Raw genomic sequence first — 144,179 nt, forward strand, 5'->3', positions numbered from 1 at the left:
GGAGAATGCAGAGAGGACCCTCCCCAGGCAAGAGGAGCCCACAGGAGAAGGCTAAAGGGCACAGGGCCCCAGGCCCCGACCCAAGCCGCCAAGCCGAGACCGGCCGGAGCAGGGCCCCCGGGCCGAGCGAGCCGGGAGCCCCCCAATCTCGGCGGCGAAGCCCGTCGCACTCCCGGGAGACGGCCCCCTCACCACCACCCCCAACCCGGCAGGACAGAGAAGGCCCCAGCCCCCACGCCCCAGACCAGGAAGAGCGAAGGCTCGGCCGGGCCCGGTCGGAGGACAGTCAACTCTCCACCCCCAAGAGCCTCATTTTCCACCACCCACACTCCCGCCCCACGATCCTCCGCCCCTGATCTTGATAGACACACCCACCCACACACTTGGGGTGAGGGTGAAGCCTCCTGCCCCAAAGGCCCCCCAAGCCACTGTGAGATCCCATGCTCCAATGATCCAACCATGAATGGGGAGGGACAACCGCACCCCACCCCGGGCCGGGGTGAGATCACAGCGGGAGGTGCTGGGGGGAGCCCCATCTCCTGCCTCCTCCACCCAGTGAAGTGTCAGATGCATGTAGGGGTGTGTCTTTGTGTTTTCAAGAAGTGGATGCAATGTGTGTGTCTAAGGTGCAATTTAAAATTGGGTGGTAGCGGGGCCCGGGCGTTCTACCGCTGCCAAGCAGCACAACCATGAAAGCGGCTTACCCCCTCAAGATCCTGCGTGACTAGGTGTGGTTAAAACTGTGGGTGGTGCAAAGTCGGGGGAGCACCCAGACCGCAGTTAAGTAGCCTGGACGCCCCCAACCTAGGCACTGCCTCACTGTCCCTATTGTAGCGTGAAGTCAGGTAAGGTAGGGAGGGTTGTGAGGGAGGGTGGTCCCCCCCGTCACTAGGACCTTGGCCCAGCTGGACACCCCGCGCTGCCCCTCTCCCCCCTCGAGCCTAAAACCCGGGGAACAACACCCACTCTGACAAGGCGCCGCAAGATGACCCGGGCAGGAAGCCCCCACCCCACCCAACGGCCAGACAGTATAGTCTAAGACCCGCAGGGCCCAGTACGAGCCCAGCTGGAGGCCAGAGGTTAGGGAAACCCCCCCCCCCCACACACACACACACACACACACACACACACCTCTCCCATATTTCAGGCCCTGGAGGTCACTCTCAGTCGGCTGTCCATCTAGAACCAGGAGTCCCATCGTCCCTTACCCCCCCAGATCCAGGAGCGAGGCAGGGGTGCGGCAGCAGGGGCCAGCCTGCCCCACCGGGGGAGGGTGGCATAGGGAGGACAATAAGACGAGATCCTCTCCGGGTCACGACCTGGTTTCGGGATCAAAGAGATATTGGCTCTGTATAAAGTGGGAGGCAACCTGGATGTGAGCCTAGCGTGATTTAACATACGCAAGAGTAGGGACGATATTCTATGGCTGAATACTTTGAAAAACTCTATGTTGAACCCGTCTGGACCAGGCGACTTATTATTGGGAAGATAATGGTTTTGATCTCCTGCTCGGTTAAATCTGCTTCCAGTGCTTCAACTGAGTCTAATGACAGTTTTGGTAAATTTAGGGTTTCAAAAAACCTTTCCATATTTTCAAAAATTTGGTTTACCCTGAGTCTGGTATACCTTTGTGTAAAAGTCTGCAAAACTTTCATTCATTTTACTAGGATCTGTAAGTAAAGTACCATCTCCTAACTTCATATGGTGTATGGTGTAGCCAATTTCTTAATGTGGGTTTCCTGAAGAAAACAAATATCAGCCTTCAATGAACGGAGATGTGCATATATTTGACCTCTTTTAAGAGGGCTATATATCCTTCTTACATTCCAGCTGACCAGTTTAACCTCACCTTTGCAGTATCTATGTGGATTAGTTGACATATATCTGTACACCTCTAAGCATTCTACTGCTGCATAACTGTGATATCACCCTTAAAATATTATACCAAACAAACAGATGTGCATTAACAAACACCCCCAAAACAGAGAAAACCCTTCCCCTTTCTAACCTGAAGAAACAAAAACAGGAGCGATGTCTCCATACCCCCAGCTTAAAGCTAAAGCTTGTCCCTGCAGTCCTCTAGAGGACAGACGAGCAACATGGCTCTCCATCCACCTACCAAGGGAGCCACTCAACCCAACGTGAAATAGTACTTAACACAATATCTGTTTTCTCCCGCACCCATTGTTCTGAAGATTAACTGAACCATTATTAGTCTATATTCTCAAACATTTTACATATATACCCACATACACACTTATAGTGCCCATAACTGTCCATTCTCTGGCCTTATTCAGCTCCCGTTAGCCAGTCTGCTACGTCTTGGATCAGGAACTCCTCGGCCTCCACAGGAGTGTTGAACATAGCAGTGTTGTTTACTGTGACCACGAGCCTCTCAGGATGCAGGAACTCGTGTCGAACCCCCTTGGCTCTGCACCTTTCATTAATAGCCTGGAAAGCTTCTTGATTATGGCCGACGTGAGATCAGGGAAAATGAACACTGGGCATCCCTCGTATTGCAGCGGACCTTTCTCTCTCTTTCCAGCCGCAGCACCCGCTCCTTCTCCTGGAAATAGTGCAGTCTGATGATGATGGCTCTCGCGCGCCCGTCTTCAGCCGGGCCGAGGCTCCGGTGGGCTCGGTTTACCTCAATAGGCTTGTCGAAGTTATCTTCTCCCAGCAGTTTGGGCAGCAACTCAGTGACGAACTCCATCGGCCTGCCGTTCTCCGCTTTCTCTTGTATCTCGACGATGCGGATATTCTGCCGGCGTGAACGCACTTCCAGGTCATCCAGCTTCACTTGTTGCTGAGTGCATTGGGCTTCTAAGCTGCCGCACCGCTTCTCTGGTTCCTCAATTCGCTTTTCATTTGATTCAGCTGCATCTTCAGTTGAAGATACACGGTCACAAATGTTAGATTCATTTTTAATATTCTGCATGTTCCTAAAACTGTGGCTGACTATGGAAACAACATGTAGCCGGATGCTATTTTCCTCCAGGCCACTAAGGGCGCTGTGAGCCAGGAGGGTGCCGGGGTGGCTGGGCGGTGCCCAGTGCCCTTTAAAATCCGGTGTGCGCACTCTCCCTCCACAGAGTAAAGGCCCCTTAATCCTCCATAAGAACAAGACGAAAGTTCAGCAGTGCGGGGTCCTGTCGAACAAAATGACATCATTTCCTTCGGCCAAAGGGAGCTGGCCGAAGGAATTAGTTTCAGCTGTGCCAACCGTCCTGGTTGAACTATGTAGGAGCCGCACTGCTCAAACTTCTGCACTGCCGTGTGCTGCGCATGCGTGTTCCAGTTCGCTCATGACTATCAGTCATATTTTAATCATATTTAGCTTGTAACATCGCGACTGTACGAGCGCCGCAGCTCGTTAAAATGTCGGAGTGCAGGCTTACGTGATGCACCTGAACGCATCACAAACAGCTGTCAGCTCCTGTAGTTAAAACCAGACCAACATGGCGCTCGGACAAAAACTCTCTTTATTACTGAAACAGTTCAGAGAAATGTATTTCTGAAAGCACTGGAGGTGAGAAATAAACTGTGCAGTTGAAAGGTTTAAACGGACGTATGGCTGCTGTGAGGGGGCATGGCCTGCGAGTTCGGCAGCTTCATGTCGGAGTATGAACAGTCCTTTTTTTCGGCAGCTGGCTGACGTCACTGCCAAATTTTCTTCTTGTTCTTATGGGTTCAAAAAGGGAGTCTGAAGGGGCCTACACTGTTCTGCTGTCTTTTCTTCGTGTCAGCGCGGTAACGCACACGTTTGGTCATGCGTTCTCTGTCCTTTGAGCACGGCCACTGCTGGGCCAGAGGGGAGCGACCTCATTAAGTCCCGAGGTGTTATTACTGCCTGTTCTGGTGCTCTTTCTGCACACGGTTTGCCTGTTGCTGGGGCTCAGCTTCCTGCTGATAAACCTGAGCGCTGCTCCGGGTGTGTGTGTTTGAGCTGCACGCTGAGGTTTTCATCCTCCGGTGGCTGAGGGACCACTGCGCATGGTATGTATTCAGTTTTGTTCAACAAACGTACATAAAATAAGGGATCCCATCACAAATGTAACTCTATATAAACCGGAAGAAATAGAGAAGGCTTTTGAGGAATATTATAGTAAACTGTATTCACGGCGTGCTTCTGTAAGAGGAGAACATCTGACAGAGTTCTTAGAAGGATTGGATTTGCCATCTATAGCCGCAAAACAAAATAAGATGCTGACTTCAGAAATCACACTAAAAGAGATAGAAGAAGCAATTAGCCGGGCAAAACCGGGGAAATCACCTTGAGCAGATGGATTTGGGGCCTCATTTTATAAAACGTTCAAGGGGGAGTTAAGTCAATATTTACGTGACTCATTCAATTGTACCCTCAGGTCAGGTAGGACCCCTCCCTCATGGAAGGAGACCATCATCTCCATAATCCCAAAGGAGGGCAAGGATAGAAAATGCTGCAGTAACTACAGACCCATATCACTCTTAAATGTGGATTATAAGCTGTACACCTCCATTATAGCCAAAAGATTAGAGACATTTATGCAGGACCTGATCGATGAAGACCAATGTGGGTTTATCAAAGAAAGGCAAACACAAGATAATATCAGAAGGGGTCTGCATATTGTGGATTATGTCCAAAGAAAGGGGGAAAAGGCAATTTTGGTTAGTATTGATGCCGAAAAGGCTTTTGATAGTGTAGATTGGGAATTTTTATATACGGTACTGGCAAAATTTGGATTCAATGAACAATCAGTCAATTGTATTAAATCACTATATCAGCAGCCTAAAGCAAGGGTCAAAATAAATGGCAGCCTGACAAAACAATTCAGATTAGAGAGGGGGACTAGACAGGGATGTAGTCTCTCTCCCACTCTTTTTGCAGTGGTTTATGGAGCCACTGGCCCAGATGATCAGGCAGGAGGACGGAGTAGAAGGAGTGAGATTAGGAGGGGTAGAACATAAAATAGGATTGTTTGCCGACGATATATTGTTTTTCTTAAAGCACCCTGACAAAAGTTTTCCGAAAGCAATGAGACTATTGGAATGTTATGGTGGATATTCAGGATTCAAAATTAATGTTAAAAAAACACAGATTTTGACGATAAATTACTCGGCATCGCAAGAACTAAAGGATGTATATCAGCTCAAATGGGATGCTAAAATAATAAAATACCTGGGAGTCAACATTACGAACAGAATAGACAAGCTATATGAAGCAAATTACACAAAAGTGAACCATGATATTAGGAGGGACCTGGACATATGGTCGACTATTTGTTTGGATTTCAGCTCAAGAATAGAGATAATTAAGTTTAACATTTTACCGAGACTTCTGTACCTGTTTCAATCTCTGCCGGTGAAAATCCCACAAAAACAGTTCATGGAATGGGATAAGTGGATATCAAGGTTCATATAGGGAGGGAAGAAACCTAGGATTCGTTATAAAACCCTGCAGCTGCCTAAAGAGAAAGGAGGTCTTGCTTTGCCAAACCTGAAAGAATATTTCTATGCAGCACAAATCCGACCTCTGGTGTTTTGGTGCAACAATGCTTTTGTCGCAAGATGGAAAGATATAGAACTGGGCACAATGGACACAGAGGTACGGAACTTAATAGCAGACAAAGGACTGTTGAGAAAACTGGATAATAGACTGGATATAATAACTAAAACTACAGTAGAAATTTGGAATGTAGTGGTGGAAAGTATAAATTGGAGAAGGAGATAAAGACGCTGAGTTGGTTTGCATTTGACCACAGGTTTAAACCAGGGATGATTGATAGAGGATTTGAGCAATGGGCAAACAAAGGAATCACAGCAATATGTACCATAATGGAACGGGGGAAGCTGCAGGGTTTTGAGAGACTCAAGGAAAAATTTGGACTAAAGGAAAATGAACGCTATCGATATCTACAACTAAAACACTATTTCGAGAAGGAGATTAGGAACGACAGAGATAATGGAATAGTGGAGATATTCCAGAAAGCTTATGAAGGGAAAAAGTATAGAGTGATCTCAGCTTTATACCAAAACCTGGTGTCGAATAGGGACGATTCCTCTCTATATATTAAAGAAAAATGAGAAAGAGAGCTAAATGAACAAATAACAGAAGAGGAATGGTTTGTTATGTGTAAATCACAGTGCACGGCCACGAGCTCCAGGGTTTGGCCGGAATTTAGCTGGAAAAATATTGCCATGTTGGAGATTGTGCGGACACGTTGATGTAGATCACACACACATATTTTGGTCCTGTCACAAATTACAGGTGTATTGGGAACAAATATGGCAGAGTTTACAAAAAGTAATAGGATATCAGTTCCCCAAAACTTGTAAGATGCTGTATTTGGGGAACATAACTCATAATGTGATACAAAGAGAAGACGTATATCTGTTTAAGATATTACTAACAACAAGCAAGAAAGTGATTACCAGATTGTGGTACAGAGTGGAGCCGCCGACCCGGGAGCGGTGGTTACGTGTTGTTGAGGAAATATTTGTAATGGAGAGACTCACTCACAAACTAAGATTACAGGAGTCTCAATTTGAAGAAAAGTGGGAAAAATGGACTGACTTCAGGAGGACAGAAGAGGACACCGCCACCACTGGACAATAGAGACTTTGGTTGATGAAAGATGGATAGATTTTGTATATTTGTTTTGCCCTGACACTGTAACTGTGAAAACTGAAAACATTTCAATAAAAATTAAGTTTAAAAAAAAAAAAAAAAAAAGACGTTGTTGAAAAAAAAAAAAAAGACAGTCGGCCCAATATCACTTGTGATAATAACGTTCACGATCCTTCTGACTTTTGGGGGTTTAAGCAGGAGGAGTGAGAGAAGTTACCACAGGGAGAACTGGCTTCACAGCAACGTCGCTTTGTGATCCTTGGATGTCGACTCTTCTTCTCATTGTGAAGCAGAATTCCCCAGTGTTGGAGTGTTCACCACTAATAGGGAACGTGAGCTGGTTTAGACCATCGTGAAACAGGTTAGTTTTACCCTACTGATGATCTGTTGTTGCCATAGTAATCCTGAATCAGGATTTGAAAAAACTAGGTTTTTCTGAAATATTTTGCAATTAGTACTGAAATCACTAGTCTAAAATAAAAATCAATTAAATGATACTTTGTGGTGCAAAATTCTGTGAAATTCCAAAAATCTTCTCCTAAAGCTGTTGCATTGTGCATGTTTTTACAAACTCATCCTGACAAACTACAAATTGCAAAGAAACTATCGACTTTTTAGCAATTTGCCTGGTTGTTTATTGGGCCGGACTGGAGCATCTTGTGGGCTGATTTTGGGGCACAGGCCTTATGTTTGACACTCCCAATGTAGGCTGTTTAGCTTCTGCATTGTATATCGAGCAGACCACTGAAACTTGGTGGAGCTCACTAAAAGAACTTTCATGTGGAGTACAGTGGATAAATTACACAGCCATCATATTCATTCACTGGTATTCTCACTTATTCTCACGGTGAGGCTGCCCCAAAGCTGTTTGAGAAGTGGGTTCCTCTTTATGCAGACAAGATAATAAGTCTTGCGAAACGCGAAGGGAAACTGTTGTGCAAATATGTGATTTTTATACCATGATTTTCTTGTAACCTAATGACACTTAAAAGAAGAGAAACAATCTCAGCACACCTCGTGTCACGGGTGCGTCGGAGCGAGGTGCCACCCAGACTGAATCAAAATTAGAAAAAGGCTCCCGCTCACTGTAAACTGCACAGCTTTTATTTTCAACGTTTCAGTCGTTGGATGTACGTGAGACAGCCTATATATATATATATATATATATATATATATATATATATATATATATATATATATATATATATATATATATATATATATATATATACTGTATATAGTCTAACGACTGAAACGTTGAAAATAAAAGCTGTGCAGTTAACTGTGTGCGGGAGCCGTTTTCTAATTTTAACCTCATGACACTTAAAATTTGAACTTAACTTACAAAAACACTCAAACGCAAAAGTCACCTATGTAAACTGCAGAAGAAAGGAAGAAAAGATGGGGGATGCTCAAAGAGGATTGTTACATGCAAGTTAGCTTGATGGGATTTGTTTTTAATTATAGATCGATATGGATGGCAATTGCTGCCAATTTGGAAGGCATTTTGACTTTTTTTTTTATTGTATTACAGCTATTCAAGTCTATATTGACACCCATAATTGTTCTCCTACAGATGCCAAGGGGGAAGTCGCCCTGGCGCTGCTGCCAACCATGCTCCCTCCGCCAGTGTATAAGAAAGGCAGACGACTGGTCCGGGCCACCATTAATGAGTCAAGAAGAGCATTCATGGATGTGCAACCTGTAAGTAATTCACCTTTGAGCATAAATCAAAACATAAATTCATTTAGAAACAACCCCAGTTGTTGTTTTAAAAAGTTGGAAGGAAACATTTATCTTTATATAACAAAGGGCATGGTAAAAACGTTATATCCTTGGAATGAGTGACAGTGCAACGTTAGATAATGTTACTCATTTCACAAAGCACAATTCTTAAAAGTTATAACTCGCATAAGAAGACTGCACATGCCGCATGATTTCATTGTTAAAGGCACTACGACAAACATTTTTTTGCTTATTAAATAAGTCTCATGTGGATGAATCTTTGTTGTTCACACTTATTAAAGTGCCTTGTGAAAGTATTCATACCCCTTGAACTTATACGCCCCTTGTCATGTAGCAACCACAAACGGTTTTCAGTGATCGACAAACACAAGGTAACACACATTTGAGAAGTGAAACAAAAATGATATGATACTCAGTCCTCTGATACAGAGGGGGCTAAAATACTTTGTTGAATCACCTTTCACTGCAGTTACAGCTAAACGTATTCTGGGGTGTGTCTCTACCAGCTTTGCACATATACACACTGCATTTTTTGTCCATTCTTCTTTGCAAAACAAAACATCTGTGAACTGCCACCACCGTGTTTCACACAGTGGATGGTGTGTCCAGGTTCATGGTGGCAGCATCGAGTTGCTGGGGGGCTTTTCTTCAGCAGGGACAGGGAAGCTGCTCAGAGTTGATGGGAGGATGGATGGAGCTAAATATGAAGCCTGAATCCTACTGAGGATCTTTGGCAAGATTTGAAAACTGCAGTTCACAGATGCTCTCCAATCTGACAACTGGAGCTGTTGTGCAAAGAAGAATGGACAAACAATGCAGTGTGTAGATGTGCAAAGCTGGTAGAGACACACCTCAGAATACTTTTAGCTGTAACCGCAGTGAAATGTGGTTCAAAGTATTTAGCCCCCTCTGTATTAGAGGACTGAGTATGATGTATCATTTTTGTTACCTTGTGTTTGTCGATCACTGAAAACCCCAATGAAAAATATTTGTCTTTGTGAACAGACAAAAATGCAGTGTGTAGATTTGCAAAGCTGGAGGCACAGCCCAGAAGACTTTAGATGGAACTGCAGTGGAAGGGGGTTCAACAAAGTTTGGTAGGAATGGGTTGAAAGAGCTCGAGTTGTGAGCTAATGATACTTGCTTTGCCCCAGTAGAGATACTTACCTTATCTATTTTATTTCTCATCATAGGTCGGAACCAACATGGTGGAATACCTCGAGCAGGCAAAAACGACGAGATCCTGCCCCCATGTCCTCCTGCTGGAGAGCGGGACGCACTACTCGCAGGCTTTTTCTGTGATCTCGGGAGGACAATTGAGGCCGAAACAGCCCTTGCAGCGGTGGATATTTGTTTCAAAAGTTTTTATGTTTTTGACTTGCACTACCCAAAAGAGTGCACGCCAACATGGCAATTCCTCCAAAGCGTGGTTTTTGAACTGGAGGGAACCGTTTCCCCAGCAGTTGGCTTCCTCAGGAGCCAGCTTCTATCACTGGCCTCCAGTTAGGCCAGGACACCGTTTCGCCTGTAGGTATCGTCCTACAATAGTTTGTAGATAATGTTGTTCTGAAAAGATTGTCATTGTTCCCTGTTTTTTTTAAAATTACAATTACAGGAATTTTGTCCATTAAAATATTTTTGTGTTCTGTAAATTGTGATAAATAATTGTTCATAAAAAATGTTTGCAAAATTGTTCATATGTTTAGTGTCTAAAAGTTTGTGTAAATCACTGTTCCCTGTTTTTGATAAAGTAGTGGGTTCGTGTCCCACGCCGGGCGCCACCTTCCCGTGGGCTCACCACCGGCAGGAAGGTTCTTAATTGGTCCATTGTGATCTGGGTGACAGTGCTCAGACTGTCACCCCCGCGACCCGGGAACGGATAAGCGGAAGAAAATGAATGAATGAATTTATTCTTTTTTTTTTTTTTTTTTTTTTTTTTTTTTTTTTCGCCCTTGTCCTGTTCGGCAGCTTGGGCCAACAATATGATGTGATTGAGAGCCTTCGGAGTCAGAACAGATTTTGGTCTTGCAACAGGGAGAGACCTGGAGTCTCCTCCTGTTGCCTTCTCCGTCAGAAGATGGCATGGCTGCCGTACACGACCGGGGGGGAACGCTCAAAGAGAGAGAGAAGAGAAAAGAGAGAAAAAGGTTGAGGGAGGAGGGAGGAGGGGGGAGGGGGATAACATACAATATCCTTGTTGTGCTACATATATTATTTGCAGTTATCACACTGATCCAAATATTTTCCAACTGTTTTTGGATTAAACCAGCCTGAGCTGCTCTATCTAGACAGTAAAATGATTTCTTAGATTAACCAGCCTGAGCTGCTCTATCTAGACAGTAACGTGAAGCAGGAACATGAATTAACAAAGAGGCAACAACAAAAGAGGAACATGATTTTTAAAGTTTGAGCAAATGATGATAGAGAACAAGCAACTTCAGAAGCACCTTTCGTGAGCAGTGGAAGTGTGTGTGTGTGTGTGTGTGTGTGTGTGTGTGTGGTTTGTCCAATGGGTGTGACCGGAACTGCTGTGGGGGGACCCGTGGCGAGACCCCGGGGTCCGAGGCCATCGGGCCCGGACACCGCCACCCCGGCAGACGGGAGACCCCAGCGAACCACCCCAGAGAGTCACGTCCCCGCCCAAAAAGCACCCGACGGAGAATGCAGAGAGGAATCCCCCCCAGGCAAGAGGGGCCCACAAGAGAAGGATAAAGGGCACAGGGCCCCAGGCCCCGACCCAAGCCGCCAAGCCGAGAAAAGGCCGGAGCAGGGCCCCCGGGCCGAGCGGGTCGAGAGCCCCCCCAACCCCGGCGGCGAGTCCCGCCGCACCCCCGGGAACAGGCCCACCCACCGCCCCCCCCCAACCCGGCAAGGCAGAGATGGCCCCAGCCGCCGCGCCCCGGACCAGCCCCGCCCCCAGACCCAGGAAAGCGAAGGCCGGCGCAGGCCCCGGTCGGAGGACAGTCAACTCTACACCCCAAGGAGCCTCATATCCCACCCGCCCCATGATCCTCCCCCCCGGTTTTAATTGAAATACCCAACCCCTGACCCACCCCCCACAGACACCCACCCCCGACGCAGACGCAGACGCAGACGGGCACACACACACACACACACACACACACACACACACACACACACACACACACACTCGGGACGGGGGGGGAGTGATGACTCTCGCCCCCCCAGGCCGCTGGCCGGGCCCCCACCCGGCCACCGCGGTGTCCCAACCTCCACCAATCCAACAGCAAATGGAGAAGGAGCACCGCACCCCAGCCCCCCCACGATGAATTTATTCTTAATTTTTTGTGTCAGAGTATATTTAATCAATAAATAGACAATAACAATATTATATAATTATAATAAAATATTAATAATTAGAAATGAGCCTATGATTGGGTTTTATAAACAACCCAACTGTTGGTTTAAAGAGGCCAACCCAACTTGTTAGGTCAAAATAACCCAGCATGTGTTCTGTCCAATAGTTAACCAGTGTTAGGTTAAAAGATAACCCAGGTTGGGTTATTTTTAACCCAACATTTTTAAGAGTGCAGTTTCTAAATGTATTCATACTCACTTAGTGTGAAACCTGGGCCTGTTTCGATGAACACAAAATGGATATCCTGGCAGGAATGGTAGAAAGACACACACAAAGCTCTTCCTCAACAGCTCTCAGTCTCTCTGTTTTTAGTTTTTATCGCAGTCAAGCTTGAGAAGCTCAGCTCACATAGATATGTGGTTGAAAACGGCAGCAATGTCAAAATAGCTTTGTTGGCCAGAATGAGGAACTCCTTGGCAACAGATAACCAAAAACTGTCCAAAGGAAGATCAGCAAAGTTTAGCTTTAAACCACGATCTTGTTTCAGTTCAATGAGTTCCTCTTGCTCCTTTAAAGTCAGGTCCTGTCCAGCAACGGATGCTGAGCTGTATGGGTCCCTAACCCAGTCAAGGCATTCTGTGAAGAGAAATAAAATGACAACTTCTCCTCAGGAGTTTTCAAATGTGTGCCAATCACCTCGCACATTGCAGCAGTGTTGCCATCATGCAGTTTCTCGGTGAGTGGGAACATCTCCAGGTTGCCACGCTGCACATGTTGTTGCCAGAGCTGCACCTTTAAACGGAATCCATTCATTTTATCAGTGCTTGTAAGCAGGTTTTCATTTCGGCCTTGCATATGTGTGTTCAGTTCATTCAGATGATGAAATATATCAGCCAGGTATGCCAGCTTTGCACACCACTCATTACTTGCAAACAGCTTTGAGTAATCGGACCTCTCATTTGTCAGAAATACTTTAAGTTCCTCTCGCAGCTCATACACACGGGCCAGTACTTTGCCGCGTGACAGCCACCGGACCTCCGTGTGGAGCAGTAAGACTTTATGTTCCGCTCCCATTTCCTCACACAAAGACGCAAATAAGCGACATTTCAAAGGTCGCGTCTTCACAAAGTTCACTATGCACACAACATCATCCAACACAGGAGCTAGATCAGCTGGTAAGGTCTTTGCAACGAGGGCCTCACGGTGCAAAAAACAGTGCGTAACCATAACATCTGGGTTTCTTTCTTTGACCCTACTTACGAAGCCTTTGATGCGCCCGACAATGGCTGTGGCTCCTTCAGACCAGACACCTGTGCAGTTTTCCCACGTAAGCCCGCTTTTGTCAAGATATTCCGACGTGACCCGAAATATTTCCTCTCCTGTTGATTTTTCTGGCAGTGCCTTGCAAAATAGGAAGTTTTCTCTAATGGCTTCTCCATCCACAAAACGCACGTTGGCCAAGAGCTGACAATGTCCACTAATATCCGTCGACTCATCAAGTTGCAAGGCAAATTTCTTACTGATGCGCATCTTTTCCAAAACAACAGTTTCGATGTCCACAGACATGCCATCAATACGTCTGGCAATTGTGTTATCTGCGAGAGGCACTTTAGCTATCTATCGTCAGGGCCGAGCATCTCATTTACAATGGCTTTACAAGCTGGCAGTATTAATGTTTCTGCCAGTGTGGGACTTTTTTGATTTAGCTACGAGTTCAGCAACAAGGTAGCTAGCTTTGAGGGCTCTCTTGTTTACTTTTGTGGTTTTTCCCAGAAAAGTTGCCTGTTTCTCATTGTTTGTACGTAAGCGTACAAAATAGTCCATTGGCTTGTTTTGAACAGAAGGGTGTTTTGTTTGGAGATGGCGTTTAAGCTTGCTTGGCACCATGGCGCTATTGGATAGCTTCTCACCACACACCAAGCACAGCGGAGTCGGTGCTGTCGCATCCCCGGTGAAAGTAAATCCAAATGAAAGATAGCTTTCGCTGTATTGCCTCAAGCTCACCGTCTTGTCTTTTTTCTTTTGTCGACCACTCATACTAGGGCCTTCATCTGGGTCAGAATTCTGTCCAGGACCCTGTTCGGCATTTGCATTTTCCCTTCTCAAAAACTTCTCCATCACTGTCACTTGCTCGCCTCGTCTTGCTGTGATCCCAAACTGTCACTGTCACTGTCACGTGTCGCGCAGCGCTAACTCCATTGTCTTTACAGGCATTTATCGCCCTCTGCTGCCACCCACTGAAATAGAAGAGTATTACATTATCTGCCACACTTTATTACAGCACAGACACCCGACAATGGTTAATTAGGTGATATTAGATAATTTCCCACGGCACACCTAATTTTTTTTAAATGAATATGGCGCATGACTTCCCTTATCCATTGGCCATATGGGCCGACTGTCATTTTAAGCACATTTCAGCTTGAAATCTAAATTACTGCAATGCAATTGCTTCTTCTTATGCAATTCAAGTTAAATGTTTCATCCGTATGTTAAATGAAATTCAAGTCACAGTTGAGTTATTTTCATTAAGTTACCACATTTCTTATGAAATCCTTGGGATTGATGAGCTCCGTCATAATCTGGCCTCTTGGTAATGAGGATGAAATTTCTGTTGTGTTTTTTCTTTATGATTATGGTGAGCAAGCTTAGGTTTGTTCTAAAGGGCCCGTATTATGCAAAATTCACCATCTACTGTTTTTCCAACAGTACTAATCATCCCCATACCTGGACTGACGCCCCAGAAGTGAAGACAGTCTGTCCTCTCTCTCCATTGCTTGTTTCAGGTTTTAAAAAGTGTGTTGCTCCAAGCAGCCAATCAGAAATCAAACCCTATATAGTGTCATCGGGGGTTTAGCCAATCTCAATGAAGGTAGGCCCTCCCTTTGACTCCTCCCACAATGAGGCAGCTCTGCTCTGGCACATGGCACCATGAGAGGAAGTACTTCCTCTTCCCAAGATGGGCATGTGTGGGCGGAGCCAGTCCAGCTCACACAGACACAGCAGATTCTGAATGCAGCTCCTATGATGCAATATTCAAATTGAGGAAAATCAAGGAGGAGCTAGAAACTTTGAATACTGAAGGTTTCTGGACCGACCAGACCATGTGAAAGTGTTGAAAAGCTGGATAATATGACCCCTTTAATACAGCTCACGGCTCAGAAGCTTGAACAGAAACATGCTCATCTTTATGTGAATATTATTACTCAGGATTTCACATGATTGAGTTACTGAGAATCTGTGTGACTCAAGCTGTGGGTAATTTACCAATATTTAGTAATGCAGTAATAGTGCTATCTGGAGGGTAAGAGGTGGATTTTAGAAGCTTATCCAAGGATTAATCAGGTAGGACCTCTGGACGCCATGTGACTCAGTAACAGTATCATCTGATTTATGGCCTCTGAAATTAATAAAACATTCTGGTCACCTCTTCTGCTTTGTCCTCTCTTGGGATTTCTTTGTAAAGAAATGGCAGCAGCAGCACTCAGACTGGGACAAAAGCTTTATTCAGCACACAGTTTGAAAGAGGCCTTCATCGCTCTTCTGCCTCCTCTGTCGGCTGAGGGAGAACATCTTGGCTCTGGAACCAAATGGCTTCACTGGTCTGACTGGTGATGATGGCTCGCTTGATGAAGGGTCCTGACAGGAGAAAGACGGGGAAGATATATCTCAGACGGAAACAATCATAATCATTTCTGTGGAGACATTCCGGTGGGAAATGTGTCTGCAAACTTTAAGACCAAAAGCCATTTCTGTCCATGTTAAGCCAAAAAATAGATAAATAAATAAATCAGAAAGTGAAGCTAAAGGTTTATAAAGCCATACCTACAGAATAATTCAACTCTAATTACCCAAAACTGTGTTTTTGTTAAATTTTTAACCTTGAGAACGAACAAAAAACATTGACATGTTTTAGAGTTTAACTTCATTTTTTAATGTAGTTTTTACCCTTTTATGCCGTTTTAACATGCTTCTTTGTTGAGCCAATGTTAAGTATTTGTAGCCACTTTGAACACTTTTGAACATTTTAGCAATTTGACTCATTTCAGTCAAATTGTTGAAACCGTTTTCTTGTGGTTCAAACCAGAGGTTGTCAACTGATCTCACCCCGGGACCCACGTGGTCATTAAGTCATGACCCACTTTTTTTTTTTTTTTTTAGAATTGAAACAAAATGTATTTTTGAAGACTATGTTGAAAACACATCTTTTATATATTTTTCTGTGCAACATGCCTTTCAGAGTACAGTAATAATACACTGAGGACCATGACAACTGCATGCACATAAGTGAAATAAATAAAGTGACCAAAATAAGGCTGAAAAAAGAAGATGTATTCACTGTATTCACGGCACATTAATAAGAAACTAAGGAGGATCATGGTGGTCAGGGAGGGCGTTCCATTTTAACTCCCAGCTTGGTGACGCAAGTGCAGAGGGCGATGTTTTGGCCAGAGAAGGCGATGCTGGTGATGGTGGAGTAGCGGACCTGATGTGGTGTGCCAATGAGGATGGCTTCAGATTTGGACGGGGTTAAGCTGCAGGAAGTTGAGCTTCATCCAAGCCTCGATCTCCTCCAGGCAGCTGGTCAGGGTGGATGTTGGCCGGGGAGCGGAGGATGTAGGGAGTGTTCGGAGGTAGAGCTGAGTATCATCGGCGTAGCAATGGAATGGTATTCTATGTCTGGCGATGACATTTCCCAGAGGGAGTAGGTAGAGGGAAAAGAGGGTGGGGCCCAGCACTGAGCCCTGTGGAACACCGCAGGTGACGTTGTGGGTTTGAGATTTTGCTCCGCCCAGGGCAACATACTCAGTTCTATTAGTTAGAAATGAGATAAACCAGTTGAGTACTGACTCTGAGAGTCTGATGGTGTATTTCAGGTGGTGGAGGAGGATGGTGTGGTCGACCGTGTCAAAGGCAGCTGGTAGGTCCAGGAGGATGAGCACAGATGGAGAGCCGCTGTCTGCAGACATCAGGAGGTCATTGGCGACCCTGACCAGGGCCGTTTCTGTGCTTTGGCCGGGGCAGAAGCCAGACTGGAACTTCTCAAACAGGTTGTTGTGTTTGAGGTGGTCCTGAAGTTGTGCTGCCACTGTTTTTTTTCCAGAACCTTGGACAGGAATGGGAGATTGGAGATGGGTCTGTAGTTTGATGGGATGTTCGGGTCCAGGGTGGGTTTTTTCAGGAGTGGTCTGATGATGGCAGTTTTTAACAGGGGGGGCGGCCAGGAGGGAGTGGTTAATGATCCTTGCGATGAGCGGAGAGATGGCAGAGATGTTGGCCTTCAGCAGGAATGAGGGAAAAGGGTCCAGGGCACAGGAGAATGGCTTCATTTTCCTGATAAAGCCTTCCACCTCTTCCTGTGTGACTGTAGTGAAGGAGCACAGGGGTGTACAGGCTCAGACAGTGGGTCAGCAGTTTGGAGGGGCCGGATGGCGGTGGAGGCGAGATGTGAGCGAATGTTGGCAACTTTTTCCCTGAAAAGGTCATGTGCATATGGCACCTCTCCACGGGGGGGTTATCCCTCAGAGTGGGGAGGTGAGGGGGGTTTGAGGAGCCGATTTATGGCGGAAAAGAGTTGTTTGGAGTTACCAGGGCTGCTGTTGATGATGGTAAAGACTCTACAGACCTCCTCTGGTCCAGTTCTGGTGGAGACTCCTCAGACCTTCTCTGGTCCAGTTCCAGTAAAAGACTCTTCAAACCTGCTCTGGTCCAGTTCTAGTAAAGACTCTTCAGACCTCCTCTGGTCCAGTTGTAGTAAAGACTCTTCAGACCTCCTCTGGTCCAGTTCTAGTAAAGACTCTTCAGACCTCCTCTGGTCCAGTTGAAATAAAGACTCTCCAGACCTCTTCTGGTCCAGTTCTAGAGGAGACTCTTCAGACCTCTTCTGGTCCAGTTCTAGAGGAGACTCTTCAGACCTCCTCTGGTCCAGTTCTAGAGGAGACTCTTCAGACCCCCTCTGGTCCAGTTGTAGTAAAGATCTTCAGACCTCCTCTAGTCCAGTTCTAGAGGAGACTCTTCAGACCTCCTCTGGTCCAGTTGTAGTAAAGACTCTTCAGACCTCCTCTGGTCCAGTTCCAGTAAAAGACTCTTCAGACCTCCTCTGGTCCAGTTCCAGTAAAAGACTCTTCAGACCTCCTCTGGTCCAGTTGCAGTCATCCTGTGTGGTAGCCTCAGCTTCTTGTTCTTCAGTTCTTAGACATGAGGGATACCTGGTGTGGTCTCCATCAGCTGTTCTGCTGATGCTTTTCTGTCCACTGCAGGTTGGAACCAGGTTCTTTGAGGTCCTGTGGTCCTTCCATCATCTCCAACCAGTCTGTCCATTCCCCTCTGACCTCTTCTTGTCCCAGAGAACTGCTGCTGACTGGAGATCTTCTGAGTGTGAAAATCCCTCAGAACAACAAAGTTCACTTTAGTGTGACTCGGCTAAACATGTCCACAGAGTCAAAGCTGGAACCAATCCAGTGGAATTAAACATTTTGATTGGACATTTAAAGTACATTTACAGTATAAAAACTGTTTCTGTTTTTTCTTTTCCAGCAGTTTCTTAAGAACATTTTTGATTTTCTTCAGAGAAAAACATTATAATCCCACAAAGATGCTGGAATAATTGCAACAAGTGCACCAACAGACAATGAGCACTTTGATGTGAGCTACAGCAGATCTGTGTGGAAGTGTTAAGGACCGCTCAGGGATCAGACAACTGTCACGTAAATAATTACACAATCTGCATCCCATTAAGTTGAGCCTCACCATATAGGATATCAGTCACCATTAAACACTAATCCAAAATCAATCTTAAACTATACATAAAAAGTTTTGATTAGATTCACATTAAAAACACTCATCTCACATCTCATATGAGCAGCTGAAGTACATTCCCAATCATCACCAACGCCACATAGAAAGGACAAAATGTCTTCCAACACACAGCTGAGTGCCCTTGACCTGATTTGATTACTTTGAAGAAAATGCTTATTTTTTATATTATGCAAGAAAAATATCGTAAAATTGACTTTATTACATTAAATTACAGTCTGAACTTTTTAGTGTTTTATTCTTTAGAAATACAATAGATTTTTGAAATGCATCTGTAAGGTAGAGAACATGTCAAACAAACTTCTACTCTGCATGGGTTCCTTCTTAGAAAGTTCTTAGAAAGCAAAGTCAGTGCCAGTCAATCATGTGCCGTTTTATCCTATAAAAGTACAGGAGTGAAGCCGACAGGAGTATTTGTGGTCAGGTGTTAGTGTCGGGGTACGTACCCATGTGGGCCGGTCGGTGAGAACACACGTCGACCAGGACGGTCTGCAGGTTGTCAAAGATCTGCTCACTGGACATGTTCAGCTACACAAAGAAAGAAAAATACAACAAACAATGGAATTCATTCAGTTGAAAATACTGTCACTGTTATTACAGTTAAGAGAACTACATTCAGGATGAAGGAATTTCTCACACCGTTTATTAATACTTTTATCCCCTCCATTTTGTGTTGTTGTGCAGTAAATGAGAAATATCATTAAAATTAATTTCCCAACATTTCTCACTTACAAAAATTAATTCAGAGGTTTTTTCCATAATTTTGAAATCAAATAAGACTTGAGAAAAAACAAACCAGAATCCTGACTTAATCAAAATTCAGCGAAAAAAATTCTGATGAAAGAAGAATAAAACTTTATTGGTTTATTGTCTGTATACAATGAAAGAGCAGTGCAATTTGTCCTGTGCAGCTTTTGGGGGTCGACCACTGTCCTCGGCTGGAGACAATGATAAGAATTCTGAGATTAAAGTCAGAATTTTGACTTTTGCACATTTCCATGAAAAGAATTTTAAATTCGTCTTTTATTCACTGAGTTCTGATTTTCATATTCTCAGAGTTAAGAAAAGTAAGGATGGACACTTTTTCCTTGGATTAAATTTTAAATGCAGTTCCACAGAAAGTGGTGCATTTTTAACTGAAAGCTTTGAAAGAGGAAGAAGTGAAAACAATCCACACAGCCTCCACGCTGACATCTGAAAACGAGACATCTGCTGCTGTGAATCCCATTCTGATCCCGCAGATATGATCTGAAGCAAACAATGACGGGTACAAGTAGCAGTTCAGTACATACCTTAGCGATCTGCGTGCGGACGTAACAGTCGTCTTCCACAGTATACTCATGACCACTTTTAAACAGCTCCAACATTTTTGGAATGTTGGTGCTGACTGATTCTGTCAGCAGAACAAGAAAATGAATATTTCATGAGTCATGATGTCCTCTGGAGCAATGGAGTATTCAACATATTCATTGGCTAGTGATGGAGCATGACACAACCTCATTAAAAAAGCTCATAACTAACTGGTAAAAAGTGTAATAAGTTCAAATGTTGTGAAAAATAATAAAAAAGTAACTAATTTCAAAAGTGCATTGAGATAAAATACAGAGAGATTTAAAAGTTTTAAAAGCAGTGAAAGCAGCATCAGTTCTGTGAACTGAGATATGCAAGTGTTCATAAAACAAATCAAATATTTTAATGTAAGTCTATATTAGTGGAGCTGGAGCTGTAAAATAATACACATCAAGGAAATCACAACAGGATCTTATAAATGTATGGGACACCTGAGATGTGAATACAGACGATGATATAAAGCCTCTTAGTCCAACAGTGTTACAGAAATAATTAGTCAGTACTACTCTGAAAAATGAGTAGAAGTCACAGCTTACGCCTCTTGCTCTTAGGAAACTTCTTCCTCAGCTTGTTCTTCAGTGGCACAAGTTTGGAAACAATATCTGGAACTGCTACGTAAAAGTCAGCAGAAATCTCATCGTCCAGGATCTGAAGTGAAGGGAATCAGACCAAAAATGAATCAAACAATAACAGTACAGGACGTTCCAAGTACACGAAGAGAGATGAACGTGAAAAGTGCTGGTCACCATCCCTCTCTTTTAATATGTTTCCCGATCCCTATCGAGAAACATTATCCCTACCTTGTCACGTGAACGTGAACTCCTGACTCTGACCTCTTTTACAAAACATCTTAAAGCTTGGCTATTGGAAGAACAACACTGTTGTCACAACTGTGCCTAAACCTGGATATTTGCCTAATTTTAGCTAATTGTTGGGGTACCTTCCGCAATTATTACTGAGTACATATATAAACATCACAGCTTTTATTGTCCTTACTGCTACTCCCTCTTCCCCATAAATACTTTCGCGATGTACTTTTTAGATACTAGGGCTACGTGCAAGGCAAGACACACTTTATATTTCTTAAAAATGGTCATATAATTGCCGTTGCTGGTATTTAATTATTATAATTTGTATTCTGTATTGTGCAGTTAAAATCGCACTTTATATTTACTGTGCAATCGGGCAATCTGCAATATAGTTACACATCGAACACTTTAACATTCAGCACTTTAATCAGCTCTTGGATAACTAATTTTAGCATTTAACACTAGTGAACTACGTTTGGACCCCTGACCCTTGGTGTGTATGTTTTTATGATCTTCTGTACTGTTTCATTGTTTTGGCTCTTTTTCTTTTTTCTTTTCTGTCCTATTGTTGTCAAGGAACGATTTCTCTCTGCAATTACTCCTCCTGCTCACTCTGGCCATGAAGGCAAACTGTTCTTGTTACTGTTGTTCTACTGATTTCATTCTCTGTTGTCGTTGACACCAACCTGCTAAAAGGACTAGAGATGGAAATTAGCCGTTGGCTATCATCTTGCATATTTACATGTATATGTTAATCAATATGTGTTGTCCCTGTTTTAAATGAATAAACTTAGGCCCTGTTTACACGACAATGTTTCACGTGACAACGCCTAATCCACTAAATAAAAGGAATGTGTTTACACTGCACTGTTGCTTGATTTTGTAATGAAACTACACAGACGTGTGTGCAGAGAACAAAACACTATAAACGAGAAGAAAATGGAGAGAACCTGACATCCGTATGGACTGATGACGCATCGGATGATATCAGGGTGAGTCTCAACTATTAAACTACAGATATGGACGATAAAACTAGAATATGGACCGCGGGTCGTACCACTATGCGGCCGCCATGTTTGTTTACAACTGAATGAGCAGGAGGGAGGGGGAGAGATGTGCATGAGCTCTGTAGCCTCTGTAGCCTCCATCAGTCTCCGCAGGAGGGATTTGCACCGTGAAAGAATCTTTCCACCTTGGGAGCTGGATTAAAAACTTTGTGGATACAGTGCATCTGCAAACTGGTGGCGTGTAAACGGACCCCCCAAAAGTGAAGAAAGTTTTGCGGATACACTATATTGTTGTCGTGTAAACGGGGCCTCAAACTCAAACTTGGTGTTAACCAAGCATTAAAATTGGGTGTGTGGGTGGGCAAGGCAGAAGGCAGCGGGGCCCCGACCGAAGTGGTGGTCCGTGGCGAGAAAAAATGTAGCAGCGGCGTTCTCCAGTGGACCGGCGGGTCTCTCCGGTGGAGCAGCGATGTTCTCTGGTGAGGAATCGGCGCTCTTAGGTGGAGCGGCGGTGGCATCCGGTGGAGCAGCTGTGCTCCCTGGTGGACCGGCAGAGTCCACCCCCCTGTCCACTTTTCTCACCGACCACATTGAGAGTAGGTGATTCCAAAATGAGGAAAATCCATTTTTTAAACTCCATCACTCGCTGTTTTCCAGGAGCCACAATTTTAACTATTTTAGATAAACTCCCAGAACTGCAGGAAAATCTCCCACCCTCGGTAAAAGTATCATCCTCCATGTTGGAACCAATAACTCGGCCAGAGGTCACTCAGAAGTGACCAAAATGGATTTTAATGAACTCTTCTCCTTTTTAAAAAAAAAAACTGTGGCCTGTCCATTTTCATCAGCCGCCCACTTTCGGCCATGGAGATATGTGTTTCAGCAGCTTTTATACCTCCACTACTGGCTCCAGGCAGCGTGTAGATCACAGGACTTTGTCTTTATCAATAATTTTAACTCATTTTGGAAGCGGCCCTCCCTGTACCGAGCCAACGGTCTTCACCTCAGCTACCAGGGCTGCATGGCGCGCCCCATAAACCTTCAACATGTGGCTCGGAACCGGAATTAGGACTGACTAGAGACTCCTGGGACAGGCCCCCACCTGTCTTCCTCACTCACCACACCACAACACCAATCTGCTGGCAGGAGCGCCCCCTACTGGTCTCTCCATCAACTCTCCACCACTCACAACAACACATCCACGACCCCTGCCTCTGCAATTCCTGTCATCACCACAATCCGCCACAACATCCCCACACACAACCACGTCAGCAACCTCAACCTCATCCCCTCAGCTCCACCTGTGATTACACACAAACACAGATCATCAATATGGCTCTCTATAACATTCCACCTCTTCAGCAAAACTTTTATTATAAATGATCTCATTTCAGATGAGAAACTCGACTGCCTGTTTTGAAGGGAAACTTGGGCCGTTTTCCAATTCTTAGAGCACCAGTGTGTACTCGCCTACGTCATGAGTAACTACTCGCAGGGCGTCCTCGGAAGTGCGGAAATGCAAATTTACCAGGACACATCGATGTTAATGGAGAATTGGAACACCAGCGTAATTGATGACATGGTGGCTGTCATGGCTGCATGATGGACCCTGAAGCTGAGGAGGAGGAGGAGGAGGAAGAGGAGGAGGAGGAACCTGTTGTCTCTCTGGTTCAGTAGTAAGGTGATTTGTACCTGATATTTTATATGATGATCTAAACTTTAGAATATTATTGTAAAATATTACCTTTTCTGTCACATACATGCTGTGTATATTACAGTGTATTGTACAATGTACAGTGATGTGTATAGTACCATATAGTACTATGTACAGTACTGTATATAGTACAGTGTATAGTAGCATGTATAGTAGTGTTACTATTACTTCTACCTCCTATAAGCCTTTATTTTACCGTTCATCTCCTTGGAGTTCAGTAACAATAAAAGCAGCTCATCAGAAATGTCCCAATAATACAATTATGTTACTGTTTCTTTTACTGAAGATCCCTGATGTTTATTAAATCAATTAACCAGCTTTTCACATACCTGCCTGTCTGTTGTCATCCTTCTTCCATGTCATTAATATGTACTCTATTACATTTGTCTAATATACATCCTACAGTTAAGCACTCCAATCATTAGCTGTAATAATTTCTCTTTAGAGCCTAAATTCAGTGGCTCCATTAAAAACAAAAATCACTAAATAGAAACCTCTGCCTCCGTGGGGAAACGAAGAAACTAAAAAACTGAAGAGGCAATGCAGGAGTGCAGAAAGGAAATGAAGGAAAACTAAATTAACTATCCATCCATCCATCTTCTCCCGCTTATCCGTTTCCGGGTGGCAGTCTGAGCACTGTCCTAAATTAACTAGTCACCATCAAATATTCTGTCAACAACTCAAAATCTACAATAATAAAAAAACAATCAAGAACCTCTCATTTTTCAAAACTTATTTCAAATAATAAAAACAATCCCAGATTTCGCTTTTCCACCATTGACCTTTTAATTAATACAGAATTTATTAAGTCATCCAGGATTTTAACAGACGTTTTATGTGAGGACTTTGCAGACACTTCAGAAGTGAAATTGATACTATGAGAACTGATCTTTTATCTCAACAAGGTACTCTGAAGGCTCTGAAGTATTAATTCTACTTGAGGAGACACTGGAGAGATTTGTCCTTGTTGACACCGAGACACTTGGTCCAGTTTTCTCCCAAGTTAACCACAACCTGCCTTTAAGACCCGATTCCCACACCGTTTTTTAAAAATGTTCTATGGGTTCTTTGAGTTTGAGCTTCTTAACATCATGAATTCCTCTCTACAGACGGTGTTTTCCCTGCGGCCTTTAAAGCTGCGGCGAAGCTTCTTCTGAAGAGGAGTCATTTAGACCCCAACACTCTTGATAAGTACCAGCCAGTATCCAACTGACCTTTTTGAAGCAAAGTTTTAGAAAAACATTTCTTTATTCAATTGAGTGATTTTTAAATAGAATGGGTACCTTCGAGAGAAATCCGTCTGGTTTTAGGATGAACCATAGTACCCAGACAGCCCCAGTAAAGATTGTTAACAACATCAGGGGTAACATGGACCCTCGGAAGCTTCCCGTCCTGGTGCTACTGGATCTTAGCGCTGCCTTTGATACAGTAGATCACCACATTTTGTTAAATAGACTTCAAACCCTGGTGGAATTCTCCGGCACTGTTCTTAACTGGTTCACCTCCTGTCTCTCAGATCCTCCACTTTATGTAAGTATGGATACTTGCTCCTCAAGAACCCATAGAATCATGGTTCAATTTTAGGTCCAACAGTTTTTAATCTTTATATGTTGCTGCTTGGAGGCGTCATCAGGAGACATGGCATCAGCTTTCACAGCTATGCTGATGATACACAGCTGTACATTGCCGTGTCTCCTGATGACACAGGGCCATTAGACGCCCTTTTTAACTGTATTTTAGATTTAAAATCATGGATGGCAGACAACTTCCTCTAGCTAAACAAGGACAAAACGGAGGTTTTAGTCATCAGTCCTGAAGGCCAGAGGGAGAGGCTTTTACTATCACTGCAGGACTGGAAAACCTGGCAGTGTGTTAAAGACCTGGGCGTTCTCTTTGAGTCTGAGCTGGATTTGATTCTCCATATTAAGAATAGAACAAAAACAGGATTTATCACTTGAAGAACATAGCCAGAGTCTGCTCATTTCTCTCTCTGGCCAGCAGGAGGCGCTGATGCTTTCAGAATATAGATAGAAACAGCAGTAACTGCATTTTAGTATTTATTCACTCTTTTAGGCAAGTATGATTTTTCAGTCGCAGCTTCCAGAACAAAAACAAAATCATACTCAGATATGGTTCTACAGAGTGACAGCATTCGCTCCCTGCAGCATCCTCCTCTCTGATCAACTCCATGGAATTTCTCTGAATGCTGAGCGCTCTGGAGTGTGTGAACTGAAGAACTGGGGGGGGTGGAGTCATATATTTTTAAACTCAGTTGCTGACCTGACTTGTTGTACGTCCTGGGCGAACACCCGCCTCAACGAGACGCACCTGAGATGGTGATTCTCATTTCCTCTGGAAGCTGGACACATCTCTCATAGCAAGATCCACAACTGACTAGAACAAATTCTCCAGATTGGCCACACTCCTGACAGATTAATGAAAGTGACGATACTCAATGGCCACAGCAGCCGGCTGCAGAGCAGCTTTGTGCATTAGTTCACAACACCGCAGAACAATAATGGTGACGGTACATAACGACTGGTGATGATCCTCCACAGTTTCCTGCTCTTAGTTGTAACTCATGATAAAAGGTGGCGACTGTCGGTGACGGCGTGACGCCTCGACCCTGAATTCTAGAATTCAGGTTAAAATCCTGATCCTGGTCAGGAACTGAGATTCCTGCCAAACTTGTGGTGGTTCTGTGGAAACGCTCCTTTAACAGCTCCACAACCGTTTTCTTTATTTTCTCCTCGTGATTTAAAACTTCATCAACCATATTAATAGTGTTTTTTATTTAACTCGGATCAGCAAGAGGTTTCTCAGCTTTGACAAGGTTCCATGAAACCAGCAATGATGCCACTGCTGCTCTCTTGTACCAATGCTGACAGAGCGTAGACACAGAGGGCTTCTATCACCTTATGTTTTCGGTTTTGAGGCTGTGGGACTTTGGAGGCTCATTGGTATTAAAGCTGCTGCATGCAGAGAGTAGAAGTGCTGATCCACTCTGCTGACCGCTCTGGTCTGCTGCAGATCAAGTCTGGGCCGGTAATATCAAACTAAACTGTTCAGTCCAGGCAGAGTTCAGCTGAAGCTTTTCCTGCTCCACTTTTTCACGCTGCAGTTCATCTTGTTTCTTTTTTTTATTATTTTGACTCACTGTTGGATGACAGGTGGTTTCGCAGGTCGTGAAATTTAAATCCGTGGACGTCCGAGTGGAGCAGCATTGATGTAATTATGTCAGATGCACTCAGACTCTGGCATCGACTACGGTGTGGGATGAGGATTAAAAAGGGAGGGCAGCGCATTTCTTACTTACAAATTCCACTTTATTTCACAGTGATGTTCCGCTAACGGGCCGTCGTGGCCTGACAGGTGGCTCCGGCCGCCTATTGAGGACCCCTGTCATAAGATCTTTTTTTAAGAGATGTTAGATTTTCTCTGACCCCTTGCAATTACACCACGGACCACTAGGGTTGAGAATCACTGGCTTAGATTATTGTAATGTCCTGCTTTCTGGTCTCCAGAAAACTCTCAGCAGCCTTCAGCTGCTCCAGAATTCAGCAGCACGAGTGACGAAGACCAGAAGACGGAGCACATTACACCTGTTTTAAAGTCACTGCATCGGCTCCCTGTGCATTTCAGGATTGATTTTAACATTTTGTTATTAGTTTTTAAATGTCTTAATGGTCTTTAGCCTTCTTATCTTTATGACCTGCTTTTACAATATGAGCCCTCACAGTCCCTGAGGTCCTCTGGCACCGGTCTGTTAAAGGTTCCTAGTGTCAGGACCAGGACCTGCTGGGTCGGGGTCCCTGAGGTCCTCTGGCACCGGTCTGTTAAAGGTTCCTAGTGTCAGGACCAGGACCTGCTGGGTCGGGGTCCCTGAGGTCCTCTGGCACCGGTCTGTTAAAGGTTCCTAGTGTCAGGACCAGGACCTATGGTGAGGCCTGATTCCGTCACTATGGCCCACGTTTGTAGAACAGCCTGCCGGAGGACCTCAGGGCCACAGAGACTGTTGGTGCTTTTAGGTAGGCTCAAAACCCACTTTTTTTAATTGAGCTTTTAATTAGTTGATTCTTTTTATTTTTTCTTCTTTCTAATGTAGTCAATGTTTTAGCTTAATTTATATTTTTATGTATTTAACCTTTATTTAACCAGGAAATAAAAAAAATTTCATCCATCAATTCATTTTATAAGCTCCTGTTAATTTTGTTTACTTGCTTTATATTTTTCTTATCTTTCTGATGTTGCCAACATTTTAGCAAAATTTTTTTTCTTTTCATGTATTGACTCATTTTATAAGCTCTCATTTATTTTACCCCAGTGTCTCCTCATGGGGGCGCTCCGCATCAGGAGTTGAGTCTGGTGTGTCTGCCTGTGGAGCGTTGTGTCCACGGCGGTGGGAGCTCAGCACTGTGGTTCACTGACCGTGGTGTGGGCTCCTGACCGGCTGGGTCGGGGTCCCCCATAGCTCATGGCTGTGGCTCCTCTCCATGTGGTCGGCCTCCTGCGATGGTGTTCTCTCTCCTGACTCATCAGTGCCTGGCCGTGCTTACATCACTTTTTATATTTTGATACGGGTAGGGGCTGGTTGGTGGTGTGTGCATGTGTTTTATTTCTCTTTTTAAAGTATGGAAAGCACTTTGTGTGACTATTGTAGGAAAACTGCTGTGTATATAAATGAAGTTTGATTTTTTATTAATTACTGGTCTTGAGCCTACCCCAACAAAAACCCCTTCCCGGTCCACTGGAATCCTTCACCCTGGGTGTATGTAGTGAAAACATGCTCCACAGGTGTGGGGCTTGAGGACGAGTACGAGGAGTGTGTGTGGGGGGTCATTGTGATTTAGGAGGCGATGCAAGCGTGGGTCCATCCCGCCTGACCAGGGAACAACAGGGGAAGGAGGCGTAGCCAACAGCCCCCCAGTGAGGTGCGCAGTCAAGGCGCAAAGAGTGGAGGGTCCAGAAAGAGAAAGAACGACCACCCCAACCCCCCACCCCAACACAGACCGCAATGCCGAGCCCACCCCACCACCAACATCTAAAAAGGAAACCATTTACAAACAATATGCTGATCAAATTTTCCTTATTGTCTGAATTGTTTTAAGATAAATCGATGTAAATAAGTTAAACAAAAAATAAATAAAAAAATTTCCAAAGAAATATGAGGACACTGTACAGGCAGATTAAAAGTTAAAAAAAAAAAAAAAAAAAAAGATATTCTGGTGTAATGACACTTGTTTTTTTTTTTTAAACCATACACCACCCACAGATCAGTTTATAATAAATGTTATGTTGGTGCTTTTGAGTAGATGGGACTCGATAACCAGGGAAGGTGGGCCATCTTGGGGAAGGAAAACCCTGATTTTAAACCTCCGCTGCCTTGCCAGTCACGGGAAAGGCTTTAGGAGTCAACCCTGGGGAAAAATCCAGAGCTGCAGTCTGATTCCGTTTGAGCAACGTTTTGGCAACTCTTGTGACACAGTTGGTGTTAAATTGTACCGGCCTTTGCCTTTCCTTTGGCTCCATCAGCAGTGTGAAGAGGGGGGACATACTGCATGGGCCACATCATCTTGCCCAGGCTCGTGCCCTGGAGTGGTCACTCCAGTTTCGCCTCACAGTGTCAAAACAACATGAAACACTGCAGTTACCAATGATAAACTACAGTGCTCAATTGGCGTAGAGCAGGGGTGTCAAACTCAAATACACAGTGGGCCAAAATTTAAAACTTCGACACAGTTGTGGGCCAACATTGATATATATTGAACAATCTTCTTCCAGATAACGAGGAACATTTTCATAAGGGTCCAAACAAGTTTTGCTTTGCTTGAAATTGGAACAAGCAAAGTTCAATGCTATACATACAGTATATAACTTAATATTGCAGACATCCAAAATAGAATCTCAAATAAAAAAATACAACAATGGAATTCATTTCTTAAATAAAATTCAAATAAAGATCACATGCTTCTTTTTTATTCTTCTGATTTAAATGTAAATAGTAACCTTTTTCCACAGGCTAATAATAATAAACCAATTAACTAATAATAATATATCTTTCAATGAACGTGCAACCATTCAAACCCATTCCTTGAAGTAGCACTAAAAAGTGCCTAAAGAAAACATTACTTGTAGCTCAGTTTGCAAAAGCCAGATACCTGGCATCTCCCTTTGGATGCAAATTCCTCAATGTCTGGGCTCAGGCTCTGAGCTGAGGACATCCTGAGGATCGAGCAAAGGTGTTCACCAGTCAGACGTCTCCTGTGAGATGTTTTCGTCTTCATCAAAGAGAATAGCTGCTCACATAGATAAGTGCTGCCGAACATGGAGAGCATCTGAGCAGCTTGGGTGTGCGGCTGAGGCATGGTGTCCGGGATGAAATGTGGAAATTGGGCAGCGCCCACTGTATCATAGTTTGACTTCAGTGTGTCACTAAACTGGAGTTCAATCAGCTCCATTTGGAGGTTGGTTCGTGCGTTTTCCACGTCAACTGCAAACGCATTGCTGAGCAGTTCAAACCTACATTTCTGGACATCAAATTTGACAAATCACCGGGCAAACTCAGCGCCGAGTACAAGTTTCTCAGCAAACTGCACATGGGAACACAGTGGTAGAGATCTGCGTTTCCATAGTTTGGCAGCAGGGAAAATGGCACGTTACTTTGAGAACAAAGTAACATGTTGTCACCACTGGAAAAATTCGCCATTGGTCACGTGACCACCACCAGGGGGCCCCCAGGCATCCCTCCTTGGAAGCTGCATCCCTGCACCTCACCACCAGGGGGATCCACCAACTCCATACACAGCCGGAGGAAATGCCCAGGAAACTCTGAGGTGTACCCTGCTCAGATTGGACCAGGGCATCCTGAACACAGCAGCAGTCCGGAACATGACTGGAAAAGTCCAGCCCGCGAAAGAACACACCCTCTAAAAGACAGACTCGTGTCCAGCACAAAATAACCAGCGTGGACAGAAAAGATAATAATGAAATTAAAGTAATAAACGGCATGTGAACGAAGTAAGTTCAAGCATTTTTAAAGGTGTGTACAAATTAAATTTTTTTTGAGTTTTATAAAATAGACATAAAATAATTTCCATAATTACACATTTTTAATGTATTTTAGATAGTTGATGGGTTAATTTTACTCTCCATTCATTACGAGGAGCACAGAGGCTTTTTTCTGTCTTCCTTTCTCTAACAACCAATCAGCTTTCAGCAGACTGCATCATATATAGCAACGGTGTCGACCACACCTCCTCACTAAGATAAAAGTTGCTGTCAACTTCTTGATCAGAGTTGCTCTTAGAAACTTCCTCAATCACTTTTAAGCTGAGATTCCTGGCTGGGAGGTTTTAGGCTAAAGGTACGTTTACACTATGTTCCCGGCAGCCACGTTTCAGGACACCGTGGACAAAACGGGATGGACGTGAGACAACGCAGGGGGACGGGACGGATGTGAGACAACGCAGGGGGACGGGATGGACGTGAAACAACGCAGGGGGACGGGATGGGCAAATGCAGCAGGCCGTGATTGCAGTGGGCACCGTGCCAGATTTTTAAACGGTCAAAGAATTTGCCACGGCGCGGATGAGAAACTTAGTAGCCTGGAGCAAAATGGGATGAACGTCATAAAACGTGGCAGCCCGGAATTGGCCATAATAGAACTTGGATTCCAGGAAGCAACATTTAGTGCACGTTCTATCATGGTTGTTTCACAGTTGCTTCGTGTTTTATCACGTCGCGCCACGCTTCGTCACAGTTCTCCCGTCGTAGTTACGGTGTATGGTAGCCGTTTCATCACGTTCAATCGCGGCTTATCCCGGCGTGTGACGGTTTGTGGACCCGATACGTTGCGTTGCGTTCTACTCCGGTCTGCCACGGTGCGCACGGTCTGGGAGGAAGCTGGGCCCGGAGGGGAGTTTCATTGGAGTCTGAGCAATCAACGACAGAACACCTTCTACAAGCTCTGCCACCAAAAAATAAATCAGGAGGTATGTCTGCACCCAGCAAAAGTCTCAGGTTACAATGATTGCCTTCACTTTTGGTGGCTCTTTGGCCCTGAGTAGAAAGCCTTGACAGAACTTGAAAAACGTGCCACGCCTTCCTCAGAATTCCCCCAAATCCCACGGCGCCCTACGTTTCGGGCAAACGGGGCTGCCGTGAACATAGTGTAAACCTATCCTAAGATAGGAGCTTCCTAAGAGGACTCTGAGACGCTTCGTGAATACAGGCACTGGTCTTTGCCAACAATGTTGCCGTCATTTCACATAGAGGGCACAAAAGCTCCAGGAACTCAAGAACAGATTCACCCAAACCTGCAATGACTTTGGGCTTATGATCAGCCTGAAAAAGACCAATGTGCTGCCCAGGATGTGGAAAAGCCACATGTCATCATCATCATCAACTACAACTACGAACTTGGCGTTCTACACCAGTTCATCCATCTTCATTCCATAATCGGTGACAACCTGTCCCTCATGCATCATCAGCACTCTGCTGTACAGCAGAAAGTCGTGGACGACATTCGCCAAGCAGGAGCAGAGACTGAACATGCAGTGCCTCCTGCCTTGGCCTCACCAGTCATCCATGGTCAACACCAACCAACGGACGCAGACTCATGTTGGTGCAGGCGTCAGCTGTGATTTACAGCTTTTAGATTAACACATCTCGACTCCCAGGACCTCAGAGGAGTCAGGCTGCCAATAGCTGAGTGAGAGCTGCAGCCGCTGGGCCTCAAGTCGAATGTTAAAAGTTGAAATTGTAATAACATTGATCAGAAAACTGATCCGTTATTACATGTCATTCACAGAGTGAGTGAATGACGGCTGCTCTGTGAGACGCCACAGCACTGCTGGAAATAGGTTCAATATTTCACTTTACCTGATCTCTGTTTATACAGGTGACCTCATTCAGAGACCGATTTCAACACAATGCATGAAAGTTACAGGTAGAGTAAATTCCAAGTACAAAGAGGTAAATGAGAAATGCAGATGTATGGTGTTTGACAGTAAATAACATAAAACAATATTGTGAGAGCCTTCTGCCTCGACATTTTTAATTATCACATTAAAACCATATCACACATCCTGTAGGAGTTGAATCCCGGTTGACAGAGCAGAAAAAGGGAATGACTTGAACAACTTCTCTGGATTATGTAAATTGCAATTAAGTTACTTGGCAATCCCAGAAATCTTTGACCTGATCCATCGTCCTCACAAATCACTCTCCTCCTCTTTGGACCCAGTCTGAGCCTTTACAGTTTCAGAGGTGCGACAGAAAGCCTTCCTGCTATTAGTTTCTTCACTCTGTAAAGTGCCTGATTGGGTGTGAACCACTGCCATAACATCAAGTGCTTAATAACATTTTATTGGCGTACGTTTTGTTTGGTGAGCCAAAGACAAATTTCCACACTGGAAAATAAAGGTTATTCTTCTCTACATGCCTGAAATACATGATCTCCACCAGATGTGTTTTATCCTCCTACATTTTAAGAACTGCCAAGTTAAATTATAAAAGTAGAGAAAATTCCAGGTAAAGTACTGATAGAATGAAATGATACAAACTCACACTATGAGGTGGTGGTTCACACAGAGTGAGAACAATGTGGGTTTCACTTCAAGCCTTTTTGTGGGGAGTTTGCATGTTCTCTCCAGGTTCTCTCTCAGTCTAAAGATGCGTGTTTGAAGCTAAATGATCTTGTCTTGCGACGGACCGGTGACCAGCCCAGAGTTTATCCTACCTTCACTCACGGAGACAAGCTGGAGCACCCCAAATCAGATAAAGACGTAGAAAAGTTAGATGAATCTTTGTGAAACCAACTCACCGGCTGTATGAGCTCCACTCCTCCTACAATCACAGCTCCATTCTCTTGGGCAACTTTGGCTTGATGATCGTCCTGAAGGAAAAGATGGTCACTGTTTGGTTGTGAGCCACCACTGCAGCTCATCGTTCATCACAGGCAGACAGGCCAATAAAAGAAGCTACACACATCACTGAAGTTAAGATGGAAGCTGTTACCTCAGTAAAAACTAAAACTTTGTTCATCTCCGTCCTGAATGGGTGTGGCAAGTGCACAGTGCTGACAAACAGGTCCACCTTTTTCTGAGGGGAGGGACACACAGTCAACACAAATAACGATGCTAAGATTGGCAAACAAGAACATAAGAAAAGAAAAATATGCAACTCTTCCAGAAGAGTCTGAGTCCAGTTTATCATTCAATCTGAACACCACCATTTTGAAAATGTCATTTCTCTCCAGTCTGCAGGATTCATTTAAGGTTTGTCTGAAAGCTGCTGCAGCTCCTCCATTTGGGAATAAACGCCAGATATTTTCTAGAGCACTTCACACCGTTTCAGCTGATTAACCTAAAGTGCTCATGATTGATTGATAGGTAGAAGTGGCTCGAAGTTCAGAGAGTGGAGCCAGGTCTTACAGCAACGACCAGACCTCAGCTACTGTTGCACGACTGCTTACACCAGGGGCTGCACAATATTTTTCAGCTTATTTTTCATAAAAAGTGATGAAAAAAATCTAAAGTCTGGGTCTCATAATTGTACTTACTACTGTGTAAATTCATATGTACAACATGTTTTATCTCAGCTGACGATAAACTAAAATAAAACTACTGACTCCTGAGCCAGTCCTCCATTCTGAGGTTGAAGGTTCGATGCCCATATGTCCACACTATCAGGTGAACCTGTGAGATGTGAGGATACTGTAGAGAATCGTGATAAAAACACTTATGTATATGATGTCTTTGTGCTTTTAAATTTTCACTCTGAAATAACAGTGCTCTTTTGCTTGCCCCTAATTCAGAAAAGCTGTGAAATAATGAAAGCAGTTGATTGATTAAAATGTTTTAAGAAATATCCCACGCAACTTTAGTTGAATTAACGACATAGCATGCACCCCATAGTGGGTGTCTCACATGGTCGAAGAAAGCACTTTTAGACAGTTAAAGAAATATAAAGGCGCTATAAAAAAAAAAGTCTACTGACATGGAGAGAATATAACCGTAAGCCGAGAGCTATCTGTGTTCTCTGTCCAACAGCACTTTAAAATGCATCAATACTGCAGCTTTAAATGGCATCAGTGGACAATTACCTCCTCCCTGTCTTATCGCTGGTGTTCAAATCCTGATCTTGAAGACACTAATCTAATGAACTGCACATCGATTTGTTTAAATAGGTCCACAGTGACGCTTCAATCATTTGTGGCCCTTCAGACAGGAACGAATGATTGAAATCAAACTGACAATGCCCCCGTTAACTTCAAACCCCATTTCAATTGGATTTACTCAGAACAGGCAGTTAATACTTGTGCTTTTACCTTTTTCTCCAGTTTCATATCCAGCTTCAGATCAATGAAAACAGGCTGGTCAAGAGGAGTGAAGTCCAGCCCCTGAAACGTCTTCAGCAGGTTGATGGCGTCTGCAGCACTGTGGGTGGTTCTAGGGTAGAACCTGCTGACGTACACGTCATCCACGGGCACCCAGGCACTCTTTCCAAAAGGTTTATGCCTGTCTATGTCGTCGATCACCCTCTTTTCTTTCTTTGTCTCCTTCTCTGCTTCCTCTTTGGTGCTCTTCTTTTTCGCCCTGTTAAAATAAGAAATGTTTTAGTCAGATTACAGCCGGATTAATACACCTCACCATTTTTCTTAGGAAGTATATTCTAAAAAGTATGTTGGGCTTAAGATTCAATTGAACCCCTCCAAGCAGTTTCTGTGACAGAGGAGAAACACCAGGACAATGAACAGGCCATAAAACAGCAGGGAAGAGGCCAAGGACCTCAGGAAGTCTCCAACCCCCCCCCCCCAGGTTGGCAACCAATGAAAATGGTCAAACCCGACCCAAACACCACAGGGGTCCGAAATTCAACTTGGTGAGACTCCTTTCCAACCATCTGCTCCTGGCTTCTCTTCCAGCCACCGAGAGGGACACACGTCTCTGCTGCCTCTGGACGGTAAAGAGAGCACCAAGTAGGTCCAAGGGACAGAACCAATGTCAGCCCGCTGGACGAGCAGGACACAGTTTGGACTACTACTTCTCTTTTCCTTTATTTGGGGGGATTCTGGAGACACAGGCCTGCGTCCCCCCTGCGTCCCCCCCGACACTTTCAACTGCCTCGCTGTCCACTCCTGCAGCTGAAGCCAGGACTCTGAATTTAGGACGCTGAATTCGGACCCAGTAACAACCAGTTACCGCTGCCTCACAGAACCGCACAGCACCACGGACAGTGCTGTCCAGCACAGTGCCACGGATTGTGAGAGCTTTTGTCTGGGCAGAAAGTGTTGGACTGGCGTGAAGCTAACATGCAATGTGTTTCAATGTGCCTCTGGGAAAGCCGTCGCGGCCCATATGTTTGTGTACGCGCGTTCACGCGCACCAGCCAAGTCCGGGACTCTGGCTTTTCACCTCAGAACCAGAGGTCCAAGTGACCTCCAGGCCTACTGGGAGGTCTGTGTGGAGAACCGGGTTGCAAGAATCGAATCTCGCCAGAATTCTCTGTCTTTCTCTTCCCCCCCCCCCCCCTTTTACTAACCCGAGCCCCCCCTGCGCTCAAGTTATCTGATCAGATAAGCTCACAGACACACACAGCCACAGTTAGCAAACAAATGTTATCTGTAGCTGCTACCCCACATCTGCCTCGATCACCAGAGTTCTAACTGCATGTCCCGACATCCACTAAGAACTCCGGCGCTCAGAACCGGGCCAACAGAACCGCCCGTTCGTTATGCCCTCGGTAGACTACTACGCTCGTTACTGGGCGCCATAGTCAGGTGTGAGTTGTGTACTCGAGCCGATAATTTGCTATATTTTGGCAAAAAAGATGAATTTAAGCAAAATTAGACGGTGACAAGTAGCGATGGTCATTATTAGGCCTGGGCGATAAACCGAAAATTTACCGATACCGAAATTTACGAACATTACCAACGTCATTTTGCACATTTCGGTATATACTGTGTTTAAGGGGCTGTCCACACAAGCAAGCCGGTTAAACTAAATGAGCTGTTTTTGACCCATCATCCAGAAGAGGCGGTGTTTTAGAAACCAGAAAAATTGGGTTTTTCAAGATGGTCCCAAGAGTGGGTAAATTCTAAAACCCTGGCTCGTGCCGTCCAACACCCCGGGGTGTGGCCGGCAATGACGATCATCTGTGGAAAAAAGATGACGTAATCGACCCCCTCCTCCCCCCACCACGGTCCACAACGTCACCTAATAACCACAACAATCACGGACTACAAGCTCCGGAGCTGCAGAAGGTACTGACGACGGTCGCAGCAGGAGGAGCGGAGCCATAGACCTATAAAACTAGAGTTATATATAGTGGTTTATGAGCAGGTGTCTACTTCTAAATGTGTAAGTGGGCTGTCTTCTTCTGCGTTTTTGGTGTGCTTGGTGTGTCACAGCACCCCAAAAGGCCTGGCATGTGTACTACATGCCCTGAAGTTTACAAGGGATGCAACTTGTTTCTCTCGTTATAGAGAACCTGATTACTTGACAGCTTGAATGTGGCCATTTTCCAGTAAGCTCTTTGTAATATCCATATTTAAAATTTGTTCTAAAGAGATTGTATTTTTAATACTTTGTGTTTGCAGGAAGTTGAAGTTATTTTATACTTGTAAATGTATTCAGTAATTCTCATTTCAAGTAATCTGTGCTTATCAGCTTTTCAATAAATCTTAAAAGTACTTAATTTGTATTTTCAGACAGTGTAGTTTTACAGTCCTTTAAAGTGGCAATAAATAGGTCCAGGGGAGTCATACTATCATAACTGCCATATCTGGCAGCCAAACATTTTTTTGCGCAGGAGGCGCAGTGGAGGAGTTATCCTCCACTTATCGGTATCTAGGTGAACTGCTCAATATATCGTGATATTGATTTGAGGCCATATCGCCCAGCCCTAGTCATTATACGCATATTCTAGAAGCTTTGAGCAACACTTCATCTATTTTTTTCAGCCATCTTTTCTGAAAATTGACCGTCCAAATGACTGCTGGCTGCCTAAATCCATGTTCACTCCCCACTTTCTACTCACTCCTCTTGCGTGCTGGAGCAGCCACTGAACAGGTGGAGCAGCCACTAGGGGACATGCCCAATTATAAATCAATAAATAAATACACAGAACTGCATTACAACTGGGAATCGAACCCCGGCCTCCCACATGGTAGGCAAAAAGTTTACCACTGCACTCCAAGTGCGTCATAAGTGACAAAGAATATTGTGTCACAAGGCTTCGTCATCACATCACTCAATTTCATCTTGGAGACAAAACTTTGGGGCCAAATTAAATTTGCTCTTCATTGAAGGCAAGGCAAGGCAAACTTATTTATAGAGCACCATTCAAACACAAGGCAATTCACAGTGCTTTACAAATAAATTAAAGAAATACAGAAAAACTTTACAAAGACATAATATATTAATAAAAAATACAGTAAAGCTTTGAAGGTAAGATATTATTAAGATTAGTTTACTAAGTAGGTAAAATCTATTGTTTATTCTACCGCATGTGCATCTAGGAATGTTTTAAGTCCTGATTTAAAAGGAGTGAGTGTGTCAGCAGTCTTCAGGAAGTTTGTTCCACAGGTGGGGAGGTAGGAACTAAAAGCTGCTTCACCTTGTTTCTTCTGACTGTAGGAACAGTGAGTCAACCTCTTCCTGATGACCTCAGAGGTCTGGAGCTTTGATCTTCTACAAGTCAGTCAGATGATTTAGGCCGAGACCATTCAAAGCTTTCTAGAGCAGAAGGACCATTCTGAGGTCCTTTGATACACAGGCAGCCAATGGAGAGGGTGGAGCAGGGAGGATGAGCTCCACCCTCAGTGTGATGGTGTAATGAGCTCCACCCTCAGGGTGTTGGAGAGGACTCTGATTGCAGCATTCTGGATGAGCTGCAGCTGTCTGAACGATTTTTTTACTGAGGCCTGTAAAAGAACTTGAAGTGAGAGAGAGGGGCGGTGGCTCTTTTCCAACCCATCTCTCCCTCTGACCCGGCCAGAATAGACCAGCAACACTCCTCGGAGGAAACCCACAGGCAGAAACATTTATCTCCTATTCACTTTCTCAGAAGTTCTTTTTTTCCCTCATCTTGTTCATTGTTTAGTTTTGACTTGCCGATTGTGCCGAGAGGGGAATCTCAGGGGCAGAGTTTATGAACTATGATTTGAATATTTAAATGGAGGCCTTGATAGGAGGAGTCAGGTACTCCAACATGAGTGCTCAATTCCACGTTGATCGAGATGTACAAAGGAAATGTGCGAGGATTCATGTGTACTCTCAGTACATGGAATTTTTTCACCAAACGGGGTGTGTTCTGGCATCCAAACACTTGATGTTTGGTCTCATGTGACGACACTTCTTGAGCAGTGAAGTGTTGCATGGTGAGCATTCATACAGGCTGAAGCAGTTCACCACATTACCTCTTGCTTGTATAAAATTGTGATGTGTTCAATGCTTATGAAGTCTGTCTCCAAAACGGTCACAACTCTGCAGACGTTGGTAACAAATTTAAGTACAAGTTTCAAGCACAATTTGGCAAAACACAAGCGAGTCACAACTTTAATGCCATTTTCACTTATTTCTTGATCTGCAAACTCACTTGACAGCTGCAAAGTCCCGGGTGGGCAGAATCCTCTGAGCCAGCGGTGAAACAACACCAGCACGCAGGAGCTGCCTCTGACATCCTGACAACCCTGGAGAGCAGGTCCACAAGATGAAGCTGAAGTTAGCGCAGTTAAGGGAAGAATAACTTGACCGTTTTCTGGACCATCTATTGATGTAAAAACATTGTAGACATTTTAAGTAACACATAATCTTGGCACAACAGCCAATATTGAACTTGTATAACCTTTGTTCCATTTGTGAAAATGCTTAAGAAGAGATATTGGTTCAATATTTGTTGGTGTGATCAAAGTTTATGCGTTACTTAAAACGGCACGTGATTGTATATTCCCCATATGAGAAAGACCAAATTACACTGAGCCCAACTATATACTAGTCAACGTTACAGGACACAAAAAAAACACACACATTTTAAGGCTAAATACGTTCATGCGTTCCGTTTTTGCACAACGTATTGTGAATCTGCAACAAAGTGATCAATCACAAAGAGGTCAATGTAATCAACACTGGCGACACATTGGCCAATCTGAAGAATAGCTGCATGCAGACAAACATATGTCAGGAGACCAAGACCAATAAGATAAATTAAATACTTCAGTTCCAGTTAGTCTGCTAACTAGTCCCAGTCTTCACCAAAAAATAAATGAGAAAACCCAACGAAGGAGTAAAGCAGATCCGTGTGGTGGAGTCTGCTGTTCTTCACAAAATCATCACGATAATAGAAATAAAGTGAATAGACTTTAAAATCTGACCTTTCCACACCTCCACTATGCAGGCTGCCATTGCCGGGAATCCGCGGGTCCGTCCAGAAACAACAGCCCTGATTAAATAGTTCCGCCATCAAAACGTGACACACACACACACACACACACACACACACACACACACACACACACACACACACACACACACACACACACACACACACACAAAAAACTCATGCAGTATGTTTTATATATGTAAAACACACATATAAAACCAAATCAAACGAAAAATAACCCATAAAAGCTGAATAGCTCAATAAAATACTATGCTATGAAATAACTTAGAATAGAATAGAATAGAATATAATAGAATAGAATAACTTTATTAATCCAACAAGGAAATTCTCTGTATTCTGTCTATTCATTTTACAAAATTACCCTGAATTAAACCTCCATGTTCACCTTTGTATAAAATGAAAGCAGGTAAGATGTGTTGTAAATTCAGTACGATATGATTGTATTAATAGTTTAAACACGTCCTTCATCGATACAAGTGAATGGACTGAGGAGAGGTGGGTCCTCATCCAATATGGCGGCCGCGCTGTCACACGGGAGCGCGCTGCCTGGACGGGCACGAGCGGAAGCAGCATTTGTTGTTCAGGGTCTGTACCGGTTCAGGAGCTGTTCTGCATGTCTCCTCCACTTCACTGCACAAATCTCTTCTACTGCCCCCGGATGAAGGTAACGTCGAGGATCACTCACTTTCCATGTTCCGTCCACCTCTCCCAGGCGAGTCCGGCTCACATTCAACATTTTATACCCACGAGTTCTCCCCTCAGTCCGCCTCGCTGAACCCGGGTGGCGTGCGTCCAGCAGCCCCGAACCAAACAACCGGCGCCGGGGCTTCTGGGGCAAGAGGCGGCTCGGGTGTTCGTGTCGTGTCTGGGAGCGATTAAACAGCAGCCAGCTTCAGTGTGTGTGGACGTGTGGTGTCCGGGGGAACCACACCCTCCACCGACATGACGCGCCTGTCACCTCTCACATGAGAGCTATGTTTGGACACTCGCTTCTCAGCTGTCGGGGCGGCTTGTTTTTTCCATTTACCCCACTCTCACTTTGTAGAAAATACCCGTTACAGTCATGAGTTGCTGTCGTGTGTTTGATATCTGAACTGTGACTAAAAGAAGTGCTGTCTCCATATGGTGGTGACATGAACTGATGCCAGCAGGACATAGATCTGCCCCAGCAGGACACAGATCTGCCCCAGCAGGACATAGATCTGCCCTGGCCGCTGGAGCCACTTACTTGTGTGACCTCTCAGTGTGTAAACAGGTTATGTAAGTCTTCTCCAATCTGAGGAAGGCTGGAGCATGATTTGCTCATCCTGTTAGATGTTGATATGTACACTGCTCACAAAGCATTAATATACTCCCGTGCTTTTACTTGAACGTCCCAGTGCCAGGCACGGTCTGTCTGACACCAGGGCAGTTTGAATATTCTGTAACCCCAGCTCAAAACACATTCAAACAACCCTTTACCAGAAGACAGTCTCACATTGTTAGTTAAAGTAACTAATCCTCAATTAGTAGTACTCCTATACATATATTTAAAGCCAAGCATGTCTCCCTGACACCAGGAGAGGTCACAAGTAAAAACATTTGACAGCTGATTCTCACAATATCTTTCCACTACAGCTAATGAGAAAGGGTTAAGTTGTCAAACACATGTTCATGTATTTGTCTTTTACATTTTGTTAATACAAGCGCAATGTGCAGGTAGAATTTATTGGATTTTTTTATTTATTTTTTGTTGCAGCAGTTGCGTGATGGTTAAGTGGGCAGCAGTCTTAACTCAGAGCCAAAAGATTCCAGTTCAGTGCTTGAGGCATCCCTGGGGGAGGTTTGCATGTTCTCCCTGTGCCTGCAATGAGCTTTAACCACCAACAGTCCAAAGACTTTCAGGTTAATTAGGAACTATGCATTATTTGTCATTTCGATAAGAGTCCTGTAACGAGTCTGGAGTTGCTCCATGAAGCTAAATTCAATTCAATTCAATTGAATTTTATTTGTAAAGCGCTAAATCACATCAACAAACATCTCAAAGCCTCTTACAATGATAGAGAACAACAGAACCCAACTAAACCTTCCAGAGCAGCAGATGGAACAAGCAACAGTGGCCAGGAAAAACTCCCTCGCATGGAGAGAAGTTCATAAGAAGTCCCTCTTCAGGAAGAAAGGGTGGGGCGGACCCTAGACTCTGGAAGGGCGGCCATCCACCTTGACCGGTTGGGGGGAGAAGTACATGGGATAGGACAGGGAGAGAGAGGAATAGAAGAGGGAGAGAGAGAGGAACAGAAGAGGGAGAGAGAGAGGAATAGGAGAGGGAGAGAGAGAGGAATAGGAGAGGGAGAGAGAGAGTGGCAGACAGGCCAGATAAGTACAAATACTAAGAAAAGTCTATGATGAGCGTTGGTCTGATGATGAACCAATCTCAGTCTGGAGTTTAAGGGCCGTGCCGTTGCGGGGGGGTCCCGGTGCTGTGGTGGGGTCGGGTAGTAGGACCGTGGTAAGTCCACTCTGGGAGTCTTGGGTCTGATCCCCTGGATCCTGCTCCCCTCCTGTCAGTATCTGGTGGCTCCAGTAATGTTGTTACACAGAGAGAAAGAAAGAAAGACAAGAAACAGAACCTCCAAATGTAGAGTTACTCCCTTTAACGGGAGAGAGGAAATCCCCTCAGCAGTCTAGGCCTAGAGCAGCTCAACTTAGTGCTCCTATTTTATTCCTAATGAGAAGCTCTATCAAAGAGGAAGGTTTTTAGTCTCCTCTTAAATAAACTAATGGTGTCGGCCCTTCGGACCGAGGCTGCTAGTTGATTCCAGAGTAAAGGAGCCATATGGCTGAAACTCCTGCCTCCTCTTTTACTTTGAAGGACTTTAGGGATTACTAACAGTCCTGCATCCTCAGAGCCAAGGGCTCGTGGAGGGTGAGACACTTCTAGAAGTTTCTCCATATAGGACGGAGCCTGGTGATGAAGAGTTTTAGATGTGATCAGAAGGATCTTGAATTCTATTCTAGATTTGATGTGAAGCCAGTGTAAGGATGCTAAGACTGGGGAGATGTGCTCTCTTCTTCCAGTTCTGGTTAGTAAACCTGCAGCAGCGTTCTGCTCTAGCTGGAAGATCCTAACAGAGGAGTTTGGACATCCTGACATTAGGGAGTTACAATCATCTCATCTTCAAGTCACAAAGGCAGGAAGCATTTGTTCTGCATCTTTGAAGGACAAGAAGTTTCTCATTTTTGCAATATTCCTTAGATGGAAGAAGGCTGTCCTGGAGACATGTTTAACATGGGACATAAAGGACAGATCCTGATCAAAAATAACACCCAGGTTCCTAATATCACTGTTAGAGGTTAAGGTAATATTATCTAAGGTAATCAGACTATCTGAAAAGTAATCCCTGAGCTTTTTAGGACCTAGGATTAGAACCTCAGTCTTGGATGTGTTGAGCATTAAGAAGTTGATAGACATCCAGGACTTAACGTCCCTGAGGCAGGACTCTAGTTTAACAAGTTGGTCGGCCTGATTGGCTTTAACTGATAAATATAGCTGAGTATCATCTGCATAACAATGAAAGTTAATGTTGTGTTTCCTAATAATATTTCCGAGTGGTAACATATAGAGATTAAACAATATCGGTCCGAGGACGGAGCCTTGTGGTACTCCACACAGGACCCGTTCATGCATTGAAGATTTGTTATTTACATGAACAAATTGAAACCGGTCAGATAAATATGATTTAAACCAGTTTAAGGCTAAGTTTTTAATGCCGACGGCATCTTCTAATCTCCTTAAAAGTATATTATGATGGACAGTATCAAATGCGGCACTAAGGTCCAGAAGAAGTAAAACAGATAGAAGACCTCTATCTGAGGCCATTAGAAGGTCATTAGTAACTTTTAGCAGTGCAGTCTCTGTACTGTGGTTCATTCTGAAGCTGGACTGAAGGTCCTCTAACAGATTATTCTCCTGCAGATAATCATTGAGTTGTTTAGCGACTACTTTCTCCAGAACCTTTGACAGGAAAGGAAGGTTGGAGATGGGCCTGTAGTTTGAGAGAAGGCTTGTGTCTAAGTTTGGCTTCTTAATGAGAGGTTTAATAACTGCTAGTTTAAAGGATTGTGGCACATAACCATTGTTAGAGACTGGTTAATAATTGTGAGTATAGAATTATTGATTAGTGGCAGTGCCTCTTTCAGAATTCTAGTAGGAATTGGGTCCAACAGGCTAGTAGTTGGTTTAGCAGAAGAAATAAGGGAATTTAGTTGGACTAGTTGTATTTGCTGAAAGCATTCCAGATGACTGTTAGGTTTAACCAGTTCCTCTGTTATGGGGCTAACGGACGGTAGGGTTTGATGGATGTTATCCCTAAGCATTGTAATTTTATTTTGAAAGAACTTCATGAAGTCCTCACTACATATATTGTTAGGAATGGTGGGCTCGACGCTATTTTGGTTCTTGGTCAGTTTGGCTACAGTACTGAAAAGAAACCGAGGGTTGTTTTTGTTTTGCTCTATTAAGGATGAGTAGTAATTAGTTCTACTTCTACTCAGAGCTTTCTTATTAGTTTTGAAGCTATCCTTCCACGCTATATAATCTAGCTCTGTTTTTGTTGAACGCCAAGTTCTTTCTAATCTACGGGAGCGTTGTTTAAGCTGGCGGGTTGATGAGTTAAACCATGGGGAGGACTTTTCCTGTTTTTTCAGTTTCATTTTTTGAGGAGCTATGTCATCTAGCGTTGTTTTTAGCATATCTGTCAGACTGTTTGTTAGGTATTCAATGTCTGAGCTAGCAGCAGTATACGGGTCAGGAAGATTCACTACTGATTCTATAGCAGAGGGAATTCTTTTCTTGAATTTAGTTACTATGTTATCAGAGAGAGACCTGGTTAACACGGCTTTAACCGGAGGGTTAGAACTATTTAGAACAAAGTCAAAGGTTATTAAGAAGTGATCTGACAGGAAATCATAGTGAGGAGAGATGGTCAGATGCTCTATACTCAAACCATAAGTTAGAATAAGGTCTAGGGTGTGTAGATGTTTATGGGTAGGCCCGTCTACTACCTGAGAGAAACCTAGAGAGTCAAGTGTAGATTTAAAGCTGGCACTGAAACTATCATTTTCTAGGTCAACATGAACATTGAAGTCTCCTACCATGATAACCTTATCTTTAGTCAGGGCTAGATCTGACAAAAATTCAGAGAATTCAGTTAAAAAAGTTGAATATGTTAATAAACGTTTACATCTTATTTTACCTTAAAAATCAATATCGATTTACAATATCTGAGGATTAATTGATGTCAGTTAAAAATGTGGTTAATTGTTCATTTTCATTGCACAACCCCATAAAGAATGCAGACGAGCCCTCATTTAGAAAAATAAGGCAACCACGAGTTCTGTGTCAATGATTGTAAATAATTGATCAACAATGAACTGATGCCCTGTTTCCACGACAACGTTTCACGTGACAACACCTAATCCGTTACCAAAAGGAGTGAGTTTCCACTGCACCAGTAAACACACTGACAACGATGTAGTTAGTCTGCCGGGCCAGTGGAGGGCGCTGTTGCTTGATTTTGTAATGTTACCACACAGACGTGTGTGCAGAGAAGAAAACACTATAAAGGTGAAGAAAATGGAGAGAAGCCGACATTCTAGTGGACTGATGATGAATCAGATGCTATCAGGGAGAGTCTCAACTATTAAACTACTGATCTGGACCATCAAACTACAATACAACCGCCAGTCAAACCACTACGGGTCGGCCATGTTGGTTTACAACTGGATGAGCAGGGGGGGGGGGGGGATGAGCAGTAACAGGCTCCATAGCCTCCATCAGTCTCTGCAGGAGGGAGGGGGTGGGGGGGGAGGAGGGATGAGCAGTAACAGCCTCCATCAGTCTCTGCAGGAGGGAATAGCCACCGTTAAAGAATCTTTCCACCTTGGAAGCCGAGATAAAAAGCTCACAGATACAGTGGATCAGAACACCGGTGTCGTGGAAACAGAACCCCCAAAAGTGAAGAAAGTTTGTTGTCGTGGAAACGGGGCCTCATGCTGCAACAGCTTATCTCTGAGGTGTGAGCGCCTGTGAGCTGGATAGGTAAAAAGTGAAATTGATTATCATCTGGGTGATTTGTGGAACAGCCAGCAGGAATGCATGATGGGCATCATCACGCACCAATCCAGAAACAAATGAGTTCTTATGTCTTGCTTTGCTTTTCAGAGTAACAGGTATGCCAAAGGAAAAATATGATCCTCCAGATCCTCGCAGATGTTACACCATCATGTCGTCTGAGGAGGCTGCCAGCGGGAAGAAGTCTCATTGGGCCGAGCTCGAGATCTCTGGTCAGTCTCACCGAGTCCTGCAGCCGAGCCCAGACCTGAATCTGACAGCAGACAGAAGAGAAATATCCACACTTTACTTTTGTTACAACATCAGAACAATACGAGGAACATTTCATGTCCAGGTGACTGCCTGAAACCTCTGTTTTCCTCATTGTGCAAACAAACTGATATCCTGTAATCTGTGGCTGGAGGCACCATGTGAACTATATACAAGCTATTTATAAACTATGAAGTAAATGAGTTCATGTTAATGAGTTTATGTTTTTAAAAATGTTTGAAAACATTTAAAAGTTCTGTTGTCTGGAAAATATTATGAGATGCTATATATTTCTAAGTCATATGTTCTGTCCGTGAAAACAGCTACGAAACTTCTAAAATAAGTCATTTTAGATTATGTTGAAAATATTAAAGGTTACCCTGTTATTGCAATATTTACCACAATATAGACTTGTGTTGGTAATCTTGTAAGCCCAGTGGCTCAAAGACATCATATCTTTTCTAAATCTGCAGAAGCTGAAGGAATAGTGAACTGTGAAGTTGTCACACTCAAAATGTTCCCACAACCTACTCAGGGACTTCAAATGTATATCAGAGCTTTTCAGACACAAATGTATCCTGGCGTCAGCTCAAGGGGGCGGTCACTCATGGAGCCGTTTAGCTCACTCAGTGAAATAGAAAATGCTCTTTGCTGCTGTTGTTTCTGAAAATTAAATATAAATTCAAAATGAGCAACACTTGTTAAAGAGTGTGTGTGTGTGTGTGTGTGTGTGTGTGTGTGTGTGTGTGTGTGTGTGTGTGTGTGTGTGTGTGTGTGTGTGTGTGTGTGTGTGTGTGTGTGTGCGTGTGCGTGTGCGTGTGTAGGGCGGGTGAGGAGTCTGAGCAGCTCTCTATGGACCCTCACCCATCTGACAGCTCTGCATATCAATGACAACAATCTGAGCCGCCTCCCTCCAGACATCGCCAAGCTGCCCCACCTGGTCTACCTGAACCTATCGTCCAATAAGCTCCGCAGTCTGCCGGCCGAACTGGGCAACATGGTTTCTCTCAGGTATCCCGCCCATCCACCTCTCCTCTGCTCACAAGACATTCTAAAATGATACCAGGAGATTATTCAAGAAAAGTCAAAGGTTTTTACTCATTGAACATCTTCTCTTTCCTTGAGAAAGGTCAACAAGCCAAAAATTGATAAAGTGATGATTAAAATGCAGCAATGCAACATTTTAGAAAAGTGTGATCCTGCTGAGTCGACAGTAATTTCAGATGACAGGCAGACCTACACTCTGTTCCAGAAAGAGCTGAATGAAGCTTGGGGTCAGTCACCATGGTAACAGACTCTGTGAACAGAACCTGCTGGCTGGCAGGTTTAGTAGAGGAAACCCTGAGTTCTACTGGCTCCTCCCACCTGAAGCAGCTGCTAGAAATGGATTGTCCTTATTTCCAAAACCGATCGAAATGGAGGCAGAAATCATTTGAGATAACTTGTCACCAGAGAGTCTTCTGGCCTAGATTATACGTTGTTTTTTTTTTTGGACTGTATTAATTCCCCCGTGGGGATAATCCCTTTCTGGACTGACCCCGTGCCTCACATCAGAGCTCGTTTCATCCACAGCATTATGTTTTGTTGCCAAATAGTAGTTTTCTTTAAAATATTGGTCAAGCAACAATGTGTAGAGCGGTTAGTAAATAAGTCACTGGGGTGGGGGGTTATATAAATAAAGGAAGGTCTGTGTGTGTGTAGTATTTTATTATTTATTGAGTATTGATGTACACATCATCACGTTTTAAAAGACTCTAAACACTCTAAAGACTTTAAAACACTTTAATAAAAATGTCTAAACACTGTTAAGCTCTTCAGTTGGATATTAACAGAGTTCAAACAATATTTTGTTACTGGTTTAAATTACTACTTGAAGTAGCTACTGAATTCTTTCTTTTCATTTAAAAGCGTACATCAATTTAAATACTAAAATTAAAATCAAACTGAGGTACAATCAGACCATATATACAGACAAGCCTTTTCATTCTGAAAGATGGTTTTATATTTCATTGTGAGCTGCTTCCAAGTGGCCTTCCTCCTGTTGGGTTGCACCTCAATGAAATTCTGATTTTACACCTATTTATTATTTGTACCTGTCTGCTGCCATCTTAAGTTGAATGTTAAGTCAATGGAATAGATCATTCAAACTGATGAACAAAATGATGAAGCTGTTTACTGTGGTTGTTCTGGCGCTTAACTCAAGGTTCACATACTGAGAGTTGATTGAACTAATTCCCATCAGCTGTTCTGGAACCGAAACTCTGAATTTCACATCTCAGGCCACGTGTACACGTACCCAGGTTTTTTTTTTAAAACTGGTATTTCTTTGTGTTTGGGCCACAAATTTACACATAAACCAGCTACGACTCACCACAAACGATAATTCCTGAAAACTCCGGCCACAGTGAAGATCTGGATCAACTTTGTGTCTCCGGTTGCATCTGAAGGTGGAGGCGGAGGTTTACTTCACAATTCATGAAGTCGTTTTCTTTTTTCCAGGATTCTGATTGGCTACCAGGGCTTCTTGCTTGTCGTTACACTGCCCCCTACAGGTCTGGCTGCTCATAGCAGCTCTGAACCAGGTGGAGATGCGGTCCATGTGAATGAAGATTTTTTCTTAAACGTAGAGGGGGAAATATCAGCTTTTTAAAAAACCTGGGTACGTGTACACGTGGCCTGAAAGTCATTTGACTCAAGAGTTCAGGGAAAGACTCCGAGATTGTTGAACCTCCTTTCTGGAATAAATCCCCTTGGTAATATAAGATGTTCTCTTTTTGCAGGGAACTGCTCTTAAACAACAATCTTTTACGAGTTCTGCCTTACGAACTTGGGAGACTTTTCCAGTTACAAACTCTGGGGCTAAAAGGTGAGACTTCTTTTTAGCAAAAAGTCTGTCTGATGATTTGTCCCCCCCCCCCCCCCCCCCCCCCACACACACACACACACACTTGCTCCTGAGTCATACGCTGTCTGTGTTGTAGGAAATCCTTTGTCCCAGGACATCCTCAATCTGTACCAGGAGCCAGACGGAACCAGAAAGCTTTTGAACTACATGCTGGACAATCTAGCAGGTTAGTGGTGCAGCTGCCTCACTTTACCACCCGGATGTTTATTGGAGTTTGTTTATGTTTAATGGTCATTTTATTGTCCAACTGACCACAGACACATCCCAGTATTTCTCCGTGTCAGTCAGTGCAGATCTCTAAAACCTCCTGATCTGTTTCCAGTGCACCCAGAGCAGCTGCCCCAAAGACCCTGGATCACTCTGAAAGAACGAGACCAAGTGATCCCCACAGGTTGGTTTATGGGGGGCTGGGATGTTAAACCTCCAGTCACATGTGGAAGCAGCCACAACAGTGGATTTAACAGGCCTGTCACCGGTACACATTATGGCTCAGTTCAGCAGTCTTCCTCACCTCCAGGGAGCTCAGGAAGACGTTCCAACACATCGGCCATATTCACAAACATGTCACCAGACTAGAAATACTGGAACACTGTCCACTGAAAGCTGTACCAGGTGGTCGGGGATAAACGTGTCCATACCTTAAAGGAAATAACCTGAAGGTGAAGCCTGAGTGGAACCGTTGTTTAACTCAGAACACACACACACACGCACGCACACGTGCGAACACAAGCAGTCTCCTCACCCCGCACACCTGACCTGCCCCCTTCTCCACTCTCAGCCAATCACAAGCCAACTTGCCCTCATGGTGCGTTAAAGTACCATAAAATAATAGGAACCAACAGAACATCGTCACTGAATCATTGCATCAAGAAAACAACTGCAGAGATATTACACTATTTGTGTAGTTTTCCTAAGTAAAAAGATATATTGCCAGGAAGCCCGCCCCCAACACACACACACACACACACACACACACACACACACACACACACACACACACACACACACACACACAACAAAAGCTGGACTTTGGTGCAAAACCAGTAAGTGGGGGAGAGTTGAAGAGTGTTGGTGTAGTCAGCTCCTGAAAGTAACTTTAAAAAGTAACTGGTAATCTAATTAGTTACTTTTAAAAGCAAGTAATCAGATTACTTTTTCAGGGTAACTGGCAACACTGACTATGAAGCAGATAGCATATATATCTATATATACAGTATATATGTGTATATGTATATAACATTAGATATCTCAAATCAATCTGTCTGAATATAACACATGTTAACATTGATTGAATGTTACAGCTTCAGAAAAAGGTGAAACTCAGATTCCCACTTCCTGTCTGTCTCTCCTTCTGTTGTGTGGTCGCCCTGCAGAAGTGTTCACGGTCATGTGCTACAATGTGCTGTGTGACAAGTACGCCACACGGCAGCTCTACGGCTACTGTCCATCCTGGGCCCTCAACTGGGAGTACCGCAAGAAAGGCATAATGGAGGAAATCACCCACTGGGACGCTGACATCATTAGTCTGCAGGTTTGTGTTTGAGGACTGGACTTTAATCTCCACAGAAAAATACAGAAATGACTCTGTATGTAATCCTAATTACATCCACCATGCTCCTTCTTAAGGCTGATTCCTCCTCCATAAGAAGAAGAAAATTTGGCAGTGCGGGATCCTGTAGAACAAAATGACGTCATTTCCTTCTTCCACCTTCTGGCCGAACAAATTAGTTTCAGCTGTTCCAACCGTCCTGGCTGAACTGTGTAGGAGCTGCTCTGCCGGAACTTCTGCACTGCCGTGTGCTGCCATGTGTGTTCCAGCTCTCTAATGACTATCAGTCATATTTTAATCATATTTAGCTTGTAACATCGCTACTGTCTGAGCCCCGCAGCTCGTTAAAATGTAGGAGTGCAGGCTTACGTGATGCACCTGAACGCATCACTAACAGCTGTCAGCTTTAGTTAAAACCAGACCAACATGGCGCTCAGACAGAAACTCTCTTTTATTACTGGAACAGTTCAGAGGAATGTATTTCTGAAAGCACTAGCGGACAGAAATAAACTGTGTAGTTGAAAAGTTAAAACGCTGCTTCACTGCTGTGAGGGGGCGTGGCCTATTCGCAGGGGCGTGGCCTGAGAGTTCGACAGCTTCTTATCAGAGTAACAGTCGTGCTGAAAAAGCTTTTTTTCAGCAGCTGGCTGACGTCACTGCTGAATTTTCTTCTTGTTCTTATGGCTTCAGAAAGGGAGAATGAAGGAGCCTTTACATTACAATTAACTGGGTTAGGTTTTGAACAAAGCTCTTTGTTCCTAAGGAACGATTCATGCTCTAGGTGTGCGAACAGCTACCCCACTGTGGCTGCTCACCTGTGCAGGTAGAACCTGTCCTCTCCCATAATCCGCCGTATCTATGAGTGAAATTTCAGGTCTCTTTGATTGGCCCCCAGGAGGAGTTCATCACAAAATTTTCACAGTTAATGCCATATGGCGGACTTCCTGTTGCGTTTATCATATGGGTGTTGGTGACATTTTTGTGTGTCCTGATGTGCTTCTTTTCCTGACTCAAGGATGATATCACAAGTATGGGGCCATGTCACATGAAAATGTAATTCCTTAAACTTCCTCTTACTGGTGGTACTGGTGGTACTATTACTATTTGAAAATGTATGAGGGTGGATGTCTTCAGACTGGGCCAGGCGTCCTGCATACGAAGTTTAGGGTCGATTGGAACATTTACAGCTGAGATACAAACACATCAATTTTCCTGGTGAAATATCAAAACTGGCTGAGCTGCCACTTGATGAAGTCACCGATTTTTTCATGACTCATCATGAACGTGTCAAGACCCAGGTCACCACAATTGAGGTTAATATGGGCAAAAACATTTATATTGCTTCTACCACAAGGTGGCACTATGACTGTGAATGGACATTGGCATATGGATGTGATCAGGTCAGGACTGTGATGAAACATGTAAAGTTTTAGGCAGATTGCATCTGGAGTAGAGTTACACATCACTTCCTGTTTCATGGCGAACCATCAGATCTTCAGCAGGCCACCATGGCCATGCCCTTTGACTTTTCAGTAACTCTTCATCAGTTGTATATACTGGTCAAATATGAGGCCTGCAGAAGTTGCCGCCTGTGAGTAAGTAACTCCTTACACATGCAGTCGATGCCCATTATAGATGTTACAAATGTGTAAAATTGGACACATGCAAGAAATATATAATTTTCGCCACTTCTGATGTGTGTGCAAAGTTTTATGCATGTTTAGGCCGTAAAAATGCTGCGGTACTGCTTGGAACTGTAGTGTTGTTATATGGAATCTGGGTGTTTGCGCAATATTTGATGGTGAAGACAAAAGATAATGCTCTGAAAATACCCTTTGTAATGAAGAGATAAAGAAATGAGCAGTCTTTTATTAATGACTTGGACATACAGTGGGGCAAAAAAGTATTTAGTCAGCCACCATTGTGCAAGTTCTCCCACTTAAAAAGATGAGAGGCCTGTCATTTTCATCATAGGTACACTTCAACTATGAGAGACAGAATGGGGGGAAAGAATTCAGGAAATCAGGTTGTAGGATTTATTAATTAAATAATTGGTAAATTACATGGTAAAATAAGTATTTGGTCACCTACAAACAAGCAGGATTTCTGGCTCTCACAGACCCGTAACTTCCTCTTTAAGAGGCTCCTCTGTCCTCTACTCATTACCTGTGTTAATGGCACCTGTTTGAACTGGTTATCAGTATAAAAGACACCTGTCCACAACCTCAAACAGTCCCACTCCAAACGCCACTATGACCAAGACCAAAGAGCCATCCAAGGACACCAGAAACCAAATTGTAGCCCTGCACCAGGCTGGGATCCTGAATCTGCAATAGGTAAGCAGCTTGGTGTGAAGAAATCAACTGTGGGAGCAATTATTAGAATTTTCTAATAATTGCTCCCACAGTTGATTTCTTCACACCAAGACATACAAGACCAAGACATACAAGACCACTGATAATCTCCCTCGATCTGGGGCTCCACGCAAAAGGACCAGGATGACTGATCCGTGGAAAGGAAAGAAGGAATGGGGACGTGTATCGTGAGATTCTGAGTGAAAACCTCCTTCCATCAGGAAGGGCTGAAGAAGAACCGTGGCTGGTTCTTCCAGCATGACAATGATCTCAAACACACCGCCGGGGCAACGAGGGAGGGGCTTCAGAAGAAGCATTTCCAGGTCCTGGAGTGGACCTACCAGTCTCCAGGTCTCAACCCTATAGAAGATCTGTGGGGGGAGTTGAAAGTCCGTGTTGCCCAGCATCAGGAACAGAACCTCCCGGCTCTAGAGGAGATCTGCCTGGAGGACTGGACCAAGGTACCAGAAAACGTTTGGCATCTGTCATTGCCCACAAAGGGTATATAACGAAGTATTGAGATGAACTTTGGTGATTGACTAAATACTTATTTTCCACCATAATTTGCAAATAAATTCTTTAAAAATCAGACAATGTGATTTTCTGGATTATTTTTTCTCATTTTGTTTCTCTTGGTTGAGGTGTACCTATGATGAAACTTACAGGCCTCTCATCTTTTAAGTGGGACTACTTGCACAATTGGTGGCTGACTAAATACTTTTTTGCCCCACTGTACTTGGAACACATTTTTCAAAATGGGAAATGTACGACAGGAACATTTCGTAATGTGAAAACATTGAAAGGTGAAGCTAAAAAAGATATTAGAGGTTTTCCTTATATTTACCATGACACTTTGGTTACTGTTCACCTGCTTGTAAACCTGCACCTCCACCCATGTTTCATGAACTCATTGTGTGTGTGTGCAGGAGGTGGAGACAGAGCAGTACTACACCATGTTCCTGGAAACTCTGAAGCAGCGTGACTATGATGGCTACTTTTGTCCAAAGTCTCGTGCCAAACTGGTGTCCGAGCAGGAGAGGAAACACGTGGACGGCTGTGCGGTGTTCTTCAAGACCAAGAAGTCAGTTTCTTTTCATCTGTTACCAGAAGCAGCTTTGAAACTGTCCACAGTCCACTGAGGCCTTTCCCCTCTCTTTTCTCATTTCTACTGCTGTGTGGTCTGTGCAGGTTTACTCTGGTACAGAAACACACTGTGGAGTTCAATCAGGTTGCCATGGCCAACTCAGAGGGGTCAGAGGTCATGTTGAACAGAGTGATGACTAAAGACAATATTGGGGTTGCAGTTCTGCTGGAGATCAATAAGGACCTGTTCTCTGGTGGTAAGGATGAAAAAGTCTATTTAAAGTTCACTGCACAGAATGTGATTCAAGGTTCTTCGTGTTCAAAAGCACAACGAGGTTAAAAATAACCCCAGAGTAGAAAGCCAAGAGATTAACACCTTAATAAGAGTCTACTGGACAAAACATCCAAATAGTTTGCAGAAGGAACCTTGATACACAGCAAATGTGGAGTGTCATTAGTTCAGCATCATGCTGCTGTATCATGTTCACATCTGATTCAGTGAAGTTTGTCATGTCAGCCTGTCTGTCCACCAGCTGAAGCTCACTGAAAGTTGACTGATGACTCCCGGACCGTGATCTGTTTCCAGTGGGAAGTTCCATCCTTTCTTCTGTGTGCAGGCATGAAGACACCACAGGAGAGGCAACTGGTCCTGGTAGCCAACGCCCATATGCACTGGGACCCCGAGTACTCCGACGTGAAGCTAATCCAAACCATGATGTTCCTGTCGGAGCTGAAGAGCATCGCTGAAAGGGCCTCCGGCTCCATGGCAGCAGGAACACCAGCCTCTGATGTGTCCTCCATCCCAATCGTCCTGTGTGCTGACCTCAACTCGCTGCCTGACTCTGGTAGGGGGCCACATGTACTTTTCATTGTTGGAGACTTTCTTCCTTCACTGTGAGGAAATATCTTGGCTGAGTCGACTTGGGAGAATGGGAAACAGGCTTTTGTGTTTTCTTCTTTGTGTTGTCTTTATTTGATCCAGGTGTGGTGGAGTACCTGAGCAATGGAGGAGTGGCTGAGAACCACAAGGACTTCAAGGAGCTCCGCTACAATGAATGTTTGACCAACTTCAGCTGCAACGGCAAGAACGGCAACTCAGACGGGAGCATCACCCACAACTTCCAGCTGAAAAGCGCCTACGACAGCAATCTGATGCCTTACACCAACTACACCTACGACTTCAAGGTACAACCACGTTTTACACACTTTGTTGTTGTCATGGGAATGACTTAATGCCTGAAGTAAGGTCAGTACACATCAGTAATTGTAGAGCAGCATGTTCATTAATGATTAAGATAAAGAGGTCTGGTTTGAGGGATTAAAGTCAGGAATTAGTTTTAGTCCATCCAGCAAATGGAACTAAAACAAGACGAATACCGTATATCTCTCTGAGCTGGAAGGCCATGGCTAGGTTGGTATAGTGGACTGATTGCCCCTGGGAAGAAGAAGTGGTGTGTGAATGGTTGGAAGACACTGACCATACATACAGAGCATTTTACATGAAGTCTGTTTCCCATTGGTACTAAAGCTGACTTCCCGGTCAGTATTTGGGCAGCAGCTGTTGCAAATGTATCGTCCAGGGTGATTCAACTTTTGAAATAAACATACCATTAAAGACTGAATGATAGTTCTATACACTGTCCAATCATAGACTCTCCACAACAGATTATATTTTTAATTCATATCTGTCGTGGAAGTTCCGTTGCTTCCCCGGTAATGCACAGTTTCAGGAGGATGACTGAAGAACAGACATTTACTTGATGAAAGTGTGTGTATTCAGACAAACAGCTGGAGACCTCCTGACAGTCATGCAGACACAGCCTCATAACAAACACATAACAAACAGATAACAGACTGCCCCGTTCCTCCTCGAGCCCTTCCTTAAGTCCCCTCTCTCCCGAGAACGCCTGATCCACACATGACCAAGGCCTTGAAAAGACATTGGCTTACCTATCTTGGTGACATTTGTTCCCGTCGTTCAGCGAGACAATACATCAACTCCTCTGGAGTCAGAGGCGTCGGCCAATCACAAGGAAAGAATAACAGCAGGTCATAATACACTGGGCAGAGGACATACTGACCGAGGAGACCTGAGGCCAGCTGTGAATACTTCAGTCAACGTAGTGCAAAGATGTCTCAGTGTAAAACAGTACAAAGGTCTTAATATTTTCGATACAATATCGTGATTGCTATACTTCATTCTGGCATATCATGTAACTTCTCTGTAAAACCTGAGGAGTTAGTTGCACTCAAACTGTTTCAGATGTAGTAAAGTACATTGTTTAGTCACCTATCAGCATAAACTCCTCCCCCCTTTGGCACACTCTGAAACACACACTGGATATTGCATATTGGTGAGGACAAACCTGCTGAATGGACAGTTATTAGTTCCGATCCTCAGTGGCTCCTGTTGGTGGATCAGCTCCGTGGTTCTCCCCTCCAGCTTCAGTCCCTCCTGGAGTTTGGCTGCTTGCAGGTTCTCCTGCTGTAAAGTCTCATGCTGTGTCTTTGTGCCTGCAGGGTGTGATCGACTACATCTTCTTCTCCAAGACCCACATGACGGTCCTGGGACTCCTGGGCCCTCTGGACAACCAGTGGCTCCGAGACAACAACATCACCGGCTGCCCCCACCCACACATCCCCTCTGACCACTTCTCCCTGCTGGCTCAGCTGGAGCTCCACCCCCCCCTGTCCCACCCACTGAACCCGCTCAATGGGCTGCACCTGCCTGTTCACAGGTAGCTCGGCCTGCTGCCTCCAGGACCCTGTACAGTTCACCCACCATGTCCAGACACACCTGCCCAAAAGGAGTGAAGTATTCGCCCTGTCTGCTGCTCATTTAGGTTTTTGCACATTGTGTCATTTTTTTTTTTTTTCATTTTCTTTCCTCCCCTTTAAAAGACTTTAAACCAAATGTAGGACTTGGGAAAATGTTGCTTGCAGTAATTCCCTTGTGTTCCTCTTTGCCTTCAATACGACCACGGCTGCTTGGAGCTCTGTTCCTACAACAGACTCGCTCCGCTCCAGGCCCACCTTGTGTTTCTTTCCTCACGTCACTGCTGGGAAATGTTTTGAAAGTAGCGACACTAATGGAGGTGGTGTTGAATTCAGTCTGTAGAGCTACAACGTGTTTTCACTCCCAAATTCACCAGCGAGTGAGTCACACTACGAACCGGAGTCACACTTCTGAATCAGAATGTCAGAGGCTGTCAAAGGTTCGTTTACATCCATATTTTTTCTAAAGACAGATTTTTACTTCAAAGAGTGTGATTTCTAATGATGATGCATTTTTTAAACATTTAAGTATGAAATCATCTGTTTTGGTCACATGTCAGAGCTGAGAAGATCCCTGCGTTGTTTGGAGGGGTGCAGAGTGGTTTACTGGTACACGTTTTGATGTGGATCGTATTTGAACATGGTTATCGGGGATGTTGTTTGCTGCAGCTTTTAAAAAGAAAGCAAATGTCAGACTGAAAGCTAACGGAGCTGCTAACAGAGCTGCTAACAGAGCTGCATGAATGTTACTGAGGATTCTTCTTCTATATTCCAGCTCTGACTTCTTTTAAAAGTCTAAATATCAGACATGTGAAGGCAGGACATTGAGCTCAGCACTGCAGTGGAAGAGAGTTTTGTGTTTTCTGTCCAACGTGGACACATGGACACAAATGATCCACATTATTTATGGCCTGCTCTTGAATTAGATTGGACAGAAGGTACAAACTGTGTCATTGATGAGCAGTATCAGCACTTTTTCACATTCTTATCGAGTCACCAAAGAATTCTACCCAAACAAGTAACAGACTGTTTATCAATATTTCCCAGATCAATGAAATTCCTTTCTCCCACAAAGCTCACTATGAGATTAGTTTGAGGAGCCTAATGATGGAGATACTCTAAACTGTGTTATTGTGTCAGACGATGAGATGAACAGCCTTTGGTGGAGCTTGTAACTCAGGGCAGTACTGAGCATCCAGCAGTTCAACCAAACAGGAAGCAACTCTTCTAAAACCCTCCTGGAGAAGCACAGCTAACATGACCGGACACACATGTTGGGATTCCAGGCTCGTGTCTTTGTGCATTTTTGATAAAACTGCTGATGCACTTTGACTCCTCCACCAAACGACTAGCAATGCAAGTTTTTCAGTCAGAGGTTTTGCTTAATCTAATTTGAAGAGTGTCCAGGCAGATTTTCAGAAAGGCTGAACTCTGATTGAATGTGGGCCTGATTGGAAGCAGAGGGAGGACTGGCTGATGACTGAACTGAACCTCCAGGTCAAAGGTTAAAGGAATGTATTTTCTTACAGAAAATAAACACTGTTTCCTTTCATAAATGAAATTGCTTAAAGCAGTGGCTCTGAAGAGGAGGAACGAAACACTCTGCTCTTTTGGTTTCCAGTGCAGCTGTTCAACCTCTCATCACTCAAGTGATCATATTTGGGAACTCTACATTTCTTCTAGTCTCTGAAAGCAACCCATCAGACTGGAACAGTAGCAGCTAATGTATAGATTGTAACAAGAGGACGAGCAACTCATTTTACTACAATTAATGGAAAATTGATCCTATTTGGAAACAGTTTTTATCTTTAAACTTCGATATAAATCTGGTAATGTTTGGTTTTACATTATATCACAGAGAGAAAAGTTTTTAACAAATAAAATTAGGTCTAAATGTTCTTGGTGTATTTCAATGAGTGCCCTGTAAAGAATGAATGAGTAACTAGTGGACATGTGTTCTATAAAGGAGCCACGGGTAGTAAAAGTTGCGGCTGCTGGTATAAACGCAGATGAGAAAATGTAGAAATGCCTCAAATTTGAACTCGGTGCAAAACAATGTGGTGAAACACAATCAGGTCGAAGTTTGAGAAGCAGTCTCACCTCCAGACAGGAGCTTCTTAAATATAGGGCCCATTTTCACCTGGGAGTGTCGGTCTGAGACCTCGTGAAGGGTCACTTGAATCCAAACCTTATTAGAAGAAAGCCACAGTTTGTGTCAGTATGCTGTCGTCTTGAGTCCTCAGCTTCATTCGATCTGAACTGAGCCGAGCCGACTGGCTGGAGTTGCTGTTTGGTTGAGCGTTCTGGTAGATACTTCACTCCTAAACTAACCTCACACTGTTTTCTGATTTTGTACACAAATGTACATGTTTGAGACCATCTTTCAGGATGCAGTGTCTTTCACATCTCTGAGGGATAATGAACTTTCCTACTAGTAATGAGGTGCAAGTTTTAATCACAAAACAAAAACCACGTGTTTGGTGTTGGACTCTGATCTTTACCGGTGCACTAAAGTAAGACCTCGCGTGTACTTCCCACCTCCAGCAGTCTACTCTTGTATAGACTCCACGATTGTTTTTCAATGACGGGCATTTTCTGTCTCTAACATACAATCACTCAAATGGTACTTTGTACAACTCAACAGGTTTTTGAGAGAAAAAAAAAAAAGATAAATGTTCAAGATTTAAAATGTGTCTTGATGGCTTCTCTTTCTGCTGTGGACACTCAAGTGTCATCTCAGAGCATTTCACAGTTGATCCTTCATCAGCATTCTTTCTCTTCTCCTCCTCTCCTAACACATAAAAACACAGTTTTTACTAGTTTGTAGATTTGTATTAGTTTGTACTAATTGTCCAGCATCACTGCCCATTAGACCGAGACCCTCAGATGTCGCCAACCCATCCATCCACTGGAGAGTTAGAAGCCACTTCATCTTTTCTTTTAGAACAGTTCCTCCCAGAGATTTACCCTCTTTGTGTCTCACTTTGTGTGTTTTTTTTTCTTGAAAAAGAAATGACTTTAAAAAGATAAAACTCTTAACATCAATAAGCAGCCATCGGGTGTATTTTCTATTTTCCTCATTTGTTCGTTCAAACCATGTGATGGCCTATGAGTTCACCGAATGGCCATTGCAACACCCAGCAATGTTCTTTAGGGAAACAATCCATTCCTATCAAAGCATTAACTTTTTTTTCCCTCCGTATCCTTTGATGTAGTCTGTCATTCAAAGAGGTAAATATAACCAGTGAACAAAAATCAGATTATGCACAAATTCAATGGAGGTACTAAAACTTTGGGTCTCCGGGCTTGTGGCCGTTCTCTGCGGTCCTTCGGGTGTCTGGGCGTCGCGTCCTGTGGCCGTGGCCTGAGGTGGTGTTGGTCTGCCAAGCCCCGTCATGCCTGGACCACACTTCAGGACTCTTTTGGTAGCCCCACCTACCTTACAACTGTGCCTGGGAGAAGGAGGGTTGTCACTGCAGAATATTGAATATTATCAACTTTCTTTTCTTGGGCACTACCTCTGAGAATGGTTTAGAAATGATCCACGATCCACTTGGCCTAGCATTGAGGCCGCCCCTCTGGATGCGATTCCTCTTCGTAATACTATGTTTCTAAAAAATGTGTATCAAACCAAATAAGGGCCATTTACCTTCTGCAAAGCATATTAAAGGTTTGGAGAAGTTTTAATAAAATAGGGACTCAGGAGGATTCTCTCCCTCTTTTCACTCCCATTCATTTAAACCAAGATTTTCTAATGGTCTAAAAAGGACATAGTAGACGGCTCTGTCAAATCATTCAACCGGCTAATTGAACAATACTACCTCCTGTCCAGACATTTAGGTTTCTGCAGATCCGTACCTTTGTCTCCTCAAAAGCAAGATTGGACCCAGTTGGGTTCTCTTGCACTGCAAGACACGGAGAGTAGAAAACTAATAACCAGGTTCTCCAATGCTCCGTGGCCTCCAGCAGAGAGCACTCGTGACAGTAAATTGCCCTGGGAGGCTGACCTGGCGGAAACAATCTCAGATGATGTGTGGCTGAGCTCATCGGGCTGTTTGTCCACCAACAAAGGAATCTCAATTCAACATTATCCATAGGCTCCAGATTACACCAGTGCTTTGGAATAAATTTAATCCTACTCAAATACTGCAATAAATGCAAGATCTCAGGGGGAACATACTACCATTGTCGCTTTATAAAAAACATCTAGAGAAAGGTTTGCAAAGAAACTTCTGACAATGCAAGACCTGGATCGTCTTGCATTCTGGGATTACATCCTGCACTGAATTCAAAACCTTGTATGTTGAGACTGCTCAACGTTTGGTGCCAGGCAGTGCATCCTGAAACAATTGATCTCTGAAAAACCTCCTAAGCTCTCACTGCTTACAAGAACTTACTCCCCTGGAAACAACAATCTTTAGCGTAAGGATAAACCCTTGTTATTTGATCAAATCTGGGACCCTGAAATACAACAGTATGGAGAGTCTCTACTCTAAAGAAGGGCCTCTATGGACTTATTTAGTCAGACATTCCTTGAAAGAGCCACACTTTTTTTATTATGAACTAAACATCATGTAGTTACACTGTCAGCTTGAGCATCTTCCTATGTATTCCTTCAATTGTCAACTTGTCCTATTACTATTGCTGTTATTTTTCTCCAGTGTGGGTTTTGGTTCACCATGTTGTGTGTGTAGTATGTGGCGCTTTTATTTTATTGTACAATAGTTTGTTTGTAAATAGAAAGAGGAATAAATATATATAAAAAAAAAAAATCCAGATCAGGGGTGTCAAACAAGAGGCCGGAGAGTTGGCCTATACAGCGTTTATACTAGCCCACTAATTAAGCCTCGTTCTCACCACAGTATGTGCCAGTATGGCCCGGTACGGTAAGGCAACGCATACCTGGACCAAACTCTGCTGCGTGAAGTACGGTTAAAATGTAGGCGGGGTTATGAACGATATACCGATATCACTGGTATGTGGTCATTACACAACAGTAATTGTGGGACCAACTCGGAAAACATTTGTTGCTGCCGCAGTTCAGGCGATGGCCGAGCGAAGCCATGAGCCTCCGTCCTCTGCAGTTTGGAAAACTTTCTCCTTGTGAGCGTCCAGCTCCCTCTGACTCTCCTCCTCTCCTGTTGCTGAGAGGAGCATCTACACCTCGTCTGAACACCAGGGGGCAGTGGAGCGCCACATTTCATTAAACCTAGTTCACTAAACAACCAGTGAGCACAAAGCGGCGTGAATACAACAACAGGAGGGGTTACAGCCGATGAAATATTAAAATATTGCTGGCAAGTCCAGAGTGACAATGGTCACTGACCAATCAGCAGATGGCCGCGTTGTCGCTCCTCCTTATGGAACCATACCAATGTGCAAGGTAGGTAGGTACAGAGGGCTGATAAAAAAATCATAACTATTGGGTACAGTACTTTCAGAACCATCCACAACTTTAGTCAGTGGAGTTGAAAACCCGTAAGGCTTAAAGGGTTCATACAGGCTCATGTGATGACATCAGAAAATATAAGACGAACACTTTAATGTTCAATAAAAATAAGTGATGTTTGAAGTTTATTGTCTCAGGATTGCAGTAAAAAAACACTTAAAGCTAGCTTGCAAATTAGCATGCTAAAAGCTGCAAAATGCTGTATTTGGTCGCTTTTTCATTTTATTTCGCACCATGATGTTAAAACTGACTTTATGTTGTGAAAAAAGATTGGAATAATAAAAAGTTGTGTCTCTGCAGTAGGCAAAATAAATTATTCCAACATTAAACTGTATTTAGGGCTGAATATGGCTGCTGAACTAAATTAACTTGACACCTCTGATTGATGATAATCTAAAGTATTTATTTGGCCTTCAGCCACAGCTGAGCTTTGCCTCCTTGTTAGCCTCTAAACAGAAAGAAGAAATGCTACAGTCTGAAAATCATTCACTCTCAATGGACAAATGCTGTCCTCTCAAAGTGTCCAAGGTGCTTCATTTGGCAACAAGTGAGTAGAATGTTTTATTTGAACCCAACAGTTTGTCTTTTCCCAAAACACCAGACAGCCTCCACACTTTGTAAAATACAGTTTCACCAAACTAAACCCAGAATGTTGCAGAAGATGAAAGAAGAGTGGGGAGAGGTCAGGTGAGGCAGAGGAGGAACTGGTCTTGGTCCTGGTTCTGGTCCTGGTCCTGTGTCTGTTTGAAAACACTTGGGAAAAGTCTGTGGTGTTTTTGCAGCGACCTGCGTTTGCAGCTCTCAGGAAGCTTTCTTGGTGCAGGTTCCCAGAGTTTCCTGAAGGTTTATCTTCGATCTGCAAAACACAGAAATCTCAGTGTTTCATACACTTGTGCCTTTATTGTTAAATAATGATGAATCTCAGTGGTGGTTCTGACCAGTTACCGACACAATCTAGTGCAGTAGGGTTTCATTTGAGTCATCAAATATATGGACATGCAGAATGTGACTGTATATTGTGAATGACGATGGCAATAAATTGCCGATATACATTTTTATGTTCCTGAATGTGAGTAAAATGATTAGACATGATGCCTATGCCCTGAGTTGTTGTCTATGTAAAGACCGAATCTCACTGATTCTATATCAAAATATAGAATCTTCATGTATAAGCTGAGAGAAGAAGCTTCTGGAGGACATGTGGGAAGATCATGGGATGCCACCGGTCACTATGTTACTGAGGAATTATGGGTAGGAAATGTTTTTGGTCGAAGTCGACAACATGCAGCATCGCGAGTTGTTCAATGAAGGCAGACAGAATAGGAGGGAGGGGGGAGTGCTAACACCCAGGGACTAGGTCAGGGGTCAGGGAACAAGTCAGAGACTGGGTCAGGGGTCAGGAAACGAGTCAGGGACTAGGTCAGGGGTCAGGGACTCGGTCAGGGGTCAGGGAACGAGTCAGGGACTGGGTCAGGGGTCAGGGACTCGGTCAGGGGTCAGGGAACGAGTAAGGGACTGGGTCAGGGGTCAGGGGTCAAGGACTCGGTCAGGGGTCAAGGAACGAGTCAGGGACTGGGTCAGGGGTCAAGGACTCGGTCAGGGGTCAAGAAATGAGTCAGGGACTGGGTCAGGGACTCGGTCAGGGGTCAGGGAACGAGTCAGAGACTGGGTCAGGGGTCAGGAAACGAGTCAGGGGCTAGATCAGGGAACGAGTCAGGCACTGGGTCAGGGGTCAGAGACTGGGTCAGGGGTCAGAGGTCAGGGACTGGGTCAGGGGTCGAGTCAGGGACTGGGTCAGGGGTCAAAGAGTGGGTTAGGGACTGGGTCAGGGAACGAGTCAGGGACTAGGTCAGGGGTCAGGGACTCGGTCAGGGAACGAGTCAGGGACTGGGTCAGGGGTCAGGAAAGGAGTCAGAGACTGGGTCAGGGGTCAGGGACTGGGTTAGGGAACGAGTCAGGGACTAGGCCAGGGGCCAGGGAACGAGTCAGGCACTGGGTCAGGGGTCAGAGACTGGGTCAGGGGTCAGAGGTCAGGGACTGGGTCAGGGAACGAGTCAGGGACTGGGTCAGGGGTCAGGGGTCAGACAGACGAGAATAAAAGTCTCATCGGTCAGGTCTCCTAAATCTTTGTAATTCCCTACATATTCCCATTGAAACCCGACTGATTCCAAAAATATCGGGAGATTATCAGAAAGAACTCAAACTAAATGGAATTAAATCAATAAAACTTTAAATTTGAAGAAGAATACTGCTCAGAAATGTAATGGAACCAATATATTTTTTAAAAGGTTGAAACAGAGCTTTACCTGTTTTTTGTGTTGACTCTGATAACTACATTATTTGTTCACCTCAAAATTAGGCTAGGGTTCTTGGTCCGTGTCCCTTCATGCCATTCCAATTTCATTTACCGATTTGATATTGGGAAACGAAAAACGGGAGACAGTTTTTCGTTTTAAAATTTAAAAATCGAAAAACGGAAATCGGATGGTTTCCCGTTATGCGTTTCTTAAACAAAAATAGGGAAATAAAATACGACCATAATGTTTTCAGTATCCGTTTCCCAATATCAAATCGAAAAACGGAAATCGAATGGTTTCCGGTTTTTCATTCTCCGACATCAAAACGAAAATCGAATGACTGGAAGGTACACGGACCGTTCTTATTGTCTCAAAGAATAATCTTTGAATAATCAGTGGACCAGGTGAGTGTACCTTTACTGTATTTACTCCTTTTGTACTGTAACATAATGGTTTTAGGTTATATTTTACCCTGCTTGATCAGAAAGTCCAACAGATGAGGAACAACACATTTGCTTTTATTTAATTTAAGGAACATTTCATCACAGGTTCATACTTTAAGTATCCTCTATAACCTCTACATTGTTGTTTTTGTACTGTTCAGAGGTGAATACTGGCTTTAAATGACCTGCATACCAAAACGGTCTGTTTTAAATTTTACAGAATGTTCCAACAGTGACAATACAAACTTGCATTGTAAACAAAGTGTGAAATATGATACCATAAAGTAAATGTTTAGATATAACATCAATTACTCATAAAAATAGGAAAAACACCTGAGCTAATAAAATCTTTTCAAATAAGTGAGAAAAGAGGTAAAATGTTTTGCTTTTTCTGTATGTTTTAAGTAAAATGACATTCCATTTTTATCGATATTTGAAATATTTAGTTCAGATAAGTTTATTGACTCATTCTATTATTTGGGTAGTTGTATTTTTGATTTTACATTAAAAAGTATTTTGGCTTACGTGTGAAAAAAGTTACAATTCGGAGGTTTTCACAGTTAAATTAAAAAAACAAAAAAAGTGTTTCGAGTTGGTGATTTTCCTAGAGGTCAGTAAAAATTGTGTGTGCATGTTACCTGTTGTGTGTCATGTGACTCTTGACCAGGTGTCCAGCAGCCAGAGCCGACATGAGTGAGAGCTCTCCAGCCAGCACGGTGGCGCAGACCACCCGGGCCAGCTGCCGGGCGTTGTCACCCGGACAGTCTGGACTGGCGCCCTGCACGCCCAGCATCTGCAAAGACACACAGTATTACAGTAGGAACAACATGGCAGTAAGAATAAAACTAAGTGAAACCCACTAAACATCCTTTGCTTTTGTCTTTGTGAAGCTCGGCCCGTTGACATGACAACAGTTTCAAGTGAAAGCAGAAAGATTTCGTAGCATTTTGGGGGTTTGTTCACATCACAGAGGTGAAAACACTGAAAACATAATATTTTGAAAACCCTCCGACTCCATTTAAACAGGGAAAAGCAAATTTTCTGAAACCCTGCTCCCGGTTCCGCGCACCAGTTGTAGTAACTAGTTGTTGTGCACATGCTCAGTAGATGGACCATGGGACCGACGTTTCAGTTTGCCGACTTAATTTGTGTGCTGGTGGGTCGTGCGCGCGCCCAGAGCCCATCGTCGGTTTGACGACCACAGTACAGTGGCTGTTTTTTTTGTTTATTATACTGAGCCTCTACTGTGCAGGCAGCGTGTGCGCACCCTTCCCCAGTATACGATCTCTATACTCGGCCAATCGGCATACTGTTTTCTCGGTGCAACTACAATAAATGGGCTCATACCTGCACATCCTGTGGGGCTTCTTTACAGCCAGAGGATGGCCATGAAGTATGCCCTGCATGCCTTGGTCCTGAGCACCCATGAGAGGCGCTGTCAGGCAAACCCTGCATGAACTGCAGCTACTTACCTCAGGCAGCAAGGGTTGCTAGGCTGGTGGGGGTGGAAAGCCCAGTAGCTGAGGTCGACCTCCCCCCATCAGGCAAGCCACCTCTGGCCCATCAGACACGCTCTTAGCGGCGGGCAGGGGCTACGGAAGCTGCCCCCTCCAGGAAGAAAGCAAGGCTGACCACAGGGGGTTGTCTTCTAAAGTCAAGCAGCTGCCTGCTGAACTGGCCCAGATGAGATCCCTGCTGACTGACAGCCAGCCGGTTGTTCCCCTGGCGGATGATGTGGCACTCTCGCCCCCAATTCCAGCGCTGCTGCCCGAGGAGGATACACTCTCTCGCTAGCCATTTCTGTGATTATGGGGAGGTTTTTGGAGATGTGGGACCCCAGATGTCTGAGCAGGGCTCCCACTCCTCAGATCAGAGTTCAGAGGAAGAGGTGGAGGACAACTCCATGCGCGCTATCATGCGCCTGGCCCTACAGCGGCTGTACACAGCTGTCCCACAGTAGGCAGAAGCAGCACCTGCAAGCGCTTTCTTTACGCGCAGGCCCGCCCCCACAGCCTTCGCTATTCCCCATTCAGAGGATAATCTGAAGGAGTAACAGTCCTCGACCCTAGTGCTGAATAACCGATGACCTTCTCACAAGGGCTTATGATGCTGGAGCACGTGCTAGTCGCACGTGCTGTCACACCTCATGTTAGCCCTCTCAGCTTCACTGCAAGAGGGCAGTGTGAATGACGATGCGGTTACCTTCTGTGATGCCTCATTGGAGGCATTTGGGCTCATGTCTAGAGAGCTTGGACGGATAATGTCCATCTTAGTCCAAGGTCGCTGTCAGGTTTGGCTGTCCCAGTCAAACTTGACGGAGGCAGCGCAGCTTCCCAGTGGAACCAGGGAAGATATTTGGTCCTGCAGCCCAGGAAGCGCTGGAACGAACCATACAGGCTGGGCAGACCAGGCAGCAGCTTGCCAGGCTTAGCCGGATGCCTCCTCCTGATAGACCCCTGGCCTGCAGGCCAAGGGGTCCCCCGGCTGCTTTTCGCACCCACGTTCCGCCGACAACCTACTCCACTGGTTGTCGCGATGCCCAGCGTCCCGCACAGAGACCAGCCCAGGAATTTCAGGGCTCTGCTCGCCTGCCCCCCAGACAATTTTGAGCTCCAGAGCCTGTCCTCCCTCCCTCTAGAGCCCCGAGGGGCCGGGGGGGGGGGGGGGGGGGGGGGGGGGGGGGGGGGCAGAGATTAAGGCCTTGGGGCCGGCGGTGGGGTATTTTTCGCATCAGCAGCTCAAACAGTGGGCTACTCATGCTACAGACCCATGGGTGGTTGCCACTCTAACCCACGGGTACAAACTTCAGTTCCGCCGCCGGCCCCCCACATCCGGCCGGCTCAAAATGACATCCATCAGTGACCCGGCGAAGGCTCTCGCATTAGACCAGGAGTTGTCCGCCCTCCTGGCCAAGGGCGCCATCGAGCCTGTAGACCATCAGGCACGTCACAGAGGGTTCTACTCAACATATTTTCTGGTGGGGTAAAAAACTGGTGGATTTCACCCAATCTTAGACCTCAGAGGGTTGAACAAATTTATGAAGGTCATACCTTTCCACATGCTAACCACAGTTGATGTCCTGAGAACGGTGGCGCATGGGGGCTGGTTCACATCGATCGACCTCAAGGACGTGTGCTTTCACACCCCAATCGCTCAGCAACACCGGCAGTTTCTGCGATTCGCATACCGCGGCTGCCACTGGCAGTTCAGGGTGGTGCCCTTCAGCCTCTCCCTCTCCCTCTCCCCAAAGGGTCTTCACAAGGTGTGTGTCTGCAGCCCTTGCACCTCTACAGTCTCAGAGCTTGAAGGTTCTCCCGTACCTGGACGACTGGCTGATCTGTGCTCCATCCTGTGCCCAGGTGTCCCTTGGGACACAGAGCGTCTCCTGTGCCAAGTGGCTCGACTCGGGCTAAAGGTAAATGTGGAGAAGAGTTGCCTTGTGCCATCTCAGGTAACAAATTTCATCGGGGTATCATTATCAGTGTAACAATGAGGGCAAAACCATCCTCCCACCATGTGGACGATATCTTTCACCAGCTCGCCCTATTTGTAGAGGGCTGCTGGCTGACCAAGTCTTTTTCCTCTGTCTGTTAGGCAAGCTAACGTCGGGGTAGTTCCTCTGGGCTTGCTGTCTCTGTGCCTGCTGCAGAGGTGGCTGAACAGCTTCCACTTAGATGCCAAGAGGCACAGGTGCAGGAAGCTCAAGGTGTCTCTGCGCCCTGGCTCCGTGGAGGGACATGGCTTACATGCTCAGATGTGTCCCTCTAGGCTCTGTTCCATCTCGCAGGGAGAGTGTTACCACAGATGCATGCCCCTCAGGATGGTGTTCAGTGTGGCAGAGCAGGACGGCCCATGGGCGGAGGTCTGTGGAGGACCGAGGTGCACACATCAATGTGTTGGAGCTGCGTGCAGTTGGGGACAAGAGTGTCCTTGTGCAATCAGACAACACGTCAACAGTGTATCACATAAATCACCAGGGTGGTACCAAGTTTGCACGGCTGCTGAGAGTGGCAAGGGAGCTCCTCACATGGGCAGCCCCCCGCTTGGTCAGCATACGAGCAATGCATATACCAGGAGAGCAGAACCACCCTGCAGACTTCCTCTCTCTCCCGTCAGAAACCTCCGTCAGGGGAGTGGCCCCTCCACCGGGAGGTAGTGATTATTATTCGGAGCCTTTTCGGCAGAGCAGAGGTGGACCTCTTCGCGTCAGAGCAGTCGACCCACTGCCCTCTGTGGTTCTCCTTGGCTTAGACAACCAGTCCTCTCGGCCAGGACGCACTGGCTCATCCTTGGCCAGATGGCCTCTTTAGTGCCTTCCCCCCCGTTTCCTCTGATTTGGCTGGTACTCCACAGGGCCCTTCAGGAGGGCCACAGGATCCTTCTTGTAGCTCTCTTCTGGCCAAGAAGGAGCTGGTTCCTGCTGCTGCACAGCCTCTGTAGCGGCGCACCATGGCGCATTCCCAACAGGAGGGATCTCCTGTCCCAACTGGCAGGGCGGATCTGGCACCCCAATCTGCAACGCCTTTAACTGTCCCTTTGGCCACTGGGAGGCCCGACACGCTCTTACAGTAAGTGTCTGTGCCAACCCAGTGAGATACACTATAATGAATGTGAGAGCCGCATCTACTCGCCTCCAGAACGAGAACAGATGGAAACTGTTTTCCGACAGGTGTACAAGGCAGGAGGAGGACTCAGTGCACTGCCCTGTGCCAACTATTGTGGACTTCCTCCAATCCCTTCTGGACAAAGGGTTTTTGTCCCTCAACGCTAACAGTCTATGTCGCAGCAATATTTTGTCGACATATGATGGTCGACAATGGCATGATTGGTAGCCACAGGCTTGTGTCCCTTTTCTTGAAAGGGGCTTGGAGGTTGCATCCTCCAAGAGCCACAAGGTCCCCAGCATGGGATCTTCCCACACTACGCCATTCACCATTTGAGCCCTTGGCGCAAGCAGAGCTAAAGTGGGTTACGCTTAAGACCGCGTTCCTTCTGGCCATTTCCTCTGCGAAGCGTGTCACTGAGCTGCACGCTCTGTCAACCAGCGTCTGAGGTGGAATTCTGATGGCTCAGGAGTCACTCTGTGGCCAAACATGGCTTTTCTCCCTAAGGTGCTGTCCCGTGCTCACCTCAACCAGCCCATTCAGCTGGCACGTTTCAACTCTCCTCCCGGGGAGCCAGTGGTCCAGCCTGAACTGTTGTGCCCAGTGCGCACCCTGACGGCCTACATTGCAGCTACTGTAGGCTTTCGGGGATTGATCAGCTCTTTCTCTGTTACGGTGGTCCTAACAGGGGTTGTGCTGTCTCCAGACAGCGCCTGTCCCACTGGATTGTCGACGTAATTGCCCATGCATATCGGGCAAGTAACTGTCCCGTCACATCTGGTGGGCGGTGCCACTCTACCAAGAGTGTTGCTACGTCATTGGTTGCCCTGAGGCGAGTGCCTCTGAAGGACATCTGTGGCGTGGCTTCATGGGCATCGCCGGGCGCTTTCTCCAGATTCTACAGGGTGAATGTGGCCACACCTCATCCACTGGCTGTTCGGGATTCATAGAACCATAGTTACATCCGGAACTTTCCGTTTTATTTTGACAGTCACCGTAATAACAGTCCAACTTGGTGGTTTTATTTTGAAAGTCACCGTAACAACAATCCAACTTGGTTATCTGTCCAATAGAATGTCCAAGTTCTCCCAGTGTTAATGTTTATACCGTATTGTTCTCTGTTGCATCTGTGGCTTAGGTACAAAAACAACCAACAGCACCAACTAGTGAACCTACATTCTAACTACACATCTTACAACAGACATAGTTTTCAAAACGTTGTCGAGTAAATGTGAACATTTTCTGAAATGAAAACAATTAAACGACGCATGTTCACTTTTACTTCATATTCCAGTCTCTTTGGATTCATCACTGCTAACTGCTTAAAAATAAATTAAATGTTTACAGAATTTTCACGTGTCACATTCACACGGTGCTGTTTAATGAAGTGTCTTGTGAAGCATTAGATCAGTTTTCTGGATGAAATCAGCTTGAAACAAATGCAAGAACCAATTTAAACATTAGATATCCATTAGCTGTTAAGGAAGACAAACATCTTATATTGCTCATCAGTGCTTGTTTACACTGTTTGTGCTGTGGCATTTCCCTTCAGGATTACATCTGTTTCAGAGTAATTTCATTCATAAAACTGGAACATCTGACATTGAAAAGAAAGACATTTCTCTGCTTCTGTGTTCTACCGACAAATATCTGCTTTCAGTGATTTGATTCTTTCAGTTCATTCACTTGATATTGTTGAAATCTATAGGTACATTGATTCGTACTGAAGCTGCTGCAGCTCTGCTCCTGCTCCTCATGTTGTTTAAGAAACTGCTTGGTAACCTCACCCATAATGCCTCGCCCCACATGTCATCATAAAATCTGAATGTCTTATATCTACAAACAGATCCTCAAATCAATACATAAGTCTTCCATTTGTGTGAAACACTGTTATTCAAGTTCAAATTAGTTAAATACGCGTTTTACACTAAGACTCGCCTGGCCAAGATCTATGCAACTGCATTTCTTACATTTAGATTTAACTTCTTTCAGGATTTTTTGTATTTTTTCCTTCTTTTCCCATAATTTTGAATTTCAATGTTGTGGAGGCTGTGAAAGATGATTTTCTTTATTTAATCAAAATTAATGACGTGATTTTTTTTGTTGTTGTTTCTAAAATTAAAGGCTTCTCTTTGTTGCTCTGAATTGTTTTCATTGTCTTGGTCATCAACTACATTCTTTCATATGTGTGATTTTATCACTCTGAAAGAAAAAAACAAACATCAAACAATGTTTTCTTGAGCATCGTTTCATCTATTCTCTGTATATTTTCTTTTAGAATTGTATGTCTCCTGGAGATTTGATTATCGATCAAACAATTCTCAATCTTTCATCTGAATTTACAATAATAAACAACTTAAAAACTAATAAAAAAAAACTGCAAATTTGTTCTGAAAACTATTTAAAACTATCTTTATTTAAAAAAATAAAACATCAAATTGAAATAAAATGTAACACTAATAAATTAACCTCCTGCAGACTCATTTTAACAAACCAGCAGCTGCTCCATCATTAAAAACCCCTAATGATTTATCAAAAGATCGTGAGCAGCAATATTGCCTATCTTATGCATTTCTGAAGTAGATTTTAAGCTTTTTCCAGGGACAGTGTGCAGCACCTGCAGGCATGCTTGCTGGGGGGCCAGGTTGGTGCCCCCTCCCACAGTGCCCAGCTCGATGGAGGGCATGGTGCAGCTGATGTAGAGGTCCTCCCCGCTGGGTCCTGATTGCTCCATGAGGGTAATGCAGTTACTGCTGCCCACCGACTGCGCTGGGTCCTGCAGGACATGCAGTGGTCAACACAGGAAGAGCAAAGTCGTGTGGCGCCTCCTCCAAACTGCAGTTACCTGTCCACAGGCAATGTAGATGGCGGCCACCACGTTGGCTGCGTGTGCATTATACCCCCCGATGCTACCAGCCATGGCTGAGCCCACCAGGTTCTTGTTGATGTTCACCATCACCAGAGCTTCAGTGGTGGTTTTCAAAACCTACGAGGGCAAAGAGAAACATCATGATGCAGCAAGAGAGTAAAAGGGCACAAAAGATGTTTGGGTTTGGTTCTTCTGGATGCCATATGCCCATCCTGATGAGGGCCTAGAAGCAAAATCTCATTACAAATGATGAGCCAATTTAAGCAGGTTTCTGCTCCAGTTTCCGTTCATTGGTGAAATTTTATTGAATCTTCCATAATCACCAATTACTGACACACTAAAGGAACTTTTTATAATCCTAAACCAAATGTTGAAAGATTATCTGGACAATGCAGATTTAATTCTCCAGATATTCAGTTTAAAATTTTGTTTTTTATAACCATTCATAAAAGCAAACACTTTGAAAGTATATTTCAAAGCAAAAAGCTATATTTTTGTATATTCATATATAAGGGGCTTTAAGTGAACAATAAAAGGGGAGGGACACAGCGACCCCAGGAGGGGCCCCACCCCCCGGGTTTGGAACCAATAGAAAGTCAGCCGTGAATGGAGAGCTTCACTGATTGGTTGAGCCAACTCGAACATCACAGGTGTCCAAAATTCAAACAATATAACTGTCTTTAATCAAGCTGCTGGAGTTAGGGTTAGTTTGTGTACGAATGCACCATCTCGCACACGAATCTCAGTTTCTTCACTTCAGACACCAGCGATCCAGCGCAGCTTCAAAAGCCACTTCAAGCTCTGTGTGAAGGAACAGGGAATCGTACCCGCACCTTTCTCGCTAGAGCTTTACTCCTTTCTTTTTCTCTCTTCCACTAACACCAACACCCGTAGCTGCTCAGTGTTTGAGATTAGATAACAACCCTCGCATGTAGCAACCAAACTGCTAGATGTTGCCGTTGGATCCGTCCGCACGGCCACCACAGTTTTAACTGCATGTTCCGACATGCAGTTAAAACTCATGCGTTCAATACCGGGCCGACACAGACGCCCGGTATTGTCACGTGACCTCGGAAAGCGTCTTTCAGTCGCCACAGCAGCTCAGTCTGTGAATACGTTCCACCATCTTAGCTGCGTGACACCCCCTGCACCTCTGGCAACAGTCTGTGCTCCAATCTCACGCCTTCCCTTTTATTTAGGTATTGTTACATTTTGCACAGAAATATAAACTAATTTAAATAAATCCTTTTCAAAAAAGACTGATTGTTTGGCAATTACTTATTTCTTATTTTTAACTAATACTTTTTAAAAAAAAATAATTTCCATTAAATTGCATGAAACTCAACGTCTTTCTAAGACTTGCCCCGAGTCTACTTCCCTCCAGCTAGTGATATTTGTTTGGTTAAAAGCAAGAGGTGTGTTTCCCTCATTCCAATGGTAGACAAACTTGGAAATTGGAAATGTTGTCCTATCTTTTTTTTTTTTTTTTTTAAAACCAAACACTACACGCCAGAAATCTGGTATGGTGCTGGATTACTTTAAGCCATTGTTATCAGTGTGTATGTGTGGGTGCGTGGCCCCTTTAACAGGGTGGGAGGGGCCTGGCTTGCTTGATCAACGTCCGGGAGGTAGCGAGTGTACTGATGCGGAACGGTCCAGAAAGAAGCTGTATGTAAAGACCAAGTTAGTGGCAAATAAAGAGAACAAGTGTGTAACTCGGAAACAGTGCCCCGTGTCCTGTTTCTTCACCGGCTGTCACGGAAGGGAGTTAACTCCAAAGCTTGGGACAGCTTCGTCCCTGGGGTGAAGTTACTCTCCCCCGTTTCTCCCGACTACGGTCTGGAGACCGGAGCAGGAAAAGTTAACACCATGTACTATATTACTTTTAGCCTGTGTTCTATACTTTTGGACAGAAAAGGCACAAAGCATACATAAAGAGAGTATAGATGAGTCCAAAGTAGTTGATTCTTGTGAATGTACCATCACCTATTTCACTGTTTAAAGTTTAGAAATTCAATATCCAACGTCAGATAAAAAATGCTAATTAATACAAGAACTTTGAACAGTAGGTGATTAAAACCTAAACACCAAGCAGATTTTTCTCAGAGGTATATTCATATTGGAAGAACTGAGGGGTTCGGGTGCATCCCTGAAGCAGTGAAATGTGCCAGATATTATCTACAGACTTGCAATAAATACTGACTGAGGCATGTTTAAGTGGCCAGGACAATAAATGAGTTGCATATTGTGATTGTGTTGGCTCTCCTCACTTCTCTGACCACCTTGGCAGGGATGGTGGCTTCGCACACAGCAGACTTGCCCCTGCCTTCGATCCAGTTGATGGCGGCAGGTTTCTTGTCGGTGCAGTAGTTCCCGCTGACCGCCACCACCTGCAGCTCCGGGAAGTGCTGCTGCAGTCTGCAGAGAGCCTGCTCCGTACCCTGCAGGGGGCAAAGAGGCAGTCAGATCATTATCTGAACCCTGCAGGGGGCAAAGAAGCAGTCAGTCAGATCAATAACTGAACCCTGCAGGGGGCAAAGAGGCAGTCAGATCAATAACTCCCATCAGATACGTGACTAACCTCATGAAAAAAGCACAAAGTGAAGAGTTAATGTTTGGTAGGCCGAATGCATAAATCAGGCAGCTGCCTCAATATGAATGACACCAACTGATTGTTGTTATTATATTATATTATATTATATATTACATCACATTACATTACATTACAATATATTATATTATATTATGCCCCAGGCTAGCTCAGTTGGTAGAGCATGAGACTTGAAATCTCAAGGCAGAGGGTTCGTGTCCCACGCCGGGTGCGACCTTCCCGTGGGCTTACCACCTGCAGGGCGGTTCTTAATGGGTGCTATGTGATCTGGGCTCAGACTGTCTCCCCCGCCACCCGGAAAGAGAAAATGGATGGATATTATATTATATTATATTTCGGGATGTCCCGATCAGACTTTTTTGCCCCAGATACCGATCCAATTTTTCCGAATTGAGTATCGGCCGATTTCGATACTTTCCCGATCCGATACTTCCATTGCTATAGCAAATATACTCAATAGTCTATTTTTGGAGCAACTAAGATGTCTGGAGCTAAAAGCACTATTGGCAGAAGCTTTGTTTAGCTAGAAATTATTATAAAACTCACTTATTGAATCAAAATTCTTCTCAGAATGACTTAAACATAAATGCTCTTAGGCTCCAATGTAACTTCTTTGTGTATTAAACTTCAGTTTACCTTAAAGCAGTATGAGAGGTTTGACCTGAATTGTCACAAAACATTTACACTTCAATATGAATTATAAACACTTCATTCCACTTCAAAGTGGTAAAACCTGTTTGACAAAAGTACTCTGAACATAGTACTCTCAAAAACTTATTCAGAATAACCCAGTCTCCCTTCAAACTAGTGTAACGTTCTGGCTTATTTTTTTCGCCATATCGCTCCCCTGTGGGTACTTTTCTTTATTTTAAAATCCTTTATTTTAAGGCCGCATCGAGTTTGCTGCTTTGGTGCGGCTTTTTCTTTACTTGTTGTAAATTGGGGGTACATCCACACGACAAAAAAAATCGATCTTTTTCCTCCCTGGCCTTCTCCCAAAAGACTTCTGTCCACACCTCACTATGAACACGGCTCAACACGAGGCTTCAGGCTTCAGGGCATGTAGTACACATGCCAGGCCTTTAGGGGCGCTGTGACTCACCAAACACAACAAAAACGCAGAAGACAGACCACATAGAACTTTAGAAGTAGACTTCTGCATATGAACACATAAACCACTCTATATAACTCTAGTTTTATAGGTCTATGGCCCCGCTCCGCCTGCTTCTAGCTTCTGCAGCTCGACCGGAGCTTGTAGTCCCTGATTGTTGTGGTTATTAGGGGACGTTACGGACGGCGTTTATTTTTTATTTTTTTTAGATTTTAGATTTGGCCGGATTTGCTGATTCCCGATCACTCACAAATCACCAATATCAGCCCCGATCCGATATCTACCGATCTGATCGAGACATCCCTAATTATATTATATTATGCTTTCGAAAGCACCTGGGGCCTCATTTATAAAACCTTGCGTAGGATTCCTACTAAAAATATTTGTTGGCCCAAAATAATTTGGATCTCTAAAACCATGCGTACGCACATCTGCACGCACTTTCCATTTCTAGATCCAGTCCACCTGGAAGGTGATAGTTCAGGCCCCGCCCTCAACACACCCACTTTCTACCATAAATGGTCAATGCAAAGGGCCTCGTCAATATTTTTACATCTCAATCAGCCTGTTGATCTCCAGCATTTGACGTTAAATCCTGGAAGAAAAGACGAAGAAAAGGAATTTTACAGAGCGAGAAATAATGATGGAGGAGGTGGAGGTCAGGAGATGGTGAGAGAGTCTGAGAGAGTTCAAAGACCGTAGAGATGGAGAAGAACAGTCTGATCTGAAGGTGGAGGTCAGAGGAGAGTGACATCATGGGGAGAGTGACATCATGGAGGAGAATGACATCATGGGGAGAATGACATCATGGGGAGATTGACATCATGGAGGAGAGTGACATCATGGAGGAGAGTGTCATCATGGGGAGAATGACATCATGGAGGAGAGTGACATCATGGAGGAGAGTGACATCATGGGGGTGAGTGACATCGTGGGGAGAGTGACATCATGGGGAGATTGACATCATGGAGGAGTTACATCATGTAAGAGTGACATCATGGAAGAGAGTGACATCATGGAGGAGAGTGACATCATGGGGAGAGTGACATCATGGAGGAGAGTGACATCATGAGGAGAGTGACATCATGGGGAGGGAGACATCATGGAGGAGAGTGACATCATGATGAACATAATGATAATGAGGAAGTCGATCCTGGAATACTTTGGGACGCCTTTAAGGCAATAATTAGAGGGAAAATAATAAGTATCTCTTCCCATCAAAAAAAGCTACTGTTCACAAAATCATCAACTTAGAACATAAACTACTGAAATGTCAACAAGAACACTCTAAAGGTATGACAGCTGGCATCAAATCTGAAATAAAACCATTAAAAAAAGAAATAGATGACATCAATACACTGGATATACAAAAAAGAATAATTTTTACTAAACAACAGTACTATGAAGCAGGCAGAAGATCTCTAAAACTTGTTTCTTATAAACTCAGGAGAAAACAAGCTGAGAGAGCCATTCATAAAATTAAGAATCCCTTCAATAATGTAATCGAAAATGAACAAAATAAAATTAAATGGTGCTTTCAAAATTACTAATTAAAGCTTTCCCTTTCAAATGCACGTAGATAATGATCAAGATATATCTCACAACTAAATCTGACCGATGAGAAAAAAATAAGACTCCTTTCCCCAATAACAAACGAGGATATCCAATTGGTAAATTAAAAAATTAAAAAAAGAAAAGATGGTAGGAGCAGATGGATTTGGCCCTGAATGGTATAAAACAATGAAGAGCTGCCTAATTCCAAACTTATTGAAGAGACTTAACCGGGTGATGCAAAAGAAAACAATCCCTTCCTCATAGAATGAGTCAATATTTCCATCATCCCAAAGGAAGGAAAAGAGAGACTTGAATGTAGTCATTCTCGCCTGATTAGTGTCTTAATTATAGATTACAAATTGTTTGCATCTATCATATCATATCTTCCCATGTCTCTTCCTTCCCATGTCTGGGACGTAAAGCTACAGTCAAAATGAAAATTTTACCTCAAATCAATTATCTTTTTTTAATCATTCCACTCAAACCCACACCGAAATGGTTCCAGACATTAGACTCTGCGATCATAAAATTCTACGCAAAAAATAAAAAACTTAAAATCAGTCTATCCACCCTTCAGAAATCTAAATCAGAATGTGGCTTAGACCCAATTTCATGTACCTTACCTTGCCAATCAACTGCAATTTATTAGTAAATAAATTAACCCCACTGAAGAATCTAGCTCGTGAATAGAACTGGAACAAATCAACGGCAACAGAATTAAACTCTCAGACTTACCTTTCATTACCACCACTCTAAAACCACACAACTGCTTCAAAAACCCACTGATTGCTTGTCTGGAAGTTACAGGATCCACTCTGGAACCTTGTGCTCCCTCCCCAATCTGGCAGAACCCAGACTGAAAACAACAAAACAACGCTGTATTTCAAAATATGGGAACAGAAGGCACTGAGTCATATTTCCCAAGACAATACACTCATGACAGAGATGGAATTATTTTGAAATTTTGAAATACAAAGAAAATGTTCTACTGTATCCACAATTAAATAACTCAATTAAAAAAAGAAATCCACCAATGCAGAATACATTACAACCACCTGATTTGATAAATAACATAAAAAATCCAAAATATACAACAAGTCACTTTTAAGACCAACTCTATACGATTCCATTCCAGTGTTAAAATGAGAAGAGGTTTGTGCTTCTCGTCAGATATGAGCTTCTGGACCAGGATATGTGAAAATACCTTCATTATGACAAGAAATACCAACCTACAACTGATCCCCTTTAAAATCCTCCACAGGACACACATCACTCAAGACAAAATGAAAAAAATGTCCTTCTCAAACACAGATATGTACCCAATGTAATAAAAAATAGGACTGATCCTTACCCCCAGGCCTCTGGCCGCGTTGACCAGTCCAACAATTCTGATCAATAATTATCCAGCAACATTCTTCCATAATGGGCTGCAGGATTCTCCGATCGCCCAGTGGGGGTCTAACTGGTGACCTCACTACCACTGATATCACAAACAGCTTAACACATCCACGACTTGTAGCTCTCACCTTGGCTAAGAAAACAATCCTACTCAACTGGAAAAATCAGCTCTTAACATCAACCAGTGGCAGAATCTTCTGATGGAATAGACTGAAAGACTTCACAGAATAATGGTGACCTTTTTCTTAAGGCTTTACATATTACTGAAAATAATATTTGTCTGCTAGTGGAAGCCATATTGCAAAAATAATAAATAAATAAATAAATAAATAAATGAATAAAACATAGAATATTGTACGGGGGTGTGTATGCATATGTACATGTATGCATGGGTTTTGGGTGTGTGTATGCATGCACATATAGATATACGCAGGTAGAACCGGACAAGAGGCGATATAGGAAACCATCTACGCTTCTCATCAAATATATCTATTCCAAAACAACGTGAGGAATCATTTGTGTCACCCATCCAGAGAGTCTGATATTGTCTTGTTGGTATCTTTTTTCTTCTTACCCCCTCCTTCCTGGGGGGCCGATTCGTGATTTGGTGGGGTTCTTCGGGCCGGTTCCCTTCTTGGGTTGCGGGGCTGGGGGGCCTCGCGTCTGCATCTGTGGGGCTGCTGGGTCATGTTGGGTTGGTTGGGGCCTAGGGGGGGCAGGGGCTACTCATCTGAGATTTCTGGGTCTCCCCGGGGGGTATCGGGGTGGTGGGGCTTTCCGCCCCACTTTGTCCTCACCTTCCTCCCCTTTTCCCCTGCCTTTGGGGTCCTAGGGCTCTCCTCAATGCGTGGGGGCAGCGAGGATCATGGGTGATCTCTGTGGACTGGTTATCGGGTGTTGGCTGGCCCTACGGATCATGGCTGGGAGGGGGTGCTTGACCTGGGAGGACCCAACCTCGATCGGATCCCTCTACAACCGTTTTCTTTCCTTGGATGTGTCCTTGGTGTATTGGGATTACTGGGGGGCGCAGGGGGTTTCTCTCTGGGGTATCCGGGGGTGGCCCTCCATGTTGGCCGGCCTGTGGCGGGTGGCTGCTGGGGTTGGTGGGCCAGGCTCAGCGTTGTGGTCTGTGTCGGTGGTCGGGGTGGGGAGCTGCACCGGCTGCTGTACCTCCGGGTCTCCGGGCTTGTGGCCATTCTCTGCGGTCCTTCGGGTGTCTGGGCCTCGCGTTCTGTGGCCCATGGCCTGGGGTGGTGTAGGTCTGCGAAGCCCCGTCATGCCTGGACCACACTTCAGGACTATTTTGGTAGCCCCACCTACATAGGTGAAAATCACCCTGACTTGACAAGACCCACATACGTGCAGAATCTCCCCAGAACTCACTGGGTAGAGCAGGAAAACACTGGTTAGTAATATCTGTCATCTTGGTGGAGATCTACACCACTGGTGCCATTGTAGACCTAACACTTAGTAACCCCCCACTAAAATTCGGATTTCAGAAATCTATTATCAAAACGACTGGAGGTTGGAGTTTGTAGGTTGTAGGGGGGTAACTGTCGCAGGAAAATAACAGAAATTGGCCCTATTTGCTTATGATCTATTGCTGACCATTTCTAACCCTACTCTGACGTTACCAAAAGCTGTACAGATGTTTGAAGACTGTGGTACTTTCCCAGGATACAAAATTATTGTAAACAAAACTCAAGTATTGGCTCTACATTACAATCCTCTCTAAAACATTAGAGACCACTATAAATGGAAATGGGACGCGGAATCGATACTTACATCACAATCGTGACCTCCTGTTTTTTTCCCAGGATTCTGATGGGCTATCAAGGCTTGATGCTTCTTGCTACACTGCCCCCTACAGGTTTGGCTGCTCATAGCAGCTCTGAACCAGCTGTATATGTGAGTCAGTGTGAATGAAGGTTTTTTAAAACGTAGAGAGGGAAATATCCGTTTTTTGTAAAAACTGGGTACGTGTAAACGTGGCCTCATTTGTCTGTGTCTCCCGCCTGTCACTGCGAGTGTCAGGCAGCTCCTCCTTTATGGGCAGAGAGGTGAAGCAGTACACCTGATTCCCATCACGGGCTTAATCACCTCTCTGCCACAGTATGATGTTAATTATGGACACCCTGAACACAAAATTTTAATCTGACATTGAAAGGTGGAATACCATACCTTTCTTGGATTTATATTCTCGGATTGACGCTATTAAGATGAACATCCTTGAATGTTATATTTGTTCCCAGGTCTGCCATTTTCTTTAACCCAAAAACTATTTGCAGAATGGGACCAAATTTTATCAAGGTTTATATGGAAGGGAAAACCCCCCAGAATTAAGTTCAAAACTTTGCAAAGAAAGAAAAAGGGGGTATGGGCCTCCCAGGTTTACGAGAATATTACTATGCTGCCCAGTTGAGGCCCGTAGTTTGTACGTGCTCTCTGAATTACACAGCGGGATGGAAGGATATAGAGGAGCGAATGATCAAAGGGATACTACTTAAAGCTCTAATGGCAGACTCTAAATGGCAATCCAAAATCAATCTTTCAACTGAACACATATCATACACAACAATTATAGCCTGGAATGAAATAAAACAGAGTTGATCAGAAAACCTCACATTGATGAAAAGACACGGCGAGTCTTCAGCCAGACATTCTCTAGCATGCAGCTCTGCTGCAGCTTCTATCAGCGACCTTGTAGAGAACTTCAGCTCTAAAGTTATAAACCTCATTGATACCATAGCGCCAGTCAGAGCGAAAGTATTGTGTGATAGGAGGAAAGCTCCATGGAGGAATAATAGACTGGTTAAGGCCCAAACAAGAGAGTGAAGACAGGCAGAGCGCAGGTGGAGAAAATCTAAGCTCCACCTTCATTCTGACATCTACAAAGAAACGCTTCACATGTAGAACTTAAAATTAAAAAGGGCCAGACAATCTTTCTTCTCTGAGATCATCAATAAACACAGTAATAATACCCATACTTTGTTTAGTGTCGTGGACAGACTGACCAACCCCTCCCCATCAGTACCTCCTGAACTGTTATCAGATGCATCTTGTAATGATTTTCATCCTATTTCACCCATAAAATTACACAGATCAGACTGAGAGTCAGTCAGTGGAGCTCAGGCATTACGACTGGAACACCTGAACCTCCACACAAAGATGTTCTGTCTAATCAGGCAGATGTTCACCAGCTCAAACCCACAACATGCAGCCTTAACTCTCTACCCACAAAGATTTTTAAAGATGTTTTTAGCTGTCTCGCTCCAGATGTACAACAGATAGTCAACAGCTCTCTTCAGACGGGTGTTTTTCCTAAAACTCTAAAGACAGCCGTTATCAAACCTCTTTTAAAAAAGAGTAATCTGGATGCTTCAGTAATTAGTAATTACAGGCCCATATCAAACCTTTCTTAAGTAATAATATTGTAAAGGTAGTTTTTACACAACTTAATGGTTTTATGGCTCAAAACAATTACCAAAATGTTTTCCAGTCTGGATTGAGGTCAGAGCACTGAAACACTCTTATTAAACTGCTGAATGATGTCTATATGAGCAGGGACACGTCCACTGTCTCACTTTGACTCTTACTGGATCTTAGTGCTGCTTTGGACACAGTTGACCACAACATCCTGCTGGACCTACTGGAACAATGGTTGGAACTTCTGGCTCTGCACTCTGGCAGTGGCTTTAAATCCTACTGGCAAGATGGCCACTATTCTGTGTCAGTAGCTGATTGTGAATGTGAGCAAATGAAAATCACTTGTGGGGTTCCTCAAGGCTCCATCCTTGGGCCCTTTTATTGAACATCGCCATGCTCTTCTTAGAATGACCAGATGACACTCAGCTCTATATGTCAGTGTCAGTGAATGACGCCCCCTTATACCGGCTGAGGAAATGTAGAAATGAAATGCAGGAGTGATGAGTCAGCATTTTTTACAACTCAACCCAGAGAAAACTGAGCTCATTGTTTTTGGCCCCAAAGAAGAAAGGTTAAAGGTCAGTGCTCGTCTTGACTCCAGGTCATCAAATCAGGCAGAAATCTGGGTGGAGTTCTGGATACCACCCTGAAATTCAACAGCCACATTAAGACAAGAACCAAATCAGCTTCCGACCATCTGAACAATGTTGAAGAATCAAAGGATTTCTGAGCAACAAGATTCTGAGAAACTTCTTCTGGTTTCATTTTCACTGGAACGGAGTGTCAGGACAAAATCTGTCAGACAACTACAGCTCATCCAGAACGCTGCAGCCAGAGTCCTCACCAACACAAAGAGGGTGGAGCACATTAGACCACCACACTGAGGGTGGAGCACATTCCCCCACCACACTGAGGGGGGAGCTCTTTCCCCCTGCTCCACCCTCTCCACTGGCTGCCTGTGTATCAAAGGACCTCAGAATGTCCTTCTGCTCTAGAAAGCTTTGAATGGTCTCGGCCTAAATCATCTCAGACTGACTTGTAGAAGATCAAAGCTCCAGACCTCTGAGGTCATCAGGAAGAGGTTGACTCACTGTTCCTACAGTCAGAAGAAACAAGGTGAAGCAGCTTTTAGTTCCTACCTCCTCACCTGTGGAACAAACTTCCTGAACACCTGAAGACTGCTGACACACTCACTTCTTTTAAATCAGGACTTAAAACATTCCTAGATGGGGGGCGTGGCTTGACCGCGATGGAGTAAGCCGTGTTTAGCTTGAGCTCCCGTCGAGCCTCTACTAAAAGCAATATTTAATGAGTATTTTTATGTATACAGCAACTACAACTTTATTGATATAACTCCAAAGAAGGCTTCTTCACTGAGGACGGACAAATGGCGACTAATTTGCGGAAATACAAGTATTCTGGCCCAGCCAGCACGAGGCCAAGCAACTCCTCGGACCAGAGTGTTTCCAAGAGTCCAGGTGAGAAGACCCCACCCCCAGCGGATACCGGAGAGATGGAAATAGCGAGCTTAAAGTCGGAAATCCTTCTTTCACTTAAAGCGGTTATTTCAGCGGTGATAAAGTCCGAACTGAAAAATGCCCTCGCTGAAGATTTTGATTTTCTTAAGAGCGAGCAGAAAGCAGTGAAATCGGAGATAATCAACAACACCGCTGTGCTGAAATCCGATATCGACCAAATGACGGCAAACATCAGAGAGGTTGAGGGGGGACTTTCAACATGGTCGGACGAAGTAGCCACTCTCCAGAATACAGTAAGTGATATGAAGATAGAGATGGCAAAACTTCAAGATAAGTGTGAGGATATGGAAGGGAGAATGAGGAGGTGCAATATACGAATCATCGGCATCCCGGAAACACCTGACTCCTGCGCCACAGCGACAGTGTCGAAGATGCTAACGGAGGTGCTGCAGCTGGACAAAGAGCCGCTCGTCGACCGCTCACACCGGACCCCGGGCCCGCGGAGGTCGGATGGAAAACCGCGCGCCATCGTTGCGAAACTCCACTACTACCAAGACTGCGCCGAGGTCCTGCGTCGCGCTCGCATGCGCGGGCCATTGCGTTTTAAAGGAGAACTGCTCACCATCTTCCCTGACTACACTCCGGGGGTGGCCAAGGCTCGGGCCGGGTTCACGGAGGTGAGAAAGCTCCTCCGCGACCGACAGGGAGTCCGTTACGGAATAATGTTTCCAGCCCGCCTCAAAATCACTTACAAAGGAGAAGCCGTGGAGTTTACGGATCCGAGCAAGGCTATGATGTATGTGAAGGCGAGCATAATTCCAGGTATGGAGGCTGGACAGTGCCTCTGAGATTGAAAATGTTTGAATGCCTGTTCTGACTTGCTTGTTCTGTGATGCCGAGTGAATCTCAAATCCTGAAACGTTATTTCACGCATGCATAACTTCTCATTTTTTTATTTTTCTCCAACAAAAAAAAACTTAAGTTCATATTTACATTGGTATACTAATGTTTCTATGTAATTACAAGCTAGAGAACATCCTGATTAGCACGTCCATATATATCTCTAGTTTATTTCATGTTTATTATGGGTTGTAACAACTATGTTTGTTTAGTTGCTCAGTATTCTCTTTCATAATTATAACTGTGATACACTGTACAATATAGTACTACAGACTTTGTCATGTTGAATCTTGCTGTTCAAATCCTACTTGGAAGGCTTGGCGGGTGAAGCATTGAGCTTTCTAGTTCCCCAAGACAAGCACAATATGTGTGGATTTTTGTTCAAGGGATGTTGTAATCACCTTGTCCGTGTAGGTGAGGGGGGGTGGGAGTTAACTGGACCATTTTACAAACCGAAATTATACCATTGCACCTCTTTCTTTAAATATATTTGTAACTGTACTTTACAGTCCTTGGGTTTCATGTGTGATGCATATTTCCTTGCATACACACTATGGCCAACATGAGTAACTTAAGAGGATACAGCCGCCCTGTTAACTTTATAAGTTGGAACGTTAAATCCATGAATCATCCAGTAAAGAGGAAAAAAGTCCTTTCGCACCTAAAACAGCTGGATACAGACATAGCCTTTTTGCAGGAGACGCATATAAGTGCAGGGGACAGTACTCGGCTTCTTAGAGGATGGGCTGGTCAGGTGTACCAATCCAATTTCCACTCAAAGATTCGAGGTGTTGCTATTCTGATTAATAAAACTACTCAATTCACAGTATCAGATGTACAGAAAGATAGCTCTGGGCGATACATCATTGTTGTGGGAAAACTATACACACTTCCAGTTATTTTAGTATGCATCTATGCCCCAAACTGGGATGATCCCAAATTCTTTACAAACCTTTTCTCTCGCTTACCAGATATGACAACACACTACCTCATACTTGGTGGTGACACCAACTGTACACTTTCTTCCAATATGGATCGGAGTGTTTCTAGGAGGGCATCCCTGTCAAAATCGGCTCACTCTATTCAGCACTTCCTAAAAAACTATGGCGTGGCAGATGTCTGGCGATTTCGCAACCCCACTACCAGAGCATATTCCTTTTTTTCCTCTGTCCATAGGACATATTCACGTATCGACTACTTCTTCGTAGACAAAAGGATCCTTCATACTATAAAAGACTGCCAATATGGAGCCATAGTCATCTCTGATCACGGCCCAGTCATTATGAAAATGCAGATTCCGAATACACAAATCACATGTCGTCTGTGGCGACTTAACCCTTTACTTCTTTCAGACCAAGAGTTCACCACTTTTATATCAGCTGAAATTAAAATGTTTCTCGACATTAATCAAACACCAGGAATGTCACCCTCTATTGTATGGGAATCACTAAAGGCATATCTAAGGGGCCAAATAATCTCATACTGCGCAAATAAAAAAAGAGCAAACACTGAACGTCTTAAAAAATTAACAGATGAAATATTGGAATTGGACACGGTGCACAGTCACTCCCCCACGGCAGACACTATCAAAAAACGTCTGTCACTTCAAACGGAGTTTAATATCTTATCTACGCGACAGGCTGAATATCTTCTTTCCAAAACCAAACATACACACTACGAACATGGGGAAAAGGCTGGGAGATCGCTTGCACATCAGCTACGCCAAAGAACTGCTAACCAAACCATCCCTGCAATTAATGATGAAAATGGTCTAAAACATACCGACAATGAAACAATTAATTCATGTTTTAAAAGTTTTTCTCAATCATTATATACTCCAGATTCGTCTGCCAGCCCCTCTGCTTTAAATGACTTCTTTACAACCTTGAATATACCCCGTGTAGACCCAGTGCTGTCTACTGAATTAGAAAAAGATTTTTCAGCCACGGAGATAGCCTCAGCAATTAGTGCTATGCAAAGTAGTAAAGCCCCAGGGCCAGATGGCTTCCCAAATGAGTTTTATAAGCAATTCTCAAATCAGATCTCTCCGTTACTGCTATTGGTATTTGAAGAATGTTTTGTTAACAAGTCCCTACCACCAACCATGCGACAAGCAGTTATTTCTTTGCTACCTAAAACAGGAAAAAATCTTCTTGAGTGCAGTTCATATCGGCCTATTTTGTTGTTGAACACTGACACAAAAATCTTTGCCAAAATTCTGGCATGTCGCCTTGAAATGATTATTCCCTCTATTATTGCACCCGATCAAACGGGGTTCACAAAAAACCGATTTCCTTTTTACAACATTAGGAGATTATTTAACATTCTCTATGGTCCCACCCTGCGCGAACCCGATGATATTGAGGTAATTCTCTCGCTTGACGCTGAAAAGGCGTTCGACCGGGTGGAGTAGGACTACCTTTTCAAGACTTTAGAAATTTTAAATTTGGGCCCTAAATTCGTATCCTGGGTTAAAATTCTATATACTCTACCAATGGCAGCCGTGCGCACGAATAACAATCTGTCCACCTACTTTGAGCTCAAACGAGGCACAAGGCAGGGATGCCCTCTGTCACCACTCTTATTCATTATTGCACTTGAGCCGCTTGCATTAGCCCTGAGACAGAACACTGCTATCAAGGGTATACATCGGGCAGGTTCAGAGCATAAAGTCTCACTTTATGCAGATGACATGTTATTGTTTATCACGAACCCTATATCAAGTTTTCCTAAACTATTAGCTTTACTCTCAAAATTTGGAAAAATATCGGGCTACAAAATAAACCTCCATAAAAGTGAACTTATGCCCATTACTAAAGTGGAAGAACAGCATTTTGTGTCAGTCCCCTTTAAAATAAGCCCCCAAAAGTTCAGATATTTAGGCATATGGGTTACTTCAGACTACAAAGATCTCTTTAAGGCCAATTACCAAACTCTGCTATTAAAGGTGAAGCAAGACCTCGAACGGTGGGACCATCTACCTCTCTCCCTCGGGGGCAGGATCAACACAATTAAGATGAATGTACTCCCTAAGTTTCTTTATTTATTTCAGTGTCTCCCCATCTTCCTGACAAAGTCTTTCTTCCACAACCTAAACAGCCAGATATCATCCTTCATATGGCATAAAAAACCACCAAGAATCAACATGAATATATTACAGAGGCCCCGCTCAACTGGAGGTATGGCACTTCCAAATTTTATGTACTACTACTGGGCTGCCAATATAAGAGCATTGTTATATTGGGTGAAGAATGATGGCATTGATGTCAATGACCCTGAATGGGCGGTGCTAGAGAAAACTTCCATTGGTTCTACTTCATCAGTAGCTTTATTATGTTCCAAGTTACCACTAAATCAGCCTATCTCATCCTTTACCTCAAATCCAGTTGTCATTCATTCACTCAAAATCTGGTATCAGTTTCGGCGGTCTTTTGACCTTATCGACCTTTCATGTTCAGCACCAATATTAAGAAACCATTTGTTTGCCCCATCAATGATGGATGAGGCATTTCATATTTGGTCAAGAAGAGGAATAAGAGCATTATCTAACCTCTACGTTGAGAACAGGTTTGCTTCATTTGAACAACTATCACAGAAATTTAATCTCCCCAAGTCCCATTTCTTCAGGTACCTACAAACCAGAGATTTTGTGGCCTCTAACTTTGCTCAATTTCCATTATGTCCACCTGAAACTCTACTGGAAGCAATTCTCAAATGTAAAGTCAACACAAAACAAATAATAAGTAGAATGTACATATTACTAAATACATCTAATGTGGATAATCTGGACTCTCTCCAACACAGATGGGAAAAAGATTTAAATGAAAAAATTCCAGAAGCAAAGTGGCAACAAATAATACAAAGAATTTACTCCTCCTCAATATGCCTTAGACATGCTGTGGTTCAATTTAAAATAGTCCACCGTCTTCACTGGACCAAAGAAAGACTAACTAGGTTTAATAAAGATATTGATCCTACATGTGACCGTTGCAAACAAGCTTCAGCCACATTACTACACATGTTCTGGCTATGCCCAAAGATGTACAGTTTTTGGCGGTCTATTTTTGAGACACTCTCTATAATATGTGGAACAACAGTAGATCCCTCTCCAATGATCTCACTGTTTGGTGTGGCCCCGGGGGCCACTCCTCTCCCTGGGCACTTCAGAAATATGATGGCCTTTTGCACCCTGCTCGCCAGGAGACTTATTCTATTTAAATGGAAGGATGCCCGGCCTCCTACATATGGCCAATGGATAAGGGAAGTCATGCGCCATATTCATTTAGAAAAAATTAGATATACCATTAGGGGGTCCACCAGAAAATTCTATATTACCTGGCAGCCATTTATCTCTTTTGTGGAAAACATGGCAGCTGCCAATATTGAAACATAACCCAAGTGACTATGTACCTGTTATTTTTAATTTTCCTTTTTGTTGTCAATATGTTTACAAATGTGCTTAGTAAGCTTGCAGATGGTCCAGTAACTGTGGGTTGGGGTGGGGTTATTGAGAAATTGATGTAAAAGTTCTGTGATTATATTGTATATTGGTTGTATTTGAAAATAAAAAGACATTGTTCAAAAAAAAAAAACATTCCTAGATGCACAGGCTGTAGAATAAACAATAGATTTATTAAACTAATCTTAATAAATCTCTTATCTTTTTATTATACTTTTCTTCATTATTTGTTTTAATGTACGTCTTTCATTTCTTCTAAAGCCTTAATGTATTTCTTTATTCTGTATTTGTTTAATTTCTTTGTAAAGCACTGTGACCTGCCTTGTGTTTGAATGGTGCTCTCTAAATAAATTTGCCTTGCCTTGCCTTGCCTGGTGTCAATTATTGGTTTGTTGATGCGTGTTAACGTATTTCAGAAGTTATTTTGTGCATGTAAATGTGGATGTGATTCTCGGTAGAGTTGCACTTTTTTTTGTTTTTTCATTGGCCTTCATATGACTTCCAGACAAGACGTCCATGCAATGGCCAGGAAATCCAGGAAAAAACTTTAATTGTGGCTTTTTGTGTCTAATTGTGACCCTGAAGCCACAATTGGATACCAGTTTTGGCTTATTGGGGAAGACAAGTAGGCTTGGATAATGAATGCGTTTTGAGTACCGACCCCCCAAATCAAGCAGCGTATCCTCGGACTATACCGCAACATTGTGGGAGCCTTTTCACACAGCAGGAGAGTTAATTGTACAAAAAGTAAAATTTGGACAATCAGAGCAGATTCTCATCATGGTAAGCTGACAACTTGTTATTGACCTGCAGTCAAATAGATGGAAAGACAGTCATGAATGGAGAGTGTTCCTCCTAAACACAACTATATGACCACACACTGGCATGTGCACCGCAGATTATGATTTATCAATTAATCAATCAACTAATTAATTAATTGTTCCCATCGTAGCTCTGGAGAAACTACGTTATATAATTAGGCTTTACAGAGGCTGTGGTCAATTCACACACTTGTGAATAAGCATAAAAGAAGAGGAGGAGAGGCTCCGTCTCTCTTCATAAACTAAAGTTGCATTAGTTTTTTGCGTGAGACAGACCATCCACTAACATTTTCGTCCCGTCAGAACTCATACAATCATTATGTTTTAGTCATCAAAGGGCTATGTTTAGATCCGTCACCGCTTCGTTATCGTCATGAAAAGAAGCGTCACTGAAATCATTTCGTCATCGTCATCATTGGCAAAAACAACACTGTTTGGAAGTTAAAACTCACTCCTTGACTTAAAAAATAGACACAAAAAGCTACACAAGTAAAAGAAAAGAAAAGAAAAGAACATAAAGATGCATTAATAAAAGTATTCTGACCTTTGAGATCATGTTCATGCCCATCGCATCTCCAGTCTTGGAGTGAAAGCGGATGTACAGATTCTTCCCAGCCAGACCAACCAGCAGCTTCTCGAGCCGAGCGAACCTGCAAACAGCCACCACGGCGTCTCCAGCCATGAAAACTCGGCGTCGACAAAGAAACAGTCCACACTCTGAACGTGTTTTTACCTGCTGGTGCTATCGAAGGCGTCTTTGATGCACTGGAAGCCGTCTGTGCTCTCCAGCCATGCCTTGACCTCTGCAGCCTGGCAGGCAGAGGGCAGGCGGACCACCGGCCCCCGAGTCATGCTGTCGGCCAGGATACGGCTGCTGGCTCCACCGCTCAGCTGCAACGCACAGGAGACCGGCCTGAGTGAATGTTTCCGTTAAACCACAATAACTCAACTATTACAGTGAGGGAGCTTTCTCCAGGCACAGCTTTCTCTGTCAATCATAACTTTTCTGAAATAATCAGATCTGTGGCCATCATGAAAATGCAGCAGTCGGAATCTGAAACAATACGGTCTCCAGTGAGTCTGATCCACTGATCTGCCACTAGCTCTGCTTGAAATGCTTCTCTGCTGTCGAGCAGATCAGACTGAGCGGAGGCTTAATGAGCAGACAAATTTAAATCTCATCTAAATGAAACAGGGACGTCTAACATAGGGCCAAACCCAGCCTGCAAGAGGCTCCAATCAGAGTTTTTTCTTTCTTTGTTGAGCGGCAGGAATGGTATGGACTAGCTGGAACCAGCAGATGGCGGTAGTCCAACATCATTGATGCTGTTGAACCCAAGTGAAGAAGAAAGGACAAAAAAGTTGCTGATAAAAGAGTGAGAGAGGGAAACAGTCATCAGGGAGAACAGTGGGAAACAATTTAGGAATATAAAACCAGCAGATGGCGGTATTGCAACTTTATTGATGCAAATTGCTGTTAAACCCAAAAGAAAATGAAGAAGAAGAAGAATACTAATTATTGATCTTTTTTTTCCAATTTCTTTTGAGGAGCGAACACTGAGTAAAAGCATGCACAATGCAACAGCTATAGGATAATTTTATTTGGTTTTTGGACATTTCCCTGTATTTTGCATCAGAAGTTTTCCTTAAAATTGGCTTTTTGTTGAAATTGTAGTAATTTGTGTTAATAATTGTTTGGTTTTGTGAAAATATCTACTACATTGTCATCACATTACTCTTGAGTCACACCAAAGAAAAACTTTAGATTTAAGTTGTCGTGGTACTATTTTTCCAGTCCCACTCACTTAATATGAAACTGATCTGAATTTGGCCCTCAACTTTCTTTTGCAGACATGTCAATAACCTGTGTTCAAGTACATACGCAGAGAGTCATATAAATACACACACACACACACACACACACACACACACACACACACACACACACACACACACACACACACACACACACACACACACACACACACACACACACACACACACACACACACACACACACACACACCCCTATCCAAATAAAAACCCTTTCTGGTCAATCTATATAAATAATTAAAATTGGATTTTATGAAAATATATTTGCACTAATCTATAGCCAAGAGTGCCCACACCTATGCATACTGATATACATACATGAGTTGTTTTTCTAGTACAACAGGCCTGAAACGGGGTTAGAAGAAGTAAAACCAGTCTGATGGTCCTGGAAACCTTTGGAACCTGTCTGATGGTCCTGGAAAACTGTCTGATGGTCCTGGAAACCTTCTGAACCAGTCTGATGGTCCTGGAAATCTTGATCTTGTGAACCAGTCAGATGATCCTGGAAACCTTCTGAACTAGTCTAATGGTCCTGGAAATCTTGTGAACCCATAAGATGGTCCTGGAAACCTTTTGAACCAGTCTGATGGTCCTGGAAACCTTCTGAACCGGTCTATTAGCTCTTTCCTGGAGCACGCACAACAGTCGGAGTAAGGATTAGGTGTTGCCCCAGACTTCCACACAGTAATTAAAATCTTTCAGTATGAGTGAACAATATAGAATATTTAGTGTTTCATTGTTTGCTTTACTGAGGCACTAAAATGAGTTTGACACCTGAAAGAACAAATCCTCAAGGGTACTGATACAGACTTTTTTCCTCATGATTATTCAGAGAAATTCAGTTAGATGGAAACGTGGATCATCAAACAGTAGTGATAAAATGTTCCATCACAGAAGAAAGACGTCAAAAATCCTCAAAAAGAAATATAGAACAGTTTTTAGTTTTTTTTTAACAAAGAATATATCATTTTAACTTGTGATCACTGAATTTGAAGAGCTCAATGTGATTTTACACAGCGATGTGCTCCAAGTGGTTTATCTGCAACAATTTACGTGCAGTCATATGATATCATTACACCATCAGATTAGAATGACTTTTCTGCCACACAGTTCCTTCATCTGGGCTCTGCAGCACGATGAGATCAACTGATAAGACTCACTGCTATGGCTCGACATCCACGGTTGGTGCTGGCCACCAAACAGCCTTCAGTTGTGGCCATAGGAACCTGGAACTGCTTTCCGTCCAGATGCAGTGGTCCGGCCACGCCCACCGGCACTGGCATGTAGCCAATCACGTTTTCACAACAAGTTCCGATGACCTGGAAAACAAGAGTGTGTGAGATGGAGAAGAGCGTGGCAACGGCGTGTGGCACGAGTGGATGCTCCGTCACCTTGGAGTAGTCGTAGTTGGTGTATGGCAGAGAGGAGAGTGCAGAGGGAGAGGGCAGCTTCAAGGACAGCATCTGTCTCCGTATGGAGACGCCTCTCTCCGGTCTCTCCATCATGGCTTCAAGCTTGTATGAGGGGATGTGTTTGGAGTTGATCAGCAGCATCACCTCAGCATCACTCAGGAAACGAGGTCCCATCTGAAGAGTTAAAAACAATACAACACTCTTTTAAGCGCTTGCTCCAACTGCAATAATCCAGTGCAATATCTATCATCATAAACATTGGTGGCACTTTATTCACTGCTTTAAATGTGTCTTTTACTGTATGTATTTATACTTTTACTGTTCCTGTTTTTTCAACACTTTTTATAATTAAAAAGATAAAGCACTCGAACACAACATCCATGCTAAAAGCTGTTTGTTTTTGCAGAGAAGGCCAGGAAAGAATGCTGGCAGAAAATGACTGACTCTGTTAATGCATAACTTCATGAGGTTATACAATATTAATTCATGGGACAACTGACAAGGGATGGGTACCGAATTTAGTACTTTTTAGGTATTGACTGAATTCCGTCGGTACTACCGAGTACCGATTCACATAAAATCAAAAACGGTACCATGTTTCGGTACCGAACTGCCTCCTTGTGACTGTGAGGGAGTGGAAGAGTGGGAGATTTTTCATGCCAGACCTCCCCACAGCATTGCATGCACAACAGCAAAATGATGTCAGTCGCTGCAGGTCCAGCCAACAAAGCAAGCATGGCTGATAGGAAGCACTCAAACGTATGGCTCCACTTTTCAAAATGTGATGCGAATTACGCTTGCTGCAATATTTGTGCCGCGAAGTGCAAGGCCAGTCATATGAATATCTCAAATCTGAGGAAGAACCTGGTTAAGCAAAATAATTTTCTCAAGGATGAAGAGTGCACAATTTTCGACAGCCCCAGATGTACGGCTACAACTCCTGCATAACGCCATCATTATCGTGCCTGCATTCGTTAGTGACTCGTCGTCTGCAGCCAGCAACGTGGGAGAAGAAATGGCCTTAACATTTGGTGTAGGAAATGGCGACAATGACGATGCAAGTGAGGCATCATCATCTTCGTCTGCTCCAGGCAATTAATCCTAGTGTTCAAGGTGAGTTTAGCTTGCCATTTTAACCTGCATTAGTTATCACTATCAGCTTGGTTCCTCCTATTTTGTAACAGTAATGTGAATCCTTGCTTTCATTTACAGGTTCGTCGAACCAATTGTCAACCTGCCCTAAAGTTAAAGTGAAAGCTGCAGCAGTGAATCCCATTACAAAAGCCAAGGAGACAGCCTACTTCTGTCAGAGGGCAGGTGAGTGTCACAGGCCTGTAACTGCATTTGGGGTTAAAGCAAGTGAATAGCAAGAAAAAACTTGAATTAATCTAAAAAAATCGACATATTGCCCAGGACTAACTACCGACCATTAAAGAAAAACTTGTGTGTCATGTTGACATGCTGAAGCGTTATTTCTCCAGAGGTAATCCCCTGTGCCACCTTCTGATGTGCCTGTGGTTGTTATGTGTGAAGTTCCTCCACCATATAATGATTGTGATGATGGCTTAGAAGAAAAAAGCGTTGCTCACTTGTGAAACTCAGAGGTGCAGAGTGATTTAGAGTAATTTGTGTGAGTCTGCCATTATTTGGCTAATTGAGGACAATTTACTCCTTTTTTCAGATTATCCCTGTCAGACTTCTGCCTTGTTTTTTGCCATTGATGTGCAGGGTCATCCACCTATTAACCAGCATGCCTACAGGAACAATCGGACTACAAGCGTCCAAATGCAGCAAGAGGTGAGCTATCTTGTTGAGCATGGGTTAGCTGTACCAAGCATCAGCACATGGAGTTCTCTCTGTGTGTTAGTTCCAAAACGTGACAGCACTCCTCAATTTTGCACTGATTTCTGGAAGGTAAATGTAGTAAAAAAAACTAGCTCCTATCCATTGCCAAGGATAGAGAATTGCATTGATCAGGTGTGCTCCACCAGCGATGTAACTAAACTACATTTTTTAAAAGGCTTCTGGCAGGTCCATACACAAAACTCTACAATACTCTTTCCGTACACTCTCAATACTAACCACGTGAAGGCTCTTGAGGAGATGGAGGACTACAACAGTAACACACAGTGACTTGGATAAGTCATTTTAATCTGATTACTGGTTTGGAAATAGTAGTGCGTTAGATTACTCGTTACTGAAAAAAGTGGTCATAATAGAGTAATGCGTTACTAATTAACCAAAGCCAAACTCAAGTATATGTTCACCAACACATTAACCCATCTTTCAATGCACTTTAAAATTGTACCTGAAAAAAATAATTGCAAAATATACTGTGTGCTTTTTTTAAACTCTTAGATCTTCTGTCATTATTAAATATGAGCATATTTAAGCATTTATGAACAATAACAAACAAGTACACAAAAATAACTATGATGGAGAACGTTGAACCTGGTCTGCAGCTTTTCAGCCAAATTTCTCCTTTCAAACAGTAAATTAGAAGAGCTGTGATAGAATTAATAATCAGAGACTCACTGCTCGTTGTCTCCGTCGATACATCTCAACATCTCGACATCTCATTGAAACATGCAACAACAAACCAGAACTAACTTTAAGCCAATCACCGAGCAGGAATGGTGATGGGCGATTTAAATGTTGCCCCAAGTCTCGGACATCAAATGATGGTGATTTGTTTAATTTTATGTCATTCACTCATATTGTTGGTCATTAATTGGTGTGACCACTACTTAATCTCCGGATGGTTTTCACCGCGCCCAAGCAGCTCACACACACAGTACTTTCTAGAGAAATCACGAAATAATCTCTTTTATTGAAGATTATAAAAAGAAAACTAATCACATACAGTTTAGGGCTCATTGTGATTTTGCTGACATAAACATATTTTAGCATCATTACATCATAATCACCAGGGACAATGAATAGGCCATAAAACAGCGGGCGAGCGAGCCAGACCCCGGAAGTTTTATAACCCCCCCAAGGTCGACAGCCAATGAGGATGATCGAACCCGACCCAAACATCACAGGGGTCCGAAATTCAAGCCTTGGTGAAACTTTTCCAACCAACTCTCTCTGCTTCTCAATCTGACCATCGAGGGAGACACAAGTCTCTGCTTTCCTCAGGATGGTATAGTGAGCATCAAGTGGGAACAAAAGAAACATCAACCCCAGCCCGCTGGACGAGCAGGACCCAGTTTGGACGACATCTTCTGTTTCCTCTATTTTTCCTTTTTTTGGGGATTCTGGAGAGCAGAGCCATCGTCTCCTCTCCAAATCATCTGGCTTGCTGTTCACTCCTGCAGCTGAAGCCAGGCCTCTGAATTCAGGACGCTGAATTCAGACCCAGTAACAACCAGTTACCACCGCCTCACAGAACCAACAGCACCACGGATGGTGCTGTCCAACACAGCAGAACCGGGCGGTGAGAGAGCTTTTGTCTGGGCAGATATATTGTTAGATTAGCGTGAAGCTAACATGATGTGTGTTTCAATGTGCCGCTCAGAAGGCCGCAGTATCTCATATGTTTGTGTACGCGCGTTCACGCGCACCAACCAAGTCCGGGAATTGGGTTTTCCACCTCAGAACCAGAGGTCCAAGTGAGCTCCAGTCCACTGGAAGTTCTGTGTGGAGGAACCAGGGTTCAGAACCGAGCGTCGCCAGAATTCTCTGTCTTTCTCTGGTCTTCACCCTCTCTCATTCTCCCGCTTTCTCCACTAACCCAGATCTCCTCACAGCCCTGCGCCCCCCTTATCTGATCAGATAAGCTCACAGACACACACAACTGCATGTAACAACCAACTGTTACCTGTTGCAAGAGCACATCTACCTCGATCACAAGAGTTCTAACTGCATGTCCCGACATCCACTTAGAACTCTGATGATCAGAACCGGGCCAACGGAAACGCCCGTTCGTTACGCCCTCGGTAGACTGCCTCGCTCCGAGACCGTCCTCGCGCATTTTGGTATTAGCTATTTCCAGTTTATCTGGTGGTGCCCCAATTTATTATTAATACATAAATAACAATAATAATTTATGCAAATTAATAAAAAAAATTATTAACTCATTGGCTGCCATTGACGAGTTTGACGAGTATAATGTATAGTAACGCTCACTGCCATTGACGACTTTGACGAGTTTTTAATTTTTTTACACAGCGGGCTGTAGAAATGTCTGGCGCACCTTATGAATGAGCCTTTATACTGAGACATTACCTGTAATGATTAATCGATGCCACTAGAATGCAGTATTGCGCGATCGGTGGGGTCAAAAGTCTGCCGAGAGGCGGAAGTGTGTGGAGTGTTTGGAGAACGGAGAACGTGGTGTGAGCAGGTAGCGGAGCGGCGGGAGTTAGCATTAGCGAGAGATAGCGGTTTAGAGAGAGACAGGATAGCAAGAGACATGGCGAAGAAGGGCGGTTATAAACAGTTAACACCGTGGGAGAGTTTGACCCGCGGATCGGTGAGTGAGGTTGAGAGGGGAGATAGCGGAGATCCAGGTGAGGGTCCATCTGGGGAGCCAGCGTTGCGGGGAGGAAGACCGCGGCGCCGGGAGACACCTGGTGCCTCACGGAGCGTATCACCGGCTGGCTCGAGTGACGCGGGCTCTTACAGCGAACCAGATCCGGATTCCTCAGATGAGTGGTTGCCATCTGGATCCAGTAGAGACTCATCTCCTGATGGCCACCAGCAAGAAGGAGAGACCGACGAGAAGATGTCGGGTGTGTGCACACAGGGGTCTTCGCAAGGAGACCAACAAGTGGTGCGCAGCGTGTCGTGTTCCCTTGCACACAGGAGACTGTTTCACCTTCTACCACACAAAGCCGAACTACTGGGCCTGGGAGGATTGAAAAAGCACACACTCTCACACGCGCGCACACGCACACTCACACACACAAACTCAATCACACACTCTTCACAAACTCACACGCACGCACAAACTCACTCTCACTCACTCACTCACTTTTTTTCTAGTTCATACATTTCTAGTTCTATTATCTATTTTTCTGTTGTTGTTGTTTCAAAATTTGTGTACTTTTTGAGATGGTTTAAAAAAGTTGCATTTTCTGTTTTGTGAATAAATTTCCCAAAATTTGCCATCAAAAGTATTTTTTCTGAGTCATGTTTTTATAATTTATATATTGGAAAAGGTGTTAAGATGTTTGAGGAGTCACTAAAGCAACAAAAATGCATATAAAAGTCACTTTTCTGCTTGATAAGTTACTGTTTACAAAATGCTTGTTTTCTCTGTTTTTTGGTCAGAAGCAGGTGTTTTGGGTGAAACTTTGCTATGTTCTACGGCAGATTGCTCATGAACGGTAAAAGGTAGAAACAAACAGTTTTTTCCAGATGAAAGCAGAGATCCTAATATTTAATTTGGTTTTACATAGTCTAACAAAATGCATATTCTGTGGCCCTTCAAAGTTGGGTCAAATCCCCTGAAAACGCTGGCAGAACGCACTTCCCAAAGCTGAAAATGCCTGGCAGTCAGTGAGTTAATAAATTATTTTTGATAATTTATTAATTTCCCCCCCTTTTTTTAAGTAATTACTCAATTACTTTAGGAGTTGTTAATGAGTAAATGACCGTTTACTTCCATTGATAATTTAAATTTTTCATAAATTACTTCCAGTGATTTATTACTTTCAGTAATCTATTACTTACAGTAATTTAATGCTAATAACCAACCATAAATCCCAACATTACTGTTTATTAATTTATTTAATCATTTTTTATTCTGGTCTTGGTCTGGGGGCCTTCTGTTGGCCAGCCGCCACTGCTTTTTACGTATGATTTGGAAAAGAAATCGTGACTTATCTGGGGAAACCGGTAGGTCAGGGCCAAGTCCGCCTGGTGGCAGCTAAGGTGATTGAGTGCCCTGTTCCTCTATCGAAACATACACTGCGCCATTTTCTTGGTATGTGTGGGTACTATAAAGGCTTTTGTAAAAACTTTTCTGAGGTTATTGCTCCTCTCACTGCCCGAGTTAGTCCACTATGGAGTTTTGTCTGAACTCCTGCTTGTCAAGCTGCTTTTCAGTCAGCCAAGGCTCTACTGTGGAACTCGCCTGTCATTGCTGGACCCAACTTTAGGTGTCCTTTCAAATTAGAAGTGTATGCCAATGTGTGGGGTGCAGGCATTGTTCTCTGCAGGAAGACGAGCTGGAAGTTGACCATCCCATCTGCTACTGCTCAGGGGCAGGGTGCTTAAGGACTGTGCTGCACAGTTGGGGCCAGTCATCACCAGACTGTTCCAGCATCTCTTGGACTCTGGCTGTGCTCCCAACCTGTGCAAAGAGTCTTTAATCGTTCCCATTCTCTAAAGACTTCAGGCCTGTGGCTCTCACATCAGTCCTGTGCAAATGCATGGAGAGAGTGGTGTGTGGCTTAATGTCACACATGTCCGATAAACTGGATCCTCTCCAGTTTGCTTACAGAGCAAACCGAGGTGTAGAGGATGCAAGCCTGACTCTTCTAAACACAGTTGCTGAAAACATGGACTCTGCACAACCACATACTCAGATTTTATTTATGGACTTCTCCTCGGCTTTTAACACGGTAAATACTGACACTCTGCTGCACTGCCTCCTGAACCTACAGGTCCACCCAACTTTGATTTTATCGATAAAAGACTTCCTAACGGGAAGATCACAGCAGGTGCTTTTAAATGGTTTTAAATCCAGTAGACTGGTTTTAAACGTGGGGCTCCCACAAGGATGTGTTTTATCCCCCACTCTGTTCTCTGCCTACACTAATGACATCACCTATATACATAACAATATACAAAAAATTTTTTATTCTATCTGCAGTCACAGCCCTCAACAGCAGAGGAAACATAATTCCAAGAACTGAACAACTTTCAGCCGGTCCTTTCCCTTCTTCTTTATTTTAAGTAACAATGTTGTTGTATATTGTCTTTTAATATTAACATTATTATTAAGAGTATTGTTGTTCTTAATGCCTTCTATGTGTGTGCATGTTAAGGAAGGTTTGAGCCCTGTCAAAGACAAATGTCTGACACCTATTGGGTCAGACAATAAAATTCTATCTATCTATCTATCTATTTATCTATCTATAAGTTCAACAACACCAGGTGAACTATAGTACCATAGAAAAGGAAGTACTGGCCCTGCTGCTCGCGCTGCAGAACGTTGAGGTTTCCTTGGTTTCTAGGGCACAGCCCTTGCAGCTTCTTCCAGACCACAACTCACTGGTTTCTCTTCCAAATTAGAAATTCTAACCAGAGGCTCATTCCCTGGTCTCTTCTTTTGTAGATTTGTATATCATTCTTGAGGAAGGGGTTGTTATGACTACGGTTGTATCTATAGCTTTTATTTCACGTGCCGGTAAGGTGTAGGTTTTTGTTTGTTTATAATGACAAAGTTGTGGAAGATACTGAATGTACCGTACATAACCATTACCATTTTTCATAACAGCTCAATCAAGGTCGCTAACACATCGGTCTGGGCTCCCGAAGGAGGAGCAACAACACAGCCGTCTGCTGATTGTAGTGACGATCGTCACTTTGACAAGCAGCAATATTTCAATAGCTCATCGGCCGTCTGTTGTACCCTCAGAGCCTACATTTTAACCGCACTCTCTGTGGTGGGCCCGCGCAACAGAGTTGGGTCTTGGTGCGCTCTGCCTTACCGTACCATACCGTACTGGAACATACTGCACAGTGGAAACGAGGCTTATTTGAATTTTTGTCTCTGCCCTGTGTGCTTCTCCCTTATGTGCCTGGTTAGTATGAAAATAGGGTTGCACCGTACCAGAAGATTGGATTGGCTGAACTACTGAAGAATGCGGTACTTAAGGGGGAAATTATGACGTTGACTGATGACTGCATTCCAACCAGCACACACAGATAGAGCACGGCATCCTTTGTAGTGGAGTGAGCTGCTACTATTTGTATACCCTTTTCTCCTGGTTAATTTAGGAAGGGAGGCCAGACTTTGTGTTTTATTTGGTTCCTTTTATTTGGTTCCGTAAGTTGAACTCATAAAAGAATAGTGTGGTTTTGTTTGTTATTTTGGTATAGAAAAATGTTTTTATAACAAGGGTAATGAATAACTTTGATTAAAAGTGAGCACCCTTAATCAAAGTTATTCATTACCCTTGTTATAAAAACATTTTTTGAAATAAATTATTACTCCCTTTGAGAAAACGTTCTGTGTGGCTGCTTGGGACCTGTGAAGGACAGCATTTCATGTCGCGTTCAAGTGGCTTCTAGGCTGGGCAGAGCACCACATATTAACATTGAACATAGACCAGTTAACCTTTATAGCTGTATTAAAGCAGTTTGTTTGAAAGAGGGAGTACAAAACCTCATCTGAAACCTAGTGACAGGAGCAGGTTGAAGCCAGAGGAAAAGTGTGAAGGTGAAGTGAGTTTGTGCAAGTATCTCTTCCAGGGACGCTGCAATAGCTTCAGCCACAAAGACAAAGTGACTAAGCTCATTACAGCCGAGTTTAAGCACACAACTGGCTCAAAACCTGCAGTCTTAGTGGAGGGATAAGAGTCCATGGACTGAACAGACACAGAGATATGGAGAGTGGGCCGAGGTGATGTAACTCAGCCTGAAAAAGGAGGCGAGCTGAAGTCAGGACCTTTGAAAACCTCACCTCAGGGTTGTTGAGGACAGCCACACAGTCATCCAGGCCTCGGGGCTTCTGCGGGACACAGGGCTGTGCCGTCTCACACTTGGACTCTCCGTCCTCTCCCACCATGAAGAGGCTCCTGGGCTGGTTCTCAGTGGTCGTGGTAAGCTGTGGTCGGATCACCTCATCTTGGAGAACAAGGTGAGGTTTTTGCTTCACTTGTCCATCTGCTGCAGCTTTTTCTCCGGGGGTAGGATTGTCCTCCATGGTGGCGGGCGCCAGTGGTCGGGCGGCAAGTGGCTCCTGTCTACAGCAGGTCTGTAAGGACCGGGCCGCAGAGGACATGGTGATGGGGTTCTTCAGAGACAGCGTAGACTCTAACTCCACCTGCTCGAAGAAGATATACTTGATAGCCAGCATGAGGGCCAGGGCCAGACAGATGACCTGCTCTATGTCCATGGTTATCATCCTGCAGAGGAGACAGGCAGTCACAGGCAAGTTAGTTAATGATGCCAATTTCTAAAATCTGTAAATTCATCCATCATAATCTTGTTCTGGTTCTTTAACTAAGGATGGAAGATAATAATTATGAAATGACCACTCTCGATCAAACATTTTTACAACGTATATCACCTGAGCTCCACCACTATGACTAAGGTGAACCTGAGAGGCTACAAACAATTAAATGTAGATTATTAAATTATCCGTCATTTTACATAGAAGCATTATAACAGACTCTTTAATTCCTCCTAACAAGCTGCAGCACTTTGTTTTTAACAACAAAGATGATGAACGTGAAGGATGACAGCAGTTTTTCATCAAATATAAAGAAGAAAATAATCTAAAGCTCATGTTTAATCTATTTTGAAAGATTTCATTTTCAAACAAATGACTTTTCTTCACATAACATAGCAGTGGTTTTCAAAGTGAGTGTGTAACAACAGGAGAAATCTTTCCCAGCATGGTAAGTCCAATATGTTAACACACATTTTTATAACTGAATGTAGTGAAATTACAAAGAAACTTTAATGTAAAACAGTTGCAGTGTGCATATTAAGACTTACGAGTTACTTTTTTTCAATTAAAAGCCTAACAGGACAAGAGTTCTGCATTTATTATCCCAACACCCATTAATCAATACCATATTTTTCAGACTATAAGTCGCACCTTTTTTGGTGGTTTGGCTGCTCGTGTGATTTATATATCAAAACATACATGTGCATACCATCTGTGAACACTGGATGTCACTGCATGGCAGCAGAAACCTGCTTAAGTGCCACAGAAAAGCCTCTGTTACTGCTTTGGTTAACTAACAGGGCAACAAAAAAAACGAAAAATCAACAGGGCAGAAGCAGCTTGTGGTATCAATGGTATGTGCCACAGTTTGAGAATCAGTGCTGTAGTTTACCCAAAAGTATGGGAGTGATTAAAAAACTGCAGATTAATTTGTAAAACATGAGCTCTGATATGATTGCTCTGTTTGTATCATGTGAACAATGATGCAAAAAACAGAGGAGGAGGAGCACCCCCACCTGGTGAGGTAGAAGTGCCAGAGCGGTTTCTCAGGCTCGATCCTTCTGGGTGAGAGGTGGTCCAGCTCCATGCCCATCTGAGGGATGTCCACCGTGGTGTTGATGGACAGCGGCTCAGCAATCCAGCGGCTGTGGGCATGAACCATCACCAGGCCAAGAGACTGCACAGAGAGCGGAGGGAAACCAATCTAATAACCACATGAATGTGACACTGTTGCCACAGAGATACATGATGGAAAAGAAGTCGTGTTACCATGATCATTTTGACTCTCTGGGTCACAGGGTTGGGCTTGTTGTCCTCCTCCTCCATCACTCTGGAGAAGTGACTCAACTGCCAGATGGGATGGCCCTCCTGACTTTCACGGGACAGCTTCGAGGAACAGAAATGATCATTTGGACTGACAGCGATGCATAGATGAGGGCTAAAGCGGATGAGAACTGTCCCCTTACCTCCAGCACCAGGGACACGCAGGCAGGGAAGAAAGTCATGAACACAAAGTAGTTGGCCAAGACAGACATGCATCCGAAGCCACACATGATCTCTAACTGCCTCACACCTGGAAAGTGCACAAGTACAGGCATTTATTAGAAATGCCCACTTTCATTGTGAAATTAAATTTAAAATATTCGAAATGTGAAAATTCCAACCCCCACACTTTGACACCCCTGCTGTAAAAGGAAACTTCTGAAGGTTGTTTTTTTTCTTCATGTTAAGGTCTCATATTTGCAGAAAAAACCAAGCAGAACTAAGATCCATTACTTCAACAAGGGAAACATTTCAAGCCAGAAAAATCTGATCTATCAGCATTTTAACAAAGTGAATATAAACACAGGAGTTCATCCGAAATGACCAGGTACCTGACATGGTTCCCACTCCGATCACTAAACACTCTACCAGAGCATCTAGAGTGAAGGTCGGTCCCAGTACGGCCATGCCACGAGCAATGTTGTCCCTCACTTCATCCTGAAAGAGTTAGGGTGGATTATGAGGAGTGTTCAGGTGAATCTGCAATGTAAAAAGTGGAAGCTTCTACACACCTGAGAACTGGAGCTCAATGCAAACTTGGCAAGAGCGCATGCTTTGGAGAGGTCGATGAGAAGCAGGAAGAAAGGTAAAGCTTCACTGGAAGGGAAATCACAGAAATTACTATGAGTTATTGATAAAGAGAGAGACGTTAAAAACTAGGGAGAAGTCCATTTCGTACTTCAGACCGGTAAGCTCTTTATCCAGGAAGTGAATGACGACCGTGCTGAACACAAAGCTGGAGAAGATGGTGAAAAGTCCTGCAATGCCTGCAACATGGTAGATGACACATTTTAGCTTGAAATCAGTTGACTTGGACATCTTACAAACACACTTGACGAGCAGTCGTAAATTACCTAGAATGTATTTGGAGCCAAGCTGTCTCAGGTTCTGGAACTGGAAGTAGATGTAGATGATGGCGATGCAGCGAGTGATAGTCAGGATGATGATATCACTGCTCAGGATTTGCTGTAAAAAGAGAACAAATGCTAAGGAAATTACTCAAAATTCACACTTTATTTGACGACTCCTTGAGGATCATTTGAAGTTATCTAAAACTGCGAAAAACATCCCAAATAAATCTTTTGTTTTCGTGACACATTTGGACCATAATTATGGTTCATAATGTAAAATAAGAAAGTAACATTTAAAGACAGTGTTACCAAAACCTATTAAGGATGTAATTAAACAATTAATAGAAGTAAATGTATTTCAATGCATTAGCATATTAGCATTTAAATTTTATTATTCTTATTTTTACTTCGGCAAATCATTTCAAAATGTCTTTCATATTTACTGTTCGTTTAATTTGCGTTCAGGTTTGCCCGACATTGGAACTAATATAAATGGTAAAATGGAAATAATATATTTAAATGAGTGAGTTTGGCCAAACTTTAATTTAGTTTTATTTACTGTACTATTGAGCGCACCTGGATATAAGAAGAAAGAAAAAGAAAGAAAAATTTTAGGCTGGATAGAGGAACACGACAGGGATGCTGCCTCTCACCATTCTTATTTGATCTAGCCATTGAACCACTGGCCACATCCTTGAGAACGAATCAAGGAATTGCTGTTAACAGTAGAAATCAAACAGTGCACAAGGTCTCACTATATGCGGACGATCTTTTACTATCGAGAGAAAATACAGTGAAATCAATCCCAAAACTCTTAAACACTCTACAAAAATCTTAACAACTATCTGGTTATTGTCTTAATCTTTCTAAAAGCTTGGTTTTTCCCATAAATGAATTGGCAAAGTCAACTGATTATCCTAGCTGTCTATTCAAATTAGAAAAAAAATATTTCACATACTTGGGCATAAACGTTATACATGTGTAAAAGGACCTCTCCGATTTTAACTTTAAAGCACTGATAGAAAGGACTAAACAGGACTTCCTAAAATGGTCAGCCCTCCCCATCTCGCTTGCAGGAAGGGTGAACACAGTGAAGATGACAGTGCTGCCACAATTCTTGTAAATATTTCAGATGGTTCCAATCTTGCTAACTAAGGCATGGTTCAGACAATTATACAGTCACATCACCCACTTCATCTGGGACGCTTCCTGTCCACAAATTAAGAGAGCTTCATTAGAGATGACCAAGAGTTTGAAGGAACAGGCCCTACCCAATTTCTTATATTACTACTGGGCAACCAACATTTCTAAATTTAATTAGTGAATATCAATGCATGAAAATGGGACAGGACCAACGTGAGCTGCAATGGAACTTGATTCCAACTTGCCAATCTCACCAATGTCCATACTAAGTACCACCCTGCCTATCAATGCAAGCGTGAAAAATCTGGGACCAGTTATTTGGAATTCTATTAAAATATGGCTTCAATTTAGAAAGCACTTTCACTGAACTAATACAATCACTCTTCTCCCTCTTGTACAAAATCACCTGTTTCCACCATCCCAAATTAACAACGCTGGAAAAAGTAGTAGCTTATAGTCCAGAAAATACGGTATTATTAAGTTCCTTATTAGTCCCCAGAGGGAAAATCTCTTTACCGAACTGACCCATCAATAGGCTGCCACACAGCATGGTGCTTGTGGGGAGCTGATGGGGGCAGAGGGTCTTATATTCCAACTTAATTCAGTTCAGGAGCCTCACAGAACAGAATTTGATCTGTATGGGACCAAAACAGTAAAATCATATAAGAGAATTACCCACAAGTCTGAATTTAAAGGAATAAAATACAACTAAATATCAATTTAATGCATTTACTGATAAACTAGTCATACTTTATTAATCCCCTTTGGGAAATTCCTTTTAACGCATTTAACAAGTTCCAGGGTGCGGAGGTGTGGCCACATTACGGCACTGCAGGGAGCTGAGGGGCCTCAGGGACCTCCAGTGGTGACCTGTCCACAGTAGGGCTCAAACCTGCAAACTTCCAATCCCAAGCCCATCTCTTTAGCCACGAGTCCATCACATTTACAACTTGTATTGGAAAAAAATGGTATTTCCTCAGAAACTAGAAATTGAAACATCTCTATTATCAGTGCTGTTTTATAAGCTCTTCTCCTTCAGATTGACCTCCTGTTATTTTATCTCATGACTCCTGCGGGTTTTCTAGCGGATCATCTCCAAGACTCACCTCTTCGGTTTTGGGGCAGTCGAAGTTCCAGCCGCAGATCTGGTCGTTTCCGGTGAACATGTTCATGGACATCATGCAGATGGTGAGCGTGACGGTGCCCACGATGACCTCCCAGGGGTGCGAGGCCACCAGGAGGCCGTGGGCGCGGAACAGGCGGGTCAGCATGGTGTGGGGGCACTGAACCAAAGAACACAAAGACCATCGACACATAATTCTCAATAATATCATATAGTCAGTCTTAGCTCCAGCACACACCATTATAACTACTCTTATTATTATCACTCTTATCACTATTATCATCATCATCATCATCATCATTACTATTACATTATTATTATTATCATTATTATTATTGCATAGTATCGTGTGCGTTACATAGCATTGACGTGCGAGTGGACGCTGGTGCAACTGGCTGCCGCTGCCCTCAGTGATTTTAACTTTTGTGATTTTTTCTCGTCTGTTCATTTCAACCAGTGTTTTCTGAGATGGCTTCCTGTGCACTGTGTGTGCTTTAGGCGCTTTTTAGACTTTTATGTGTAAATCGCTGCCCTGGGCTCTGGACAGCTGATGGCATCTGAGTTCCTCTGTCTCTGGAATTTCGAGGACATTTATTCAGATGAGTAAGAGTGCTGAGTTTAATCGTTTTGAAAGGACAAGAGATCAAATCAGAGCTGCTCTTGTTGTGGGACAAGTTGGGAAGACAGCCAATCAGAGTGTATCTTCTGAAAAGGTTCATCTATACAGAAGCAGCAGTGCCGTTCTAAACTTCACACAGTTTGTGGGATGTTGGGTTGTTTAAAATATTTTTACTTGTGTTTAGTTGCACAGTCTTAGTTAAACAGCTTCGGTTGATTTCAGTTTACTTACAGTTTTAGTTTACATTCGCTCATTAAGCACTCGAATGTGTTGCTGTGCCTCTGGTCCGAGTGCACTGCATGCATAAAGGCGTATGTCACGAACTACAGAAATGTCATCTGGGGGGTTTTGCAGAAAGGAGGTTCAACAAACTCAGTCTCTCCCTGAACTCTGAGTCGACTCACTCTGAGATGAATCTCTGAGTTCCATTTCATCCCTTCAGAAAGCCAGAGGCGGTGCTTTAAGCACTGGATGATCATCTTTGCGCGTACGCAGGTCTAGAATATTATAACAACAAAGTCACTGATGACTCCCCGTGACCTCGGAAGCCCAGTCACTTTTCACTTTCTCGCCCGCAGGTTTGTATGTGTGGTTTGTCGGCACAATATTGCAGATTTCCACTGCTTTCCAGTTGTTTGCTGCTGGTTGCTTGTTGCCCTGTGACCTGCGGTCGGGTTAGCACTCCCAAAGGACTGCACAAGCTGCGTTTCTGCAGACTTTCATCAGAGCTGAGTGGTAGGCATTCTACACCTGGTGAGTCCATTGAGCGGGCTTTTCGCCGGTGCGTTGTGCTCGGTAGATTCCATTTGTAGCCTCCTGGCTCGTTGTACTTTATTTGAAGCCACAACCCAGCTGGTTTGGTTGATTACACGCCATGTTGGTTGTGTTTATCACATGTATTGTCGTTATACAGCTGCTTCAGTTGAATAGTTTCTCTACGGCTGCATGCTTGTTTTCATAAAAAGCGGTCTACTTAAGCCACGTTTCCACCGCACAAAAAGTGCAGGGAAGGAACGGAGCAGTACGGCAAAGCAGACCCCAACCAAAATTTGGGTGGCGTTTCCACCACCAAGGGGAGGTTTAAAATGTAGGCGGAGTTTAGAACTCCACAGATATGTGACGTTGTAACAGTGATCTCAGCCGGCGTGTCAGATCTGGACCTTATGAATCCTGTGTTGTTGTTTACATCCTCCGCTTTGTACTAGTTGTTTAGTTATTTTATTTTTTGCAGCCACAGAGCTGCAGCCGCAACTTCCATGTTGGTTCCGAGAGAGCGAACGTCGGCCGGTCGGCTCTGTCCCCGGCGAAGCGACAGCTGCAAATTCTGTGTTGGTTCCGGAGCCACTCCGGTGTCACAAAGCCGGTCGGTGCCAGTGTCGCGTCGCTGGTTGTGACGGCTGCTACTTCCGCATGGAGGCAGAGATCGTGGATGCGATGCCAGGACAGACACCGGGGCTCGGGGCTCGGGGCTCGGGGCTCGGGGCTCGGGGCTAGGGGCTCGGACCAGCTCCAGCGTCCAAGGTTCCAGCGTCAGGGAACTGGAGCTCCCAGGCGGCACGCGGCAGTTCACGGGTACGAAACGCTAGTGTGCTTGACACGGTTCGTGACATATTGGTCAGCTTCGTGAAAAAGTTTAAAAAGAAAAGAAAAATAAAGAAAAGCTGTGCTCGGCTTGCACGATGGGAGTCACTAGTGGCATTCTCTGTCTGACCTGACGCCGTAGCACGGTGCTGTAATAATACAAACAGCACTGTTTTTTCAGGGGGATTCCTTTTTTGATACCTTAAAAAACATTTTAAAAAGAGGGCTGTGCTCGGTTTGCATGATTCGGAGTCACTAATGGCATCTCTGCTCGACCTGACTCCTATAGCTGTGCTATAATAATACAAACAGTACTGCTTAATTAATTTAGTTCCTTTTGAAAAATAAAAAATAACATAAAAAGGGGGTGTTACAATGCTGGAGTGTCTGGCGTGTAGATATTGTTAGGCCCCACTCCAATCGGAGGATGTCCCTCCTGCCTCGGTGTGGACAACCTTCAGGAGGCCCACTCAGAAAATGCCTGTACCAACAGCATGATTATGCCCCGGTCCGTGAGGGTCACACGCCTAGCCAATTTTGAGGAACCTCCTACTTGGGATGTCGTGTCGTCTGGCCATTCGCCTATTGATCAGCCTGCGGACTGTAAGCACTCTTCTACAGAGACCCAGCCTCGTCAGAGGAAGAGGCAAAGAAAGGAGGATTCTTGCAGGTTGTCCAGTAAAGTGGACAACCTCACAACAGAACTGACTCAGGTTGAGCCGGGCCGCAATGTGGTCACTCCTCGGGAGCTGGAAGTGGCAAGACATGACGAGGATGTGATGTCTGTGGCTGCTTCTGATACCCTATTTCAGGAGGATTATGATGTATTAAGCTCCAAAGTCTCAGAGGCAGGCTCCCAAACTTCTCCGGGCTCTCAGGCCGCTGGGAGGAATCTGTGACTGGGGCAATAAGAACTGCCCTTAGCCGATTGGGAATAGAGGGTGCCAACTTTATAACAGTGCCTAACCTAGCCCTAGTGTTTTTTTCCGACGCTGATCGACTGCAAAGCCTTTTGCTGTTCCCCCTTCAGAGAATACGTGAAGGAGCTGCACGCTTGTTGGACTGACACAAAGCCCTTTTCAAGGTCGACATCAGACGGACAGGCGCTGGCAGTGATGCAGGGCGCAGAAAAAGTTGGCCGGGGGCAGATGCCGGGGGCAGATGCCGGGGGCAGATGCCGGCTGTAGAACCGGCGATTGCGTCCGTCATTGTTCATCCTTAGGAGACTTTATTTTCCACCAGAAAGAACCAGGTTCTAGTTCGGAGCCAGGGCTAGACTTATCACCAGTTCTTTGGCTTTCAACCATCATAGCCCCGGCCTATCAGCGGCTAAACTGGTGCTACGCTGGCCCCACTGCATTGTTGGGCCAGAGTGGAGCCAGAGCGGGATCTGACACATCATCAGCTGGGGGCGGATTTACTGCTGGAGTTATCACTACCTACGAGGAGGAAGAGACGATGAACCGGCTTTCTGAAATCTACGGTGAACATGGAGCCCCGGAGTGATTATAGAAAAAATAATAGTAACGTGTGGGAACAAGATAATAAGTTGTTCCCTCAAGTTAATAACACAAGTGAACAGGATGATTAAATCCGCGATCGCAGAGCTGTGCCTCTCGAACTGTTGGTGCAGAGCTCCAGTGCTGTGCTGTCAGCTGCGTTGGATATATGATTTAGAAGCAGTTGTGGTTTTTTTCAGACTTTTCATGGTAACATCATAGTAACTAACTTCAATTCCAGGTCTTGCATGGCATTTTGACCGCAGGCTGAGGTCTGCATGAGGCTGCGTTGCGCTCCGCTAAGCCCCATTATTATTTTTTACCCACAGAACTTCTTTATAATGAAGCCAGACTTTTGGATCATCGGTAACTACTAAACAAACTACATACTACTGTAAATGAAAACTTGGAGTCTTTAGCCATAAAATGAGCCTTTTAATGGCTCCATGTGAAAGACAACTTTAATCAGTGTTTTTATGTAGGTTGCCATGGAAACGGCTGTAGAGCAGCGTTCTATCATTCTACACCTCCATTCCTCCCTGTTGAAGCATTTGATTCAGACGCATCCAGAAATAAAGTGAAAGGAGCAGAAATTCACATTGTAATTATTGAAATGTTGAAAAATAAGACTCAAGCTCATTCACGCGTTATTATCATTATAATTGTTCTTTCTCTATGGCCACTCCGGGGCTCCGGACTAAAGCAAGACGGACATGAAAAAACACCAATAAGAGCGATGAGGAGGCTCAATGTTTTCTGGCTCTTTGGTCTGCATCTGAGGTTCAGGTCAGACTAGATGGGGCGACCTGTACCAAACCGATGAATAGAGTCTATCTCCTAGTTCTTGTATGAGCGCTGCCAGAGCTATGTTGGTGAAATCAGTGACGCACCACATTTTGGAGTGACGCAATGACGTTGTCTCTCACTGGCTCCGTTAACGGTGGAAAAAGAACCGGTGCTTTGGCGGTGCTCATTTAAGAACTGGCCCTAGCACTGGCCCTGAATTCGCACCTGGTACTTTGTGGGAAAGCCCTATCTGAGGACAAATGCGAGGTGCCCGCAATCGCGGTGTCAGATCACAGACGACCTACTCTGCAGGGCGAATGATGTGGGTGCCCGTATGGGTCGCATCAGAAACTTTATCTCCCACCAAATGTTGGGCCTCTCTGCGTCATTGGAGGAAGGGCTCCTTGACCAGCCAACACAGGGCCTAATGGACGCATCCCTGCAGGCTTTTGCCTTAATGGCAAGGGAGCTCGGCCGCTTGATGTCCACTCTTGTTCAGACCTGGAGTCAAGTTTTGCTTGCACAGTCCCCTCGGTCGGAGTCTAGCTCTAGGGCATTGAGGAGCGTATAGGTGGTTCCCGGGGAACTGTAAGGCCTTCGAGCGCACGACACAGGCGAACTGCTCTAGACAGCAGTTGGCGTGACTCCGAGACATGCCCATCAGCGCATGAGTTCTGAAGCCGCAGCTTCTGCTGGACGGACATAGTCAGCCCCAGCCAATCCTTTTCCTGAACCTCGCCGGCAGGGCTTCAGACCAGTTCAGGACCAGAGGTCACAAGGTCCTGTACGGCCCCCAAGCACTTCTACAGCCAGACGAGCTAACCAGCGTCCCCCCAGGTCCCTCACAGCCCAGGGCGCACACAGATGAGACCCGTCAGCCAGCGGTCGGAATTTATTACCCCCAGTCAACTCAGGCTCTGAGCTGCCCACTCCCCAGACACTTGGGTATTGGCAACTCTGTCCCAAGGGTACCCCATTCAATTCTGCCGTTGGCCTCCCGTACATGGTCGGGTCAAGATGACTGTGATCCAGGACCCAGTCAGGGCACAAGCACTGTCACAGGAAACTCGCACCTTGCTGGCCAAAGGTGCCATCGTACCTGTGGACCCCTTGCAGGACCAGGGGGGATTTATTCAAGTCCTTCCTTGTACCAAAGAAAACGGACGACCTGCACTCTGTTCTGGACCTGTGAGGTCTGAACATGTTTTTAAAAGTAATCCTGTTCAGGATGTTGCGCGTTAACCAGGTCCTCCAGGCAATATCTCTGGGGGACTGGTTCATGGCAATCAATTTGACAGACGCATATTTTCATGTCCTAATTGCGCCTTAACATTGGCATTTCCTTCGGTTTGCATTCCAAGGGGAGCACTACCAGTTTATGGTTCTCCCTTTCGGGCTTTCCCTGTCCCCCAGGGTATTCTCCAGATGTGTGGCTGCAGCTCTGTCCCCACTGCAGGCTCGGGGATTAAAGATCTTGCCATATCTGGACAACTGGCTGATATGTGCCCCGACTCCAGAGGATGTCATTCAGGACATGAAGAATGTGTTTAATCACGTGGCCTCTCTGGGCTTGGGCGTCAACCTGGAGAAGAGGAATCTAGTCCCTGCGCAGGTAACCACCTTCCTTTGGACGGTATTGGATTCGCGGACCATGACCACCGTAAAAGTAACACTACTTCAGCAGGGGAGGAGAGATACGGCTGGGACAAAGTTGCTGCCAGATTCAACGCATAAGTTTGAATGCATTACTTCATTGACTTAACATTTAAGTTAAGATCGCAGCATACGGGTAGAAATAATAAATAGGTATAAAATCTGAATTTAATTTAAGTGCAATCCAACAGGAGAAAGGTGACTTGGAAGCAGCTAAAAACAAAATATAATACCATGATTCAGAATACCAAGGCATATATGCACATATGTTATGATTGCACCTCACTTTGATTTTAATTTCTGTATTTAAATTGACCATAACCCCTAACAAAACCTTGTTTCAACTGGTTCTCTCTGTTAATAGCCCACTGAGTAGATTAACACAATTCTAAAATGTGACGATGTGTACATCAACACTCAATAAAATAATAAACTACCAAAATCATTACACACACACACACACACACACACACACACACACACACACACACACACACACACACACACACACACACACACACACACACACACACACACACACACACACACACACACACACACACACACAGTGGTGTGACCCTACCCGCCACAGTCCAGAGTAAGCAAAGATACAGTGTAAACATTCACCTTCAGGGAGGGCTTGCGATGGTCACTAAAAAGCAAAAATGACACAGATGATGGTCACTGAATCTCTGAGAGTTCAGCAAGATGGAAATGTGAAAATGGGGTGTCAAAAGAAAAAAAAAGAAAAGAAGTAAAAAAAAGAAAAAGAAAACAAGAAGAAAAAAAAGAAGAAAGAAAATCTCTAACACAACAGTGGGGAGAGACTGTTTTGTGTTTTAGGCTCGTTAAGGCTCGTTTATGGTTACTGCACAAACGTGTGCCGCTACTGCTCCCAAACTGCAGGGGGCAGTGCAGAGCACCGTCACTACGCTGTGTCTGTCACGGACGAACCGGATCTTAAAAGGGGAAAGAAAGCTTTAAAAATAGCAGGAAAAAAGCTAAACTGCAGAGAAAAGAGATACAAATGTAGTTGTTCGTTTCTGTGGCCATAAGACTCTATAATTCCTCCCGGTACATGGTATTTGCTGTGTTTTGGTGAAGTTAATATTTTCTGTGCTTATATTTGTTACATTAAGTCTTGTGCATATTAATATTCAAAATTCCTTATTTAATTTCTATCTTGTCCTATTTGATATTCAACTGTCTTTGTTTTTATTCTGTGTGGAGAAATGCTTCAAAGAATTTCCCTCTGGGATTAATAAAGTATTTTATTTCTAATCTATTCTATTCTGTCAAAATTGTCTGAAAGATTCTGGAAAAGAAGGGTGAGACCACTAAAATCAGGTACAAAAACACAGATTGTAATTTAAATTCATAAAATCTGACTCAAGTCTTTGTACATGTTTCTAAACTACTGTATATATGAAACTTTAGAAGTTGTGTCAGCCTCAGTAAAGCCTGTATTATTACAGATTTGTAGTCCTGGTAATTTCTTGTTTGTGACATTGATGTGATATAAAGGACCATTTTCAGTGTTTTTGTTCTTTAATCACAGTATTTCATTAATTCAGAGTGTTAATTACTCATTTCACAAAACTGTGTAACTGTGTGTTGAATTACTGTGAAAAAGGGACAATTTGAAACTTTTCATCAAAACTTTCACTTTCTCCCAATTCCGTTACCTCTGAGCCTGGTTCTGTAGGTTTCTTCTTATTAAAGAGGAGTTTTTCCTTTCCACAGTTGCTTATGCTTATTCATGTGGAAATGGCGGGTTTTCTATGTAAAACTGCCTTGAGATGACTGTGTTGTTTGGCGCTATATAAATAAAGTTGCATTGAATTGACTTTTACCACAACAAACACCTAAAAAACACTAACTTTTATCGCAACTTTGTGGAAAAACACTGTGAAATCAGGGATTTTGGCGGCAACAATCACAAAAAAGGCAGTGAAATCCTGGAGGGACTGGTTGGGAGACGCTACACACTGCTGAATTGCTTAAGGCTGTTGGAGCTGCTCGTAACATCGATGTAGAGACTGTGCAGAGGAGGGTCACGTGGCACATAGCCTTCACATATCGTTTGCGTATGGAGTATGAATTAGGCTTAATGGCATTTAATAAGTATCCAAATTTCATTCCAGACGACTCGAACCTTCTATCTACATTTTGTCCCACATCTGCAAACATTGCAATACTTAGAGACCTGAACATCTCTGTTGACTCCCCCTCCTGCCGTTATGCAGCAGAATTCCTTCATCTATTGGACTACTTCAATCTCAGTCAGCATGTTGAGGTCCACAAACATGTTAAGGCCATACTCCGGACTTGGTCAAAAACACCAATACTCTCAGAGCAGCGTACTGAAGACCACTGATTCTTTTAAAAAGGGACCAAAAACATTCCTATTTCGCAGCTCTTAGTGATATTTATTGCTGCTTTTAAGTGTTTTATATTGCTACTTTTAGAATATATTGTTGTTTTTAGCACTTTGGCATTTATAATTGTAAAGTGAAATCCAAATGATTATTATCATCATTATCATCATCATCAACATCATCATCATTAATAATTTCAATATGAGTGGAGAAGTAAATTTTCAAAGTCATTTTAAAATGGAAATGAAGAGATTAAAAGATATACAAAATAAGACCATGGTAACAGCACAATCAAGAACAATAAAATGAAAACATTTGACCATGCTTCATTGCTGGCGACATTTTTCATAAGTACTGAAACAATGAGTCATGAAACAGGAAGACAGTAAACCTCAAACACTATAACAGCATGAAAGTGTGTGTGTGTGTATATATATTCAAATATTGCTGATTTCAAGATATATATTTTTTGATAATTTACCAACGCATTTTATTGCAATATACTGTATCATGTATGTTTGTATTAGGACTTCTGTACTGTGACAGAGATAATATCAGATCCCTGCCAATACCCTAACAATCAGGGTGACTTATTTTACTCATCAATACATCTTTTTGAAGAAAAATTAGAAGATATCACTGTTAATTATCTAGATTTCATAACTAATTAACTATAACTACCGTACATGTCCTCTTAGTTGCTGGGCACACTGTCACTTTAAGTATGCAAATGAGACTAGTTCAGCGGAAGATTAAACTCACCGACTTTATCTCCTAATAGACTGAGCGTCTTTCAGCGCCAGTCCTCTGGTGGGAGCACACTTACCGGGGCGAGGAGGCAGACAGGAGAGGCAAAGGGTGGTCGAGGAGTTGGTTCCTGTCCCCTGGGATTTTGACTGACAGCGGTCGCACGGAGAGCCGGCCTCACAGTGGGGCGGCTGCTCTCCTCCACCAGCGCCACACCGATGGAACGATGGCATGCTCACGCATCGGCCGACGCCTCGGCCAATCAGTGCGGTCACCTGCTCTGCGAGCGCTTTAGTCACGCCCCGTTTCCAAGGCGACATCGGTGATGGGGCGGGGCCAGGGCGAAGACGAGTAATCTCACCACTGCTGAAAGACGTTAGGGAGGACAAGCTCAGGGGTGGTCTGACAATTCCTCCGGCAGCTCAGGGATTACATTTACATTATTTTAACAGCTAGGGTTAGAGGGTAGTGTTGGGCAAGTTATTTCCTAGATAGATAGATAGATAGATAGATAGATAGATAGATAGATAGATAGATAGATAGATAGATAGATAGATAGATAGATAGATAGATAGATAGATAGATAGATAGATAGATAGATAGATTACAATATTACTGTCTCTGAATTGTGCTGTTTTTTTGCTTTTATTATATTAAATATAAGATCACATACACCATAAAAAGTGCCATCAAAGCCAGAATAGGTCAAACAAACAAATAAAATAAGGTCCATAAGTCCACAGTGCACCAATTTGACCAAATACGCGATAGTTTCTAGTAATGATACTTAGAATCCACCACAGAGACATTAAGACGCCAATGTACCAATAAACTGCTCAGAATATCACCTGAAGTCCTGACAAATGGGACGAAATAGAAACAGGCCTCTTTCTTACAAGGTTTCAGTGTTAATGATTAATGTAAACCAGAATGTTTAAACTAGGAAAAAGTATTTTCTGTCAAACCAAGTGTTGTAATGTGATCAGGTGAAGGCTGCAGTGATTTTGGTGACACTGCAGTGAATCCCATGAAGTTATTAGATATTTTTGTCATAGCTATGTTCGCTGTTGTGGCGGTTTGTAATTTGCAGATGGTCCCTGTACACTCTAACACAGCCTGCTCATAGAGACCAATGTTATTTCTCCCTCTACTTTAGATCAAAATGAGCCTGTGGCATATTGCCTGAGGAGAAAGAAGTGTTTATGTGTTCAGGATGTTTTGTTTAAGAGATATTGATGCTGGAAATCTGACTCTTTCCAACTTTAGCAAAGTGTTTTGAAGGAGAGAGTTTCCTCAGTGTCGCATACAGATTACACTTGACTAGTGTGCTCTCGTCTTTTTTTTCGTTTAATACAAGAAGAATAAAAGACTCTCAAACGTAAAGGAATTTTGTAAAGGGCAAAAAGCCAGTGCTGTTTTCTTTCAAGAAACATATTCTGATGCAGCAGATGTTAAGTTTTAGTATTAGCAACAGGGCAATAAAATTTTATTCAGCCAGGGAACAAACCACACTTCATTATGATGTTATATAAAGATAAAAGTTGTATTTCTCTTCCTGAGGGTACACGCCCCTCATTTAAGGTAGCAAGAGGCATAAGTCAAAAACTAATATTCATTCATGACTATTGTCAATTCTGGGAGAAAAAGATTCAATATTGAAGGTATGAATTTAAATGAACATCACTTGTCAAAAGTCAAGCTTGAAGATGATACAATACTCTTTCTATATAACAAATAACACATTTCTCTGGCCTTACAAACCATTGATCTACTTTCTACGGCCTCCGGTTTACATTCAAACATAAACATATGTGAGCTTATGAGCATCCATGATTGTTCTGACCTTTCATTGTATTCAAGTACCTCAGAATCTGGACCTGGAATTCAGACACGATTGAAAAAAACAATGTTCAAAAAACTGTTGATAACTGCAAAAAACCTTTGAATTAAAGCTGCAAGCAGCGCTGAACAGGTCCTCACACACCCACGCACGTCAGAATGTGTCTCATGTCAAGGTTTTGTGCATGTCACACCACTTCCTGTTTCCAGCAGGTGGTGTAATGTAACAGTCTTATGACTGTGATCAGAAGTATACTCTCATTCAGTGTGTAAAGTTTCAGCCAGAACGGAGCATGTACGGCTCACTTCCTGTTTCCAGCAGGTGGCGCTGTGTCCGAACGATGTAACCACCTTCAGGCTGTGATCACATGTGGACTCTCATGCAACATGTAAAGTTTCAGCGAGAACGGAGCTTGTACACCCCACTTCCTGTTTCCAGCAGGTGGCGCTATGCCAATGGTTGTGTCTTTTGACAGTGATCAGATGTGGACTCTCATGCTGTCCATCCATCCATTTTCTCCCTCTTGTCTATTTCCAGGTGGTGGGGGTGTCAGTCTGAGCACCGTCACCCAGATCACCTTGCACCCATTAAGAACCTTCCTGCAGGTGGAGAGCCCACAGGAAGGTGGAGAGCCCACAGGAAGGTGGTGAGCCCACAGGAAGGTGGAGAGCCCACAGGAAGGTGGTGAGCCCACAGGAAGGTGGAGAGCCCACAGGAAGGTGGTGAGCCCACAGGAAGGTGGTGAGCCCACAGGAAGGTGGAGAGCCCACAGGAAGGTGGTGAGCCCACAGGAAGGTGGTGAGCCCACAGGAAGGTGGCGCCCAGCGTGGGACATGAACCCTCTACCTAGAGATTGAGAGTCTCATGCTCTACCAACTGAGCCAGCCGGGGTAGCTCTCATGCTATGTGTATGCTAATTAGGGCATATGCTAACATTATCAATTTTGTTAATGTGTGTGATGCAAACACAAACATGTATGCTAATTAGTGTGTATGCTAATGAATATGTATACTAATGAGTGTGTATGCTAATGTTTGTGCGTATGCATTTTTTAAACAAATACTTATATTTTAGAAAAATTGGGGGCTTTTATTTTGAAAGCCAGCTCCCCCCTACGCAGAGGTGAACACTTAATATCCATTTTGAAGTGAACACTGTAATGTTTGATAAACAAGAGCTTTTATTTGGAAAGTCAGGACATGCAGGTTAAGTGGTCAGTTAGATAAACATGGTATGACGTAATCCTGGTGTGAATGATGTCACAGTGTCTGACCAACAGCAGGTAGTGATGTCATCACAGTGGGGAGAGGACGGATTTTATCCATATCTTTTGGAAACAATTTCTCAGAATCCACAGTGTTCGGGCAAATATTTTGATAAATGATCATTTCTCGAGAGGAAAATGAGTCGTCTTTCAGTCTGTGTGGGTTTGGAAGCAGTCAGATGTAAACTTTAGACACTAGGAGGCGCAGTTTGATGCAGACACACGATTTGGCTCCATCTGACACAATGATAAATGTCGCCTGAATTTGCGGGTGAAAGAAAATGACAGCATTGTTCTCTCTCTTCAAAAAGGTCATGTATGTGAATGAGAGGAGAGGCAGCGGGAGGCGGCGTTCTTATCTTTGACGGCTAATAAAATTGCAACCACTCGAGTAGTCAAAAAGTTGAACAGAAGTTTTGAGCAGAAGCATCTCCTGTCATTTAGGCCCTGTTTACACGACAATGTTTCACATGACAACACCTAATCCGCAAAAAAAAAAAGAGGTGCGTTTCCACTGCAGCAGCGGACACAGAGACAATGATGTAGTGAGTATGCTGGGCCACTGGAGGGCGCTGTTGCTTGATTTTGTTATGAGACTACACAGACCTATGGGCAGAGAACAAAACACTATAAAGGTGAAGAAAATGGAGAGAACCTGACATCCGTATGGACTCATGAGGCATCAGATGCTATCAGGGAGAGTCTCAACTATTAAACTACTGATCTGGACCATAAAACTAGAATATAAACCGCGGGTCGTACCACTACGCGGCCGCCATGTTTGTTTACAACTGAATGAGCAGGAGGGAGGGGGAGAGATGTGCATGAGCAGTAACAGGCTCTGTAGCCTCCATCAGTCTCCGCAGGAGGGATTTGCACCGTGAAAGAATCTTTCCACCTTGGGAGCCGGATTAAAAACTTTGTGGATACAGTGCATCCGCTAACTGGTGGCGTGTAAACGGACCCCCCAAAAGTGAAGAAAATCCCCCCCCCCACACACACACACACACACACACACACTCCTCATCAAAGAGATGTGCTGCTGTTATTTAACTGTCAAAATCATGTTCTTTTTTTGTTGCTGCTTTACTAATTTATGTTTCTGCTTGAAAATCATGTTACTGTCTAGATCAGGGGTCGGCAACCTTCAACACTCAAAGAGCCATTTGGACTTGTTTCCCACTGAACACAACACGCTGGGAGTCGCAACCCCCCCTTCACTATAATATTATTAAATCGGTGGCTATATGCGGAAGGTCAGCGTTTTTAGAACCATGAGTGCGAGTGGTGTGGCTTTCAATGTCATTCAGGATTATTTAGTGACTAATTGCTGCTCTCTGTGGCTGTGAGCATGACGCATCGTTCCTCCACACGTCTGCTGACTGGTAGTGACTCTCAACAAGTCTACAATAATAGAATATCTCATCTGCTGTGAACACTCCTGTTAATGTTAACATACGCCACTTTGCACAACTGCCGAGGTTCAGACGCTCCTCTCAGTAGCAGGAGAGGAGATCCAGCAGGAGAAGGACGCTGCAGTCCAGATTGAGAACGTTTTTCACTGTGTCACAGATAAAGGAAACTTACGGCTTCAGCTGCAACTTCTACCTTCTTCGTGCCACTATTGTTGTGTGATGACTTACATCCCTGCGTCTTTCACAACCCCGCCAATATTTGACCTCACTCTCTGTAGTAGGACCGTCCAACACAGTTGGTTCTGGGTCAAATTTCCTTACTGTATCGCCTTACCGGACCCCCCGCTCAGAGCCGCAGCAGAGGGACCATAGAGCCACATGAGGATCCAGAGCCGCAGTAGAGGGACCAAAGAGCCACATGAGGCTCCAGAGCCACAGTAGAGGGACCATAGAGCCACATGAGGCTCCAGAGCCGCAGCAGAGGGACCATAGAGCCACATGAGGATCCAGAGCCACAGCAGAGGGAATATAGAGCCACATGAGGCTCCAGAGCCGCAGGTTGCCGACCCCTGCTCTAGACAGTACTGCTCAACAGTGTTGGGAAAGTTCAGTTTCTACATAAACTAGTTCAAAGTTCAGTTCACAAATTTTAAAAAGAACTAGTTCAGTTCATAGTTCTAAATTCACATTTTCAAAAATTAACTAGTTCATAGTTCTTTTTTTTTTTCCCAATATGTTGCTGTGAACCATTACACTCTTAATACTGGCATTTCTCCATTGTTGCACCCATTCAGTCCACACTAGTAGCAGCTGCAGCTTTACACCCTGACAGTATATTCTCAAAACCATGAGGAAAGCCTTGCTGATTGAATGGTCTTTATGAATGAGGAATTATTAAAACAAAACAAAAAAATGGACAGTCGTCCTTTAGGTGCAAAGGAAAATATACCAGGCAGGTTCTACAAACACATTACAACTTAAAATAATAAAACCCTTAAGGAATGTTTTAGTTACTTGCACATACCTTGAAAGGCAAGCCGGGTTTAATGTGCTCTCTCAGGTTTGATGGTGAAGTTGTTGTTTTACGAGTTGCTTCTTGAAACCCGGCGGGCAAAGTTTACACAAAAAGGTATGATTTCTTTTCCACCTGTATCATCACTGACTTTTTCATAAAATTCTGTTAAATACCAGGATTTCCGGACTATTGAGGCACCGGAATATAAGCCAAACCCACCAAATTTAAAAAAGGAAAAAAAGAAAAAGAGATACGGAGTTACGTGATGCACCTGAACGCATCACCCAGTATCAGCATCATGAAGCTCGTTAACCCTTAAAAAGCCGAGTCGTTCAAAGCATGGAGAAAAAGAAAAAAAAAAGTAGCAGCTTATCGTCCAGAAAGTACGGTAACCATAGGAAGATGAAGTATTAATGGTGGAGGCAGAGTCTGAGGTAGAGCTGCTGTCTTCTACTTGTTTTTGCTGCGATGCTTCACATTTTGATGACTCATGCTGTGGTGCCACTCTGGGGGCTGCTGTTGCCAGATTGGCTGTTTTCCTCCGACATGTTAAGGCCTGTTTACGGTTACCTTTAGGCGGGTTTTCACTGGAAGGCTCTATGGAAATCTGGCAACTCTCTTAAACAACGTTGAACTGAGAGAGTGCCGTTCACTAACACCAGAATGAGAGTCGCTCACAGTGACGTTCATCAGACAGAAATACAGAACGTTTAGTTCACGTTCACCTAAAATATGAACGGGTTCATGAACGAGCGCTCACTGAACGAGTTCAGACTCAACACTGCTGCTCAATTTGTTAATTTAACAACGGTCGGAAAGTATTGGGATCAGTATGATAACTGCAAATTATATATGTAGCACTAACATGGGTATTGTATGTTGTCCCCCCCCCCCCCCCCCCCCCCACCCCTCTCTCTCCTCCTCAATATATTCTCTTCTCTCTCTCTTTGAGCGTTCCCCCCCGGTCATGTACAGCAGCCATGCCAGCTCCTAATAAAGGCAGCAGCAGGAGGAGACTCCAGGTCTCCTCCTGTTCAAGGGCAAAAACTGTTCTGACTCTGAAGGCTCTCAATCACATCATATTGTTTGCCCAAGCGAGGGGTTCTGCACAAAACCAGGATAAAGGATTAAGCCTGGAAATCTTGGTTATCCTGGATAAACTTATCCTCCAGTCGGTTCATGAAAGCAGGCCAAGTTTATCCTGGACTAGTAACCATGGTGACTGATCCTCTGCACACAGATCCACCACAGGATGAACTTATCCTGGTCTGGAGCAGGCCAGGATAAGTTCATCCTGTGGTGGATCTGCTGTCAGGGCTGTGAGAAATGACTGTGTTTTACACAATTTCCATGGTTTTCCTGCACATATTACATCATCCAGATATTATAACTTTAGTCATTTCATTTGCTGGTTGACTTTTAGTTTTAGTATTATTTATTAGCAAAGTTTATATATAAAGACCAAAAGAACATATAAAAAGACAATGTTTGAGCAATAAACGTACAAAGCCGGACATTTTATTTGGACTGATTTCCTTATTAATACAACACCAACACTGAAAGGTTCAAAAACATACAAACAAATCTGACCTCACTAAAATAGGTATAATACAATACAGATATTTAAAATAAATCCTGCCATGATGATAAAAGAGGAGAAAAACTAAATTATATATCACCACTTAAACATTTGGACAACAATGGAAGATGATTTGGTTTTAATTGTCTCTTAAAAGTACACAAATTTTGTATACAAATATTCTGATAGTTTGTGAATTCTGTATAAGAAATACCAATTAGCACAACAGGATACGTTCATCACATAGATTTACTTCAGCATATACTCACAACGTTACCAGCTTCCTTTAGAGGCTGATCAGTCTCTAGGTTCTGCAACACATTTTTTACTTTAATTTATATATTTTTGGACAAATTAAGCAGTATATCTCCACACATTTCACGTGATACCTCAAGCCTACTGGAGTCCACAGACAGTGTCTCCACAGCTGCAGATGTCCTCCCCCTGTATATACATATATGAATCAAGAGAACTCATACTGTCTTTTGAAAGGACATGGCAAGACTGTAATTGCAATACAATGTACAATACTAACTTCTGGTGGCTCCAAAAGCACAACTCTGTCCCCAGACACAACAAGCAAATACAAAGTCGGACAGTGGAATATTGTGAAACGTGTTTAATGGGTAGTGGAAGTGCAACGTAGCATGGCATGTACCTTTAAGAAGCTGCAACTGTCAGCAGCAAGGACCAAGTCACTGTACCTCCATCACTGTACCTCCCTGGATTCCTCCATCACTGTACCTCCCTTTATTCAAATCGATGGCCAGAGCTTCTGCACTGTGGTTTTTTTCTTGACTGCTAAAATTGTAAAGAAATTCCTTGTCAGCAGACAACTAATCTCAACAATCTCCAGCTGCTATTTTGGATTCAATAAAGTACCTCACCAGACTGCAGAATATTTATGTATTTGGGTTTCACTTGTTGCCAGGTCCTTTTCTGGCCAGACAAGTTTGTTCTTTATGAAGGATGATGGATGAAACAGAACACAACATGGGATAAATGGATTCAATAGATAACACAGAGTAGATCATTTCTTTGAACTTATTTATATTTTACATAACCCGAGTAACATGTACTTCTATGGTCCACATTAAAGCAAAAATACCTACTGATTAGAGGACTTGAAAAGTCATCAGCTCGACATGCTTTAACTGTAGTTATTACAGTTCCTGTGGAGTACATTTTATTAATCTACATGTTTGGGCTACTTGCGCATTAAGCCGGTCCACTATTGTCTGCCAGGCTTTTCCCATCTCCTTTTTAGCGGCACTTGTTTCCTTTTTTGCGTATACTGGCTTTTAGTTCATCATATTGTTGAAGACGCAGCTTTTGCTCCGCAGGAGCAAATGAAGTCTGTTATCCATTGTTCCAGCGGTGATTCTATGATCAATTTTGTGGCCTTCTTAAGAATGGCCAAGTTGGTTAAAAACTCCACAAACAATTGCAAACTCGACAGGTGAAAACAAGGTATGAGTGGAGAAGGCAAAAGAAGAAGCCAAAGAAACACCAAAATTAAAAACAGAGCTTGAGAGCAACCCGAAACGGGAAAAAATCTCAGAAACCAGGGAGACTCGAGGCTGAAGACTTGGGACACACAGGAACGAGAGGTGTTCAGGGTGACTTGAGGCTTGAAGTATCAAACTGAAGAGAGAGGTTTTACCAGGAAAACTGAAGACAGAGGGACTGGAGACTTGGAGAGGGACACGAACGAGAGATTTTCTCGAAGGCTTGAAGACACACTTGAGGGCTTGAAGACACGCAGCAAGCACAGAGAGGCACACTCAAATAGGAATCTTCTCACATCTGCTTTCGCCCAGAGGAGAACTTCGGCCAGAGGGAGCTGGCCGAAGGAATTACATCATTTTGTTCGGCAGGACCCCGCACTGCCGAACTTTTGTCTTGTTCTTATTGAGTATGAATTGGCCTTGACCCTCTGAACTTCACTAAAGGTGCGGAGGAGGGAGAGGGACTGTTGTAGATGACAACAAAGATTAATAACAGATCCTAAGGTACTTATGCTGTCGTAAATATCAGGATATAAAACCCAAGCAACTCATATTGACACCTCCGGATCCCCCCTCCCCTCTCTACACACACACACGCACGCACGCACGCACGCACGCACGCACACACACACACACACACACACACACACACACACACACACACACACACACACACACACACACACACACACACACACACACACACACACACACACACACACACACACACACACACACACACACACACACAGAGACAGTGAAGTCTACAGTCCCCCTCACTTCATCTTGAAAACATTTTAAAGTGTAATGGTCCAACTACAAAGACAAATTCGTCATACAACATGACTAACTGAACATTACATTATCATAAAGATGTCTTCACATTGTCTCTTTCTACCGTAGGGTGGTGCAGGAGCCTGAGAACTTCTGACCCCCCCCCCTTTCCTTTTCCCCATTTGCCCTGTTTGGCCCCCCAAACAGAGAGGGACACCTTTACTGGCTGCCCCTTAGCTTCTAGTTCTGACCTGCACCTGGGACCCTGTCCCACATGACTGACCGAGCACCAGCGCTCCCTGTATCCGTGTTCTACTCACAATTATGTTGTGCTCACTTTGTTCTGATCCCAAAGTTCCCCTGGGATCTTGTTGTAAACTGTTCTCATCCAATTATGCAAGTTGTCCTAGAGCTAAGGAGAATGAATGTGCAGCTACACTACCATTATGTGTAGTTGACACAGAGTGCAGAGTTTTCCAAGAAAAATGGTCATCGTCCTATTTATTTACGGAGGTGAATAGCAAACCTGTGTACCTGGTGTGTTCACAGCACGTTTCAAGAATATAACCTTCGGCGCCACTATGAGACTCTTCATGCCAAAAAGCCTTTTTGGACTTTTCACTGCATTTTGCATCAGGAGGCATTGTGTTGGAAGTCATTCAAGATGGAAAACGTCATGGAGGTAGTCGTCCCAACTGTTAATTTCATCCGATCCAGAGGCCTGAATCACCGTCAGTTTGAAAGCCTCAGAGAGAAAGACCACAACTATGGCCTGCCATCCCACACCCAGGTAAGATGGTTAAGCCGAGGTGCTGTGCTTAGGAGGGTCTTAATTTACGAGTGGAAATTGAATAGTTCATGGAAAAAAAGGCAAACCAGTGTTAGAATTTCAGTCCCCAGAATGGATGCAGGACCTTCATTTATGGTGGATGTTACAGAGCACCTGAAGAACTTGAACAAAATGCTGCAAGGGTGCAGCAACGTTGTCACGCAGTATTATGACAGCATACTGTATGTGTGTTCAAGTTGAAGCTGTCATTGTGGGAGAGGCAACTCGTGGATGGGGACGCTGCTCACTTTCCTTGTCTGAAAGACATGTGTGCGACCTGACATGCCGCAGACATGAAGCGGTTCAATGATAAGATAACGGGATTGTTGCGGGAGTTTGAGCAACGCATTCAGATTTTTGGTGAATTGGAGAAAGACCCATTCACCCAGAACGCCTCTGATCTGCCCGGCAACATCCAACTTTAAATAATAGACTTGCAGCCTGACTCAGATTATAAGGGAAAATTTGCTGCAGCTGGCTTGGACACATTTCATCGGTGTCTCCTGCCAGGTTGGCCCAACTTGACAGCCCTTGCTGCTAAAGTGTTCTGCATGTTTGGAACCACATATCTTTGTGAGCACGTTTTCTCTGTGATGAGCATCAATTAAACAAAGCTGCGTTCAAGGCTCACGCACAAACACTTGACTGACCTCCTGAAATTGTCTGTCACTCAGGATGTGACGCCTGATAATGATGCACTTGTGAAAGCTAAATGATGTCAGGTTTTAGGAGTAAAATAAACACTGGATTGAATGGACTTAAAAGGCTGCATGAGAAACTGATGCACCCCGACATAGTTCTGTGAAAATAAATATATTCTGTGGCGATTTAAAGAAAGTGAACAGTGTGTGATTTACTGTAATATTTCATAGTTCACACGTTTGTTGAAAAGTAAGTTTGATTGAAGTTGTTTATGCATTGCACAGCTTATTTTTTCTCTCAATAAACAGTGGAGCCTACAAGGCAGAGAGGAACTCAGCCTTCTTGAATAGTTTCAGTTGGTATGGTGTGGTGATTTAGCTCAGAATTAAGATGTGGAAATGAAAAATGACGTATTTGATACCAAGAAGAGTTGTTTGTTTTTGTTCAGTCCCAGACAGGCTGTGACTTAAAGTTGTATGCTTTTGTAGAAACACAGGGACAAAGTCTAAGTTCCAGCCACTGAGGAATTGTGTTCCTGAAATTGCACCAATTTTGTCCTTGAATTTTTAACTCGTTTGAAGTGTTTTGTTTACTTGTGATGTGTACAGTTTTTGTGTACAAATTTCAGAATGTTCTTGTTCTTTTTTGAACCAAACTAAAACAAAGAAAACAATCGGAAGTTGTAGTTATTTTTTAGCTATTATGCCGTGATCTTATTGGTCCGGCACATGTGGGAATGGAGTTTCCTCCATGTAGCCCCTGAGCAAAATGAGTTTGACACCCCTGCTTTAGATCAACCAAAGTTCATAAAGATTCTGGAGGAAGGTTTGTTCTGGTCACTGGATCAATTAATGGGAAACAGGTGTCTCCCATGAATATATATGCTCCGAATAAAGATGATCCCAACTTTATTAACACAATATTTTCTGAACTCCTACAATACGGAACTGGTATGTCACTCCTAGGTTGGGATTTCAACTGTGTTATGTCACAAACTATGGACAAACAGTCCCCCTCCAAAACTCCAGCATCAAAAATAAGTAAATTGCTTCATGATAGATCTTCAGAATCAGGTCTAGTAGATATCTGGAGATGTAAATTCCCCTAAGCCAGAGACTTCACCTTCTACTCTCATAGACAGTCATCATACAGGATGGATCTCTTCTTTACACCTAAAGCAGAAGTACAGAGGATTGATGATATAAAGATCCTATCAATTACCTTATCAGCTCACGCCCCCCTCGCACTAATGTGGAACATAGGTCTAAAGCCAACAATCAAAAATTGGAGACTAAATGCAGCTCTACTAAATGACAAGAACATCATCAAACATGTAACAAACAAATTTGATATCTATTTAGAAACAAATGAGTCACCCGAAATATCTCCCGTCACTCTCTGGGACTGTGCTAAAGCCTACATCAGAGGACGTATTATATCATATGCCAGTGCAAAAAAAGAAGTGGGAAATAAGGAAATTTGATCTTGAAAAAAGAATTTATTAGCTTGAGGAAAAACATAAAATATCCCCAACCCACAATCTCCAAACTAACCTCAAACAAGCACTTAGTGACTTAAATAACCTAATAAAAGATAAGATAGAAGGCAATTTAAGGTTCACCAGGCAAAAATACTCAGAAAATGGAAATAAAGTGAGCAGAATATTAGCATTTAGACTTGAAAAACAACAATCATCCAATACAATACTGAAAATCAGATCCAGCTCATCAACATTAACAAAACCAGAAGAGATAAAACTATATACATATACAGACACCTGTTCAGATGAAAACAAAATGACTAACTTTTTGGAAAACATTCAGCTAAAGCACATGTATCAAACTCAAGGCCGGCCGGCCAAATGTGGCCCGCCACGTTATTTTATGACGGCCGCGAGGGCTTCAAGGTCTGATTGTCGTAAAATAAATACCGTATTATTTTTAATAGGTGTGCATAGCACGCCTTGGGGTGGCCGTCTATTGGAAACGATATGGTAATTACATGTGCCTTTGTTGACGCGGAAGTGGTTCTGCACTTGTGCAGATCCAGATTAAGATGTTTCTCGCGCCGACCCGTGTTCCACCCGGCGGGCGATAACCCCCGTGAGAAACCGCACGCTGCAACGAGCGGCGAACCCCCTACATTGACTGTTGGTTATGCACTTTTGCACCGACTGCAAAATTTTATGAAGTAGTGAGGTTTGTTTCTTCCAGCTCGTCACATCTTTGTAAAGCTGCACCATAAACTACATTTCCCACAATGCATTCTGATTCTATTATTTTTATTATACTAAAGATGTAAATTTGCAGTTTTGCTACAATCTGGCACATTTACAATTTGTGTACAATGTGTATCAGATTGTTCATTAATGTGTGTTGTCCCAATCAAATGAATAAATAAATAAACATTATAATACTCATGAAGATTGCAGTATATAAACATCAATGCAATTTTCAACAAGTAAAACTGAGAAATTCAAACGATCCCAAAATGTCCAGGAAGAGAAAACTAGATGTAGATGAAAGGATGTTTGATGAACGAAGGGAGGAGAAGACATGTTTGTGCTTCAAGGAGAAAACCTGTTTGTCTTTAGTGCTCTGAGGAGTGTCGGTTGTCAAACAGTAAAATATACGTCCACGTTTTGACACCAAGTATGGAGGTAAGTATGACAAGGTTAGACTGAACAGAGCAACAAGCAAATATATTTCATAGATCTATGCAAATGCATATGTAATAGTTGTAATATGAGTAAGTAATAACGTCAGAGTTATTTCAAATTGAGGAGCAGTTACATTTATTTTATATTATATTTAGTTCCATTTATACTGTCTTACAGTTACATTTGGCCCTTTGAGGGCAGCCATGATGCTGATGTTACGGTGGCCCAGAAGGGCCAACAACACAATACAACAACAAAAGTCGCAACACAACAACAAAAGTCGCAACACAACAACAAAAGCCGCAGCACAACAACAAAAGCTGGAACACAACAACAAAGAGTCGCAACACAACAACAAAAGTCGCAACACAACCACAAAGAGTCGCAACACAACAACAAAAGCCGCAGCACAACAACAAAAGCTGGAACACAACAACAAAGAGTCGCAACACAACAACAAAAGTCGCAACACAACCACAAAGAGTCGCAACACAACAAATAAAGCCACAACACAACAACAAAAGCTGCAACACAACAACAAAAGCTGGAACACAACAACAAAGAGTCGCTACACAACAACAAAAGTCGCAACACAACCACAAAGAGTCGCAACACAATAACAAAGAGCCACAACACAACAACAAAGAGTCGCTACACAACAACAAAAGCCACAACACAACAACAAAAGCTGCAACACAACAACAAAAGCCGCAACACAACAACAAAAGCTGGAACACAACAACAAAGAGTCGCAACACAACAACAAAAGCCGCAACACAACAACAAAGAGTCGCAACACAAAAACTAAAGCCGCAACACAACAACAAAGAGTCGCAACACAACAACAAAAGCCACAACACAACAACAAAGACCCACAACACAACAACAAAAGCCACAACACAACAACAAAGAGCCACAACACAACAAAAGCCGCAACACAAAAACAAAAGTTGCAACACAACCACAAAGAGTCGCAACACAACAAATAAAGCCACAACACAACAACAAAAGCTGCAACACAACAACAAAGAGTCGCAACACAACAACAAAAGCCGCAGCACAACAACAAAGAGTCGCAACACAACAACAAAAGTTGCAACACAACCACAAAGAGTCGCAACACAACAAATAAAGCCGCAACACAACAACAAAAGCTGCAACACAACAACAAAAGCTGGAACACAACAACAAAGAGTCGCAACACAACAACAAAAGTTGCAACACAACCACAAAGAGTCGCAACACAACAAATAAAGCCGCAACACAAAAACAAAAGTTGCAACACAACCACAAAGAGTCACAACACAACAAATAAAGCCACAACACAACAACAAAAGCTGCAACACAACAACAAAGAGTCGCAACACAACAACAAAAGCCGCAACACAACAACAAAAGCTGGAACACAACAACAAAGAGTCGCAACACAACAACAAAAGCCGCAACACAACAACAAAGAGTCGCAACACAAAAACAAAAGCCGCAACACAACAACAAAGAGTCGCAACACAACAACAAAAGCCACAACACAACAAAGAGTCGCAACACAACAACAGAAGCCACAACACAACAACAAAGAGTCGCAACACAACAACAAAAGCTGCAACACAACAACAAAAGCCGCAACACAACAACAATGAGTCGCAACACAACAACAAAAGCCACAACACAACCACAAAGAGTCGCAACACAACAACAAAAGCCGCAACACAACAACAAAAGCCACAAAACAACAACAAAGAGTCGCAACACAACAACAAAATCCACAACACAACAACAAAAGCCGCAACACAACAACAAAAGCCACAAAACAACAACAAAGAGTCGCAACACAACAACAAAAGACACAACACAACAACAAAAGCTGCAACACAACAACAAAGAGTCGCAACACAACAACAAAAGCCGCAACACAACACCAAAGAGTCGCAACACAACAACAAAAGCCGCAACACAACAACAAAAGCCACAACACAACAACAAAGAGTCACAACACAACAACAAAAGCCACAACACAACCACAAAGAGTCGCAACACAACAACAAAAGCCACAACACAACAACAAAGAGTCGCAACACAACAACAAAAGCCACAACATAACAACAAAGAGCCGACTAAAGGTGTGCCCTAGATAGCATCGATTCACAATACTTTTTTGATCTTGTCATATATAAATGACATGTTTACAAAATGAATATCACAATTGACATAAGCAGATGTGCACTGTTGGTCTAGTGCAGGGGTGTCCAGCTCGGGTCCTGGAGGGCCGCTGTCCTGCAGGTTTTAGTTCTCTCCCTGCTTCAGCTTACCTGAATCTAATGACCATGTCATCACCAAGGTTGTGAAAAAGCCCAATAAGGAGCCCTTCATCGCAATTAGGTGTGTTTTGCAACTGGGAGAGAGCTACACCCTGCAGGACGCCGGCCCTCCAGGACCCAGTTTGGACCCCCCTGCTCTAAATGATTCTTGTGGTCGTCTATATAAGCTGAGTAAAGCCAAGTCTTTGGAGACGGTCTCACAAACCTTGGAGGTCTTCCACATGTTAATAACTCTTGTGATGTTCTCCTTTGTCCTGTGACCATTGTGACAAACAAACTTGGGCCGTTTTCCAATTCTTAGAGCGCCAGTGTGTACTCGCCTACGTCATGAGTAACTACTCGCAGGGCGTCCTCGGAAGTGCGGAAATGCAAATTTACGAGGACGCATCGATGTTATTGGAGAATTGGAACACGAGCATACTTGATGACATGGTGGCTGTCATGGCTGCATGATGGACCCTGGAAGCTGGGGAGGACGAGGAGGCAACATGCTGCTGTTCTGTGCAACCAGGTCTCGCAAGTGGTCCAATGAGGATGTTTTCTCAATCGAAAAGAAAGAGAAGTCCCTCAGTCCTTTGAAATGCAAAAACAAATCATGAATAAGTTAGTAAAGAAAGCTACAATAACAGAAGGTCACACAACTGCTCATTTTATCAACCAGTAACCTGTGTCAAAATTAAACCTCTTGTAGCTTTTTTCATATTTCTTCATCTGCAATGTCTTCTGTGGATGACGTGAAACTGGACTGTCCTGCAGTGTGGCTGACCAGATCCCTTGACAGAACATATGGGCCGGGGCCACATGTACAATTGACACAGGAATCATTTTCCTGCCAAACTGTATTCGTCTTGCAGTGTCATAAAGTGATAAATTGGCTTGCACACTAACCAATGATAAATGGTTGTGTGTAGTTTGCATTTCAAACATTTCCCAAAAGACTACCTGTTGCATTGTAGACAAGGTTGCGGCTCTCCACAGGCCCATCAATGCTCGTCTTTTTCAGCTTCCTCATCACAAGAGTGAGGAATTCTCTTTTTGGTCCACCTTCCTCAAATCTGTCTTCATCATCAGAAAGCTTTACCAGGAGGTCCTTTTCCTCAGAGAATGTCCCCCTCTTGAATCCTCTGGTGGCCCCTTCCCAGATGTCAGACCCGCAAATGGTAAATCTGCTCACGGCATGGCGGTTGATCTGGAGAGACAGATTTGCAATGATTTCCGACACAGAGTGCTCTTGCACCCTACAATGTGTTCTATTATAACCATGTTACTTAATACAGTTAACATGTGTGACAGCAAATTTAATTAATCAGAAAAACAACAGCACTGATAAGGATAACCATTCTCTTACTCTGTGTCTTTTTCCACATCGCAGCTGTCTTCATGACTGTACAAGTCCTCTTGACTACAGCAGGCGCATATAGTTCAGTGTATTTGCTGTGAAATGAATAAATATATATTGTTGGTATTTCTATATCAGTTATTATATTGTAAATCTGGAGATGAATAATACCTACAGCACGCAGTTTCCACTGCACATGTTGATGTTTGTGGGCCCACTTCTGAGTCAGAAAGTAAGATCTGCCACACAAACAAATATGGGTTAGAGAGGCGAGTTGCAATAATAAATGATGCTATCAGATGTCTCATTTAGAAGGTAATGCACTATTATGAAGTAAAAGAAGATTACATGGATCTCTAGGTCAGTGTGTCACACATCACTTACAGTAAACGTAGTCTAGGACAAATTAATTATGTGAGAATATTTTCAAACAAAACTATATGTTTACACCAGAAAATATTGTAAGGAAGACATATATTACCGCCTCAGAATCAATACAGGATTGTCTATCACCAGCACGGGTGCTGTTTAAAGTAGGTTCCCATATCTGGAAGGTAAAAAACAAGTATGGGTTAAAAACTGCAGCACCATTTGACTGGAGGAATTATTTTTCAAAATGTTATTGTGATCATAATTACAAAAATCATGATTATTGGGCTAGACCAAACATCTGTGCAACATGACAATATTAATGTAAAAATTTTATTTTGACATACATCTCAAAAATATATTGTGTCCCCAGCAGCTTCAAAATAGGAGTTTTTATTGCAATTATTATAAGCATATCATATCAAGCATATCATAAACCTACAAATGTACAAGATGGTAGATGTTACACTCACCACTGTGTCAGCTGAATTGAATTCTGCTGCACTTCTGCTCGTAATGGCCACCTCTGAGTCTGAACTTGAGTTTGGATCCTGAGCTGTGAAACATAAAATCAGACATAATAAGACTATAATGTAGAGATACTTATTAATGCAAGAAAGCTTTGTTTGGTAATTGAATTCAGAATCACTTACAGTGCATGAGAAAATCTTCAGCTGTACAAATGTACAGTGTCATGTGCTGTTATGCCTTCCCCACTGCCTCCTTATAGCATTTCAAAGTGAAGGGCATTTCAGTTCCTGGTATATCAATGATTTTTGTACCATCAGGGTAGAGAAAAAAGTACGGCCCGTTTTGCAAATTTTGATTGAAGTCTTTCAGTTTTTGGACAGCAGCTTTGTGCAACTCTTCTGCATCCTGCTCTGGTTTCACAACGAGCGGTAGAGCTGTTCCTCTGACAGGCTTTAGCACTCCATCCTTCAGATGCATAAGAGCAACTGAAATCTAAAGAAGAAAAATTAAGGCTACTGTTAATAGGTTAACTGACACAGTGCAAATAAATGACAGAATGAAGTATAACTAGGTAGGCCTGTCATAGCAACAAATATTGTTAAAAGACATATTGTCCTAGAAATTATTGTGATAAAGGATGTTATTGTTACCCAGTCTCTTTGGTAGAGAAAGAGAGGCAAGGAAAACAAACTGACATACAAATGGTAATACATTACATTGAAGCCAGCAAAATAATTAAATAAATTTTCAGATATTGTAAAATTAATAGGTATATTGATTATTGTGACAGGCCTAACTAAAACAAAATGATTGCCTACATCAGAAAAGACAGGTTAGCTTTACGCTGTTTGTCTGTTGTGCCTTTTTCTTTTTAAAGCATGACTGTCTCTCCTTCTCTTTTAAAGTACGGAAAAGTTAGAATGCCTCCACTGCACCCTTCTCCTCCTGCTGCTGCTGTGCTTCCTTCTTCAGAGACAAAATAAACATCATAAAGAGAGGACAAAGATCACTGATAGTCCTGTTGTTTAGACATCCTGTATTGTAGTCTATATTCACATAGAATTACTATGGACGGACGGATGGACGGACGGACGGATGGATGGACGGACGGACGGACAGACAGACTTGAAAAATGTCCTCCACTTGTGCCAGGCTTGTCATCATGATGTAAGAATTTGATGTCCTTGCCACACAAACTGCAAAATGCAGTTTGTGAACCCAGGCCAGATCCACAAAAAGGACAGTAAATTGTACTGTGTAAATAAAAAGAATATATCATTAAGCAGGCACTCACAATGATGGCACTTCCTAGATGTATATTTACCAGATCATAGCTACTTGCTAACATGGATGGTAAGGTGAGGGCAGAAAAAAATAGACCTTTGCTGACCTAAAATAATTGGGAGGGTATATTGATAAAAATAAAAGATTGTTTACTAGTATGCTATTTGTCTTTTATTACTTTGTGGTAAATGGAAGTAATGTAGAATTAATTGGTTATAATGTAAAGTGAGAGAGCATTGATCCTTAATAATTCTTTAAATCATTATTTGTGAATCAAAGCTTTTAAATGTGCACTGTTTTTGTAAGAGTGGCAATAAAATATTTCAATTCAAGTCCATTAACTTGTGCTTCATTAAATTTCAACACAGTGATCAACATTGCTGATATCTGAAAACACCTAACGACATTAATCATGCAGCAGGACTTTACTTACATCTCATTAAACTCTCCGTAATGTCAGAAAATGTTGTCCCCCGGAAACAAAACCTGTTCTCCGACCCCAAGTCCGTAAGAAAAGATGGTCCCCCGGAAAAAAAGACTGCTCTCCGACTGCTGCGTCCTTCAGTTGTGGCCTTTGTTGTTAAGTTGCGACTCTTTGTTGTTGTGTTGTGGGTCTTTGTTGTTGTGTTGTGGCTTTTGTTGTTGTGTTGCGACTCTTTGTTGTTGTGTTGCGACTCTTTGTTGTTGTGTTGTGACTCTTTGTTGATGTGTTGTGGCTTTTGTTGTTGTGTTGTGGCTCTTTGTTGTTGTGTTGTGGCTTTTGTTGTTGTGTTGTGGCTTTTGTTGTTGTGTTGTGGCTTTTGTTGTTGTTGTGTTGTGGCTTTTGTTGTTGTGTTGTGACTCTTTGTTGATGTGTTGTGGATTTTGTTGTTGTGTTGTGGCTCTTTGTTGTTGTGTTGTGGCTTTTGTAGTTGTGTTGTGGCTTTTGTTGTTGTGTTGTGGCTCTTTGTTGTTGTGTTGCGGCTTTTGTTGTTGTGTTGCGGCTTTTGTTGGTGTGTTGTGTTGTTGGCCCTTCTGCGCAACAGTAGGGCGGCATTCTGAAAACTACAGCGAACACGGAGCCCCAGAGTGGTTATAGAGAAAAAAAAAGTAAAATATGCGTGGGAACGATGTAGTAAGTCACTCCCTGAAGTTAATAATACGAGGGAACAGGATTATTTAATCTGCGTTCGCGGAGCCGCGGCTCTTGAGATGCTGCAGAGCTCCTCCTGTCAGTCAGCTACGTCAGATATAATTTAGAAGCAGTTTTCCATTGTGGTTTATTTTTCACACTTTTCATGGTGACATTATTCTAACTAACGTCACGTCCAGGTCTTGTTTCACGTTCTGACCGCAGGCTGAGGAGCTGCAGCCGCTGAGCAAGGCAGTGTGAGGCTGCAGGGGGCGCTCCGCTCCAATATTATTTTCTAACCCACAGAACTTCTTTATAGTGAATACTTTGGGTTCATCAGCAACTAAAAAACAAACTACATAATACTGTAAATGAAAGCTTGGAGTTTATAGGAATAAAATGAGCCTTTTAACGGCTTCATGTGAAAGAGAACTTTAATCAGTGTGTTTATGGAGGTTACCATGGAAACAGTTTTAGAGCAGCGTTCTATCATTCTACACCTCCATTCTTCTCCATGTTGAAGCGTTTGATTCAGACACATCCAGGAATAAAGTGAAAGGAGCAGAAATTCAATATGTAATGCTGAAGTATTGAAAAATAAGACCCAAACTCATTCACATTATTATTATTATTATTTTTCTCTATGGCTTTGGACTAAAGCAAGACAGATGTGAAAAAACAACAGTAGAGCGACAAAGAGAAACAATGTTTTCATCTGAGGTTCAGGTCAGACTAGATGGAGCGACCCGGACTACACTGGTGTGACAGTCCATCTCCTGGTTCCTGTATGAGCGCTTGTGTTGGTGAAATTAATGATGTACGACGTTTTGGAGTGACGCAATGACGTGTCTCTCACTTGGCGCCGTTAACAGTGGAGAAAGAACCGGTTCTTTGGCGGTGCTCATTTAAGAACTAGAACCTGGTTCCTTTTGGTGGAAAAGCTCAATAAGAGAGTCCATGATTTATCAAATGTTCAATTACTGTGGTCCTGATTTCATCAGAGACCGCAAGTCTTGGTCTTCCTCTCCTGGCTGCTCTTCTCTCTCTAACAACTTCACCCGCTGCTCTTTGATCCATACTTGCACAGGAAACAGAATCAGAAGCCACTCCTTTTGTGTGTATGCTTTCGAATGAAGCCAAACGCAGATCACCTCAATCAGTCAAAACTACAATCAGCTGTTTGGAATTGCATCTTCTTTAATTAATTTTTATTGTTAATATTTTGACATAATTTTCAATAAATTTCAATGTGGCTGCAGCAGAAATGCCCCATGTTCATTCAGTTCTGAGTGTGTTTTTAACTGTTTTGAACAAAGTGTTAGCATTTGAAAAATGTGCTGTTAAAGCATAGTGTTTTGCAGGTGTGAACTAGTGAATGCAAATAGAGTTTATCTATTTCGGTGATTGTTGTCACTGATTGCTTATCGTCTGAAAGCAATGAAAAGTGAGACACAGTTTAGCCATGTGGATTCATGTTTTACTCTTGACTGCGTGATGAGTTTTCGCAGCGGTAAAGGCTCTTGTGTTGCTGGTGAAGCAGCAGTAGCACAGTGTGGGTGAATTTAGAAAAATATGAAGAGGCCTGCAGTGTTGCAGATCGTTTTTTCAATTTTAGACAGCCCAAAAAAAGAAAACAAAGTCATATAAGTGATGCAAACAAAAGTTTTACATATATTTTGTACCAGAAGACAGTTAAAATTGGATTTCCTTTTCTTAGATTTTCCACATGTGCCTTGTTGCATTGAAACTAACATTTGGAGTTGTGGTTGTTTAAAATGGTTGTGCCGTCATTCTACTGCTCTGGACCACTTGTCATCAAAATGTACTGTTAAAACCTAAGATGACTTCACTGATTGTGTTACTTTAAAAGAGACAATTTCTCCCTGTTTGTTTATAGGCATCCTCAACATTCAGATTGTACCCGTGTAAAAGAAGAGCACAAATAATGATGGCCAGTGGCTCCCTCTGCTGGCACAAGTGGATAACCACTAAAATAAAGCCACCAAATTTAAAAAAAATAAAATAAATCCAACTGTAAATGCTTGGTGTACGTGTTGTCATTTTCTCATCAATATAAACGCTGTATGCTGTTGGAGGTTCAAATCATTGTACATATTTAAGGCTACAAGCCAAAGTTTCAAAGCAAGTCAAGGAGATTGTGCCAAGGGTATTTATTCAAAGATAAAATATGCAAAGCCATTTCCCTGAACATAACAGCTTTCAAAAAAGGGCTCAAATATGTCACGATGTTTTATGCAGGGACATGTCACATACTTCCACACTGTGAGAAAAGGTAAGAACGGGTGAATTTCTTATCGGCTGCGAGTCTCATCTGGGTACAGAAGATATACCTGGGAATGGTGTGGCTGATAAATGGCAGGTTACTTGTTCCATGGAGGCGAAACAAAGCATCCCGTAGGATGAACCGACCAAAGCAACACAGCATTTCAGGTTTTGCTTGTTGTTCTTCTTGTCTCAACTGTTGTAAACATGAACACAAAACACTGCAGCCCAGTTGCAGGAAAAGGTTATGACATTTGGTTGTGGTGTAAAAAAGTCACGGTTTAATACATCACCATTCTTGTGCAGTTGAACAAATTACAGTACATCCGAAGATAACAGAACAATCAGAAGCACCATCTCACATTTAGCTGTGGTTAACTTGTTTGAGTCCCCAAAAGTCATCTTTAAAAACACGTTATAGTAAATATTGTAACTTCAAGAAAATAACCACAAAACAAGTGTTTTTATATAAAAAATGTTTTTAACAATTTCTTTTTTCAGTATAAAACATTACAGAGTCCCAGGCCAATCAAACAAATTCAAATAATCATGAACTCCCCAGTCAAACGTTCTACAATAACATACAAAGGGTTTTCTGTCGTTATGGGCTTTGCTGTACGATTTTTTTTTCTAGTTATGGGAAAATATAACAAGACAAAGTCTAACAATCACTCTTCGTTTGCTATAATATTAATATTAAAAAAGAACAAGTGTGAACTCCTGGTCCGGTCAAAGCCCAATCCCCCGAAACTTCTGGTCAGCGTTGCATCTATGCAGTCTTCTGCTGGCCCTTCTTCCCGATGAGGGATTTGTGGATGTGAGGAATGACACCTGGAAACAACAATCATAAGTGAGATCAAACCATTTCCAAAGAAAGAAAGTCTAAAATGCTACTGCTGCTATACAAAGAGAAAGTAAGAAAGAACAACAAATAAAAAGAGCGAGAGACTAAATAGAAATATGCCAGCTCACCTCCTCCAGCGATTGTTGCCTTGATAAGAGAATCCAACTCCTCGTCACCACGAATGGCCAGCTGCAAGTGACGAGGGGTGATACGCTTCACCTTCAAGTCTTTAGAGGCATTACCCGCCAACTCTAGTACCTGAGAGCCAAAACAAAGACGGGACCATGAGCACAGACAGACGATTGAAACCGTGCTCCACCCCAAAAACAAGGAACGGGCCTCACTTCAGCAGTGAGGTACTCAAGGATGGCAGCACTGTACACAGCTGCCGTGGCTCCTACGCGGCCGTGGCTGGTTGTGCGGGTCTTCAAGTGTCTGTGGATTCGACCCACCGGGAACTGGCAGGAAACAGGCAGGCTTATTACAAATCACAAACTGAAAACTACTTACAGCAGCAGCAAAGCCACAACTTCAAGTGTGAGGACAGAAGAGAAACGAGTACCTGCAGTCCAGCCCTTTGAGAGCGAGACACTGCTTTCGCCTTTGCTTTGCCGCTGTCTTTTCCTGCTTTGCCTCCAGCCTGGATTGAGTCATAACAAGAAACATACTGTAAGGACAATATAGGTGCATGAAAGCAAGATGAATATGTGTAGTTTGGATTGTCAGCAACAATTAACCAGTAAAGATAAGACACTGTTTCCCCACACAAGTCAACAACAAGTCTCATTGACGTGGTTAGGGATGATCAAATAAAGGGAGGGTACAAAGGGGCTGCGTCGCTTTCCCGCCAATCACGAATAAAACACAACAAACCGGCCGCAGTGGCCGAGGTGGTCATCTTTAACCACACGAACCGGACCAGTTAAACTCAACCCCTCAATGGAAACACACACAGAAAAACCAGGAGCAGAAAATAAGCAGAGAAGCTGTCAGCGGAACACACCGAAAACAAACCCGCAGCTTTCAAGTTTCCATTCAAATCTCAACCGGAGGGAGGAAAGTTTGAATCACAGCCACTTTCCCATCACACACAAACACGCTTGCGCGCGCTGTCCTACAGGTTATATCTCAACACACAATAAGAAAGACTCGGGATGAGCAAAGCAACCGTTAAACCGACTGTCGCCTGCTGCCGCACCGCCCACCGGTTAAAATTGCACTTTTTTCCCCAAATAAAGTTTACATTTCTAATTAATCAGGTCATCCTTAAAAACATGAGACTGTGGGGAAAATTAATATGATACTCTATCTCCGAGGGAGAAGCTCCAAAAGTCGGACTTTTGACGGAATGCTAACACGTTAGCTGACAGTTAGCTCCTTTTTGGCCACACGCACACACGGATTTTCTCTCCCGGAAATTCAACATTGCACTCTCCACAAGGGCATATAAACAACACCACACCAAAGCCGGGCCTGGAGGAAAATCTTTCCGCCGGAGTCCCTGTGCACGTACCATTTTTCGGTGTCCTGGTTTGATTGTAGAAGTGAGCGGATAGAAACAGTTTGAGCTCCGCGAGCGAAGAAACAATAAACCCCTTCACAAATCTTCTGCATGCGACCCCTCGTGGGAGTCCACACATCCAATCAGAACGCACCTTGCTCCTTCGAATCTGCGTTTGGACCAATCAGAGAACGGCTTGCAGGAACCCTCACCCATCCCCCACCCGAGATTCACACAGCCTGTCTTTGCGCACGGAACCAACAAGTAGGCGGAACTGAATGTGGACTGGAGTGTTCTTCCAGGAACGTCCGTGCCAAAACTGTACAAAGCGCATCACACAGCCAGTTTAACGCCTCAGTTTTAAAACAACATGCACAATTCGCAAATATACAATTTATTAATCCCCACACATGGTATACAATCCGTTGTACCAAAATAAATCCACTAAAAGACACGTATTCAAGTGAATACGAGTTTAATACTGACCCGTAGAGCTGTTGAAGGTTGTAAATACAGCATCTACTCCAGTGTCAACAAAGGGGGCGGCTTCGATTTATTAACAGGCAGGAAAAACGGCCAATGACAACGCACATCATATCTGGTGTTGTGAGTGGCAGCCGCAGCGTCCAATCAGAAGGCGGTGGCAGCGTCCGGGTTCCTCCAGACGGAGGGGTCAGAAATACGCGGAGAGACGGGCTGCTGGTGGCGAAGATGGCGGATGGGGACAGTGGAAGTGAGCGCGGCGGCAGCAGCGGAGGGGGAGGCGGTGGCGGCGGCGGCGGAGGAGGCGGCGGCGGCGGCGGTTTCCAGCACTACCAGCGGGAACCGGAGACGCAGGAGCTGGCGTCGAAGCGGCTGGATATTCAGAATAAACGCTTCTACCTGGACGTAAAGCAGAACGCCAAAGGCCGGTTCATCAAAATCGCCGAGGTCGGCGCCGGTGGCTCTAAAAGTCGGCTGACTCTCTCCATGTCCGTGGCGGCGGAGTTCCGCGACTACCTGGGAGATTTTATAGAGCACTACGCCCAGCTCGGGCCGAGCACCCCGGAGCAGATTGCTCAATCCTCCGGTGGGGATGACACCGGGCCTAGACGGGCCCTGAAGAGCGAGTTCCTGGTGCGGGAGAACCGAAAATACTACCTCGACCTGAAGGAGAACCAGCGGGGTCGGTTTCTCCGAATCCGGCAGACCGTCAACCGAGGCCCCGGTTTTGGAGTCGGGGTAGGTGGCATGCCCGGAGCCGGCCTGCAGGCCGGGCAGACCATCGCCCTCCCGGCCCAGGGCTTGATAGAATTCCGCGACGCCTTGGCCAAGTTGATAGACGACTACGGGGGAGACGAGGAGGAACTGGCCGGAGGCGGTGGAGGAGCCGGCGGCTACAGCGAGCTCCCAGAGGGCACGTCCATCATGGTGGACTCCAAGCGGTTCTTCTTTGACGTTGGATCCAACAAGTACGGAGTTTTCTTGCGGGTGAGCGAAGTGAAACCCAGTTACAGAAACTCTATAACGATCCCCTTCAAGGCGTGGGGCAAGTTCGGGGGCGCATTCAGCCGCTACGCCGAGGAGATGAAGGAGATCCAGGAGCGGCACCGGGATAAGATGTACGAGCGGAGAACCGGAGAGGAGTCCGAGGGCGACGACGTGGATGACGACTGACGGGAGAGGGAAGAGAGAGGTGGCTCACATGTGATGAGGCTGACAACACGATGCAAAGCCTGGAGAGAAACCAGAGAGTGAGAGCAACGACTATTCTGTGCATGACAAAATGAACTTTAAAAATGCTAAAAACAGTGGATTCAAAAGTATATTTGACTGAGAAATTACTGTCTTTATAAGAGAATAATGTTATAAAGTTATTGGTGGCTGTTTAGCTAAATGAGTGCAGACTGCAGTAGTCAGCTCCTGTTTAAGATTCCCCATTGATAAAATAATTATATATAAATATCTATCTATATATCTATCTATCTATCTATATATATATATATATATATATATATATATATATATATAAAATCAGAACCAGCTCCTGGTTGATACCTGATGGTAAGAACTCACCTGGCGCTGACATGTAGTCTGGTAGTCTGTGTGATGAGAATGATGATGATGCTGCTGCGGAAGAGTGAAAAATGTGCTTCAAAACCAACCAGCCAGTGGTGGAGTAGCTCAAAAGTCATTGGCTATGGTTGTTCTGTGGCATAAGTGTGTGTTTTCATCTAAAATTGACTTGGAAATAACAACGATATACAAGAGCAACAAGCCTGAGTGAGTGTGTGTGTGGCATCACAGCCTCACCTAGCCCAGCGAGGTCTCACTCCACCTCCTCCCGTGAAAGGTGATCTGTTACAAGCACAGGGCTAATTTGGAGCCTCTCCAAATAACCCCCCCCCCCAAACACACACACATATTCATTCTGCCCCACACCTTCACTCTTACTCCTGCGCATCTTCCTCCTACCCATCCACATGTTGGTGTCTCAGGTACTGCGAAGTCCCACCTGAAGCCAGTGAAGGTGGTGGTGTTGCTGGTGCTTGTGCCTGTGCATCATCCTCTGAGGTCCCAGGGTCACAGATCTGCTCCTCGAGCAGTCTGGAAACTGATGATGTCTCACGCCATCTAG

The 144,179-nt window shown here is 43.6% G+C and overlaps 5 protein-coding genes across 10 annotated transcripts in view; 2 read left to right on the top strand and 3 right to left on the bottom strand.

Moving 5' to 3' along the window:
- Positions 1-15,157: 15,157 nt before the first annotated feature.
- mrpl1 (mitochondrial ribosomal protein L1) lies at positions 15,158-40,721 on the bottom strand. 4 transcript variants are annotated; one of them, XM_080466872.1, is made up of 10 exons: positions 40,366-40,721; positions 39,744-39,811; positions 38,969-39,062; positions 34,698-34,965; positions 33,386-33,469; positions 33,192-33,263; positions 20,375-20,486; positions 19,781-19,881; positions 18,935-19,016; positions 15,158-15,311 (listed from the first exon to the last, which is right to left on the bottom strand). In XM_080466872.1, exons 1-10 carry the CDS (start codon positions 40,506-40,508, stop codon positions 15,205-15,207), a joined length of 1,131 nt encoding a protein of 376 aa, XP_080322998.1. In that variant the 5' UTR covers positions 40,509-40,721; the 3' UTR covers positions 15,158-15,204. The 4 variants fall into 4 exon arrangements, with proteins under 4 accessions (XP_080322998.1, XP_080322996.1, XP_080322997.1 ...); XM_080466870.1 differs by having other exon boundaries at positions 38,969-39,139; positions 40,458-40,701; XM_080466871.1 differs by having other exon boundaries at positions 39,754-39,811; positions 40,458-40,690.
- Positions 40,329-59,484, top strand: cnot6l (CCR4-NOT transcription complex, subunit 6-like). The gene is made up of 12 exons (XM_080466869.1): positions 40,329-40,436; positions 45,975-46,096; positions 46,958-47,144; positions 48,914-48,999; positions 49,115-49,204; positions 49,361-49,429; positions 50,412-50,569; positions 53,868-54,022; positions 54,130-54,281; positions 54,642-54,869; positions 55,007-55,209; positions 56,545-59,484. The coding sequence occupies exons 2-12, from the start codon at positions 45,985-45,987 to the stop codon at positions 56,764-56,766; spliced, it is 1,662 nt and encodes a 553-aa protein (XP_080322995.1). The 5' UTR covers positions 40,329-40,436; positions 45,975-45,984; the 3' UTR covers positions 56,767-59,484.
- Positions 59,485-61,334: 1,850 nt separating this feature from the next.
- On the bottom strand, positions 61,335-116,780 carry LOC308111823 (3-hydroxy-3-methylglutaryl-coenzyme A reductase-like). Of its 2 annotated transcripts, XM_080466868.1 has the most exons (20): positions 116,596-116,733; positions 114,019-114,043; positions 107,237-107,413; positions 104,991-105,102; positions 104,816-104,903; positions 104,649-104,733; positions 104,469-104,574; positions 104,061-104,167; positions 103,864-103,980; positions 103,611-103,771; positions 102,103-102,547; positions 93,444-93,638; positions 93,213-93,371; positions 90,953-91,110; positions 90,764-90,869; positions 74,732-74,902; positions 72,438-72,578; positions 72,210-72,368; positions 65,627-65,781; positions 61,335-63,104 (listed from the first exon to the last, which is right to left on the bottom strand). In XM_080466868.1, the coding sequence occupies exons 3-20, from the start codon at positions 107,399-107,401 to the stop codon at positions 63,050-63,052; spliced, it is 2,685 nt and encodes an 894-aa protein (XP_080322994.1). In that variant the 5' UTR covers positions 107,402-107,413; positions 114,019-114,043; positions 116,596-116,733; the 3' UTR covers positions 61,335-63,049. The 2 variants fall into 2 exon arrangements, with proteins under 2 accessions (XP_080322994.1, XP_080322993.1); XM_080466867.1 differs by lacking the exon at positions 114,019-114,043 and having other exon boundaries at positions 116,596-116,780.
- A 22,308-nt stretch (positions 116,781-139,088) lies between these two features.
- LOC308111997 (histone H2A.V) lies at positions 139,089-142,097 on the bottom strand. Its single transcript, XM_080467163.1, has 6 exons — positions 142,049-142,097; positions 141,575-141,881; positions 140,624-140,701; positions 140,406-140,519; positions 140,190-140,319; positions 139,089-140,048 (listed from the first exon to the last, which is right to left on the bottom strand). The coding sequence occupies exons 2-6, from the start codon at positions 141,575-141,577 to the stop codon at positions 139,987-139,989; spliced, it is 387 nt and encodes a 128-aa protein (XP_080323289.1). The 5' UTR covers positions 141,578-141,881; positions 142,049-142,097; the 3' UTR covers positions 139,089-139,986.
- A 159-nt stretch (positions 142,098-142,256) lies between these two features.
- LOC308111996 (transcriptional regulator protein Pur-beta) overlaps positions 142,257-144,179 on the top strand; it is a 10,798-nt gene continuing 8,875 nt past the window's right edge. For both annotated transcript variants that reach the window (XM_080467162.1, XM_080467161.1), the window contains exon 1: positions 142,257-143,295. In XM_080467162.1, coding sequence (XP_080323288.1) covers positions 142,274-143,218 — 945 coding nt within the window. In that variant the 5' untranslated portion in view covers positions 142,257-142,273 and the 3' untranslated portion in view covers positions 143,219-143,295. The remainder of the gene's footprint in view (positions 143,296-144,179) is intronic.

Source organism: Lipophrys pholis (assembly GCF_963383615.2).
Source record: "Lipophrys pholis genome assembly, chromosome: 7".
Classification (NCBI taxonomy): Eukaryota; Metazoa; Chordata; class Actinopteri; order Blenniiformes; family Blenniidae; genus Lipophrys; species Lipophrys pholis.

Excerpts from the sequence above, each read along its gene's own strand:
- LOC308111823 (XM_080466867.1), bottom strand. The coding sequence starts at position 107,401 with ATGCTGACCCGCCTGTTCCGCGCCCACGGCCTCCTGGTGGCCTCGCAC. Across the intron at positions 104,734-104,815 it reads AAAGAGCTTACCGGTCTGAA|TGAAGCTTTACCTTTCTTCC; the intron begins GTACGAAATGGA and ends TTTCCCTTCCAG. Across the intron at positions 74,903-90,763 it reads GCATGAACATGATCTCAAAG|GGTACGGAGCAGGCTCTCTG; the intron begins GTCAGAATACTT and ends TGCCCCCTGCAG.
- cnot6l (XM_080466869.1), top strand. The coding sequence starts at position 45,985 with ATGCCAAAGGAAAAATATGATCCTCCAGATCCTCGCAGATGTTACACC. Across the intron at positions 46,097-46,957 it reads GGCCGAGCTCGAGATCTCTG|GGCGGGTGAGGAGTCTGAGC; the intron begins GTCAGTCTCACC and ends GTGCGTGTGTAG. Across the intron at positions 50,570-53,867 it reads CTGACATCATTAGTCTGCAG|GAGGTGGAGACAGAGCAGTA; the intron begins GTTTGTGTTTGA and ends GTGTGTGTGCAG.
- LOC308111997 (XM_080467163.1), bottom strand. Across the intron at positions 140,320-140,405 it reads TTGAGTACCTCACTGCTGAA|GTACTAGAGTTGGCGGGTAA; the intron begins GTGAGGCCCGTT and ends TTTGGCTCTCAG. Across the intron at positions 140,049-140,189 it reads GGCAACAATCGCTGGAGGAG|GTGTCATTCCTCACATCCAC; the intron begins GTGAGCTGGCAT and ends TGTTGTTTCCAG.
- mrpl1 (XM_080466872.1), bottom strand. The coding sequence starts at position 40,508 with ATGTTGAATGTGAGCCGGACTCGCCTGGGAGAGGTGGACGGAACATGG. Across the intron at positions 33,264-33,385 it reads AAGTTTTAGTTTTTACTGAG|GACGATCATCAAGCCAAAGT; the intron begins GTAACAGCTTCC and ends CTTTTCCTTCAG. Across the intron at positions 20,487-33,191 it reads GAGTGGAGCTCATACAGCCG|ATCCTGGACGATGAGATTTC; the intron begins GTGAGTTGGTTT and ends CCTTCACTTCAG.